This window comes from Mya arenaria, chromosome 8, assembly GCF_026914265.1.
Source record: "Mya arenaria isolate MELC-2E11 chromosome 8, ASM2691426v1".
In the NCBI taxonomy this organism is placed as follows: Eukaryota; Metazoa; Mollusca; class Bivalvia; order Myida; family Myidae; genus Mya; species Mya arenaria.
The window spans coordinates 30328075-30434100 of NC_069129.1; the positions used below are offsets into that span (position 1 = coordinate 30328075).

At 33.8% G+C, this 106026-nt stretch overlaps 1 protein-coding gene across 21 annotated transcripts; it reads left to right on the forward strand.

Moving 5' to 3' along the window:
• Positions 1-1470: 1470 nt before the first annotated feature.
• LOC128242756 (myosin-11-like) lies at positions 1471-87747 on the forward strand. 21 transcript variants are annotated; one of them, XM_052960040.1, is made up of 54 exons: positions 1471-1762; positions 4366-4515; positions 15379-15594; positions 16117-16326; positions 16842-16949; positions 19019-19165; positions 19815-19898; positions 24150-24233; positions 24847-25005; positions 25742-25804; positions 26921-27004; positions 27741-27824; positions 29790-29864; positions 31066-31095; positions 32200-32346; positions 33062-33145; positions 33900-34058; positions 35317-35463; positions 36498-36656; positions 39091-39174; positions 40644-40658; positions 41513-41575; positions 42329-42496; positions 42833-42916; positions 43360-43539; positions 44147-44230; positions 46025-46192; positions 46639-46722; positions 47035-47139; positions 47595-47657; positions 51737-51979; positions 52682-52849; positions 53952-54245; positions 54464-54715; positions 56170-56412; positions 66823-66906; positions 70509-70592; positions 71113-71254; positions 71825-72018; positions 72732-72899; positions 73398-73565; positions 74052-74171; positions 74826-74957; positions 75218-75382; positions 75819-75905; positions 76185-76357; positions 76699-76773; positions 77239-77403; positions 77538-77640; positions 78148-78336; positions 79425-79454; positions 81216-81308; positions 83312-83331; positions 84427-87747. In XM_052960040.1, exons 1-53 carry the CDS (start codon positions 1595-1597, stop codon positions 83315-83317), a joined length of 6834 nt encoding a protein of 2277 aa, XP_052816000.1. In that variant the 5' UTR covers positions 1471-1594; the 3' UTR covers positions 83318-83331; positions 84427-87747. The 21 variants fall into 21 exon arrangements, with proteins under 21 accessions (XP_052816000.1, XP_052815992.1, XP_052816002.1 ...); XM_052960032.1 differs by lacking the exon at positions 83312-83331; XM_052960042.1 differs by lacking the exon at positions 79425-79454.
• Positions 87748-106026: the final 18279 nt, after the last annotated feature.

Here is a 106026-nt window from a genome sequence, read left to right on the forward strand (position 1 = left end):
TGCTAATGGGGGTAAAATTAAAGACAATAGCGAGGAGTGGGGAAAAGGGTAATGCGAAGAGGGGGTCAAACGAGATAAAATATAGAGAATTAAGGAAAAGGGTTAGAAGGGGGAGTCAAACAGAGGTAAAGGAATTGGAGAGAAGTGAGAGAGGGGGTGAGAGGAGGGGTCAAACAGATATAATGGAAATTAGAGAGAAGTGAGAAAGGGGTATAACGGAATAAGAGAGAAGAATCGAGAAAGGGGATAAAGTGGTCAAACAGAAGTAAAGAAATTGAAAGAGAAGTGAGAGATGGGGTGAGAAGAGGGATCAAACAGATGTATTGGAAATGAGAGAGAAGTCAGGAGAAAGGGGTATGTAAAGAGGGGGTTTAACAGAGATAAAGAAATAAGAGAGAAGTGAGAAAAGGGGATGAAAAGAGAGGGTCCCACAGAGGTAATGGAAGTAGAGAGAAGTGAGAGGGGGTTGAGAATAGGGGGTCAAAGAGATATAATGGAAATTAGAGAAAAATGGCGGTATGAGAAGAAGCGGTTAAACAGACATAAAACATAAGAGAGAGGTGAGAGAGGGGTGAGAAGAGGGGGTCAATCTGAGATAAAGAAAATTAGAGAGAAGTGGGAAAGGGGTATGAGAAGAGTGGGGTAAACAGAGATGAAAAAATAAGAGAGATGTGAGAAAGGGGGGTGAGTATAGAGATAAAGGAAATCAGAGAGAAGTGAGACGGGGGAGATTAGATTGGTTCATAGAAGAAACAGGACATTGGAGAGAAGTGAGACGGGGGAGTGGATAAACAGATATAATGAAAATTAGAGATAAGTGAGATTGGGGTGAGAAGAGGGTGTCAAACGAGATCATGAAAGGAACTTACAGGGAAGTGAGAAAAGGGGGGTAATGCTGTCCTAAGTTTTAATTCTAGGCTAGATAAATTTTTGATAGCAAAAAGATTTGATACATATTACATCTATTAACTGGTACCGGAGCAGAGAAACGTACAGGGAGAAGCTAACAAACCATTGTCAATGGCTTTCAAACCTTCGAAGATCAGCACTATAATGCAGTATATTGGTAATACCGTTGGCCTAATCACAAGGGGGCTTACTCAGTTTTCGGGTTTTGAAAGAAATTGCATTGCTCTCCCCTGTAATCGATTAAGGTCACAGACAGGATCAAACATGTCAGTTTTTCTGGCCGCTGTATCAATTTACATTTTAAAACTTGGCACTTTTGAACGCAATCCAATATATATGATTCTATAGTGCATATTATAACCTGCTTAATGTTTGTTTGCCTGAAGTATGAGAGAAAAAGAACAAAATTTCAGCCCAAAATTAGACCCATGTGAAACTAATGAAAACAATGCCAAGTGAAAGTACACGTCTTTTCATTGGCTTCAACGAACCGTTACAGATTCATTCAACCAATGAAATAGCGTCTTTTATCTGATTTTGGTCGCGAAGCTCTTCCGCTTGAAAAAAGGAAAACACTTTTTTTGCTCTGTTCTCTTTCGCCGTTTTCTTGGACTTTCCGATGAAATATTGCTCTGATATTTGAACATCACCATGATCGTTTAGATTTTAATCTAAAGGCATAACAATGACGGAGCGGTTAAGTGTGGAAGATCGTATTTCAAGCAGGAGGGGCCTTGCAAGGAATGGAGAAGGGGGTCAAATGCAAAACCTTCTTGGTGAATTTAAGGGGCTGTATGAAGGGAGATTGAAACGCTTAGAAGATGGGGAAAAGAGTGGAGAAGAAAACTCGAGGGTAAGTGTTATGAATATTCACACTTAAGATGAAAGGTACCATAATAACTAAAGCGACATGAAGTCACTCGCGGCACTGACTGTATGCGGCCCTCACTTTCATGTTTCACATGGATGCATTGCTTTAGCGTCTTGCATGATAGATCTGTGGAGTTAACTTCTATGTTACTGTACATAAGTATCTTATTACTTATGTTGGTAGACAATTGCTCTAGATATTTACACTGTTTTTGCAACATCTCCCAGTTTATTTCTATGGTTATTCATACATGTTAATTAACATTTTAGCTCTGCATGCATTTTGTCAGGGTTACATAATAAACTGTTCAATTGAAGTCTCAAAGTTTCAGTGGTCAAAAACATTATTATGCCCTGAAAACACCTTTTCAGTCTGTTTGCTGGTGTAGGTTTTTTGGCTTCTCAATTGGTGTCTAGTAATAATATTGATATTGAAATATTAGTTTTCACAAGTTGATTGAATTTTATAGAGCAAGTGCAGGGTTCATAGGGATTGGCTCATGTTTTTGGACCAAACAGTTTTCTCACAGTAAATGCATCTGAAAACATTTAATTATTTCACTCTTGATATCAAAATTGCAGAAAAATTACAATTACACATTATTGATACAAGAATAAAAGAACCCTGATTTTAGTGGGGAGCAAACCCATGTACAGTCAAAAAAGAAATATAAAACTGACAACAAAACTGCTCACCCACAAGAACTCTTACATAAGCTTAGGATAACTTAATCGTTATGCCTTTTGTGGAAACGTGTTACTACCGCTATTTTAAATCAAGTCTTTTGTTGAAACGTGTTACTACCGCTATTCTAAATCATGGACTTCAAAGACAATATTTGAGCATATATCAACATTTGTTGAAGGGTTCCAGTATCTAGCAGTCCCCGGTATCTTAGTTTTAACACTCCTAATGATTTGCCACATTTTATTTTGGCATAAAAAGAGTGCATTTTACAAAACATGAGTGAGGTTGGAAAAAGGACAGGGTGGTGCAAAATAGGGACTGAGTGCCTAGGGTACATATTATTGGGCTGTGAAAAACTTAATCAACAAATTAAGGGTGATTTTATTTCTGTTATGTAAAGCCTTACTAAAGTAAACAGATTTAAAAAGGACACATGTTATACATTTTACATTAACATTGACATCTTTACCAATTATTTTTTTATAGCATACAAAATAAGGCTCGCTCTTGATCTAAAAATGTAACTTGCAATTATTGTTAATATAATTTTATGTTTACATTTATGATAACTCGACTGTTTAATGAACTGAATGTACTCAAATTTGCATCTCATTACATATGTAAACGTACATCTATATGCTTAAATCGTTTCTCTATTTAATACCTGAGTGTGCCATGAACATGATGTTCAATACTGAATGAATGATAAGTATTCGGTGTGAATGTAGAACAATGTAACCTTATTAAAAATTAAGTGAAATCAATTACATGGTCAGCGACGTTGTTTTGCAAACACCTCTTAAGGGAAATCAAAGTTTAAAACCTAAATCACAATTAAGCGAATATGTTCTAAAGCACATGTTAAGCAGATAAGGGAATTACAATAACGTTTTGTAGACTAACAAAAGATCGAATACACATTGCATGCAAATACTGTATTGACTATTTACCCCATAAATTTTAATGGTGTAAAATAGGTTTATTGAGTTTACAACAGGGTGAAAACTACCTTGTATTAAATACAAATCATGTTGACATTTGATCGTTAATGGGTAGACGAATAATGGATAAATTCAAACAGATAAAAATCAGAAAATGATAATTAGAAGTGTTAGCAAAAGATGACATATAAGATACACAGTATTATTCTATATGAAAACCCCACATTCTTACCAATTATTAATAATTTACTTCAAATCAAAGGTGCTGTTTAAGGTTATGGTAGTGTTAAAGTAATTTGTAGTTTTGAGATGATTGATTGATTCGAATTGATCATTTACCAGTGTATTGTAAATAAAACATGAATGTAAGAAAATGAAAAGTTGATAAACCGTTGTTTCCTAACACAGAAAGAGATGTCACATTTTTAACTGTCCCTCTGCCTCAATTTACACCATACCTGAAAGTCTATTCTTTTTTTAGTTCATAACTGTTTTATTGTTCAAAGAAATGTAAATGGAAAGTCACATATGAAAATAATACTAATAATAAATGGACCATTTGCAACGAATGTACTAGTTTCAAAGTATAATTATTCACATATACCTGATAGAAACACATTTGACAGTTAGAATGTATACACAGAATGTGCAAAAAATGCGTCTGTTTGGCAAGATTAAACAAGCAGGGATTTTTGCAGTTCGGTTGGCTCCAGGAACGACCCCCCCCTCCTTACCCCAACCCCCTTAAAAGTTGTAACTTAATTTGTATTGACATCCCAGTTTGCTTCATATTTGAATTAGAAGGTGGACCTTAATGGACCTTCTAAAAATAGATAGTTTTAAGCAGGATCCCCCACCCCATTGGAATCCAAAACCACTCCAGCTGCCAGGTCATTCACATCCCTGAATTGGAGTTGAGAGCAAGCTTTATGTTCAATTTCTCTTGATAACTTTCAGGCACGTGTTCGAGTGCTGCAGGCATATGTCAACGATCTCTCTGAGCAGAACGAGGTCCTCGTGCAGACAGTTGAAGAGTTGGAACGTGAGGCCAATGAACGTGTTGAGATGCTGGAGTCCAAGCTGCAGAAAACATCTGGCACACATAAGGTATGAGATTGCTTGAAGAGTAGTTGGAAAGTTGCATGCTTAACTAGAACCTGAATTTTTAGTGTGGTTAGGCAACTGTAAATTAAATCCTAGATTTATCATTGCTCGTCCGCTTTTTTTTTTCCGCCGCTCCTAAAATAATGGGGTCTGTATTTGTGTATGATTGGTCTGGTACTGTCCGGGAACAGTGTTTGTTCATACATACAGTGTCGATGTATAACATTCACATAAAAAAAGGTGACTTTTTATGATCATGTTCATGGTTTGTCTCAAAACACATGTATATGGTCCCTTAAGTCATAATCAACGGTGAAACAGTGATCTAAGAAAAATAAAATGTCACCCCCAATTGATAAAATGTCACCCCCAATTGATAAGATGTCACCCCCAATTGAAAAAAATATATATTGGCCCTAGGGTTACATCTTGTTCAAAAACAGGTAGGGTAGGTACTGCCCCTCATTTGATACACACTTTCTGTGTTTGCATTGACAATATGTCAGCCAATGAGGAATTTTGTATTCTAAGTCAGTTAGTTGAACTGAAGTATTACCTCAATGATTAAGAAGGGCTCGTTAGCTTCTCTCACTTCGCACATTCTTAATCCTTAAGATTTTGCTTCATGTCATCTCACTATTACATTTTGCTGTAGTTTTGATTAAAAGTTAAGATATGATTATTTTAGTAAATTCCTTCAATTCTGAAATTTATTCTCTATTGATATAGTATGACTTCTTTCTTGACTATTATTCCAACAATAAAAGAGCAACAGTGTGTTTTTTGCCCTTATTGCCTTACAAATTCAATTAACTTTTTTATGTTTATTTTACTATTGACCTCTTAATATTTATCGTGCCATTCATGAATAAGTTGATAGGTTTGTTGAATATTAAAAGAGTTTGAAAACAAGTTAAACATTAAATCATGTTATTTTTCCCCCCATTCTGCCAAAACAATGCTATCTTTACCCCATCAAAGAGCCCCGCCACCATTCCCTATAAAATGAAAAAAACACTGTGCAATGTAAGTGTGTTTTTTAAATTAAATGATAAAGGGGGATAACTCTTCTTATCCTAAGTAGGGCTCTGAGTAAACTAAATTCCTCGGCCGGTCTTCAGTCCACAGGTCTGATCTTGCATTAAGTTTTAGTATTAAACTTTTGAGTATTATTTGAAAGGTTTATTTACCATTGGATCGCCTAAGTAAACCACAGGCTTCGATGTATTACATTGTGATTAAGCTCGTATTGATTTTGGTTGTCACAAAGATGTGGGGATGCATATAAATTTGGGACAAAATTTGTCAAATAATCCATCGATAATTAGAAATCAATTAAGATATCATAGCTCAAGTAGATCGGGTCAAATATAAACCCATAGGTCGGGGTTATCATCTGTAAATTAAATTTTTGTTAACTTCTCTCTGCCAAACATTTGATGAGTAACATTTTGTTCTGAGTTTAAGGGAAATATTTGAAATATTGTCTTTTAAATATTGATAAATGCTTGGTCCCATCTTGATTACACAGAAAACAGGAATACACAATCTTACTTTTATAAAAAAAGTGTATTATTCTGTATTCCTTGCATGATGTTGTACATTAATGTTTAAAATTCGAACAGAAAACTGGAATAAATATTTTCAAAATATATATAAGTAATCCAGCATTTTTTTAATTTTTATTTTTTTGCTGGAGTGTTTTGTCATTGATCTCAACTTCTTAAAGTATGATTATTCTGAATAATTCAGTGACGTCAGGATTTTTTTTAAATACTAAACAAATACTCTCTAACTAGTACAAAAGATTATAAATTACATCCTGAATGATCTTTTATAGATACTCAAAGTATCATTTCATGTATTTCTTTTGAAAATGTACCCCATCAAAATTTGATATAACCTCTCTTTTGTAAGTTTGCGGCTTATTATTGAAATGAAGTGGACAGAATAAACTTGTAATGTTAATCGCGTTTTTGTTAATTGTTTGTTTTGTTGTATTTTGTAAGGAAGGTATTATAATGCGTCGAGCTGCGTAAAGCAATGTCGTGTGGCTGCTTGTCTTAAAGGAAACGCACATAATTCCCGCTGTACAGATAAGCTGATAAAGTTTTACCAATGTTAGCCTTGTAATCAGTGTATATTGAATGGGGCTACTCTCCTATACCCGCTAAATGAAAGAACATTTTGCATGTAGAGAAATGAGAAGGGGATTACAGACCATAGCGGGTGGGGAATGAGTCGTGCTGGGCCGAACGATTGATTGTAGTGTTGTTACTTCGTCTTGTGTGAGGTTTTGTGTAATTCTGTGTTATATGTTCATTGGCTAATTAGGTTGATATTTGCGTGTTGAGATTTAAATCAAGCTGGGAGCTTTTCATCCTGAGGTCTTTAGTGTTTAATTCCCTGTATGTATTGACTCTGGTTTATAATGTAAGAAGGTATTGAAATCGTTGAAAAAGTAAACATTGGTGCTACATGCTAGTTTGGTGCTATAAGTGTTCTTGTGTATTGTGTTTGTGCTAATGAAGGTATTACTAATAATGGAATGTTAACAATCTCCTAATAAGTATTAGCAAAATCTCATTTTACAAGGAGTATTAAGATTGAAGTCGAATTCAAATTCTACAGGACTGTCATGGATAGAATAAAAAAGTGAAATTTTATCCAATAAATTGGATATTAGTGTTTATTATAAATTCAAATGCCAAAAGTGTGAGAATATATATTAAAGTGTGTGAAAAGTGGGGTATGCTTAGTTAGTGCTGTACTAGGAATACTTGGTGTGTGTAAGGTGAAGGGGCCATATAAGTGTGTGTAGGGGCCAACAAGGGTCATGGAAGGGGACAGGAGTTATACTGGGAGCCCAGGCCCAAATAAGAAAGTCACTTGGAAGGAACCTATTGAACAAGTATGTATCGAAAATTTGAAAGCTAAATATTTCATGTTCATGTAGCTCAAAGTGCATTTTAATCCCCCCCCCCCCACCCCTGTAGACTGTGAATGCTCCTTACTATGACTAATGGGGGGGGGGGGGGGTCCAGAATTTGATGTGGGGGCGGGGGGAGGGGGTGCAACCTAGGGGGTATGCCCCTAGAGATGGGAAAATAAATGCTCTGAATGTTATACACTGGTCCAAATGGTGCATTCTGTCATACCATATTGATTAAAATTTCACCTGGACTAAGGGCTGGAGGGTGGGAGGTGTAGTGCTCTGGTCATTTTCTACCTAAATACTGCATTTTTTTTATTATTAACCTTTCGGAGAGTTTGCTTACAAAATAAAGACAAATTTTATGTTGATGCATACGTACATACACATACCACCTCCTTGACCCCCCAGTACTCCTTTAAAGTTGGTTGAGGTTTTGAGGAGGGGGAGGGGGGGGGGGCAGAGTTGAGCCACAATAACATTCATTTCTACATATTCATAGGATCTGAAATGTGAATTCAAATCTTTGTATTTTATGATGTATTTCAAAGGATTGATGTTCTTGCAAAATGCTATTTTTTACATCTTAACTCTTTCAAGCTGTTATTTTATGGGGACAGAGCAAAAAAGGTCACGGCCTCAGCGCTAAACTGATTTAAATTATATGTAGAAGTAGAAGGAATTTTGTCCTTCTTTCACTAAGTGCTCAAAGTGCACCGCGATCAAAGTCTTGTACAATTGTAATTAAACATTTTGTATTTCCTATTTCCTTTTGCAATTCATTTTTGTATTGAAAAATGAAAATACATTATTGATAGGGCTCAGTTTGTGTAAATTCACATGCCGTTTATAATCGGGGAAATAGCAGAATTGCTTAGTGTCTTAAATTTACGAAAATATCTGAATGATCGATTGGCAATATCTTGTTGAATTAATTTATTATCATTGACATAAAATATTGACATTTCTGAACACAAATCCTGTCTTCTTCTTTTCAATTTCATTTCTTCAATGCACTTTTCTTTGTTAAGTTGACCTTAAACGTAATTTATTATAAATTTTATGATAGCAAAATGTTTTTTTAAAACATATTGAACTGAGTTTTATTTGTATTTTACTCATTTTAATGGAAAAAAAAACCCTAACTGATTTAAACAGATTTTGTAGATCAAAGCCTAAAATAATTCAATATCAAAAGCGTTTCTAATGCAGTGTTTTTTCGGCCCTTTGAGGAGCATTGACCTCTTCATATTTAGCAAATGTAGCAATAGTATATAGTGCTAATGATGAAAATGTTGATAGGGTTAATGGAATCAAGTTGAACATTATATGAATCATCTTTAAGTATTATTCATGCAACTTTTTGCCAAAACAACGCTTTTTACCCATATCAAAGGGCCCGACACCCTTTCCTTGAAAAGTGGAGAAAAAAACACTGTTACTCTTTTTGGTGAAATAGAGCATTTAATGTTCAGATTTTTCAAACACTCAGATGAACAATAGAGCTCTAATGGAGCTGTGACTTATTTAATCTTTTGGTATTGTTTTATCTAATGTATTTGTTCTAAGTATGATTTAAAATTGTAAAATATTAATGCATGATTCATACGTAAAAATGAAATGTGAATTTTAGAAATGTGTTATATATAATATAGATTGTACTGCTGTAGAAATATATCTGTCTACATTTAAAACACTTAATTAATTGTTTGATATTCCATTGAAACTGGCAAAATTATGTATGATTGTTTTTCACACGCATACCGATTTAAGTCCAGAATTGAAAGCTAATAAGAAACATTGACATTGTTTCCCTTAATCCGAAGTTAGACTAGTTTTCTTTAAGCCCCATAAGGTAGTGGATGATAGTTTAAAAAGATTAATTGGGGTGTCCAGGGATTAAAATGCAAAAATACATGTCCATGCATATAGACTTTATTTTACAATTGTTATCATTTTTAGAAAATTTATGGCATTCATATTTTGTCACTTTTAATTAAGGCCTTATAAATTTTTGAACTGTCTATGCTTGATATGCAAAATATATTTTTTGTTTGTTGAAAAAACCGTACTAAAATATCAACAGATAAATTCGGATATATGCTGTGACTGCAGGGTTTACATTTGTGGATATATTAGTCATGTTTGGGACCAGAAACTTGAATAAGGTAGTTTAACTTTAACAATAATTTTATTAAATTGTGTTGATGATTTTTTTATTGACTTTTTTGTAAATTTTTGTATGATTTCAAAACTCTTTGAGAGTATAAATATTAAGAGAGGTGATTTGTTACATATATTCAATTATTGAAATAAGTCTTTTGGATATATACAAGCCCGAATTCTTATTATACTATTGCTTGGCATCAAATTTTTTTATCAAGCCCTTTTATATGATATCAATCATCGAAATTAGACTTTTGGATCAACTAGCCCGAATTATTATACTATTGCTTGGCATCAAATTTTTTAACAAGCCCTGCTATATAAAATTCAGAATTTGAGCAAGCCCGAAAGACATTTTACCAGTGCAGGGATTACGGGCTTGTGCTAATTTCGACCATTGTGATATTTATTCAGAATTTGAGCAAGCCCGTAAGACATTTTACCAGTGCAACTGGGGCTTGCGGGCTTGTGTTACTTTTGATCACTGTAGGTATAAAATGATGAATGATATGAACAAGTTGTATGAGTTAATATATAATTATCACAGCATTGGTCGTAAAGTTTGTAGTATTTGACAGTGATGGTGAAAATATTTTTGGTATAATTGTGGAAATGAATTTTACATTAGGAAATATTTTTCCTCATCCTTGACCGATACTGCCAACTGGTAATGGCTGTCAAGTTTTGGCCGTGTTGAGCATCATGCAAAAAATTAAACTTTGGCCGAATCATTTCTGTTTAAAGATATTAGCATGAAACTTTGCAAACAATTAGTCATAAAAATTTAAACCTGCATGTACAGAAAGCCCCATAACTTTGGCTAAAATATCAATATTAAATAAATTCAGATGTTCAATATTTCAGCAATATTGAATTTTGATTAAAGTCAGCTAAGATAACTAATGTCTTAACTATATCAATATGACTTAAGAACATTAAGATTGATTGTGGTTTTGTCTTAATAAAATATTTTGGAACCCTATCTTCTGGGTATAAACTGTTTGCATTGTGTTTAAGTTGATATCTTCTTAATGCTGAATTTATCGAGGTTAATATTGATTAGAGATATATTGCTTGAAATTCCGGTTTGAGTTTCAATTGCTAAGACAAATTCTAATTTATTTTAAAATTGTTCTATTATATAAGTTTAGTAAGTGAAAGGACGCAAAAATCACTTACTGTATTTTTTCTATGCTTTGTCAAATTACAAAAAAATATGCTATATAAAAATTTATTTGACAGTGGTGGATAATTGGTATCATTGTCTAACTGGCAATATGATCATGAAACTTGGTGCACAAAATTGTTCACAATGAAACTAATAATGTGAAGCAAGTTTGATAACTCTGGCCTAAATTATTTCTTTTTGAGTTGAGGTGGAGAATTGTGCATAAACCTTTTAGAACGCTATATTTCTTTTACCATTATTTACTACTAAGTTTGTCATGTCAATTATCAAAGAAATTCAGTCATAACAATGCATGTTAAATTGGTCCTTTAGAACTGAATGGAATGTCACTTGTTTAAGGCACACTAGTCTTTTTCAGTTTTAACACATAATGAGTGACGCTATTTTTATGCATTGGTGATCATTTACAACTTGTTTGATCAGGTTAAAGATAAGTCCAATAATATACCATTGTTTGTTTTTCCCATGTCGATGTCGGAGTAATGACTTATCTTGTATTCTTCTTTTCCCATTTTCTCTTGACTTAGGTAAAAAAAAATCTTATTTATCGATGATTTTAATATCATTTGTGGCGATTGTTCAGAACTTTGTTAAATGTTAACAACATGGTTAACGACATCAATGTGACCTTTAAATGTTAAATATTTGATGATGTGCTCAAATATTTAAACAAAAACAACAGTAACACTTGAATTTAGGGCTGTCCCAAATCAGCAGATCACAAGTGTTTCCTTTAAACTTGCAGTATTAACAATTTGAAAGTTAACAATGATTTTATATACAGTCATCGAAAAATTAGTCTTTGGATGAACAAGTGCGAATTCATATTACTACTGCTTAACATAACATTTTTGAACAAGCGCTGCTTTATAAAACCCAGAATTTGAGCAAGCCCGGAAAGTGTTTTACCAGTGCACGGCTTGCAAGGCTTCGACCACTGTTGTTAACAGCGTTAACAAAGTTCTGAACAATCAAGCCCAATGTGTGAAATTTTAAAGATTGTTAATCAGTGCCATAGAATGCAAAAAGGAATTATGATTAAATAAATAAAACCCAGTTTTAATATTTATGATTCATAAATGTTTTCTTTAAAATCGACTCTGTTTGCACTGCCCATATTAAAGAGTGTCCTTAAATTCATACAGTGATAAATTTACAGGGAACTTATACAGCGCTTCAAATAAATTTTATGGCGATCACTATATTGACCAGGGTTAATATCTCGTAAAACAAGAACAAATTTGTGAACCAGGTCTAAACATAATAAAACACTGATTTCTATACCAAGTTCAATACCAGACATTAAATTAAGGGGACCTTTATCTTTATTTCGTGTATGTTTAATGATAGGACATAATTTCTTTTGAAACCTATTGCGGTAATGTATGCAAATGTATGGGCTTGTGACATAGAAATCCATGGAGACATTCGAGTGATCTTTACACTGGATTAACACTTTATGTGATTCAAATGGGAGCAAGCACTTTAATCTACATTTCTGTAAATAAAATGGTGTTATGCAATTTTATTTTAGGTGCAGTGTACAAATTGTCACTATTTGAATGAGGATATCTTTAATTTAAAGTTTTTGTCATGGAAAATATTGCAGCAGCTAGATTTAATAGACACAGTGCTGATGTAAGTTTTCTCCTACAAATAGTAATTAACGTCTTGTACGAACAGCTACCAATTACTCTTAAACAGCATAAAGACATCTACATTAGAATTCAAGAAAATTTAATTCATAATAGATTATAGATATTATTATAATACCCCCGACAAACGAAGTTTTGAGGTGGGTATATTGAAGTCACCCTGTGGTTGGTTGGTCAGTCTGTTTGTCGGTCCGTTGCATTTTTTTCTTGTCCGGAGCATAACTTGAAAACTACTGGATGGAATTTAATATGTATTTTTATGCCCCCGAAGGTGGGCATATTAAAATCGCACCGTCCGTCCGTCAGTCCGTCCGGCTCTGTAACTATCCCTTGTATGGACAGATTTTAAAATAACTTGCCACATGTGTACCACATACCAAGACGACGTGTGGTGTGCAAGACTCGTGTCCCTACCTCAAAGGTCAAGGTCACACTTAGTGTTTATTCACAATGGAGTGCTGCATATAAGGACATAGAGTATAGGTTGTCGTGTCCGGGCTGTAACTTTCCCTTGTATGAACAGATTTTAAAATAACTTGCCAAATGTGTTCCACATACCAAGACGACGTGTCGTGTGCAAAACCCGTGTCCCTACCTCAAAGGTCAAGGTCACACTTAGTGTTTATTCACAATGGAGTGCTGCATATAAGGACATAGAGTATAGGTTGTCGTGTCCGGGCTGTAACTTTCTCTTGTATGGACAGATTTTAAAATAACTTGCCACATGTGTTCAACATGTCAAGATGACGTGTCGCCTGCAAGACCCGTGTCCCTACCTCAAAGGTCAAGGTCACACTTAGTGTTTATTTACAATGGAGTGCTGCATATAAGGACATAGAGTATATGTTGTCGTGTCCGGGCTGTAACTTTCCCTTGTATGGACAGATTTTAAAATAACTTGCCACATGTGTTCCACATACCAAGACGACGTGTCGCGTGCAAGACCTGTGTCCCTACCTTAAAGGTCAAGGTCACACTTAGTGTTTATTCACAATGGAGTGCTGCATATAAGGACATAGAGTATAGGTTGTCATGTCCGGGCTGTAACTTTCTCTTGTATGGACAGATTTTAAAATAACTTGCCCCATGTGTTCCACATACCAAGACGACGTGTCGCGTGCAAGACCCGTGTCCCTGCCTCAAAGGTCAAGGTCACACATAGTGTTTATTCACAATGGAGTGCTGCATACAAGGACATAGAGTATAGGTTGTCGTGTCCGGGCTGTAACTTTCCCTTGTATGGACAGATTTTAAAATAACTGGCCACATGTGTTCCACATACCAAGATGACATGTCGCGTGCAAGACCCGTGTCCCTACCTCAAAGGTCAAGGTCACACTTAGTGTTTATTCACAATGGAGTGCTGCATACAAGGACATAGGGTATAGGTTGTCGTGTCCGGGCTGTAACTTTCTCTTGTATGGACAGATTTTAAAATAACTTGCTACATGTGTTCCACATATGAAGACGACGTGTCGTGTGCAAGACCCATGTCCCTACCTCTAAGGTGAAAGTTACACATAGTGTTTATTCACAAGGGAATTCTGAATATAAGGACATAACAGTGTAGGTTGTCAAGTATGGGTGGTATTTTTTTATGTTCAGAGGCAATTTAAAATAACTTGCCATATGTATTTGACACGTAAAGGCAAGAATAACCTTGTTCGTAGGTCAATGTCACATTCGGGGGCATTCGTCACATACTGTGACAGCTCTTGTTCTTTTTACTTTACTTTTTGATAAATTGACCTTGACCTTTAGGTAGGAGGGTCAAATTTTACCTTTTGAATAAACTGACCTTGACCTTCAGGTAGGAGGGTCAAATGCTGACCTTTTGAATAAACTGGCATTGACCTTTTAAGGCCGGAAGGGTTAAAGTCTGGTCTACATTCGGTGACATTTAGGACATTCATTTTCAAGGTCATTAACTGTGATCTCTCAAGGGTCTGGTTTTAACCTCACCTTAAAACCTCACTAGGATAAAAATAATGATAAAAATAATAATCAAATATTGAATCATTTTGTTCAATATCTGTTTGTTTTCCATTTTCTGACTCTGGATTTCTTATAATGGCATCCTTTCATTCTGTCAGATTATTTACATAATTTACCTCTTTGTATTTGTTACAAAACATTTTGAAACTGTTGTCTGCCTATTTGTACAGTTTGTCCTAAAAGGCTAAACATTATTCAAATTCTGCTACTAAAAATGTAATTCTAGAAGCTGCTGTGCGATGTCTATTGTTGTCTTCGGGAATATGATATTATCTTGAGAATGTACACAGATAGATAAATAATTGATCATAATCATCAAAATTACCATTTAATTATTCTATTATTGTATTTGTGACAGGTTTAGAAGTAAACTGAAGTAAATAGATGTCTCGGTATATACCAGTTAGGTTTAATCTTGCTTTAAATGAAGGTTTTTCTTTTTTTCACCGGAGTACGCCCTGTAATGGTCTGCTATAAAGACTCATTATATATATGTAAATCAGAAACATGTATATTGATTGATATATTTGTAATGTATTACTCTTGGGGATAGCGAATAATGAAATCTTGCTTAAGCTTGCATGCATTTGTGAGAGAATAAACGAAATTCTTAGTTTGGGTTTTTTAATTTATCGTTTTAATTTGGATCTCATAAAAATGTCTCGGAAATCTTTGGCTGGGGTAAGATTTCAATTGTATTGGATGGTATTTTATTAGTTGAATGATCTTTCAATAAAGATTGTATTGTTCAAACTACATGTACCGGTATTCCTACGGCTTTATTGACAGAATTTGGCCAATTACTTGGATGTTCTACCAAGTTTGTATGCCTAAAAAACAAGAGCTTGTTCTAACAAAATCTTAATAAGGCAACATCATTAAAAGTAACTGGTTTTACCAAATCTGTATACATTTAATCATCTTTACAGGAATATATGGCTAAAGCCAGAGATTTGGAGCGAGAGTTGCGGTCCCTCACGATCGAAAAAGCTCGCGCCGAGGCTACTCTGGAAGATGTGCAGGTTCGGGTAACAAGACAGGACGAGAATATTACCCGTCTACGTGGAGAAAATGCAAACTTGAACCATGACCTTGACCAGCTTATCAACGTCATCAGTACTGCACGTACCACAGGAAAATGGGAGGTGAGCTGCTGATATAACATTTAGAATTGTGACGAAGTTTGATAATATCTTTATGGTCAATTTCCTGATCATGAGGTCTGTTGCCTTCACATATGTATCAGAACTTGTTAAAGATCAGAACTACAAGTTTGGATGACAAATATATTTACAATTATCATAAACAAAGCACATATGTAGCAGCTGGCAAGGTTTACTAATCTAGTTGGATATTTGTTGATGACTTCCCCTTATTCAACTGAGAAAAAAGTTTTTGAGATTCACTTGCATTGTTGGGATCAATAGGGATTACTTTGTCTGTTGGCATTTTCGGGGGCATGTGCAGCGTTGGCGTCACATTTTCGTTTCCAAATCAAATCATTTTAAATGGGTTGTCGAGTCTTCATACTTTGTTTGCACATTGACCACAGTCAGTTGATGACCCTTTTGGTGTTAGTAGGTCAAGGTCATCTTGATCTTAATTATTAGAAATATGATGTTTACACTTCACTTGTCTCATGATATTCACATGGTTTTGTTTGACAGGTTGAAAATGTTCGATTTCGGGAACTCACAGTTGAACAAGTTTTTGGCTCCATGCATGAGGCCTTGACACGAATGCGAATGTCTGATGATGGTTCACGAGATTCTCGCGACCTGCGTGAAGCCATACAGAAGAAAGACGAGCTAATCGGTCGACTTCAGGCAGATCTTGACAAAGAACGACAGAGACAGATGCGTCTTTCATCAGAGCAGGTATACTAAAATTTAAGTTTTAATTTATGGCCGATTAACAAATATTTTATTTATTAGATGGATGGACAGACTATATTTAGCTGAAAATGATCATGAAAACATTTGTATTTCAGTGTTGTTATGTTTTTCAATGGTTTCTATCTCATTCGTAATTTTTATAAGATAAAAACAACATTGAAACAAGGGGATTTTCATGGCAACAAGCAATGTTAAAGGAAAACACTGTCTATTTAGTATGATCAAGTTTCTGTGTAAAAGTTGTATGTCTTGATTCATAATGATTTCAGAAAGTACACAGAATTCAACTAATCTTGTATGTATGGATAAAGTAAGCAAAGTTTCAATGCCATTGTGAAAATATGCAGTAAAAAATGCATAAAAAATAATTCAATGGCGTTCAAAGCCTTCTTGTAGGCGTAATAAAAAGAATGTGACTATTAGTTAATTTAATAATTTAATTTAGCATGCCATTATTACAGTATTTTCAAATCATTATTCTATTAAAATAATTTCAGAGACCATCTGATCCACAGACTAGTCAGTCAGAAAAAGATTACGCCATCATGAAGTTGAAAACAGACGTTCGTCGTGCAGAACAGAGAGTTGATGATCTCAACATGGAGGTAATTTGATTGGTCAATTTTCTTACCTGTAATTTTCCTTTTGGTTCATTGTTTTGGGGAAAGGTTATAGCACACTAATTTTGGAAATATGTGACTGGTGAATTATTGTGCTGTTTAAGTAAAAAAATCACTTACCTAAATATTATTCCAAAATACTCGAAATACTCCACAATCTACACATTTTCAATCTTTTTATAGCAACACTAAATGCCTGCAATCTTTCATAATTAACACCTTAAAAACAATAACATTTTATTGTCTGAATATATGATAAATGTTCTGTAATGAATAGTATTTTTAAATTCTTATGAATTTGTATACACTAAGCCATATTTTCCAAAGTTAGAGGTAGTTTAGTTGTTTTTGTTGTTATGACTCACTGGTTACGTTTTTCCCATTAACAATCAGTTACAAATGTACCTATATATTTCTTGAAACAGTTAAAACTTCAAATTTCTGATAACTTTTATTTGTTTTGTGACATTAACCTTGTTTGTAGCATGTGTGGTAGACTTTTATTTGAAATTGATTGCATGCACTAAATCTTATGTTGAAAGTTCTGCAACATGTGTTTCTGACAAGACAAGCATTTTTGGAATAAAATTCTGACATTCCATAAATCTGAAGACTTTTTTATTATTGTATTCTTGCACTATTACATAATGAATAGCTTTATGAGTCATAAATCTGAAAGTATACCATATTTGTCCTAATAGATGCACAATTCCTCAATAAAAGTGCATGGGTTTTATCCTGGGCATGCCAAAATTGTATGGACCTTAGTAATGCATATTCTGATTCAAAATATTGAAAATAATATGAGCTTATTTCAATGCAAATTGTGTATCAGTCACCATTTTGGTTAAAGTGCACCTGCTGACACCATTATTATAAATGAGTATTCCTTCTTTTAGGTTACACATCACCATTTTTTACAAACAAATTTCAGGTAAATTTTTACTGCTTAGAAAACTGATATGTGAAGAGTGCATCTCTTAGGATGTAAACTGTAAGTTTTAAAATTTGTCATAGATTAGAATAGAATCTGGCAGTGTCTGATGTTTTGTCTAGCTGTCATATTGTTTTTCTTGTCAGTAACACAAATATGAAGATGTCTCACAGGGATTTCATTTTGACAAAGGCGAGGTCTTTTTTATAAGCACAGTCCCAAAGAATAATGAAAATAAATGAGCATTGTCGAAATTTAATATTTTGATAACCATAAATTCATGAATATTTTAATTTAAGCAGACTGCTGTTGTTTTTTGTCAAAATTTATTGGAAGCCTTGTTTTGTAATAGGAGTATGTCAGTGTTTTATGTGAATACCTGAATGACTTATCTGTTATAAAACTAAAATAAATTAGGCTGTTAGGCGACTTTAAATTAATTGCTAGATTTTCATCCCTGCCTGCCCTCTCATTTTTCCACAGCCACATACATTTTATTGACTCAAATAAAAATGTTGAACTAGGGTCTGTGTTTGCATATCGGTCCAGCACTGTCTTGGTATGGTGTTTATTCATACCTATATGGTGTGGATGTGTATATTAACATGTAAAAAAAGAGAATAGTTACAATCATATTTGTGGCTCGTCTAGAAACACATGTATATACATGGTCTCTTATGCAACAAGAGTGAGCATGAAGACATATTCAACGAAGAAACAGTCACCTAAGAAAAATGCAAAATAAAATGCCACCCCCTGCCCCTATTTAAAAAAAACATTTGTACGATAATCTAGCAATTAATTTGTATTGGCTTTACGGTATAAGTGTACAGTTTGTCATTCAGGCCACTGTTGTGTGTTTCAACTAGTTACTCAGTCTCTGAAATTTTAACAAGTCCATAATTATTTTCTTCCATTTATAAACTGCAAAGGGTTTATGAAATATTGACAGATATTTGATATGTTTTATCTGGAATTTGGATTGCACCCACCAGGGAGGGGTCGGGGGTAGGAGCAATTATTCGTTCATTACCAATACAAGAAAAAGATGCTAAAATCCTTATTTCCGAGACTGCTCATTTCACCTTGTTTTCTATCACCCTCTTTCACCCTAACATAGGTGACTAACAGGGAACGTAAGATCGCCTCGATGCAATCTCAGATATCAGATCTCCATGCGGAGCTAGCGCGTTCCGAGACTGAATATGGCTCACAGACGCACCTTCTGAAAATGCTACAAGATAAACAACGTGTTCATCAGGGAGAGGTAGTACACTTGGGCATAGGCTTTTGTGGTGTGGGCTTTACCTAACAGATGTTCATTAGGGCGTATAAATGCAGATGTGAAAAATAATCATGTTTGTAATGCTCATTTTACATGTATTTTCTGTCATGAAAATATATTCTTTTTGGGAGTAACTGCACAAAACATAATTTTCTGTATTTATTAACAAGAAATATGCTGGTTTTATAACTAAGTTATGAATTAAAAGGATATGTTAAGAAAGAGCATTGTTTTTTCTGTAGCATGCCTGTTTTTGCATGTTTGTGTATTTGATATGTATTTTTTTTCTGTTTGTTTTGTCTTCTTGTTTAATGATTGTATGTTCTTCTGTGGTTTTTAATATATTTAGAATGAAAATTGTGTGAATTTCTTTTTTTCGAATAACATCGCAAAATCTTAAATTATTATTTAAATGTTGTTGTTTTTTATACATGTTTTATTCATCTTAATAGTCAACCAATATAGCCAAAGTCCTTAATTCTATTTTGAAAACTTTCGGTGTAGTTATTCAAAGCATTTCATTAACAAATGATCACATAAATTCCATCAAAGAGATTTTGATTCCCATTTAATGTAACTTTTAACCATTAAAGAACAGTTAAAATTTTCATTTGTATTCGTAAATTTTCAGATTCAGAAATCCGACGATATTATTCGCCAACTTCGGGATGACCTGGCTCGAGTCAAGGAGGAATGTTCACGCTCAACTCATGATGTAAGTTGTGTTAGGCTTTTTAAATTTATAAAAAAACAACATCTTTTTTGATTGACTGTTAAAATTAAAGATTTAGGGAGTGGTCTTAAGTGATAAATGTGTCCCCACTTGGAATTATTTCTCATGGCCTGTCAATATGGACACCTGAGGGGCCATATTCATAAAACATCTTAAGTCGTTTTCTGACTTAAGTCACATTCCTAATTTAAGTATTTCACTAGTTATATGATATTATATACAACTTAAAATTTCCTGAAATACTTGATTTTCATTTACCGGTACTTAATTATAATTACATAGTTAAATCATGTTATTACCTGCCTTTCAATTTGACTAAGAACATTTTAGGAAAATGACTTAAGTTATGAAATTACTTAAAGATGTTTTATGAATACCGGCCCAGAACTGTTTCTTTACCAAGGAAACAGTATCAGAGTTAGAGTTATTCTACATGCTGTCAGCTTTCATCACAATAGAGCTAAAAGAAATAAGTCTAAAACTAAAGGTTTAGGTTGAGAGTGATCTAGTGGTGAAAGGTGTCCCCTTTTCAACCAAGAGGTTGTGGGCTCAATCCCCACCAGGGGTACTTTCTCATGGGCTCTTAAGATGGCTTCTATACTGCACATTTAAGGTAAAAAAAAATCTTCAAGAGAAAACATAATTATATGTTACACGATAATTCATACAAACAGATTATACCTTGACATAGCTTACAATCAAGACTGAATAAAAGCTACACTATTTTTACGTCATGTCCTAATCCTTAAGCAAATATATCGAAATAAAAAGAGCTATACTTGTCTTTTAACTAAGTGTTGAGAAATGAATTGTCAGACAGAGCGAAACATGTTACAAGAACTCCGTCTTATCTTGTAAAGAAATTACCGCCAGACATTTTCACTGATATATAAAAACTCTCTCCCGAGGTATGTCGGTACATAAAACTCTGACTGAAGAAGGCTTGCAGTTTAAACTCGCAATTTAGTTTAAAATGATTGCAAATATTTAAGGAAAGGGGAAAGTATAAACCGTCAGTTTTTGCTGAGTAAACACAGTTAAATACTTTGTTGACATTTACTTACATTAGTCTTTCTTTTTCAAATTGCTGAATGCCCTGTATGAGCTTATGAGCTTTGTTAATCTCTTTAGCAAACTATGTTTTCTTTAATTGCAATAAGTACTCTTTACAAGTACATATTTTAATAATTATTAATTTAGTGTTGATGCATACATCAAAATAGGGAGCTTTTTAAAGGGACTAGACGCCAGATGATATAATTGCAAGAAAAAAGAAAATTGTCATCAACTTTCATAAAATTGATATTGTTGTGTATGACACATTGAATCTTAATTACTGATGTATCACATCGCTTATGACACATGTATCTTTCGCAGTTTTTGCGTATTAATCCAATTCAAAATTTACTGGGTTGTCTAGCACGTAAATTCCAAGTAATTTAAAAATAGCGTCAGTATATGTATCTATATGTTCTAATCACATGACTTTCACATGCTAAATATTCACACTATAAACTGGAAAACCATTATGCCCTAATTTCAAACGGGGTAACTCAGCTGACACAGCGACAAAATATTCTTTTAATCATGTTAAATGATGTATTTTTGGCGTCATACTAGCTCAGATTGACTTAATTACTAGGCTTTTCTTGTGGATATAATGTATTTTCAGATTTTGGGACCATCTGGTGTCTAGTCCCTTTAAAGCATTCATTATCATAATACTTTAATATTATGACGTGTTCTTGCTCTTTTGTATGTACATAGCGGTTATGAAAGGGAGATAATTTACCCCTGAAGTACCTTTATCAATTGAAAAACTAATAAGTTATGAGGGGAGTGCATATTTTTCTCGGCTCATGTGAAATTTGATAAACTTACTTCTCATTGAGAATCTATATCATTACCAAAAAATTGATTATGAAAACAATGAAAATAAGGTCGCCTTAATTTATCAACTGTTATTGGAATTTCAAGTGGATGACCTTACAAGCTCTTGAACCATTTTAACCAGCGAGCAATTTACGATCGTTATCTAAAATCAATTTGATTTTGATACACAAGTAATTTTTCAATTCACGGTATACAGTTCTGAAGATAAAGCAGTTTTTGCCGTCTTATGTTATAAAAATTATTTTTAGCATGTTTAATTTGTCTGTTTTTTGAAGATAAAAAGTTGAGGTATTGTCTTGGCGTTAAGGCCTAAAAAAAGAACTTCTGGATTGGGTTTCCCACGGTGGGTCTACCTACGAAATGGGCACCAACCCTACCGTTTTTATAGTTCATTGCTTAAAATGATTAGTAAAAAGTTTTAAAATGGAGTTTAATAAGCTTTATACTGAAGATTACATTAAAGCCATTCCCCAATGCTGACAATACAGTTCTTACATAAAACCTAAAAAAATATTCCTTTCTACCCTATCTGTTTTTGGACAAGATGCAACACTAACCACACAAATATTTTTTCTGGCCTTTAAGTCATTAGCAAAATTTTTAACCTTGGCCTAAACACTCATAACCTGCTCGTGATATTTGAATGAAACTTTGTGCTTTAATACGACTGCTAGAGACAGTACATGTATAGCAAGGTTCACAACTCTGTCTTTAATTATTGAAGAGTTGTTCCCCTTGTTTGAAAGAACTACAGATGGGCGTTAGAGTTCGTTACAAGGTAGTCTTGTTAACAGATTTTAAGAGATCTTATATATAACTGAATGTCAGGATCTGACTAACATCTAAAAGGATGGTATTTGTTAGTAAATAATTTCAAGTTGTTGAAAAACATGACACATTTTTGTATCAGAAATATTCATTTAATAACAGAGATAATATAGTCTTATAGATCAACGAAGTCTTAAATCTAAAGATTGACTGATCTCAATATTTGATTTATACTTTGTAATAAGTTTGCAAAGGCTACACCAGTCATTATCATCTTAATCAAACATTTTGACTATTAAGTTACGTTGGTTGTTACGAATTTGCACACAGAGGTGTTAGTGAATAAACTTGGAATGTAAAATTCTAGCTATGGTTTTGAGGAAGATTTAGGGTTTCTGCTCTTAGTTTAAATATTATACTATGGATGTTTGGTGAAATTAACTCTGTAAGGTAACCTTTAACATGATAATTCTGGATTGGAAATAAATAAAAGATGTCTAAAACAAATCAGGTAAACATTTTTCATTTCGTTGTTTAAACTCAAAGCCTTGAATCGTTTTCTATTCTTTAAAATGATGCCTCTGTTATGTGTAATTAAGACATTAACAAGTTAACGACGTGATTAACGACTTCGTTTGATAACTCTTAAACGTGATCTATTTGATAATTATGCTTACATGTTTAAATATAAACAAGTTCGGATCAAATATTGTTAGAATTACAGCAGATCACAAGTGTATGCATTAAACTTTCAGAGCAGTAACAGTTTGAAAGTTGACAATGAAGTTAGCAACAATGTTGTAATCTTTGTTTAACAGAGTTCTGAACAATTGGCACATTCAGAGCTCCTCGGCCATTTTTATCGAAAACAACCTCGGATGTATGCTGGTACATCAGTAGAAGTAGTTCGTAATATTTTGAATTATATCATTAATTTAAAGAAGTAGTTTAGCTTACATTTGTTGATCTAAGTTTAGATTGATTGCAAGTGAAGGAAATTATTGCAAACATAATTAAGATTACCAAGAGTTAAGTCATTAAGTTTAACTTAAAATTAAATTACTACGGGATCAACTTGCAGCGGACTTAAAGTACCGCTTTTTGATTATGTAAAAAGTCCAAATATATCCGAGGTTGTTTTCGATAAAAATGGCTGAGGAGTTCCGAATGCAATTGGCCAAGTGTGTATTTAATTTAACATTGGTAAACCTAATGAACTAAAAGCAATCAAGATTTCAGAGATTGAGAGCAAATTGGTGGTATACATGTATCTGGCTTTCATTGAGAAGTCATTGGTTCAATCCCCACCAATACCAAGTGCTATTCGCTGATTGAAATGGACAGGTTTTTACCTTGGAAACAAACTTCAGAGGGATTCATCACATAATTAAGCTTAAATGAATTAACAAAAACACCTAACAAAAACATACAGACAAGCAAATTAGGTGTAAGAATATGAATGGCTTGGGCATAATCAGATTGTTGAAAATCTCAAACATGTCTACTCTGAGGCTAAAGTTTTCAAATTTATCGCCACTTGACTAGATAGACAATGTTTTATTATATTTCCAGTCATCTCATTATGAGCGTCGTATTCACACGCTGGAATCTGAGCTGAAAGACTCGAAGGAGCAACGCAGGCGAGCCTTGGAGGAGGTGTGTAATACATGAAAATCACTCACTTATACAAAAGCATTGACATGCACAAATAAGCTCTGACCTTGTTATGAAACATCATTGTCATATGCGTACATGAACCTTTTGATTGTTATAAGAAGCATTGACATATGTGTACAAAAGCCTTAATATTGTTCTAAAAATCATTGACATGTATACACACAAGCCTTGACATTTATATGAATTATCTTTGACATGTATACTAAACCCTTGAAATTGTTCTAATAATCATTTACAAATTTTTACAAAGCCTAGAAATTGTTGTTGAAAATAATTTGACATTTCTATGCAAATACATTGCCATTGTAAGAAAAATCATTAACACTTATGTATGAAAGTTTTGATATAATAAATTTTAAATGCATTGTGACTTTGTCAAACTTAAAAGCTTTAAAAAGTGTCATTATAGCCATTCATGTGTTGTACATAGGCAGCATGGACATTTATTTGTTTAAGAAGTCACTTAACATATAAATTGTTTGTTTATGAACATGTAAAACTAAAAATAAAGCTACATGTAAATGTTGATGGTTTTGCTTTTTGCGTAATAGCTGTGGATTTTACTTAATTTTACTTCTTGTTCTTTCGTCAGATTGGTCAGCTGCAGGATAGACTGCGAGACGGCCAGACCTCCGGTAAGGACCACCACACTGTATTGAAGTCAGAGCTCGCACGTCGGGACGAGACGATTCAAAAACTCCGTCGGGACGTTCTCAGTCTTCAAGAAAAACGTGATGCTGCAGTCTCGGAGGTGCGTATTGAGTTGATGGGTCATAATGTTTTTGGAATCATCCTTATGTGTTATTTGCTACTTAGTTTTTGGTTCAACTGTTTTTTATAATTTTAAACCTTGACTCGTCTCTTGATAAGCATTGACATTATGAGAAAAATGTTTTGTTTTACTGCCTGGGATCGTTGATAGAGCGTTCTATTGCATGTTAGCTATCTTAATGTGATCAGTGCATTTCATTTTTTGCATTCAGTTAATTTAAAAGGATCTATTTGCTAACATAGGCTAAGTAGTTGGAATTATACCTGTTCAGTAAGTTCAGCTGAGTTAAGCTGTGTGTCATAGTTCAAGGTCTTAAAAGAAATATACCTATTACTGTATCATTTCGTGGTAGGCGGAAGTCATTTATTGCATAGACAATGATTTAAGGTGCATGTGGTAATAATTCAATGTGTTTTTCCACTAATTTGGGAAGGCCCGGTTTACAGCCTTTCTGATTATCAAAAAAAGGGTTTAGATTAAATTTTGGAAATCTTATTTATCCTAGAATTTACTAAAACTTAACTTTAAATGTTATGAGTAACTTTGAAAACACATCAACTTCTTAATTATACACAAAAATGTTTTTAGGGAGTTCAATATTTTGTTAAAATTTCTGCCCCAAATTGGTCTGAAAAACAAACATTGTCATTAAAATCCATACTGCTGTAATATAATATAATAAATTAATATTTATGCATCTGCATGCTAACTATAGCTGGATCAACAGACAAAAAATTACCATATATCGGAGGATAAGGTTAAACATCAGCTAGAGGAGGTAACTCTTGAGTTTCACACATCTAGTGGTGGTTGCTTCCCTTTATTCTTATTTCCTATTTACACACTCCTCCCCTCTTTAGAATTTTTTTTTCAGATTTTTAATAAAACTATGAAACTACTTTTACTAATATTTTCATCTAGATTAAGATGTATTTTTTGTAACTTGCCAAACTTTCTTATGGCGAAAAAAGGGTGATGGAATACATATAAATTTTCAGCAATATTTTCTCAGACTTGTAGTTCAGTTTTTTAATAGTTTCTTGTTTAAAGAATCAAAGTTGAGATTTTGTTATAGCATTGGCGTTGTTGTCTTTGTCATCGGCATGCAAAATTTTTAACCTTTAAAGTTGTATGTAAACAAAAATGTACAAGGTATTCCAATAAAACTTGGTACACAGATTTTGTTGTCAGAAACATCACACACATGTACACAAATGTTAAATATAATGGTCTTTACTCTGACTTGAACAATTCTTGAGGTTTGCCTTTTTTTCGAATAAAAAGACAGGCGAGTGTAAGCGTGTGCTACACAGCTTTCTTGTTTCACGTCTATCTAGGTGTTGGGAGTTACCTTTAAGTTATTAAACAATTTAGAAACATTTTTTTTTAAATAAAAAAACAACAAAAAAAACACCTAACATTTCCTAGTTCTATTTAACCCCACCTACCTCTCCCCATTTCTTGGCACTATTTATTAGGCACGCTTTGATTTTAGTTTGGACGTACACGTTTTCATATTGATTTTCAAAATTGTGCTAAATGTATTATATTATGGTATAGTATTTTCCAATTGATGTATATGAATATTAATTTGTGCATACAATCATTAGCTTTTAATAAATTGGCTACTAAAATAATGTAATCACGCTTGAAAATAGTTTTTGATATTAAAGTTGAAATGTAATTTGTAGTCACTATTTAAATTTAACTTATCTAATGCTTTTTGTTATCATGGCATGTGTTCATTTAATAATATTTGTACTCATTTATGTTATTTTCATTGCCACACATATAGTCACCTATTTATAATTAACAAAACTGCCAGTCAAATTTGACGGTGGGGTATGTAGTGTTGATGATGTAATCGCTATTTATAACTCACTGCTATTTTTAGCTCCATAGAGTAGAAGGCAGAGTTAAGTCCCTTGAAGATGAACTGCACAGCTCAAAGAAACAACTTGATGATGCAAAGACAGAAGTATGTAGCTTACACTATTTAGTTGCAAGCATTAAATTTTATTAATGCCCTGAACCCCATTTAATATTTCATCCATGACCTAACTTACAATTTAACAATATTATCCCATGATTTTTATTTAAATCCATACATTTCATTTTCGAATTTTTCATTTTCACCTGCTTTGTTTTAATGTTGAAGTATGTTTGTAAGGCCACACCAAATTAATTTTTTGTTCCATGGATTTACTGTTCCTCCGAAAATGCCAAAAATATATTTATTTATTTTAAGTCTCCCTGGAGACTTCAAAAGTTTCATTCAACGAATGATCTGTAGGATTTATGCCTTAATTAACATTCCAGATTATTATTTTAATATTATATAGGAAAAAATGTTTTTACTATTATCGGCTCCTTGTCGGCTCCTTTTTTGAATGAAATGGAAAAATTGTATTTCTATTTTAATTGCTCTGGCTCAATCATATATTTTTTTACCAAAATCTGTAGAACAAAACAATAAAATGGTGTGGCCTTTATCCATTTTAGTTTTCATATAACTTGTTTTTTCTGCATACTTAACCAATGAACCATAATATTAACTTTTTTTAACTTTTACAGCTTACCCAACATGCAAATTGAAATTTTGTTTTTAGTGCAATAATAATTATGTCCCTTTGTTATGTTTCATTCCATACGATTAAGGAAGTACTTTTCAGTTTAACATTTTAACCCGTTTTTGTTTTTATTTCACCAATAAGGCGAGTGAAAGTGTAACTAAAATTGCACGCAAAGAAGGCGAACTAACGTCACTGCGTGCTAAGCACGCTGAAGCGTGTGAACAGGTATTTTCTGCACGTACATGTGACCCAGTACATGTGTATTCACGATGTGTATTCTTTGCATGGTCTCTGTTTGTGTGTTTTGTCGGGAAAGTTTTTTTTCTTTTTTGCAAAGAGTACGGTATCTGCTTTCCAATTTTGAATTTTTTTCATAAGCTTTATCAATGTGATCACTTTAATTTTTTCTAAAATTTTTTAAGCTTGTTTATTTAGTGAATTTTTTTGTTTAGGTATTGTGATTGCCTTTCGTGTCAGTGTCATTGCTGTCTATTGCAAAAATTACAACATTGCCGTAACTAAATAACATTCAAATTATTCAAATAAAAGTCAGTAGACATGTTACCAGATATTCAATGTTAAGCATTTCCAACTCTTGCTTTAATAATTACCAAATTGTGCCACATGTTTGACTGTAAAGAACAGATGAGCATTTGCATTCACTCTGTGGAACTCTTGTTATGGCTAAAGGTTTCAGGATTAAAAAATCAAAAAAATCAATTTTGACAGATTTTGTGCTTTTAGATTTTTTTTATTGATTTCAGTTTAAAAAAGAAAGGATATTTTAATAAAACCTGAAATATTAAATTCAGCATTTTTAGGAATGTGACCTAGGTAACAATACTAGTAACTGCCAAAAAATTGTACAAGAAATTACTTTAGCCTTGCAGGAACACCTTAATTAGTAATATAAATTAAATATACACTTTTCATAGAATTTTCATTAGAAATTTGGTCAGACACTCTGGAGGCAATAGCTTTTCTGGAAATCATTTTGGTTGCTTATTTTTGTGTACTTATTGTGGGAATAGGTTTTAAAGTTTTGAGAGTGTTATGATGTAGACAGAAAAAGACATGGGTTGATTAGAAAATTGCTTTTTATGTGAGGTAAATGGTATTGAAAATTGGGAGGTTTTTTTTAAATAGATGTTTAAGGTGTGTACGTTTTGGTAGAGGTTATTGCTTTTATTGACCAAGAAACCTGATGAAATATTATAAGTAATGGTTGAAGGTTATTAAAGTGTACTTACAAAAATAAATGGTTTGATGCGACACAGAAACATCACCATTTTGTTTTGTAAAAGTACCAACTAACAATCTTCATCCTTTTTAGTGGTCCACATTTTCTTGTGTAAACTACCCACTTTAACACTGGTTATAATCAATAAGGACTTTAGAAATATTTTCTTTCTCATTGGACAAAAACAAATGTTCACCACTTCTTTAAATATAAGAATCTTAAAACTGACTTTATATTATAGTAAGAAGCATGATTATTGTTAAGAGTAAATGAGCACTTTTATATGCATGTCACACAAATCCCATCTATTAACTGTTGTAAGTATTAACACTATGCATGGTCGTGTATATACAGATGAACATTGTATTTACAGGGTATTATTAAAGATGATATATTCCTGTTAACATAAAATAATGATGGCTTGTCTGAATGGAAGAGCTTAATACAAAATATATGTATATGCTTTATACACCTGCCTGGTGCTTTTTGCAAAGACAGTTTCCTGATAGTGGTTCGTGATATATGACAAATTTATGCTATCAACTTGAATGTTGTTAAGTCATATCTTTTTGTGTAAACTAAATTGTTGTGAAAATGCTTGGTGAAAGTATCCTTAGCTGTTTTATGTGAATTATTCTACACAGTGTGACATTGACCTGAGTTGTACATGGAGTTTCACCAACCCCTTTTCCTCTCAAAGCACAATTTTGTTTCATATTTTTAACATTGAAAAACAGTCATAGGATTTAGATAATATGAATGAATAACAGTTATTTTTTATATACTGATTTTTTGGGCATTTTCAGCAAAATGCATAACAATTAAACTAACAGAAAAATAAACCCAATACTGCTCAAATAAGGGTATGATTTCAATAAGGGTATGAAAATTAATGATACCCTATAGTGAAAAGAAAAATTATTAATAGTAATATAATTAATTGTTTTCAGATTTCGATGCTTACAAACAGTCTTCAGAAAATGCAGGTCTCGTCCACAGACACTCGCGATGCCCTTACGTCAGAGGTAAATATCGCCTTTTTCCAAAAATAGTGTCATGATATTACTTAACGCTTTAATGATCCAAGCATTTATGTACCCCTGAATATTTGATATTTTTGGTTTGTTTTATACATCCCTGATCGTATATACAATCCTGTAACTTTTGGATCGGTCCTTTCTTTTGTGATTTTTCTTCCATATGTTTTATATAAGAAAAATCCATATTTCTTTTGGGATAATGATACCAATATTTCTTGATTTTATATTAAAATGCATGTTCTATGAATTGGTGCTGTAGATGGATTTATTTTGGCAGGGATTTTATTTTAATTGAAAACTAAAATGCATGTGGTACACAATCATTTTCTGAAATATGGTGAACAAAATCATTACAAAATATTTTTTTGTGTTAGCATGGTTTTTAGGCAAGAATGTGTTTATTTATTGTTTATTTATTCTATGCACATTCCTACTAGTGTTTGTTTCCTCAGGTTTATAGCAGAGAACCATACCAAACTGTTAGTATTTTATTTGGGTTTGTTAGGGGGCTGGGGGGCTGAAATGTTGCTAGTCATTGATATAATCTTACTTTTGTGGACAAATAATTTGGGAATACAATTCAAAGGGTAACTGTTGTGTTTTTTTTTTTGGGGGGGGGGGGAGAATACATACTTAGTCTCGTAAAGAGGGGATCTTGATAAAGATTGTACAATGAGATATTGTCATAGCTTTAAAGGGACCAGACTTTCATAGCTTGAAAAAGGAATAGTGGTAATAGGTGTCCGCCTCCCACCAAAGAGATTGTGGTTTTAGTCACCACAAGGGTAACTGTCAAAATGGACACAAGTACTGATTTCTTCCCAGGAAACAGTCTCGAGCGTGATTATCTGTTAGATATAGTCACAATTTAGCTAAAGGGAATTGGCATAAACTAAAACTTATGCATTTATGAAAGAAGTAAAAGCTAATCGGTAGGCCGTAAGTAAGACTATAAGCCTTTAGCCGTAAGGTGGAATAAATAAACGCTCAAATACCGCGAAATGTTAAATCTCGCAAACATTGAATTATTAGCAAGTAACCTTCACTTTGTATGAAATATATTTGATGTCCACATAAGTAAGGTGAATTATGACGTTTTTGCATGGAAGTTGTATATTTTAGATCATATAAACATTGTTTGATCAGTATATTATAGCATTTCTTGTTTTGATTCTGGTTTTAACAGGTTGAGAAATTAAAACGTGAAAGGGCTGAAGTAGGTTTCGCTGTGAATTTTCTTTCTGTCTTACGTATAATCTTGTCAATTATGTGTTGCTTTTACGGAAAGTTTACAAGTTTGTCAGACTTTTTTTTCACCTTTTATGAGCTTTTCAATGAGTGGAAATTCATCTGTTTTCATGATTTCTTGCTTAGTTTTCAAAATTATTCTTCTGCTTCAATTTAGATTTTTTATATGAATATTAAATTTCAAATTTTAATATATTTTTTTTATTGTTTTTTGATAAAATTGTCAAATTTTATTTCTATTGTAAAAACAAAATTGCTTTGGAAATTACTTGTTTGTAAACTTTCTGATTTGTTTTATAATCTACAAAACTATGCATGTGCGTATAGAACACAATAGTAATTTTTCAAAAAATGATAAATGTTAAAAAAAATATCTTTATCTGTATTAAAAAATAATGTTATTGTGTTATCTATAATATAAAGTTTTTTAACATAAATGTCTTCATTTAATGAGTAATTTATTTTTATTTTTGTTAAAAATGTGCTAATTTCTTTATGTTTGAAATGCTGTTTTGCTTTTAGATTTAATATGCTTTTGTTAACATTCATAAAAAAAAATAATTTTAGTTAGAAATTCATTTTTAAAATCCCTTGTAGATGTTGAAAGTCACTTAATTTCCAGTCTATATCGTTCACACAATTTTGTCCCTGTACAATTTCCCATATATATATATTACCATACCATACACACAAATTTTTATATTCTCCCAAACGATACACGGATTTATAATTTCCATATTTATCCTACAGGATTGTTTAATTTGTATTTTAAGTATAGAAATCAGTAAGCATCTATTTTTTTAAGCCATAAACCTTCTTTGCTTTAAGTATCATTCTTGGAAACTAGAAAAAAGCTTTTTCAAACAACAATTGTCTTTAGTGTGGTTTTATTTTCAAAATACTTTTTGTTTATTGTAAACTCAGACATCCATTTACTGGTAAGCAAAACAAAAACCTTCTGACCCAACGACCCAAACTTAAAAAGACACAATCGTATTAGCATTAATTTAATCTTCTTGGATATATTATAGAGAAATCAATATCATTAAAAGCTTGTTTCAATTTCATCCAGGTCGCTGAGAGGCATGACGTTATCGTCAAACTTCGTAACGAGAATCGGGAAATTGAGGAGAAACTGCGCGATGCTTTAGGAACTGCTCAACATCGCGGAGACGTAATTAAACAACTGCGGGATGAGGTCAAGGTCGCTAATACAAAGGTATGTGAAGTATGAACAATTGAGAAAATAATGACAGAGATCGATCATGAGGGTAGGAGATCATAGTTTGGACATCATTTTTTCTTCTAAGATTCTGCAGCAAAACAAAGTTCACTGTAACAAAAACTTTTATAAAATTGCTGGTCAATTTGTTGGTTACTGTTTCTTTTAATGTTTTTTTTTGTTTGTCATATGTTTTGAAGAAAAAATAAAAGCCTACTTTAGAAGTTCAACAAAAAATATGTTTTAGGCTAGTTTAACACATCGTTGGATAATCCCCTGATACGCTTTTGCGATAGGCTTTGTTGTGTACCGCGGGTGATTTGGCTAAGAAAATCTTGTAATGATGAATTATTTATGAGGTAGTTTCATTGGTTCCACAATGTTCCAGAAGCTTTCCTGTAATTAAGTATTGTGGCAAAAGCCGGGACTGAATCGGGTCCGCCTTTTCAGTACAATAATTTTGGCAGCAGTGAAGACCACACAGCCATGGAGACTACTGACATTAGAGGGTCATTGAAGAATACTTAATTGTAACATGGGAATTCGTTGGAAGAAGAGTTGTCTGTTCTGCCTCATGCATATTCATTAAAACCAGAGTTTGTCAGTCAATTGTCCCTCTGTATATATGAAGTACCGTGGTTACTGATGATGAGTTTTGTACAGATCCTTTTAAACTTGCAATTTTTGTATTTGTGTGTATTTACCATTCCAGGTAGCAGAGGGTGACCGCAGGTTGGAACACCTGGAAAAGGAGCTGCAACAACTCCATGGTCGCTTCTCCTCATCAACGAGAGAGGTGTGTACTGTTTTAGAATGTCTATATGATGATTTATGGCAGGTTCTTATTCTTGAAAGTCATTGATATCTGCAGTTTCTTATTTCTTGCAAGTTATTGAAATATGCTGTTTCTTATTTATTGCAAGTCATTGAAATATGCTGTTTCTTATTTATTGCAAGTCATTGAAATATGCTGTTTCATATTTATTGCAAGTTATTGAAATATGCAGTTTCTTATTTCTTGCAAGTTATTGAAATATGCAGTTTCTTATTTCTTGCAAGTTATTGAAATATGCAGTTTCTTATTTCTTGCAAGTTATTGAAATATGCAGTTTCTTATTTCTTGCAAGTTATTGAAATATGCAGTTTCTTATTTCGTGCAAGTTACTGAAATTGGCAGCTGTTTTATTACTTAGAAGTTAATGAAATTTGTACTTCTAAATTTCTTGCAAGTTACTGAAATTGGCCGTTTTTTATCTCTTGCAAGTCAATGAAATCTGCACTTCTTAATTTATTGCAAATTGTTGAAATATGCAAATTCTTATTTTTTCGAAGTTAATGAAATCTGCACTTTTTAATTTCTTGCATGTTATTGAAATATGCAGTTTCTTATTTCTTGCCAGTTATAGAAATATTCAGTTTTTTATTTACATTGTTTTGCATTAAAAAATATGGACAAACAGGAAACGTAAAGATGAAAGTTAAAATGAACTTCATGAATGCTATCTGAGAAAATATCATTCAATTATACATTGTACATATTGTATTTTTAGATTGATCGTCTACAAGTGAGCCTCCAAGAACGCGAGATTGTGACCGGCCAGGCAGACACGCTCTATAGATCCAAACTGACGGACAAGGAGGAAGAAACTGCCAGACTTAAGGCCGAAATAAACATACTACATGAGAAACTATCTCAGACACAAGCTCAGGTTAGGCCACTATAAATTAATTACCACTTTTTCATCCCCACTCACTCCCTTTTTTTCTGCTGCCCCTTTCATTTTATTGACTCAAATAAAAATGTTGAACTAGGGTCTCTTATTGTGTACCAGTCCAGTTCTGTCTGGGAATGATATTTACTCATACCTACGGTGTTGATGTTTTACATTCACATGTAAAAAAGGAGAATAGTTAAAATCGTGTTCATGGTTTGACTTGAAACACATGAATAAAGTCCCTTTTACGATAATAAAGAGCATGGACACATATTCAACGGTGAGACAGTCATCTAAGAAAAATAGAATGTCACTCCCCGCCCCCATTGAAAAAAAATAAAGTGGATGAAAATCTAGGAATTAATTTATATTGGCCTTAGATCCAGGATTTTAGGCACTCTAAATTAATGTGTTGAAATCTCAAGGGATGCTTGGTTTTGCAAAATATAAGTGCCAGGCTTAAGTCATAGATAAACATTTTACGTGAGGAATAGTAAAAGACACAATTGCAGGTTTGTTTTAGTTAATAAGATTTTGGGTCATTAAAGAGACGCTCAATAAATATAAACTGATGGATAGGAGGAAGAAAGTGTCAGAATTAAGGAAGGGATTAACATATATTACATGAGAAACTGTCACAGACACAAAGGCAGGTTTCTTTTAGTTATTGAAGTCCACTGCCTTTTAAGAAACACTCAAAATATATAAACTGACAGATAAGAGGAGGAAAGTGTCATGACTTAAGGTAGATATTTACATATATTTAACATGAGATACTGTCTTGATGCAAGGAAAGGTTGGTTGCAGGGTTTTAAGGTGTAAGATCTCATGCTGGTTTATAAAATTTTGAGGCCTACTTGTTTAACATGCAGTTTTATGGCATGTTTAGTTACTGCATAGTTACAAAAAGGAAATAAGTGCATTGACATTCTATTTCAGAAACAAACTCAAGATATTGCAAGTCCTCCTTATCATTCAAAATACTACATTGTCAAGATTAAGGATTATTTTTCTTCAATCCAAATATGAAGCAGGCCTTGAAAACTTAACCTTGGCCATTACTCAAAAGCCATATTCAAATGAAACATGGTACTCATGTTGCCAGAGACAATATTGCTGGTTTTAATAAATTTGGAGTTATTCCCCTTTTTTACTGAAAAACAACTGACTAATGTTGGCGTTCACTCCTTGGCACCAGCGCAAACACAGCCTTTCATACAATCTTACTAAGTATTCTCATGTTTTCTTACAGCTGGTCTCCCGTGATGAACAAATCTCACGTCTGCAGGCGAGTCTCCGAGAAGCAGCAGACGAGGGAAGTAAGAAAGACATGGCCCTTCAGAAACTTGACAGGGAACTCATGAATGCCGAGGATGTCAGAAATAAGGCTGATGACAGTGTAAGTTGGAGGATGGAAAAAATATTATTATTTTACATTGAATGTTACTTTTAGGTTAACATGATTCTTGCCTTGACGATCTTTGAGGCAATTTTAAGTTTTGGAAATCTTATTAGTGTTTAGGTTCAATATTAATGTTTTTTTATATCTAGGAATTGCATACAATATACCGAAACTTTTGGCAATTAATTGTGTGACGAGATTGCTGATTTATAAAGCATCTTTATTGAATCAAGTTTCTTCACAGTAGAAATTACCTTTTTCTAAGATAGTTATAATGACGATTATTGTACAACTAGAGTATGGGAAATATGCATGATAGTTTTCTAAATTATGAATTCATATAGGGTATTTAAGATAAACGATAAAAAAAAATTAGTACATTTTCAAGTTGAAATATTTCACTAAGGTGCTTGGTCAATATGACCCCAGATTACTTAGAATCAGTCCTTGAAAGATTTTCATGAGTGTACCGATAAGTTTGTTAAATCAAGATGTGATTCAGTCAATATTCTTATTTGACACTACGTCTTTGTATAGAGAGAGTTTTTGAATATGGTAAGTAGGGGTGATTTAAATGCTAATCATTAGTTTGGTTTGCTAGTAGGAATTGAAGTTATTCTGATGTCCAGTATATATGCGCTAAATTTTCATACTTTTGAACTTTCTAACATTTTAAGCTCCGTCTGTTTTAAAGGGTAAACAGTTAAGTTATTGTGTTAGCCTTTCTGGTATTGTTGTCATTAAAAAAATATTCACAATATTGAAATGAAACTTGGTACACATGTTTTCGGAAGAACTATGAACATGTGTAGCAATACCCATGAAAATCATTGACCTACCCCATTTTTGACCCAGACAAGTATTGGTGTTCGCTCCATGGTGCTTTTGGTAAGCATAAAAGTTTGATGTTTAGTTACTGGTCAAATGTTAACTAATGTTTCTTTAGAATAAAATTCATATAAATTCTATATCTTTCAATTGATGTTTTAGAAAAAATCAATTAGTTTTATTGAAATAACATTAACTTTCAGTTGTCACGCCGTGAAATCACCATTCAGCAGTTGGAACACGAGCTGTCACAGGTCAAGGCCCAGTATCGAGAGGCCGTTGAAGAAAATGGCCGCTTAGAGGCTCGTATTCAGGCCTTCGCGATTAATGCTCAGAGCGAGCAGGATGTCTTGAACTCTGAGGTAAGCATTTCAGGAGAGATAACTGAAAAATTAGAAATTCCAAGTTTAAGTTTAGTTTAACTGGTGGTGTCGTAGACTGAGGAATTGTGTAGAAAGCAAGACCGACATTCTAACTTCAGCAAGGATGTGATTTTGGCTTCAAAATGATTGAAAAAAGCTAACTGGTTGTTTTGGGTAGTTACTTTGTTTGTTCTTAGTATTGACACCCCAGTTTGCTTCAAATTTAAAGTTAGTAGACCCCTCAAAGGTGCTTCTTAAATGCCAGTTTTGCTTCTGCTGCAGGGTGCTTCACCCCATTTGAACACCATAAGCCCCAAAAGCAATCGCCGAAATAGTTTTAGCTATTTAGCTCCCAGGTAAATCACATCCCGGCTTCAATGATAAATTATGCCCTATGGCAAAGTGTAAAAAGGGATGAGAGTAGTAAAATGGTTTTAGTCTCCGCCTCTACCTCAGAGGTATTGAGTTTGAGTCCCACAAGGGAATCGTTCACTAGACCTCTGAAAAAATAACACACTAATGGTTTCTGCTCAGGGAAGTGTGCTCAAGAGTTGTTCTACCTAATCAAGCTTGAATAAATGAGTATAAACCAAACTAAGATAAATGGACAAGTGTTTGAATCCATTCTAAATGCCCTCATTTCACAGCGAACAAGGCCCTTGGAAAAAGTATAGAAATCTACTTTAATCGCAGGCTTAGTGCAAGATGATTGTAGCTCAATATAGAAAAAAAAGGCATTACAACAGCCTTCTGTGAAGCCCTACAATAATGAAAAACTGTTAAGTTATTTTGCTATCAAATTTTACTAATTGCTTTATGTTTTTATCAGCAAATTGACAGCGTTGTTCAGGTACATGTATTTTCTATTGTTTAAGTTTACATGCAAGTTGTATACATGTATGTTCATGACAGAAAAAGTTCAACGCTTTAAGCAGTTTCCTTTAATTTATTTGTTTCATATTTAATGCAGGACTTTGACATTTTAACATACAACCCACCCAAAGAAGACTCTTTCAAATTTGACTGTCCAGCTTGAGAAGTTTCTTTTTAAACTTGTTGCAAAGCACTAACTGGATGTCCTAGGAGGGTTTTAATTTTTGTCTTTTTACCTTTCTAGTGAGGTTGTATGTTAAAATAGAAAAGCTGTTTGTATGTTCATTATGGTTCATGTACATTGTTGTTGTTGTTTTCAACTGGAAATTCGACCCCTATTAAGAGTCCTAAAAAGTAGACTTTTCACAAAAATTGGACTCAAAATTCATAAACCTAGGTACAAAACTGGAGAGAAAAAAAAAAAAAACATTGCTGTTATACCAAAACACACTTCTAGTATACGTTTAGAAATACTACATTTATATACAAATGTTCAGTAAGAAATGAATTAAATTGATGTCAAGTTTTAAGATTCAAAGTTTATAAAAGTGCATTCAGGCTGACTACAATGCCTATTTTATAAACAGTTAGAACAAAACATCTTATGTTTATCTGCGATCGTGCTCACACAATGAGTTACTTTATGGCTCTGTGGCACTCAATACCTCTATCACTGCTCATCTCTAAAACCAGTCATGATTTTTTGTTGATTTGATTTTCGTAGGGCTTGATTATTACTCTAGATTGTGTGGTTTATACATGACACGGTATCTAGTGTGTTTTTACGATATCATACGGTTAATATTAAGGAATGTTACATATCGTTGTCATTTCCTTAATTTCGTATTAATAGTGTTGGCATTTGCAGAATATGAAATATTGAGTGTTATTTGCTAAAGTTATGGATATGTCTACAATATTTGTAAGAAAGTGAAAATTTGAGAATTTTGGACAAATGCTTTAATAATAAATGCAGAAAAAAACATGATATGGGTAGTGAAAAATATTATATGGATATAAATTACTCACTTTAAATTTGGTTGTAAGAACTGGATATTTTGTGTTGTGATAAACAATGGGATGTGTGTATTGAATTCAAAGGAATAAGTTAGGGAATTGCAAGGAATATTCTATAAAATGGCTTCCCCAGGCAGGAAGAAGTTGGACCTAACGGAGTTTGAGGTCATTAGGAGTTCTTGATAATTATTTTCTTTGCTTTTTTTCTTGTTCTTCATTAATATTGGATAACTTGATCATGATAATTCTGTTTTAAAAATTTGAGGCCTGAAAAGATTAGATAAATATCATTTACTGTTTACCAATTATTAATTAACAGGCGGCACTGTTTTGGAGATGTTTTCATACCAAGGAGGGTGCTGATTTCAGTGTTGGAAAAGTTACTTAGGTGCAAAAACTACTCCTAGAGTTTTAAGTTGACACAATTGCCCCAAATTGTGCGAAAACTACTCCTAGAGTTTTAAGTTGACACAATTGCCCCAAATTGAAATGCTTTATAAAGAGTTCTATTTTTTATGAGATGACATTTTTTTTGTGATTTCAGGTGAAGCGCCGTGAGGATGCGATGAAGAGACTCAAGATGGACTACGTCAACCTACAGGAGATCAATAACAAGCGGGAAGAAAAGGTAAACATCACTACATTTAAGAAAAAAGTTCTTTTGATTTACACTTTTGCACACTTAATCATAATTCTATTATTTGATTACAAAAAAGGCTTCAAGGGGAGGATTACATACATTGGCTCAATTTTTCAGAACTTTGTTAAAGTTAACAACGTGATTAACAAAAAAAATTAATGATGTGCTCACATTTTTAAATATAAACAATAACTGATACAACAGTTGTCTAAAATCTTTTTAGAAATACACCAGTTCATGTATCCATTTAACTTCCAGGGCAGTTACTATTTCAAAGTTAACAACAACGCCGTGAACAAAGTTGTAAACTTTAAAGAGGTTTTGAACTATCAGCCCATTGTGTGTTTCTTTGGACTCTGTTTGTTATTTGTATTTAGATTAATTGTTTTAATATGAGTAAAGAAAAAGTTTTGTACGAAATTATCTATTTTGGCATTTTTAATGAAACCTCTTTCATTTGCAACTTCTTGTTTGATTTGATAATGTCCTGTATTCTAATAAAATCAATCCATAGACATTAAGTCCTTTGTTATTCAAACAGTTGAAGTTTAGCTTATATAGGCTGGAAAAGATGGGAGAAACTGTAAGTTGTGTGACTGTCTAAATGCGTGGTACACCACCCTTGTCTAAACTAGCTGTTAAAATCATTAGATTTGCACAAGTCTATCTAATGGCCGTATTCCAACCAGACCTGGATGAATTTCCTCTTTAACAAAACACTGCTTTTGAATGTTTGAAAGTATATGTAAATCACCTGTCAAAGAAATATTTTAAATTTACTAAAATTTACTTTTCTTTTCTATTTGTAAACTGTACAGTTTCCTTCCATCTTTTCCTGAAACAATTATGGCTAGAGATAAAAGTAAAGTCAGAAAAATTAGTAAGAACTGTTTTATTAGTGTATAAAGCGAAGTAATAAACTATTTTCGAGGGAAAAAGTTTAGTTATTGTCATATTCCTTTGTGTCATTCTGGGCGTCATAGCAAAAAATCTTGAACCATTGCTATAGCTCATTTATTAAGTATAATGTTGCAAGGGAGACAATTCATACATACAAAGCAAGCCCATAACTCTGGCTAATATTATTGTTGAGTTATGCCCCTTTTTCAACTGAAATTCAAGAGATGAGCATATTTTCATTGATTTTCAATGGGCACAAAAGAGGTTGATGCATTATCTTGTTAAGCTCATTTGACCTTAATGATTAAATAAAAAAGCATATGATTTAGGTACAGATAAAGAAATATTAACCTTTATTAGTGTTTGTTTTTTTATAAATAGCTGTGCGGCCACAAATTCCTCAGTTAAAAAAACATTTTTTTGCGTTTATCATTGTCAATTGAGTTTAACACTATAATGCACTAAAATGTATTCTACACCTTTGAGTGTCATGAGGTACTTTGAAAAAACAATTAAAAACTGCATTTTAAATTGTGATATTCTATTCAATCAAACAGTTTTTGGAAAGTGGAGTAAGTTCCAATATTGGCAAAACCGTATCAAGCTTTTACTGTAATTTCTAGTCATGTACTGAATATTTCATTCATACAATAAATTAATGCCAAATGATGTATATTCGTTGTATGCTTATACTAACACTGATTCCAACAATTATGCCATTTAGAATATGTGTTGCATCATAATGAACTTTGGCACAAAGTCAATCTTTTTGTAAATATGAGTTTTTGACAGAGGATATAACAAGAGTAGCCATTCAATACATTTCTTTAAGAATAACTTGACCATGAATATGGTATTCTATCAGAATGCGATGTCAGTTATGACAACTATTATTATTCCAAATCGAAGTTCTATGACTTTGTGTTAAAACCAGTCTGTGATGTGATATAATTTATTTCTTTAGTTAAGCTTACAGAACAGAGCAGTATAATGCTTATCTTCTCGTCTATAAAAAGACTATCTTCTTGTCCACAAAATTTGAGGATGTATGCCAGAATTACGAATCAAACAACAATTCCACTTATATTTATTGGTTCCAAATGGCAATAGCCGAACGAAATTGATTTTGCGACAGTTAATTCCTGAATTTCCTCCTATATTTTAATGTTGCTTGATACCTTCTGGCATAAAGCCCTTACATTGATTCACTATAAAATCATGAATTTCATGGCTATTTACACATTTCTGTTACCAAAATTCATTTCAAATTCAATGTTTCATTCCATTTATGGTTTTGATATGATGCAATCTTTGTATTTTGTTAACAGCAAAAAAAGTCTGAGAAATGTTTTGTGCTTGGTAGTTAACATATATATGTGATTAAGAAAATGATCGATTTGCTAATTTTGACATATATTTTTTTCAGATCAACCAACTTGAGCGAGAAATGGAGCAGCACAAAAATCAGCTCCGTACTGCCAACACTGATGTTAGTACTAAAATTTTGTAACTCCTTAAATATTATTTGAAAAAGTGTCCTGAAAATAATTTTCACCACTCTTAATAATAATCAATATATACACATGTATAACAAACATCAATTTTGACTGATAGACCTTAAATACTTACTAAATAATGCATTTATGGAAAATATTAATTACTTAAAACAAGATTGCAACCATGTATTTAATAGCGGAAAGTGCAAAAATATTAAAGGATTGGTGAATGCTAAAAGATTTCCTGTGGTCGAATATGGTCTCATAAGATAGAAAGACCGTGTTTTGTTTTTATTTCTTTATAATTTAACTTGGTATCCTTCATAAGAATCATTGTTTTCGACATTTATTCATCCTTTTTGGAATATTAAAACAATATTATTAATTGTTGTAAATATTATTTGGGAACCATCTTTAAGGTCTATATATTTTTGCTTATTCTGACTGTTGGTGCATTTTATACTGCAAAGTTTTGTCTGGATAGTTCAACTAGAAACAAAAGAATTAGAAACTGTTACAAAACAGATCTTTTTAGCACAGCAAAGTCTGGCTTAAATCGATATCGGCAAAGAAGACTATCACCTGTGGTCCTGTGCAAGTTAAAAAATATTTCAACTTACCTTTTCTTCGAAAAAATAAGTTGGGCTATTGTAATAGCCTCGTGCACAAATGTTAACCAAAGTCATAACTCAAAAATGCTGCATTGAATGTTGTGTTATAATCATTTTCCAAATATTCTTCGTCAGATTGAGAGTAAGAAAAGCAGCATTACGAGCCTGGAGTCCCAGGTGGACGATTTGAAGAAACGCAGCTCCAACCAGATGGATGAGATAAACAGGCTGGAGGATCAGCTCCGTAACATGAATATCGAAAACACCTCTGCGCAGTCAAAGATTGACCAATTGCAGTCTAATGTAAGTCCATTACCAGAAAAGAAGGTGAAACGATTTTATCTTCATCTCTGTTTAATATTGCCTGGAACCTGTTGCTTCACTTTTCGATTTGTGTTTCTTTCATTATTAAAATACAATGACATTAAAGCATGATATCATAAGTGCCTTAACTTATAAGTACAATTATCACTTAAAGAAGCAAACTTAATTAAAATTATAATCTTAATTCTGTCCAATCCATTGTTTACTTGATATGATGTACATATTCAAGTAATGCTGATTTACCGTAATTTCTACAAACTGAATTTAATGTTTAAAAGACCCAAATCAAATGCTTAATGGCTTCTTGTATTTCAGTTGAATAACAAGGATGACTTCATCCAGCAACTAAAGGCCGACTTGGCCTCCATACACAGGCAGCAGAAGGACACAACAGAAAAGGTGGGTAGCAGTCAACAGTTGGTTTTTATGTGTAGCAGTCAGCAGTTGATTTTATGTGTAGCAGTCAACAGTTGGTTTTAATTTGTATAGCAGTCAACAGTTTGGATTATATATTTGTTAGCAGTCAACAGTTTCAGAAGGAACAAACTGTATGGTGGCATTGTGCAATGATTTTTCAGTTGTTTTAAGCCTTATCCAGACTTTCTTGTCTGACAATATGATCTTAGATTAAAAATTCCTTTAAATGATAAAAACACATCATCCGGATGGAATTACCCTGTTATGAGCTCTAACCTTTGGATTTGTTTGAACTTTTAAATTAATACAACATATTTTTATGAATAACACCTTTATTTTATGTGACTTAAAAGTAAGAATACTTCATACACTGATAATTGTTCCAACTGAAAAGAAATCTTAAATTTCCATTGCATTCTATACAGGTGGTTGTCAGAGATGACACCATTCAAAAACTCAGCGCAGACATCGGCCGTCTGAAGGCCAAGCATGAAGAGAAGGCCCATGAGTGTGCCAAGCAGACGGAGATCATTAAGAAACTTCAAGACGCCCTCACACAGTGTCACTACGACCTGGACGAGTCCAGGAAAAAGGGCGAGGAAGAGGTAAGTTTGTCTATGCATTTAATAAGTTTTTTATACATCATTAAGTTTGGTAAATATTTGTTTCGTTATTATGACCTGGACGAAAGTAGGAAAAAGGTTGAGGATGACCTTAGTTTATTTATGCTTTTAAATACACTCATATCTATGCTATAAAATAATTTCCTTTAAATCCTATAGATTTGTAAATCTTTGCTTTGTGGGCATAATGATAGATGTGATTACTATAAAGTTGTCATGTTTTTGGGTGATCTGGTTTTGCACACATGTAGGTTTAACTTGAGTAAATGTGAAATATGGTTCAGCAGTATGTTTGATAAATAAAAGAACAAATGATTTATAAACAACATTCAATTACTTTCTCTGTAGGATGATCAAGATTTACTTTATTCGCACATCATGCATTGAATTTGGCAAATATGATTAATTATCTGTAAAGCCAGCAATGAAATCGATCCATGTTTTTGGCCGTAGGACCATGTGAAAATTTCACTAATAAATGGAAATCTGTTTGCTTGTTAATCAGTGTCTTTTATGTTTGTTAACCCACATTATGTTAGGAAATTTGAATATTGGATTCATATGAATGATATATGTGTTATGATTACAGAAATGCCGTAAAGATGATGAAATACGTCACTTGCAAGAGGACCTTCAAGAGTCACAAGCACAATACAGCAAGTGCTATAATGACGTAAGTGACACCATACATTGGTGCAGATAATGGATTTAGATCAGTAAAGTTATTGCACCCTCTACCTGATTTATTGAAATTATACACATTAGCACATAGCCTGAGTTATGTATAATTTCAATCTCCACGGTAGTAGGTGCATTAATTTTTAGCTCCACTGGCCGAAGGCCATGGAGCTTATGTCGTCACAGATTGTCCGTCGTGAGTGCGTGCGTGCGTGCGTGCGTGCGTGCGTGCGTAAACTTTTACTTTAAACGACATCTCCTCTGAAACTGATAAGCGGATTTTGACAAAACTTCACAGGAATGTTCCTTTGGTGGTCCTTTACCAAAATTGCTCAAATGGTTCCGGTCCATTGCACAATATGGCCGCCAGAGCTAAAAATAGCAAAATCTTTAAACGACATCTCCTCTGAAACGGTTCGGCAGATTTTGATGAAACTTGACAGTAAAGTTCCTTGGGTGGTCCTTTATTAAAATTGCTCAAATGGTTCTGGTCCATTGCACAATATGGCCGCCACAGCTAAAAATAGCAAAATCTTTAAACGACATCTCCTCTGAAACGGATAGGCAGATTTTGATGAAACTTGACAGAATTGTTCCTTGGGTGGTCCTTAACCAAAATTGCTCAAATGGTTTCGGTCCGCTGCACAACATGGCTGCCAGGGCAAAAAAATAGAAAAACCTTTAAAGAACATCTTCTCAGAAACCGATGATCAGATTTTGATGAAACTTAACAGAAATGTTCCTTGGATGGTCCTTTACCAAAATTGGTCAAATGGTTCCGGTCCATTGCACAATATGGCCGCCAGAGCTAAAAATAGCAAAATCTTTAAACGACATCTCCTCTGAAACGGTTCGGCAGATTTTGATGAAACTTGACAGTAATGTTCCTTGGGTGGTCCTTTATTAAAATTGCTCAAATGGTTCTGGTCCATTGCACAATATGGCCGCCACAGCTAAAAATAGCAAAATCTTTAAACGACATCTCCTCTGAAACGGATAGGCAGATTTTGATGAAACTTGACAGAATTGTTCCTTGGGTGGTCCTTAACCAAAATTGCTCAAATGGTTCCGGTCCGCTGCACAACATGGCTGCCAGGGCAAAAAAATAGAAAAACCTTTAAAGAACATCTTCTCAGAAACCGATGATCAGATTTTGATGAAACTTAACAGAAATGTTCCTTGGATGGTCATTAACCAAAATTTGTTAAATGGTTCCAGTCCACTGCACACCATGGCTGCCAGAGCTAAAAAATAAAAAAACTTTATACGACTTGTCGTCGAAACCGATGACCTTTTTTCGATAAAACTTGACAGAAATGTTTGTTTGGTGCTCCTTTACTCAAATTGCCCAAATCATTTCGGTCCACTGCACAACATGGCAGCCAGAGCTATTAAAGTAAAAAAATTTTTTAAATAACTTCTCCTCAAAAATTGATGATTGTATTTCTATGAAACTTGACGAAAATGTTCGTTAGGTGGTCTTTGCTTGAACCTTTTGGCCTGTGGAGCACAGGCACTGATGTGCCTCTTGTTTTGTACCGTTTTGAGAAGCTTACCATGCAATAAGTAGCATGCATATATTGGAACAGCCTTGTAATTTATCCACATGCTACCTATCCCATTGTGCTACTGGTTACTATTCTGATATGAAAGTAATACATAAAATACACTCCAATATTGTATAAGGATGCAATAATTTTAGTCTCATTGTATCCGTGGATAATCAAAGGTTCTTAAACAGCTCGGTTATTGTTTCATTGTAGTAAGTAAATCTTGGTTTGACTTACAGATGTTGAAGGCTGAAGACGATATTGAGAAGTTGAAGGGAGAAAACTCAAATCTGAACAAAGTTGGCCAATCTACATCGGATGAGTTGTCTAACCTACAGGAACAAGTCCATCAGTTTGAGCTGGACTTGACCATTTCTCAGGAAAAACATAGGACATGCCAGAAAGAGGTAAGTCAGGTTGTAGGTTGGAATGGTAGTTTTATTCTGATGGATCAGTAATCTTCCCTGGTTGAACAAAAGCTTCAATTGGACATTAACATTTCATAGAGCAAACATAGGACATGCCAGAAAGAGGTAAGTCAGTTGTAATGATGCTTATAATCTTTTGGAAAAGATTTACCTGCTAGGACTAGTCCATCAGCTGGATTGAGAAATGACCATCGAGAAAATGCCCAGGTTGCATATTGGAAAAAATGTTTTTTTTGTTACCAAACTAAATTCTTTAAAGAATGAAAATTGTAATTTGTACAAAGAATTGGTAAGCTTATGATTAGTTTTAAACATGATATACATTTTATCAAAATTACAAAATGATTGCTTATAATCTGTATATCAGCAATGGTTGTAAATGGTTTCATAAATGTTCTTAAAGTTTCCCATATTATATTTTTCAGGTTGCCAGTCGAGACCAGGCCATCTTGAAACTGCAGACCGATCTGGATACTACGGCAGAAAAATATGCAGGCGCTGTAGAAGAGGTCTTTGTTTTTATGAAATCATTTGGAAGACTAAATAACATAACTTGACTATTAAAATCCTTTTGACATGTTGATTTTGGTATTTAAAGGTATTAATGGTGTTACAACCAGTTTACTGTCCCTTTTGTAATCGATGTGAGATTTACAGATAAATTCGCAAAGGATGTTCCTCATGAAAGACTTTTATTTGTAGACTTGCACATATTCCAATAATCTTAAAGTACATGAAATAACACAATTTTAAATGTAAAAAAGGGTTTGGTTAATCTTTTTACTATTCAAACTTTATTCAGTTCGGTTTCTCCTTTGCAGTGTAATCTACGAGAGGAGGAAGTTGGCCGACTGAACGGCAAGGTTAAACAACTCCAGCAGGAAATACGCAACCTCAATGCTGAGATGGAGGAGAGGGATGTTAGGGTATGGGGTTTGTTAGTTGTATGGTTATGTAGTGGTTTATGGAATTCAAGATATGACTTACTTCAGCAATGTCAATATTAAGGAGTGGGATGCTATTATTGTTGCAGATATTGTTATAGCCTTGGTGTTGCCAACGTTGTTATGGTGGGGGGGGGGGGGGTAGTATGTAAGCTTATTTATACTCGCACTTGGGCAAGGCCAATTTTCGGCAAGTGCTCCAATAAAATTGTTAGTATTTTTGGAGCATAGTGAACAGACAGAATGTAACCATGGTTATAGCTACCCTGGTTCCTTAACCTGCATCAATTTATAGCACTGTCTCAGGGGACTCCTATTCAATGTCCCTTCCGACGATTAGTATTTTTTAGTGATGCGACTGGGAATCAAACCTGCGATCCCAGGATTGACATACGATCATGTTTATTTTTATATTTATATGATTACATTTTTTTCAGGGGGTTCGGGACCAGAAAACCATCCAGCAATTACAACATGATCAGGAAATTACTTTGCAAGAGGTAAGAACTACCCCACCCACCTAGTTTTACATTAAATAGACTGGGTTGCTGTTTTTTCGCAAAATTTTCAGGGTTTAGACTGGTTGCACTTAATGATAATCATGTGACCCTCAAGTCCTGTAAATCAGTTTTTTTGGGCTGGCATTATTGAAAAAAATATATATATATATTATTTTATGTAATAGTTAGAACATAATTATGTTAATGATTGAGAATGGCAGAGTTAACAATTGTGAAAAAATGGATGAAAATCTATAATTTAGTTGCAGCCAAAATTATTTTAAAGTAATTCAGTACTTGAAGGGTCACTTTTAGATATGTGAATAGGTACTTTGGAAATATAATTATGTGAAATAAAACCCTTTTTCAACAAGTGTCTAAATATAGACAGTTTAAATGCTTATTGCATAATATGGTAGGCTTTTATGTCAGCGTTATTTATAGTTATAGATGTGCAGATTTTCAGAATGGTTAAAAGTATCAGTAAAAATACTATTTCAAGTCTTCAAATAAGATTTTTTTTCTGTTTAAGATATCTTTCAAGGCTGTGTTTTCCACAACACAACAAAAATAAGATACTGGCTGTTTATATTAGTAATTGTAAAACTTTGTGTATGTTTTTTAAGCTCATCTTTTTTTCAAAGAAAAAGGTTGACGTATAAATGTCAATAGCCTTGGTGTCATTGTCGTCGTCATCGTTAATCAAACTCTTAGCCATGACTCAGAAACCATTTAAGGTATTTTAATGAAACTTCAAACTTATATTGCTAGAAACAATATACACAGCAAGGGCCATAATTCTGGCTTTGATATTTATTGAGTTAGCCCCCTTTTTGACTGTAGAATATCAGATGAGTGTCCCCATTCGCACGCCGGGCTCTTGTTTTAGATGTATTTTTATTTCAAAGTAATAATTATTTAAACATGTTTTTTTTATTAATATGGTGGGCCGATTGTCTAGAACTTTGTTATAGTTAACAATGTTGTTAACATCATAATTGTTAACTTTCAAATCAGTATTGCTCTGGAAATGTCATGGAGACAGTTGTGATCTGTTGTATTTCTCACAAGATTTGAGACAACTGTTTCAGCTGTACTTTATGTGTAAATATGTGAGAACATCAACGAAAAGTTCACATTTAAGAGTTAACAAAAATATCATTAATCATGTTGTTAACTTTAACAAATTCTGAACAATCGGCCCAATCATCATTTAAATCAATCAGAGTAAATTAAACATTGCTACATTATTGTTGGTGCTTTAAAAAACCTTTCATGGTTAGGTTTTAACAGCCAGTCTCTTGTAATGAATTTCTCAAAAGTGGAATTAGTCAATTGAAGGTAATTGAATGTTAAGCTTAAAACAAAGCATGAGGTATGTGATCATGCATGGCAATAAATTTGATGAAAATAGCTAAATCCAGTCCGAAATCACTCTGCATTTGCATATTGTATGAATGCCAATCGTTTCGTAAATTGTTTGTCTAGAATTTCTTTTAAAGTTAACACAGTTATGAAATGTAAAGAAGCAACATTGTTGATTTTTTTTTTTGAGCAAACTTGAAAGCATGTTTCGAATAAATTCTTAATTTTGGTTACATTGTATTTTTCCTTTTACTGCACATTATAGTGGTACGAATTGACTAGATTTGCTATTTGTTTTGTTTATTTCAATACACATCATACAAAAACAGGTAATCGCGTACATTATTAAAGAGTTTTTTGGCCTGGTAATGTTTTTAATAGTATCAATATATGCTTGAGCCAAGTATTGATACATTGAAAAATGTCCAAATCATTTTTTTTTTATTAAATAACAGCTTGGTCGTCAAAAGTACCAAATCTAGTCAATTCAAAGCATGGTTTTTCTTGGGTATACTGATCGTCTTTCTTCATTGTTTTGATAGACGCAACATCAGGTATGGAAATTAACAAAAGATTTTCTTCAAGGAGACGCTTTATATGTGTTCATGTCCTTGGAGATTGTTTGTGTTCTAATTCTGTAGGCGAAATCTCACTCCTGTCTTTATTAATGTATAACAATCTTTTGAAAAAGATCCGTGATGACTTCTTATTTTGTAGTTCACTAATTCAGGATAAACAATTTCATAATTATTTTCTCATTTGAAACGTGTATATACAGTCAAACCCAGTTGGCTCGATTTCCTTGTTGGCTCGATTTCTTTATACTAATGGTAAACTTGGCTCAAAATTCTCGTTAGCCGGTTTTCTTTATACTAAAGGTAAACTTGGCTCGAAATTCTCGTTAGCCGGTTTTCTTTATACTGAATGTAAACTTGGCTCGAAATTCTCGTTGGCCAGTTTTCTTTATACTGAAGGTATGCTTGGCTTGAATATTCCGAGGCTTGAGGTATTTTCACCTGTACGTAGGAGTTCTAGCCAACAGAGTTTGACTGTATAACCAAAAAAAAAAAGAATTAAAGCCATGAAATTTGAAATAAATTAATGGATATAAAAATTGCAATGTATAAAACTATCTCTCTGCTATAATTAGATGACACTTACATCTAACTTCTACTAGATTAAAGGATTAATGTGGAATGGTTAATAAGTTAATCCCCGGATGAAATGTATGTAGATTCTTGTCAACTGTTTAGAATTTTAGATTTCTCTTAATCTCTTGGGTTACGGTGTCAAACACTAAGTGCTGAAATTTGGTTGAGGACATTATTTGTTCTTATAAGAGAAACTGTTTTAGATGTGGACTCCTACCGATAAACTTGTAGATGTCTTTGTAGATGTGATGTCGTTCTATCGGCATCGGGAGAGTCTTAAAATGAAACAAACTATTTGGTAACTGGATATTTCCGGAGAAATTAGATATAGCCTTAGCAGTATGATTTTTTAGGTTCAAGAAAAGAAATCCAACTTGACAAAGAAACGTGTGTCTCCAGGGTCTATATTAACTTGTATCATGAAATTTAAAATTAAATAAGAATTTACTTTTCTGAGCCTGAGTCTCAAACTTGGACCAAGAGAAGTGAAATCTTAATTTATTTAAAATTCTCACGTGAAATTGATCAAAATGTTGAATGCACTTACAATACCTCTTCATTTCATTTCAAGTAACTGAAATATGATACATAATAACAGGGATGTGATTTTTCAGCGGATTTCCGTGGATATCTGCGGATCCAATGGCTCCAGGAACAGCCCTTCACCCCCCAAAAAGAATAAATAAAAAACAAAAAATCAATAAATAAATTTTGATTGCTCCTTTTAAATAATCTTAGGAATGGCATTCCAGTTTGCTTCAAATTTCAAGCCATGAGAGCACTCAAAGGCCTTTTAAAAAGTTTTGCTGGAGCCGTCCCCTTGCCGATATGGTTTCAGCCCTTCAGCTGCTTGGTCAATCACATCCCTAAATAAATTACCTACATTTATGTTTGACGCATTCTTCTAATAAGCCTAATGGCTGAAGACTAAATGCTTTTTCATTATATAATTCTTGTGACCTTGTCACTTCATGTACCATACTTTTACATGTATATAAATATCCCATATTTCATCACTTTTTGATAAATGCTGCTATTATGTTTTGCACTAATAAAGGAATGAAAATGCTATGTTATGACTGCGCATGAAGTAAATTGAATATTAAAAACTCTGATTTGATCAATTTAATATCAGAAACAAAGAAGAATTCGAGATTTTCTTGTATAGACAATTATCTTCGATTTTTATCAATTAAATCAAATTAAAGATTAAATATTAATCTCTATTGTTGAAAAATCCTCAAATGAAAACATAGTTTTAATTGCAATTTTCAGTTATTTATATATTTCTTAAGAACCATTATATCCAGTATTTAAACAGATTCGAAAGGGCCAATTGTATAGAACTGGATAACTTATCCACTGGTTATATTTTGGTTAGTCTGCACATCCAAGCAATTTGATTGGTCAACAGTAATTATTGCATAATTATTGACCAATCAATGATTAATATTTTGACTTACTTGATCTGAACCATGGAATTAACCAGTTTTATACAATTGGGTGCAGAATTCCATATTATTTCAAATAAAATTTGTTGATTTTTTTATAAATCCATTTTAGATTAAGAACCATCTAAGAACCATAGAGCAGATGAAAACAGACATGCAAGTCATGAAACAGACACATAACAGCGAGGTGAAAAGATTCCAGGGCGACGTAGAAATTCTCAGGTCCGAGCTCACGGCCACAAGAACCGATCTAGAGGATAGCCAGCAGCAGGGGATGGACATGTCAGCCAATATAAAGGCGTTGAATGATGAACAGGATCGACTGAGAAATATGCAGGAGGAGACAACTATTGAGGTTTGTTATTTCATTCCATTTTCAGCGTCAAATCATAAACCTATTGACTAATAACATAAGTGCCCTATTAAACGTAATAGGCTCATGTTTTGTTTTTTTTGAGAACTATGCACGCTAAATAGGAACCATTTTTTCCCATTCAGCAAACTTTTAAATCTACTTAATTCGATGATGTGTCATGTATAGTCTAAAAAAAAAATAAAGCACCAACTACACTTGTGACATTGACTAATTGTCTAAATGGTAGGCATTGTCAAAAGCAAATTGCATTTTTTTTCAATTTGAGTTAAGGTATTAGCCTTGTTCATGTCACAGAATCGGAAATAGACCCTCAAAAGACCAGTGGCACCTCTATTAGAGCTTATGCTTTTAATAGGACATTTACAGTAATTTTGTTATGATTTAGCTCTTTTTGTTAGCATATGAAATGAAAAGGTTGATGTTTGAATGATTAAAAAGTGCCTATGTAGGTTTTGAATAAATCAGGATCCGTTAGTTAAGATTCACATGTTATATGGTAATATATATATATATATATACATATATATATATCACTGTTTTTATATTGTGGAGCAAGATTGAGCTTCCGAAAGGACCACACTTGCTTCAAATCAAATGAGAAACATGTGATCTAAAAATCATTTTGTGAAACTAAACTTGAAATAAACCTTCATCATGACTTGTGTATTTTCTCCATCTTAGATGCAACGCCACCTTGACACCATCAAACACCAGGACAAGACAAATTCAGACCACAAACAACAAGTGCTCGTGCTAGAGGACCAGTTGAACAAAGCGAGGGAAGAGTTACAGGTCCTCGACACAACGCTTACACAGTACAAACAGAAATACAGCCAGAGCAGTCAACAGGTAGGGGGCTTATCAGCTGGTGTGTGGCTTATCAAAATGCACAAAATGTTTTTTTTATTGGATTTTTTATATTTTATTGTTTCACATAATGCAGAAAACGACAACATAATAATTCCTGTTAATTCCTTGGGTTATTGTGGTAAGCGCTAAATGCTGAACTTCTGTTTAAAGCTTTTAGGTTTGAGGGGTATTCATGCCAGTCTATAATTGCAAAAAAAAAATTTTAAGTTGCTCCTACAGAAGAACAGTTATATATCTAGATGGTGTCATTTTTTTCCAAATGAGGATTTTTTCATGATAGTTAAGTTTTGTTTCTAAACATTTCTAGTTTTGTTTCTAAAAAAATTATTCATAATTGAAGAGACTGGAATTTTTGGTAAGACAAAATGTTACTTTTGAAAAATTGTTTTGATGTTGTATGATAATTTTTTGGTTTGTTAATGTTTATATGTTTTCAATTGTTTTTGGTAACTTTGCCATGTGTATAATAAATCTACTCTGGGTTGAAAATGGTTAAAATTTGTGGTAAATCATAGTTAATCATTGAGCAAATGTTTTACATGAATGACTGTTCATCGTAATACATTGGAAACTACCGGTACAAGCCCAATAGCCAAACATTTAGCAAAGACCCTGATTAAAGGCACAAGATTAGATTATCAGGTTGGCCTCGCACTCGCTCCTCACCAAGTCATGTCTTGCTATTGATTCACGGCTTGGCGTATGTGATTTTGGTTAGTGGTCAAGTCAGACAAGTGGGTTTTTCTCAGGGTATTCTGGTTTTCCCCACAACACAAGACCACCCTTCTCGTGCAACATCGTGCCAGCGAGAGTGACTTAGTATAATTTATCATAACTTTCTTCACAATCGTTGTTAAATATATTGTGTTTAACCAAAGGGCACAAGGTTAAGGCTGACCAGACACTGAGTGAGAGACAAACGATGTTAAAAACAACACAGACATACCACACAATCATGCATCAAAATATCTTAGTATAGACTTAGTCTGAAATATCTTATTCAAAATAATTGAATATTTAATCGTGCTAAAAATTTGTTAAAAAAATCGATTCTAAGGAAATTAATGTTTAACTGTTTTAGGTAACTCATCTTGATGGCACCGTCAAAAACCTCCAAGAAAAACTAGCTGAGTCTCGTAACAGAGAACTTGAAAAAGACAGCATTAACGATGCCCTCCGCAACGACATCGATAACCTCAATAAGATGTACGCAGAAAGCAAACATGAGGTGGAGAAATGCGAGGACGTTATCGAGCAGCTTACCACCGAGCTCAATCAGGGTCAGGAGGAGCTTTCATTAGCGCAGACGCGTATTCTGGAGGCAGAAGACAGTATTAAAAATTTGAAGGATAAGAACGGGGCTTTGCAAGAAGAGGTTGGTACTGTTAAAATTAATGTTTTTTGGCTAAAAGCATTACTATCGCTTTAAGAAAATTGCATAAAAAATCTGTCAAAATAGTCAATCTGTGAGAGTGCAGCTTTAAGGTAATGCTTTTTTGACATTTTTGAAGTTTTGGGGGAGGGTTAAATAAAACCAGTGTTCTGAATATGATTTCTCAACAAACAAACATAATATTATTCTCTGATTTTCAGTCATACAAGTTTGAAGAGAGATCAAAACGTCTCGAGAATGAGCTGCTAACATACCGCGGAGATCACAACCACTGCGACCAAGAATTCATCGAAAAGGAAGAGCGAATAACTCAGCTGGAATACACGCTCGATGAAACTCAGAACGAGCTACACAATAAGTTACGAGTACTTTCAGATCATCAGGACCAACTGAATGAGCTCAAGATTGACTTTGCTGGTGTCCGAGAACAGAAAAATGCTGCACTCAAAGAGGTCAGTGTTAGGAATGAAGATTTAAATAATTTTAGCATGTAGAAAAAAGATAAAGTGTCTGTTTTAAGTTATTGTTTTACTTGGAATGTATGTCAGAAAATAGCTCAATGGTTTAGTGTTTCTTTTATCATACACCCAACTTTAAATAAATATATATCCTTATATCTTGTACTTCAATTTTTTTGGATGTTCATTCTGGGTATAAACATTTTTTCTCCATATATTTTATACAAGTGGCACTGACTACATTCTCATTAGTGTTATAACTAATGCGTTATAGGAGGGTGTTGCACCCTGCCCATTTTTAGTAGCACCCCTCTGCTCTATTTGAGACCATCATGTGTACCCTTCTTAGAATTGAATTATAAATTGGTTTGGTTTTTTTAAAAGCTTATAATAGTATTATAAATATAATTATACTACTGGTTGGAGAGCAGTTGCCGGCAGTTTTTGCATGCTTTTGAAGATTTTCTCGGTAGATCGAAATGTAACGGAAATAATACTTACATTTTATTAAACTAGGGGTCAAGGACTACTAACTTTACAATATTAAAATTTGTGTCATCACGAAGCGCGTGCCTAATTGGGGCCACAAAGGGGGTAATCAATTAGTGTCATTTTACGGATTATGAGAAGCAGTACACGGCAGTTTTATTTCAGTACCGCTCCTTGACTATAAAACCGATATTTATCGGCTTATTAAGTTTTTTTTAATTTCCCCATAGGGCGCCTCTATCGAACAGGGAAGTAATACTGGTAACCAAGCGCTGGAGTAGTCTCGCTTTAACAACGCATCTAAAACCACACCATGGATACATAACATTTTGAATATGTCTCAATATTGTTTGAAAGCGATTGACGGGCAATATGAAAATATCATTTCAACAGGCTTTATTAAAAATACATTTTGCTGTGATTCATCGACGAATAATCGTTCATAACCAATACTTGACTGTCGGTAAATGCTAGTGCTATAATTAGATATGCAAATTTATTCAATTGCACTTTGTGTTGGATTCGATGCAAATGGTGTTGCTTGGATACGGTTCTTTTTTACCATTCTCACCTTTTTTAAGAAGATTTAAAAAACAAAACAAATAAAAAGCGATTGCCGGCTATTGCTTTCTGCCGGCTACTGCTCTCCAACCAGTACCTAAATGTACAACTACTTAAATTAATCAAATTCCTTTAGATTTTTGTCAAATTTTTAAATTCTTAGCCCGATGTGTCCTTTAAACTCTGTCCCTTTTTTGCATCACCCTGTCCTTAAAACCTGGGTAATGCCATCATATGTATTTAATGTCCTTTGTTTCAAAATTTAAAGGAAAGAAAGAGCAGCTAGTTCAATGCTGAACAAAAATCATACAAGTTTTTTTGTAATGCATTCTTGATTATTGCAACCCTTACCCTGATCAGCTCTGTATTTTAACTATTTTCAAATCTTTCTCTTTCAGATTGATAGACTGGAACAGAACTGCGGCCAACTCCAAATGAACCTAGCCTCGGCGCAGGCAAGACACAAAGACGATGTCCGACAATTAGAAGATCATATCTCCAAACTGGACGGGAATCTGCGTCAATCCCTGGCACGTGTTACGGCTCTCGAGCAGGAGATTGCGCGTAAGGAGGATCAAATTAAGCGTAACGAGCAAGAAATTAAGGCGCTGAAGGAAAATATGCATAACAAGAACGAAGAGGTGAGTAGAATAGACCTGTCCGGAATTTCTGAAAAGCTGCACTCTCAGAAATAAACAGTTTTGACCTTTTTGGGGGGGTCTCAGAATCAGCTCATTTTGGCATCAGTGCCTTCAATTCAGTCATAAAATATAACTCACAATAGTACAGATCTAAATTGTTTGGTAAACTGCCAAAAATTTCAATTTTCTTAAAGGGATAGAAATGCTTTTACCCACAAAACATCAATTTTCAAACACAAATATGAAAACTGTGATCTGCTCTTTTGTCAGCATTCTTATATCTCTTGTTTCCAGACATTTACTTAAAAACTGGCTCATTCCAAGACATAAATTTATTATTATTATTCAGAAACTTGCGAAGATTATATTTAAAGTAAAAAAATCATCTCCTCTGAAACTAACCAGTCCAAAGTCAATGAAACTTTACAGGAAGCTTCCTTGGGTGACCCTGTACAAAAATACCACAAGGGGTCACAATTTCCCGCTTAATACTAAGAACGTTCGCATTTATTATTGGTCAATAAACAATAAGTGGCCACCTGGCTGCGTTGCCACCTTAATCGTTAAGAAGACCAAAAATAAACACTAGTTATTAAGTTTAAGTTTTTTGCTAAAGTTAAAAATTGATTGATCTATCTTGCAAAATAAGTTTGTTGAGTTTTCAAAAGTTTGTTGAGTTTTCAAAAAAGTGTCAAAATCATGATTTAATTGGAATGACAAATTTTACATTGAAAAGCCAGATTTCAATTGACTCTTCAGCATTTTATTCAGAAAATTTGAGAATATTTTAGGATAAGAGACTTATCAATGCCTTTCTTGCAAATGTTTTAAAGTAAATCCTGGAGGATTATGAAAAGGACATCAGTTAAATCTTATGATAGATAACATGCAGATAAAAGTCAGTTTACAAAATTTATGGACTTCTTGAATGCGGAAGATTTAAATGATTGTCTGATCATGTCTTGTCAGAGTTACTGATTTGTTAAAAAAGTGTAAAATAAAAATCAATATAAATGATTTTATAAATCTAAATATTTTTCCCATTTGTAAGATTTTAATATATATATATATATATATATATATATATATATCTTGTATAGAGTTTAAAGCTGCACTCTCACAGATTTACAGTTTTGACCAAAAAAAAAATATGTCAGAATCAGCGAATTCAGTATAAAATAAGATAATTCATTATAGAACAGATCTCAAGCTTCGGAAAAAATGTAATGCCTTTAGCCATAAAACATCAATTTTGGAACGTCATTATGTAAATTTGTGATCTGATCTTTTGTCAGCAGTCTTATATCACCCAGGTTTCCAGACATTTCAATTTTGCTCATTCAAAGATAAAAAATAAGAAAGATGTCAAAACTGTGTCATTATGTGAGAATGCATCTTTAAATATTTTATTTAGCTCTTGACATTTCTGTTTTATATTGTATATCATGTTTTCAGGTACGAAAACTGTCAGATTTGCTACAGCAATGTGCAATTTATCAATTTAATGTACCACATGCGTTGATATATATTTTTTTTCATTCTTTGAAAAGCAATAGGAAAATGAAAGTTACTGTAAGCATGTACATGGCATTTTAAGGATAAATGTCTGTTAAGCCGTACTTAAAGATGATGAATGTTTACAAACAAGCTGAATCATGCGACATCTTGAGCAAACCTATAAATGTTCAGAAACCTGAATAACAACACACAGAAGACAAAATTGTACCACGCTAGAATTAAAAAAAAATGGTGTGCGAATCAACGACCTCTCACTCTGCAGGTGGACTTCACAGAGTCATTATTAAGATTAAATGCCGCTATATATCCAATAGCCAGTTACAAACAGAAGAGTCCACGGAAGAGGTAAAGGACATTTCCAAAGAGCAGACACTTTCATAAAAAAATGCAATAAAAGAAGAATTGAAGAAAATGGTCCAAAAAAACAATTCCTAAAGGGAGCAGCTAGACTATTCACATGCCAAGCTTTTTACCTAGTCATGTTTAACAAATGCTTGTGAATTAAACATTAAACATATGAGTCTAAAGGATAAAAAGCACATTTTAAACACAAAGCACAATGCAGTGAAAGATTTTTAAATGCAGGCGAAAGGATTTGAAACCAGATGTAGTGCATTATCTATCATACCAATTAAACCCCAGTAGCGGGGCGATTTTGACATTTTCAAGTGTTATACAATCAATGGCTGGTCTTTTACATCATTGTTTTTAGCAACATGAAGTACGTATGGGAGTTTTAAGAGCCACTTGTGGAAAATAGTGCCCTATAAATACTGACATATTCAAGGGGGGTAATTCTTGGGGGTTAAATAGGATTAGTTTCAAAGAACGACAAGTACCGCTTCTAAAATTTGTGAGCAAAGTTTGTAGCATGTTTTAACATGAAAAGCCACTGAAGTTTTTCACATTGAAGGTTCAGAATTAGAATGTTGTATCTCCTTATATGAAGTCAGATAGTTACATCAGACATTTTATTTCGTTAGACTACATTATAGCTTTAATGTAGGACGTCGGTGGACTGTTTATGTGTCTGTATTTGTATGCTGACTGCGGATGAACAGATTTTTATTGGGGCTTTTGTCAATACATTCAAAAGTTATTGCCGTGCAAGCTGATTTTGAAGAAAAAAAGTACACAAAATAAAAGTTGATCATTAGCATGAATTGAAATTTGGAATTCATGACTTCTTGTATTTGAGTGTCAAGAAATGAAATGTTCTATATGTGGTATTATTTGTTTTCTTATAGAAGGGCATAAAGCGATTGAAAGGAACAGTTTCACAATTTCTTGTTAATTGACTTAGGCCTAACAAAATAACAAATACAAATGTTTGTTTCCTTGGTACCTGACTTACTCTAATTTTTTCTGCCTGACCCTGATTTTTTAATTGTGATTGGACAAAAATAATTCTGTCTGTTTTCCTCAAGGGTACATATTTTCAGTAGCTCCTTGCTTCGGAAACATGCGTAAATATTTTTTTTTATAAGAGCGCTTAAGTTCAGTTGATTGAAACCAAAAGTCCCCGGCTTTAAGTGTGACAATAATATTTACACACAACTTAAAAACAAAATAATAATAATAAAATAATAAATATAAAAAAAATGTGTGACCTCCCTGCCAAATGTTTGTGCGCGTAATTCGAAAACATTTTTTTTGGCCTTATGAAGAGCCTGTTATAAGGAACCAGTAATGAAATATTCATAGAGCACTGTTATATTGTTTACTTTTCACCTCCAAATTAAATTTGACAGTCTATTAAAGTTACGTAGTTGTTTGTTTGGATTTGTGCATTCTTTCTGAACATACAATTGTGGAAATAATCCGTTAAGACATGTGTATTTCAAGCCTATATTTATCTATTCATGAGGAGATTACATTATACTAATATTTGTGTAATTTTGGACTTGACCATTCAGTGCTCTGAATGACATGTTAATTCTTTAATTTTGTCCATTCAACTTTAATTTGCCATCAAAGTTTTATATTGAGTGAAATTTGCACAATGATCTGAAAGTCTAGTTTAAGACAGTTGCTGTGCATACATATAGCTCCACACAGACACTTTTATGTCTCAAGCCTGCGCCTAACTGTCTAAAATGCTCTAGAGATTGAACATTTCTATAAATGCCCCAAGCAGGACTGAGGTCAAGCAGGTTTTTTTTTATTTGAAATCCTTGATCTTCAAAAATAAGTCCCTTCATCTTAAGTTACCTACAGCCTTTTCAAAATTATTATTTTTTAGCAATAAATGCTGCATAAATTCTTTAAGAGCATGAAAACCAGAAACAAGCATTTATTTTTGTAGGCCTAAATTAATTCTAACTCGTTTTAGAGATTGCTCTCAATTACATTGAATTAGTGCTATCTTTTTTCACGGACCAGGTATCACATTGTTTCACATTGATTTGCATTGATCTGTAGGTTTTTGAATTACGTGTAACATTTAATTGTGGTTGAAACAGACCTTCAGTTAAGTTAACTTTCGCCATGCATGTTGGAAGTGAAACGTAAATGTGTTTTTCCGTTGTTATACCACGCAAAAGTGTGAAGGGGAAGGCGAGTGTGTGTGCGCCTATGCAATCTTGTCAAGCGGATTACTTGAAAAGTATTTAGGTATTAACTTCCAACTTCATATACAGATCTGACATTTTAGAGAAGTGCAGTACACATCAAAACCATACATTTTGTTGCAGTATTTTTTTTAGTTCTTGTTTAGCTTTAATTGTAATCCTTTTCCATAAGGCTAAGTTGATACTGTTCTTAATTCGGCAGGGGATATATTGATCTGAGACTGCTCTTGTTGTTTTTAGAAAAGAAGTTGAGAAATTGTGGCAGCCTTTGTGTCAACAGCAGTTTTGGCATGCAAAGACTCTTTGGATATATCTCAAAAACTGTTTACAATATTCACATGAAACTTAGTCCACATGTTGACAGCGACATATATACTCACATGTTTTAAGCAAGGCCAATTACTCTACTTTTTAAAAAAAACAAAACAACAGACATGCGCTTTCGTTTACTTCATGGGGCTGATCCGACTTGTTTGATATATATAAGTAGGACAATTAACTTCAGATTTTAGGATGGAATTTAAGGTTACTTGATTGCATGGCTTGTGAGATTAAGTGAAAACAAATTCTTTATTTTATTTTGTTCAAAAATTACCTTAAAATCTGGAAAAAAAAATGAATGAACATCAGCTATCTAAATTATTTTGCACAATATGGATTTTCCCAGGTTTTGAAATATTTATCATTATATCATCTGCACATTATGTAAAAGGTTCAACATAAGAATCTATTTTTCCAAAAGAAGTTACAAAACATGAAACAGCTTACAAACATATCTTCAGTGTTAAGTATCAATGATATTTTGCAAAGTTTTTTGTATTGTTTATTGTATACAAAATAAACAAAGAGATAAAAATCCTGACCAACAATTATTATCTGATAGTCTTTTTAAGAATCACCCTATGTTGATTAGTTCACAAAAGTTTGAGTTACAAGGTGTATAACATTCGATACATGTAGAAAACAAGGTTTAAAGAACTGGTCAACCAATGTATTCGTTACAATCTCTTTGAATTTCTGCTTCATTTAGTAATTAAAATTTAATGTTGAAAAACCTTTGGTATTTCATTCCTTAACAAGCTCAGATTATAAATAAATGTCACGGAGTCAAGTCTTAATAGCTGTTAGTTCAAATTCTTTGATCAATTTATTTTTTCTCTGGATCGATATTTAGAATAAATATGATTTAGATTTAGACTTTATTTGCGAAAATTATATTGCCTTCAACTTATTTTCCTTGTTATATAATCAAGCGCCAATAATATATTAAACATGTTTCAGTTTTATTTATCGCACTATTCAGGAATATGCAATATTGACTTATAATAAATAATGCAAGTTCGATTTGCCTAGGTTGAAAATTTTATCACTTTTGATAAAACAAAATAGCAATAAAATATGATGGAATACCAATAATATGTGAGAATCAATTTCATAAATATCCACAGATAGATATCGCCTGATGGAAACCAGTAGCTGTTCTCTTATTGAACTTCTCGTGTTGATTTAGGTCTTTTTGAAATTTTCCCTCTCATATAAATACAAGTAAAAACATGTTCCAATAATAGGTATAGGCTTCCTTTAAAGTCAAATTAGACCCAGAAAAATAATTGTGTTAATTTGCGCTCATTCAATAACTTTCTAGTTTTTTTTTTTGTTTTTTTTGTTTTTTTTAATTGGTGAAATCAAGACGTTTCAAATTTTTAAGAGTTTTGTTACATTAGATATTTATTTACAAAAGTTCTATGTAGCTTTTAACGTTGAAACAGGAGATAAAATTACTGGCAGTATATATATTTAGTATCGATAGGTCATTGAAAACAAATAAACTTATCAAATTCAGCAAAGTTCATACTCAGAATACAATCGGGGTTAGGGCAGAATGAAACGTTGACAAACTAGATTTGAGTACTTAAAACGATATTGGATATTTTGTGAATACGCTATAGATAGTGGTTTGGAATGTAGTCTTGTGCATACTATCGGAAGATTAGCTTGATAGATGGAAGTGCTTACGTCGGGAATATCTGAATAACTAAATAACGGAGTAGGGAATATTTTCGACGTTTATATGTGTGTGTATTTCCAAAGAAGGTGTTGTTTTTGTTATCAATATTATCATAAGTGAGAATGTATGATAAAGTGAATATTGGATTTAATTAGTGACTGACAGCGGCTTATTGTAATTAAGAGTTCCTGCCAACATAGTATCAGTATTTATTGATCTGGATATTATAAAAAAGAAGGAATAACTAGGATAGGGCTTAATTTTAGTATAAGGATATAGAAGTTTTAGTCAGTATTTTTTGTATAAGAATTAAGTAGCAGTTGGTTATCATAATTTCACACTTTTTGTAAAATTTTGGTATTTCATACTTTTGTGAAATTTTGGGTTTTCACACTTTTTGTGAAATTTTGCTACAGTTTTATGTGTTTTGGCAAAAAGGTGTCTAATGTTTCAGTGTTGACAAGAAGTTGTTCACAATTGTATTTCTAGTGGCAGGCAGTTTATACTGTGCCCTTAGAGTCCTTCATTTAATATTGTTACCAAGTGTTTGTCAGACTTAATTGTTACTCTAGCTTGGATATTTAATAATGTCACAAAATATTTTAGTCATTCAACTAATATTGTTACAAAGTGTTTGTTGGACCTGTGACTCTAACCTGGATTTTCATTAATGTCACAAATTGTTTGTTGGTTTTAATGATAATAGATTGGAATTACACTTAGGATAGTAACAAATTCTGAAGTTGTAACAATTGCTGCAGGTTGCAGTTAAAGATCGTAATTGCGTGTTTATTTGCAAGTCTTTAATGTATATGGATTTTTTCTGTAATGGAAACTGTTTATCGGAGACCTGTTGGTTTTGAGATGATGGAACAATAGAGGCTGGGTTCTGTTTATGGTAATTTGTTTGTATAAGTGGTGTCAGGAAATTCAAGAATTTTTATTTTATTGATTTTGGAATCTTTGAAGTTGTATTAGTCTGAAGCATTGTTAGTTGTACTTTCTAGTCATTTCAGTGTGCTATTGTGAAGTATTTTATTGAGGGATAAAAACACTACTAGGTCAGAGCAAACAAAATTTCATTAATTTTATGTTACTCAGGGTTTTCCTTAGGATTTTTTTAGCTTGGGGTCTTGTGACCACCCTGCTTGAAAAAATGAGGGTCTCGGGTAATTTTTATGGGGTATAACAAAGTTAGACCACCTAAATGGCCGTCAACGATTTTGACGATTTTTTTAGTATGGCAGACTTGAGACAGGGATACATAATAAATGTCAAAATAATAAAGAAGTATCCCTGATGGCTCATTATTGTTGCTACTGGGTAAAATATATGGTTTGCAATTAATGAACGGTTATTGGGATGCACAGTCAGTTAAAAATGGGAGATCCTGGATTGGAAATTGAGTGACTTTTATAAAGGTTTTCTGCATCAGGCAGAATACTGGCTGCTGAATTTTATTTTCAATATTTATTTTATTTAGTAGATAATTTTGTTACTTCTGATGATAACTGTTGGTATCCAAAATGCATTCCATCCAAGTTAATTGTTGAATACAAAGGCAACTTTGTAATGACAGACTGCACAAAATCATTCAATGATCATTTGCTCTTGGTTCAAAATGGTTCACTCCTCGATTTTGATGTATTTTAGTAAAAGATTTTAAATTATATCATCATTGTAAGAAATGACATTTTTTAATAATGTTTGGATTGAAGAAGTAACCTGATAGTGAATCAAATTTAATACCAGAACAAGCACATAATGACGTGCATTTACATCAAACTGTATGTAAAAGGTCTTTGAATATACATAATTTATTATACGATGTAATGAAATATCTTGTCGCCAAATATTTGAATAAATTATTACATATTGCTGAACTTGTCAAAGAAACGTTGTCTACTTATGTAAGAATTCAACTCAGAGCATTTGGGGTTGTTTTTTTGCTCCGTTTTTTCTTAATTAGAAGTTAAGGGGTTTTTTTTATCATACGAGATTATAAAATATATTTTCCTCAAATATTGGAATAAATTATTACATATTATATCAAAGGAACGTTTGTTTACTTATGTATGATTTCAACCATTTTTTCTTAATTAGAAGTTAAGTTTTTTTTTAAGTCTAGACAGATGTTGATGACACTCACTGTTTCTCAATCATAGTTCATACTCTACTTAAAGCTACACTTTCACAGATATACCGTTTTTACAACTTTTTTTTTTTTTGTCTTGGAAAGAGCAATTTTTTGCGTAAATATCTGCAAACCAATGATAAAAGATTGCTGACTAAAAATCAGATCACAAATTTTCATATTCCTGTTTGAAAAATTAATGTTTTATGGCTTAAACCGTTACTCAGTTTCCAAAAAAAGCATAAAACATCAATTTTTGAACTTAAATATAAAAATCTGAGATCTAATTTTTGTCAGCAATCTTATATAACTGGTTTCCATGCATTTTCGCAAAAAAATGGCTCGTTCCAAGACAAGAAATAAATAAGTTGTCAAAACTTTCAATCTGTGTCAGAGTGCAGCTTAAAGGGTGGTTTCAATGTTACCAAGTGCTTATTGAAATATCATCATACCTTGATGAAAAAACCTATGTTTGACTTTTAAGCTGTCATTGGTCTTTGATTCTTTTATTGCCTTTTTCTCAATAGGAATAAGCTTTCAAAGGCATTAAAATGACATTTACATCTTACATAGCATTTAAAATGAAATTTCGTTTGATTCAATATTGGCGATTTTTAATGGCTGGATTTAGTAATGTAGACTCTTAAAAGGATCGGTACAAGGGTATGCATTGTTTAATTGGAAGATATGCAAGAGCTTGAAGGCATTTTGGAATTTGATATCAATTAATTTCTCCATTTTCACGCAAAAAAATCGGGATTTGTCATGCACGTCTTGAGGGTTTTATGAAATATTGAGATATAACTTGATTACTTTGGGATATTTGATAAATCGGCAAGGTCATAATGCACTTGTCAGTATTCTGTTTGTAGTTGGTAATTTAAATTATTCCATGTTCAAATTTATCTTTAGTTGTTTTAATAGCTGTGTCAAGTTTCGGGCATATCAGTAATTAATTGCGTTTCTTCTGTTTCTGATTATATCCAATTTGCTGTTGAGTGTTTCAAATTAGGTGAATGATAAAAAGGGTCAATTCTGAATTCTTATAATGTAACGCTTTAGGAGATTTAGAGGTATTGGTATGTCAGATATTTTGGTGTTTTTAAATCCTCTTTTACTTGTTTAAGATTATCTTACTAGGGAAATTCTAACCATGTTTTGTGCTTTAGGGGAAAGTCAGGAAGCAAGGAAAATGAAACATAGACATAAATAGATAGCGCACATATTATATTGCTGAAAGGTCTTAGATCGCCAAAAAAATGGCAAGTGAAATGGAAAAGGATTACTTGTGCTCCCCGTCGAAGTCTTGGCTTGAACGCTATGAGGAACTAGCTGATATGTCATATCCACGCGTCGTTGTGGAGGACATGGTGGAACCATTCCGTCCTAGTCAACTGGTGACCTCTACACCTTATAAGGACTCTGCCAGGTCAAGACTGGAACAAGATGGCCGAAGTAGGTCACCGGACGGGACCAGAGGGGAAAGACATAGTCGGAGTAGATCTCCAGGTGGCGAGGAGCGAGGGGTCAGATTCGATATCAGTCCAAGAGAAAGCAGGGTTGACTTTGAAGATAGAAGGTCAAGGTCACCACTGAGGTCAAGTGCTAATTACGGTGATAACATTATAGAGAATTCCAGACCTAAATCACCGTACAGGGAAACTGTTGACGATATTGTGAATAAATATTCAAATTCCCGGGAATTACCAAGAGTTGATGATCGACCCCTAAGTTCTGACCCAGAATCGAAAGGTCAAGGTCTAATAGGGGATGAAAATATACCGCCTCCATCTATTGGTGCTCAGATGACTTATAGCCCCTATAGGGGCCCAATTCAGGATGAAATACACACTCAGCCGTATTATGGACCCACCATTAACACAATACGGACTGATCGTAACGAACAAATAACCCCTCCGACAAAAGGTCGTATACCACCAAATGCAGCTAGTTTGATTATTAATAAAGTTCATAATGCAGTAAGCGATGAACGTGTGGATGAGTTAAGTAGCAAATATCGTGAAAGAATAGCACGGCAGAATAATAAGGAACAACATCAGAGAGGTCATTATCGTAGCAAATCTGACAATTTTCGTACCGACCTTGACTTGGAAACCAGGTCAAAACCAAGATTGGATGGTGATTGGTTGACAAGAAAATACGAAAGTGCTATTTTGCAGATTGATAAGCTGGAGTCGAATATAAAATGCCTGCGGATGGAAGTGAACAGTCTCTCGGCGACCAAGAAACAAGCTGAAATGAGGGTAAGTTTTTAGCAATTCTTTTATATGAGTAGATATACTGTTTTTGTAAATCACAGCTTTTTTGACGGGCCTAATGCTGATGATATTGCTTTTATATTCCCTTAGGTTTTTTTTAAAGGGGAAACAATGAGGCATTATGTATACCAAGTTTCATTTGAATATTTGAAACAAGATTTGAGTTATCGTCTTATATGTTGGCATTGGTATGCTAACACTAACCTTGGCCATAATATACCTCAACTTGTTCAAGATATCGAAATGAAACTTGGTACACATGTCAGAGACAGGCCCATAACTAACAGGCTTAAAAAAAAAATGAGTTATGCCCCTTGTTCAATCCTTGGTGCTCTTTATAGATTTGTTGAATGACATATACACGTTGGTACTCAATATGAAAAAAGAAATTCTAATAAGCCTATGATTGATTTTCTTACCTGTCCGGACATACATTTGCCTTTTTTGTAGCTTAAGGTATTTCATTTCAAAGACATTTTAGGGGGTACCGAGTAATACTGGAAATTGCATTATGTCACTTAAATTTGCGTTAGATACATGTTTACAAGGAACACTATACATTGTGCATTTTGAATACTAAACTCGAGGTCAATTTAACATAATCGCATATATGGCGTCATTATGAAAGTAAAGAATGGATATTAAAATGCATTGAAGAATACCTTATTTTTTATATTTTATATGAATAATTATTTCATTTGTAATAATTATGCCCCTGATTTAGAGGCAAAACTGTGCGATTCGGCTCATGTCTTAGTTTTAGTGAAGAATTAATCATTCCATTTAGTACCTGAAGCGTTTCTTGCCTCAAAATTAAATACCCACATTCAAACACTAGTAAAATATATGAATAGTAGTTGAATATTTGATCAAGTTAGCGCACTGATCAGTCAATATTTAGCCTTTCACTTACCTTTGTGTATTCATGTTGGGAGATATTCGTAAATCGACCCTGCTTTGACAAAGTGGTCTTTAGACGAGCGTTACCTTTCTGAGTCCGCAATGGAAGGTTAAGGGAATAGAAAAATGTTCAATCATTTATCTTGTATATCTATTAAGACTGGACAGTTTGGATTATCGAAAAAGTTAAACGAAGAAACATTTTAGAATTGCTAGGTTGCTTTAATGATCAATTCAATGGTTTTATTGAATAAATATCCCTATAAGAAGCATTGCCTATTTTGTCTCTCAAATGTTCAAACCTAGCCATTTTAAAAGTGAAAGAATTTGGAACTTTCAATTTTCAAACGACTCAAACGACTCAAATTTTTCTGTTCATCATTTCAATAGGATTGACTCATCTGGTCTTTTCAATCACTCACATGTCTTACTTACAAATATTGGCTTTTCAATTCTGTGCGAACTTATGGAAATTATTCTCGTCTTTTAATTACTTCACTTTCTATAAGATATTTGCACTGACCTACCATGCACCTTAAGTGGAAGTCTAAATGTTGTACAAATTATAATTTCTTTTCAAAACGATCTTTTCGGTATTAATTATTGTGTTCACATTGCAAGAATTAGTACTGGATCTTGCTCGTTATTAATTATTGAGTTAACATCTTAAGAATTAGGATTGCAATTTTTGTGCAAGTGTATTATGTAGCTATTATGTCTCGAAATTTTAAATGAGTAATTTTATTTTATTTATAGCATTTTCTTTATGTTCTTAAACGAATCTCTTTTCAAAAGTATTGACTTTTTATTAAATGAGGATTTACTGATATGCGATCTATCATGAAATTCAGTGTATGCTTTGTGAAAAAATACAAAGCAAAAGAAAATCTCAAATAACATATTGAAATTGAATTACAAAGAACAAAAATGGCTTAAATTAAACTTTTTATTTAAGGAGGGTAACAAAATTGAAACTTGTATATAACTGGCAAAGTCAATTTAGTGCTTAATTTATTTTAACACCAGCCTGTAAAGATTGCCTGTATTTTAATGTTGCTCGTAAGAATAAAAAAAAAACTACCAGGCTTCGAAAAGTCACAAAATACAATTTTGCAACATAAGATAAAAACGCCTCCGTTTTAATCTTTTGCAATGCAATATTGCTTTTGTTTTAATTTATAAAGCAAAAATACAAACAATCTGTTATCAAAGAGTCAATCTGATGGGGAATGCAGATAATTTTGTTTATGAAGTATTAATTATGAGACAAAGTTTGAAATTTGTTTGTTTATTCATACCGTTTGTAAAAAAGCATTAAACATTAATAACAATTATGTACCAGTGTCGGGAGCATTTTTACCTTAATTGTGAAGAAAACAGGTCGAGATATTGTCATAGCCTTGATGTCGTTCAAAGAAGATATTTCAATGAAATTTGGTTCACATGTTGCCAGGGCATAAAATATGTGCATGTATTTGTAAAGTATTATTCCAATATAATTCTGGCTTCAGTAATGGTGAATTTATGTCCCTTGTTGGACTGAAAAACAACAATAGAGGACCGTTAATTTGGCCTTGACTCTCTAAGCGCTCTTGTTTGGAGAATATGGTGAAACCACGTTTTTCTAGAACTTAAAAAAAACAAACTAAAAAAGGCAAACAGTCAATAAGAAAACCACAGGCTATAGTATTGGTCAGGGATTTTATAATACTGCCACCTATGGGCTATTGTCAATTATGCATTGAACAACCATTCTTTTAATGTGTTTCATTAACTTTGCTAAATTTGCATTAAAAATGAGAAGGTTTCACCATTTCAACAATGAAACTGACAACAAAAGCTTTCATTTATTAATAAAGATGGGTTGAATCATAATTGTCCTTTTCTCATAAAGTATGTGTTGGCGTATTGAAATTAACTTGACAAAAGCATAAATTGTTAATGGAACAAAATCAGTGAGGTGAATCTTGAAAGCAATCAATATATTATCAGTGAAAAAACTGTGGTTCCATGCATTTAGTTGTTCTATTTCTGAATAGCTTTCATCGATCATGCTAGAAATTTAAATGCATTATGCCATTTTCAAACCTTTTTTCTGTCACATTTAAAATCTCAATTAATAAATAGATTGATAATATGCTTTTGGTGGTTTATAGAGATGAATCAGTTAAATAAAAATAATATTTCACTGTTTTAAACAGTGAAAATATTAATTTAATATTTTTCACTGTTTTGAAATTTTAGCCCATTCTACGTCCAGATCAAACATCAGTGCGCACTGAGACAAAATTTTAACGACACCATTTCCGAAATGACGTTCCTTTCGCATACAATTTGGCACGCTTTTCTGAAAAACTACAATAAAATGTCATTTTATATCCTTTCTAGCTTATAATAAAAATGAAAATTGTTTGTTTCAGTGTATGATTGCAAAATACGTCATGAACACCAAAAGTAAATATTTCATATGTGGCTACCCCACTCCTGAAATATAGCTTCGGGTGCTCACACTGTGAAAGATACATGTATTGCTATCTTACACGGAAACAAAAAATTAACCTCTATGTCATTATATTTATTATGAAAGATACCAAATTAAAACATAAGGAGGTTATTAAAAACTTTAAAGCATTTATCACTGGAAAAAACACCCACACTCAAAAAATCATGCATGTTTTTTGTTGCAGGTCGCAGAATTACAGAATGATGGAGATCAGCTCAAATCTGACTTGGGAGAGGCCCGAGCCCAGTACAAGGATTGTGCACAGGAGGTGGGTCTAATTATATTGTTATACGAGGGTGATTTTTATGATATGGGACATATGAACATACAGTTCTGATTTGGGAGAGGCTCACTCCCAGTACAATTACTATGCAAGGGAGGTGTATATCTCTCTATAATACTTGCAAAGGTTGGCATGTTATATCATGAACCAGCTGCAAACTTAAGCTTAGATAAAATGGGGTCTGATTTTCCGGTCTTAGAAATTCATTACAATGGATAGGTAGGCCTGTAATTTAAGTATTTTTAACACTTAGGCATAAGTTTTTTTAAATTCCATAGATAAATTTAAATTTCTTCAAGAAAATTTTAAGTGTAAATCCACATTTAACTATTGATTACAGCACCTTTAGAACTGACACTGTGGAAAAGGGCTTTTACATGTTGTCTATCTTCTACCAGCCCAATCCCATATTCTGATATTGGGGGTATGACTTTGCATACTTGAAGTTCTTTCGTAAATCAAATATTTTTTAACCAAATCTGACGTTTCTTTCTTGTATTTCCAGCTTGCTCACCATGAAGAGAAGCTGATGTTGATGGAACAGAGCCTTCTGACGACACAGGAACAGCTGAGCCAGCGAGTCACCGAGGTCGTGAGACACGAACAGATTAACAGGAAACTGGAGATGGAGCTGAAGACACTCCGAGGTGAGCTTAAGTTTAAGATAACATTAGTTCAAGCTGCTCTTTCGCAGATCGACAGTTTTGACCTTTTCTAAATGAAATTGTCTCTAAATGAACTGATGTTGGCATCAATGCCTTCAGTTCAGTGGTATAAGATAACTCACAAAAGAACATCACAATTGTTTATCTGCACTTTTGTCAGCAGTCTTTAATCACTAGCTTCCAGACATTTACGCAAAAAACAGCTCCTTCAAAGACAAAAAAAAAGAAGTTGTCAAAACGATCCAACTGTGAGATTTCAGCTTTAAATATGGGATTTAAATATTCAGAAAACACGGAACATAGACCGTTTGGACTTAATGGTCAATATCATAAAATGATGGCATGGCAATTACGTGTTTATTTATAAGGACGTAGATGGTTACATGTCTGAAATGTTTCCCAGACCAGTAAAGGAAGTTTGCGAGGTAAACCCACTCGATAACAACATTTCACATTCCCATTATTAAATGCTTGTGAACAATCAAAATTCATACTTGAATTATTTTGTACATCTTATTAATAATATATATAAACTTGCATTGATTTTTGCAGATCGTAACGCCAACTCTGAAGAAGAGATCGATGAACAGAAATCTGTGATAGACAAACTACGTAAGGACTTGATGTACGTGAAGGAGGAGCAACATGCTGCTGTACAGGAGGGTCTGGCATATAAACAACAGTCCCACAAGTGTCAGGTGGAGCTGGAAGGGGCGAGGGAACAGGAGAAGATGCTTACTGAACAGGTGGGTGGGGTAGTTTGATATTGTTTGCACTGTGGGTGGGGTTAATTAATATTTAGATGTAGTTGTGGGAAAGGTAGACTAATAATGATAGATAAGGGGACCTGGAATATAAACAAGAGCCTTACAAAATGTGAAGTGTAGTTGGAGGGGTCGAGAGAGCAAGAAAATATGCTGACACATGGGTGGAGGGTATATTATTTTGTGGACAAGAGTCTTACCAATGTTAATTGGTGCTGGTGGCGAGCGAGAGCAATAAAATATTAAGAATGAACAGGTGGGTGGATGGTAATGATTATGATGTATTATGGGAAAGAAGAAAATGGGATTTTGATATATAGAGGATAATAGGGGTAGGGAACAAAGCTATACATGAGTGTCAAGCATGTAAACAACGGTCCCACAACTGTCTCTGGGAGTTGGAAGGAGCTAGGGAACAGATAAAGATACTTACTGAACAGGTGGGTGGGGTAATTTAACATTGTGGGAGTGAGGTAACAAAGGAAGCTTAACAAGAAGTAGAAATATTTTCATGCTGGCTTAATAAGTGGAGGGGTAACTTGAAGTAGGGGGATGTGATAAGGAGATTTCAGTTATAATTTATTAAAAAAAACAACAACAAAAACACTTCATATATTTATTAGCCTTCCATGATATTGTGTTTCATAAACATCTATAAACAAATGAAATTCCACAACAACTTATTTTACACACAGGTTGAGCAACAAGATACAATCCTCACACAGCTACAGAACGAGCTACGGGGGGTGAGAGACCGACACGAGGAGACCGCCCACTTGCTTCAAAACGCCCGCAGAACCAACGCTGACCTTGAAGACTCACTTGATTCCAACCAGAAAGACATTAAGGAATTGTCTAACAAGGTAATGATGAGTAATTTAATTGTTTTTGCAAGTGATTTAATGGTGAAATCAATTGAATGATCATTTTCTGACATGAGCATAGTGTTTCTGATTGTTGGTATAGAATCAAGGGGAACGATGAATGAAAATGACTATTGACACAATGAAAACTGCATAAAATGTTTGTTTGAATGCCTTTTTATGATAATAAAATAATATGTATGCATTCTTAGCTTGTTAACAATGTGAGACATTTTCATGTAAGTCAGCTACATGTACTTAATTGATGTTAAAGATACTGCATATTCTGAGCAGCCTTAAGATGGACAATATAAAATTACATGTACAATGTAAACTTTAAATGACATGAAAAATGTTGTCTTAAAATGACATGTAGAATGTTGAGTTGCATTGACTCGAAGGTTGTTCATCTAAAATCAAATGTACACTTTTGACTTGCAATGACTGATAAAAAATTGACTTAAATTGACATGTACAATGTTGACTTTCCCCACACAGCTGTTAGAGAAGGAAGATCTGGTGAAGAAATTGCGGGATGACTTGGAAGGTCAGAGCAAGCGTATCCAGGTTCTGAAGGAGGACATGGCAGAGAGGGACGGACAGCTGCATGTGGCCAAGATGAACCTGCAGCAGGAGCAGAAACAACGGCAGCTACATCAACAAGAGGTAGGCAATCTTAAATTTTCTCAGTAATGAAGAGATTTCCGTGAAAATATTTGTGTGAAATAAGTACCAATGCAAAAATAAACCACTATAAAATTGTCTGTGATTTATCTTCTTTCAATTTAGATCTAAAGATTTCCATGATATTCTGAAGCCGTATTTATTAAGCATTTTAAGTCATTTCCTAACTGTAGTTGATTTCTTAAAATTTCCAAATCAATATAAAAGAAATATATAAGTGCTTTTAAAATAAAATTACGTATTTTCAGTAATGCCAATGAAAATAAAGTATTTCAGAAATTATTAAGTTTTTATATCAATTGACCAATGAGACACTTAAATTAGGAAAGGGAGTTAAGCTAGGTAATGACTTAAGATGCTTGATGAATTATAAGGCCCCATCTGTATAAAAGTTGTATGAGTTTATTTTATAGGAATACGTATTATCAATAATACACTTTTTAAATGTTTGACCACTTATTATTACAGATTTCACGTTACGAGGAGACTTTACACCAAATGCAGGCGGACCTTGAACGTAGCCAAGACAACTACAGGAAGGCACACGCCCAGTTACTGCAGCATGAGGAAAGACTGCATGATCTTAAGGTAATGTTTTACATTTCTTCTTGTCCAGACAGAAGGTGCTTTTGAAATGATAATTATAAGAAGGAAATTTCTGTGTCATGTATATATATATATGATTAAACAGAGTTGAATGAAATAGGGTTATTAGTAGTGCGTTTTGATGGTTATATTCGAATCAAGTCGATAAACACAGATTTGGGTTTCACAAAGCGCAAGCTGCAAAAATCCACAAAAGTCGAATACGAGATTTCGGATAAAAACGGAGTACGAATAACCCTTTAATTTCATACATTTCTGGTTAAATCATTTCAAAGCAAATGTTATCATATTAAATATCATTTTAATGAAGCACTATTATAATGTTTTATGACATCATAATTTAACTAACATACAAAACATGTATTACTTAACCAAACATTTTCGAAAGAAAGTTTGACATAACTAGAACATCGAGATAACAGAAGTTGTCAAAGCGACTGTATATGTATGGCTTCATATAACATTAACAGGTCTGATTGACTACAGAAGTCGTCAAAGTGACTGTATATGTATGGCTTCATATAACATTAACAGGTCCGGTTGACTACTGTCCAAGTGAATCACCAGGTGTTGAAGAAAGATGTGCTGACAATGATAGTGACACATATCTTGATCGTTACTTCTTTATTAACACAGGTCCAACTGACAACTGTCCAAGGTAACCACAAGGAGTCCATGGAACAGCTCGGGGATAAGAGTCAGCAGGTGGCCATGTTGAAGAATGAGATCGCGCGCATGCAGCAGCAGAATGACGCTATGGCTGATGATGTAATTCCTTTTAGACTATTTCTTTTAGAATTAGTTTATTCCTCTCAATTAAAGCTATTTTAATCCAAATTCATGTTAGTGGTGGTTGTTTTTTGTTTTATGCATGATGTACCAAAAAATAAGTAAATAAAAAATGCATTAATGCTATGTGATGAATCGTAGGAAAATTACATCTTAACTCATTTTGGTCATTTGAAATTGGACATTTATATTTTGCATATGGTATATTAAAAACTATTTAACTATTCTTGTACCTTTAGTTGGCAGACTTTGAGCAGAAGACCCAGCGCCAAAAGGTTGAACTGAAGAAGCTGCAGGAGCATGGAAGGGCCTCTGAGCAGGAATTATCGGGAATTGAGGCCCGGTATAATGAACTCCAACAGGACGCCATACAATCACAGGATAGGAATAGACAGTCTCTACAGGTAAGTCTTGTATGGATTTAGTGAGGAATGTTATATTTAGAGTAGGAGATTTATAAAATGTATTGCCTAGCCTCAGACTATAAACTGTTGGGAATAGCGATCAAGAGTGATGAACTCCAGTAGGACACCATACAGCCACCGGAGAGAAACAGGAAGTCTTTACAGTGTACTCTTGTACTGATTAATTGATGTACATATAAGGTGTTTATTGGTGAATTATGGGGGTGCTTAACTACATGTATCATATATCTCAGTTCTGCTTTGAGTCATCAACATGTAGACAGAGGAAAAATATATATGAGCCAATTAATGCCTTTTAAAGTAAATGCCACCTGATGACAATGCTTTTGATCATTTATCTCTTTCCTGGTAAATGATTCATAGTAATTGCATGCTTTGGTTCTCTGTATCAAGAATGATAATAAATAACCTTCAGGAGCTCTCCGCCAAGGAGGAAGAATTGGTCTGTGTGAAGGTGGAGCTGTCTGCTCTTCAGGAGAAGTACAAGCTGAAATGCTGTGAGGTAAGCTTATCTGAAGGCCTTAAAATATCAAAATAATGACAAAATTAAATGTTTTTATATCGAGACATAATTATATTAAATATTGTGTTTACTTTTTGACAAAATAAAAAGAGAAAATAATTTTGGATATTATATTAAGTTTATATAAAGACAAAAAACTTGACAAGCGTTTCCAGTATGAATGATTGATTCCTCAAAATAAGTTGTTTTTGTCATTTGTTGGAAAATAAGTTGCAAAGAAGTTGTATCTGTATAACTTTATATTATTTTATCTTTCAGTCTGAAAAAATCTACACAGAGGTTGATCTGATGCGTCAAAACTACCAGAGCGCGAATGAGGAGATCAAGGGCCTACGTATGGCGCTGGAAGAGTCACGCACCAATGGAGATCGACTACATAAGGAGAGCGAGCTTGTTGTACAGAATGTCAACACCTGGGTACAGGAACAAAAGTATGTATTCAGACTGTTGCTTTATTGTAAATTCTCAATTTAAATGTCCAGAGGAATATGCAGATTGTTGATTCTTCGTAAATGTCATAACCAGCTTTAATTTTCTATCACTGGTTGAATTGCCTGGCATAAGGGTTCTAAATGAAATACATTTTTAGACTGAAAAATTTGGATATGAAATATTGGTTAAAAATTCTGCTGTCTTGCAGGATCAACTGTTAAAGTGACTATGCTTTGTTTGAATGTACTTAAAAATATTCATGATTTCTCAAATGTATCAAGCTAAAGTCTTTGATTGGACATGAATGTTTCATTTATATGTGACTATTTCATTTTTACAGACATGCTAATGAGAAGCTCGGTAACAAGATCCGGGAACAGAGCAAGGCCATTATGCAGTTGACAGCTGAGAAAGAGTAAGTTCAAATAACAACATGTATCATAATCCATGCACTAGTCTCAATGATCAATTCACATCTAAATTGAAAACAAAGCAATTCACTGGCATTGCACCATGTCGGCACTGTAGGCAAGGGCATGCATGTAATTTAAAAACAAATGTGTTTATGTTAGTTTTGAATATAATGCCAGAAAATGCTTCTACCGACATTACCGAGCATGGTGGATCACTTTTAATAGCAGGACAGACATGCATATCTAATTTGGTCTATTAATGCCCCTGACAGATACTTAAAGCATTGTTATTTATCAGCAAAGGAACTCACTGAACTTTCTCTTTTACTGCTTTATCATAAGATTAAAGTAATGAGAGCGATTTATGTTGACACAATTTGTTCGATGATTTGCATTGCATTTTATATCTGGAGTATCCATACTATCTTATGTTATTAAGTTAGTTTATTTCCCTTCTCTCTCTCAAGGCAAATGTTGGAACAAATCAACAAGTACCAGAAGCAGAACAATAAGTTGAAGATTGAACTGGATGAGAGACGAAACGAGTCTGAGAGATTCAAGGCGCTACAGAACCATTCGTCACATCAACAGGTGCTTCTGAACCAGCTACGATCCAGGCTTGAGGAACATGAGTAAGTATTTGATTAAGGTTGAGGTATGAGTTAAGAAACTACTTAAGTATGGTTAATATATTATAGTATTTTATTGACCAGTCTTGAATTTTCACCCTTTTTTTTAAATGGAAGCTGTTTATTTGTTTTTCCAGAATGGAACAAGACCAGGAAATGTCCAGTAAGATGGCCACCATAGAAGACCTTCACAACAGACTTAAGATTAACATAGACAATATTCAACAGCTCAATTCACAGGTAGGCTGTGTAGTGGCATAGTTATCTTAGCTCTAAAAATCCTTTTTAATTGACGAGTAGCCTGTTGTCAATCAAACAATCAGTTGACCAATAACAGGATTTTATCAATAAATGAAGAAGGTAATTGCTTGTTTCAGTGCAAGATCCAAATATATTTCACCAAGTGAGCACCATAAGCTATATTCACGGGATGAAATATATATTGCGATCTTAAACTGAATCCAAATTTTTTCTTTTTCTTATATGCTTGAAAGAATACCAAATGACAATTTATTAAAAGCACATGGTTAAATTGCTCAAATAGATGAACTGAAAAACCTTGTCAAATGATCTCCACAAGTTGCATTAATTCCTTGGGCAGCTGGTCAGTTATATGAAGACAAAAGTCCTTGTATTGTTCGAACAAAAATTCTAGTATTGACTGTATCCTATCATAAATGCTTAAATGTGTTAGAATTTTTTTTTAAATATGAGAGTTAAATTCTTATTTTTAATGCCGCATTTCAGCTTAACTCGCTACAAAAGGACAATGTGCGCCTACGTAGCGACCTAGAACGAGAAATTGGCACTCGGCAGACCTTAGAACTGCAGATAGAAAGTAAAGAACAGACAATAAACAGTCTGAAGACGCAGCTTGACGCGAAGAAACACCTCCTTATAGAGCACTCATCACCGATCAAGGATCCTGAACGCGCTGTAAGTTGACGGTTCAATAATTACTTTTGAGCGAATGGTTCTACCAAAAATAATTTATAATTTATTAAGTCCTCAGATGTTTTTTATATGACGAAAACGACACAGTTTGTTTTGCTATTTACAACACAGATTTTTCTTTTGACAGTTTTGCTTTGCTTGGCTATTAAACACTTATAGTGAGCTTCTAAATCATCAAAATCTTACAAGCTTAACTTTAAATAAGCGTCAATTTTGCTTGAATTTTTTAAAGCTCCTTAATGCTAAAGCTTTGTTTGTGTTTTAAATAGGGAGAGTCTGGGGTAGGTAGCCGTATATAAAGGGCATGTTAATAAGTCTGTACTATTTTTAGCACTGGGGGCATATCAGCACCTATATATAGATAATTGGCATCTAATTAAACTAAATAGCTTGTGGTTTAATTCTAAGACACAAACCTTATGTTTGGAATACACATGTGTAATATTCCTTTGTTATACAATTCTGAATAAATTTAGAGCTAGGCTTCAAGTTATTAACTCAATTTTATAATTTATTTTGAAGGTATAATTCTTAATATATTTATTTTTTTTGTCATAAAAGAATCATTAAATTAGATGAGTTTGATATGCTGGATAAACACAGCCATTCGTTTAATGAGATGCCAAAACCTATGATTCTATTGGTTTTGCGACTAATTCACTAGAATTTCTGCACAAACATTATTATTTACAACCTACATTCATTTATACTCTTTTGTGTGTTTCATATTATTTTGATTGCATGTTTTTCACACTTTTATGTGTAAGGTAGCATCATATGATGACAATTTCAGAAATGCGGGCAATTCAAGTTGATATTGTGAAAGATTCTGTCTTTACAGACAAAATGTTACAGAAATTTTACCAATGCTATTCCAGAAAAAATGACTCAAAAATGATAAAAATTTAGCCAAATTCCTGTCAGTGTTAAATTGACTAGAATATCGAAAAATAATTAAAAGAAAATTTATTTACTTATAATAATTGACAAAACGAATCTAAACTTGAATTGCCTGGCATGAAAAAGTAGTTAAATTGCATTCATTTCATTAGCGGTGTGGACATTTTCAGAGACACTCCAAACCTATTGAAAATGAAAAGGTAAAACGGGCCTCTCTGTTCTAACTTTGTTCTGATCAGTAGAATTTTCATCAGCTTGTCTGTTTTTCTGTTCGTTTGTGTGTTTAATCAGAATCTAAGAATGGGATTATGTACTTGAATGTGTCTGGCGCCAATGTGTTACTTAAATTCAGATCTATACATGAACCACTAAGTCCCAAAAATGGTGCAAGCCATGAAATATGTAATTATTAAAATTTAGCTGTGTCCACAATCAAATTCAAATAATAACTGCTCGCTGTTGGAGGAGTTACCCAAGTTTTTCATTGGAACATCCTATAAGAATGTTGATGTAGATGTGAATTCTCACTCATATTTACTTCTATCAAATGCCAATTCCTTGGGAAAGATATTACATGTTCACAGACAGACAAACATCCAAAGATTTCTGCTAGAATTGTAGTTGTTTTTTTGTCTTACAAATTTATAGTTTGCGCCTTTTGTTCATTCTAAGTGTATACATGTTAGTGTGCAAAAATGCTAATCTGAAAAGTAGCCATAATATATATTTTTCTCAAGTAGCTCAGCAAATAGTTCTTTAACTTGCTTGTGTGTATAGAATTATGTAGACTTCTTATTTGTTTAATTCCTGTTCAAGATTCTAGTTTCTAAAGATCATTGTACATGTATACAGTTCAGATTACACAAAAGTATTCTAAGTTATCCTACTAAATGCAAATGCTGTGTCGTGGAATAGGCAAAAAACTTATATTGTGACATAAATTAAAATTTTCTGATAAAAATGGTCTTTCAGTGATTAAAAAATAAGTTCTTCTATGACAGACTGACCTAAAAATCAGGGCCATATTTAGTTGTAGCTTCAATGATATTAAATCTTTATAATGGTCAAGAATGCCAGTCAGTCGATTTTTTTATTTCCAAAACTTATAAAAAAAATTATACTGGCTAAAGTTCAAGCTTCATACATATGGAGCAATATAATGAAAATACTACACTTAGACCATTTTAATTTACAAGTACATACGAACTTTATTGAAATGGGTCCTTGAGTCCTCGTTTTAAACAATACATCATCATGATTTGGATATGTGGTTTTAAGGTTGATAAAAGGGTGAAGGTATATGAGTTCATGTTCGTTTATGTTTGTGTGTATTTCTTATTATATATCATCGTTACTTTTATCTTTTATATAAAGATTCATTCCAAATTTTCTCATTTTTACATATATTTTTTTATTTGTTAAGTTGTTGTTATTTGAGATGATTATTATCATTTATTTCTTATTCTAACTCTTACAAACTTTTTCAATCACATTCTTACTAACTCATTGTTTACAACCTTGTATTCATTATATTTTTATTTTAAATGTCATGGTGTAAACACTAATGAAAAAAAAAAAATCATTATAAATTATTATAATATTATTCCATAGATAATATATTTACAATTTTCTGAAAGATATTTTTGAAAAGTCAATGCAAAATACCAGATTCCCTTGTAAAAATAATCCCTGGGCTGGTATTCAATATTGGTCTCAATTGGATCTACGAACGATGTAGCTAATCGGATTACTTGTTATTAATAACTGACCAATAGAGTGAATGAAGTCAATGATGTATGACCATAAATTAACTTAAGTTGAATTTTAAATACCACCCTTACTGATTCAGACACTGAAAAATATAATTTTAAATATAAATTACTGCCTGAAGTTGACTAATCCAAATACGGATCTCATTAGAGTGTAATATTGTTTAATATTCCAATTTCATTTGTTTTCAGACTCGTGCAGCATACAAGAAGGTGATGGAGGAAAATGGAGTGTCCGACCCGAACGCCATGGATAAAAACTACTGGATACAGCGGGTTGGGGAGGTAGGTATATAAGATGTTAGTGGAGAGAATTATGAATAATGGGCCTTTTGTTGTACTTGGGAACTTGGAGAGTATAAGAATTTTCAAGCCTTATTAGTTTTAGAGATGGATATGGGGCCATATTCAATATAATTGTATCCTTATCATTGGACATGCCTCATTGATTCCATTCAGTCCAATGGCTTGTTAATTTTACAGTCCAATCAAAACATTGGGATTTTAATCTTGAAACGAAGGACATGCCTCACTGATTCCATTCAATCCATTGGCCTGTTATTTTTACCGTCCAATCAAAACGCTTGGATTCTAAATGAAAAATTAAGTTAAATTTAAGGGGGTTATTGAATACAGCCCCATGTCTTTTTTATTTTAAGGTGAATTTTTCCAAAGGTCAACAACATTGTAGTGTTAATTTACATTAAACAAATAATGTAAAATTATCAACGACTATGACTGTCAAATTATTTAGATACATAAGTCTTTTGTATGATGCTTAAAATTATAACGAATACACAAATATACAAACAGGAGGTTCAACTTTAGAAATATATCCATGTAATCTCTCAAATGATCTCACTGGTGGTTATAATTTCTCACATACAGTAAACATGTATCTCGGGTCCTCAGAAATAAATCTGATGATGTCGGCAAAACATGAGTTCTGTGTAGGCATTAATATTATCAAGAAAAATAAAAGATTTGTTCAAGTGATTGCATTTAGATTTAAACTGAACACAATTTTCAGATTAGAATTAGTCATTATTTTCAATTATTTTAAAAAAGCTATGATCATCTTTTTATGCCCCCACAAAGTGGCGGCATATAGGGTTGCCCTTGTCCGTACGTACGTCTGTCTGTCTGTACGTACGTACGTCCCGAAGATTGTTTCCGATCTAATTCTTGAAAACAGTTTGTCCAATCCTCACCAAACTTTAAACACATGTTTGTGACCATAATATCTTGATCAAGTTCGATAGTCATGGAAATCGCTTTAGTCATTTAGGAGTTACGGCCCTTTTTTGCCAAAAATACTTCAAAAATATATGTTTCCAATCTAATTCTTGAAAACTGTTTGTCCAATCCTCACCAAACTTTAAACACATGTTTGTGACCATAATATCTTGATCAAGTTCGATAGGCATGGAAATCGCTTTAGTCATTTAGGAGTTACGGCCCTTTTTTGCCAAAAATACTTCAAAAATATATGTTTCCAATCTAATTCTTGAAAAGTATGTGTCCAATGTGGATCCAACAAGTTTTTTCCTGCCTGAATGGTGCCATATAACCTATACAGTCTTGCGATGCCGTAAAACCCAACTCAACTCAACTTATCCTATATGTGCAGATTATCCTGAATAATCATTATGGCTTATTTTCTGTGACAAAAAATCAAAGTGGGGGCATCCGTGTCCTATGGACACATTTCTAGTTCCAGACACTATGAGGCTTCATGCTTCTTAAACAAATATTTATAAATGTAGATCTAGCATTTTTTTCTAAATCGTAATAATTGTTTAGAAGCTTTGAACAGCAAATTTGAGTGCAAAAAAAACAGCAATAATTAAAATATAATATGTTTGTTTCCGGTTTCATGAGCAAAAAAAAATAGGATAGGTAGGTCGGGGGGTTTTTGGGCAAAGTGTTTCTTAAGATTTTTCTGTTCCCAAAAATTATAAATGATATGCTTAAGAAGATATATAATCAGTATTAGCATCACTGGTATTGTTTATAGCCAAAAACATTTCATATTTAACTCTTAAAAGAAAAAAAAAAGAAAAAAATGTCCAGGCAATAAAATAAGAAAGCTTTAGGATTGGGCAAAAAAATCTGGTAGGTCGGGAAATCGGAAACTAACATTATTCTTTAACGCCTTATCATTTTAAATTTTTGCTTATAGTTTAAAGATTTTACAATTTTACTCAATGTGATATTGTATTTTGCTTTGAAGCGTTGAGGCTTTTAATGGCATTTTCACTTAAATTTGTTTTTCTTTTCATCCACAGCTTTAAGTCCTATCTCTTAAGTATGTTCTCACAAATTCTTTTTTGCTCTTTGCTTATTATAATAATGGTCACTGGCTTAAGTTTAGTTTCCCTTAAAAGTGCTTTTAACAACAAAAAGGCAAACTTGAATGAAATGTTAAACTAATAGATTAGTTGACAATCACCGTATAATCATTTCTTTCTTGTTTTACCCCTGACAAATGAAGTTTGAAAGGGGTATATTGAAGTCACCCTGTGGTCAGTTAGTCAGTTGGTTGCAATTTTCCTTGTCTGGAGGATACTTCAAAATACTTGGATGGAATTTTATTGCATTTTTACGATGATAGAACATAATTGGAAGAAGTGCAGTGTTCAAGAACCATAACTCTTTTTCAGCAAAGCAGAGTTATTGCCCTTTGTTACTTTTATTGTCAGCAGCATAATGTCTAAATTACTCAATGGATTTTAATTAAACAAGAAACATTGGTTAAGCATGATAAGTGAAAATGCAGTGTTCAATTATTAACCTTGGAGTTATGACCTCTTTTCAAAGAAATAGTTTGCTATTCCTGTGTCCAGGCGGTATCGGGGGTATTTGTCACTCTTGTGACAGCTCTAGTTTATAGTTGGCTTATTCATATACTGATATGTTCATTTAACTTAATATTTAAACTCCTAAATGCATGCTTGTTCATCATAATTATTCATAGTTTTCACATGCTTACTTTATCATAACTTACAACAAAGCTTAACAAATCTATTAAAACAATTTAAGTGAGTTTCTTCGTATAAAATTGCTTAACAGTCTTAATATACTGGTTAATATTTTAATATTTTGAAAATCAATGGAATTTTCTAAGGAGTATGTCAAAAACAAAGATTACATTAAATCAATTTGGTCAGATTAGTGATTTTGTTTTCTGCAATCTTTCTTGTTATCCTGCTTAATGTTATAAGCTTTGAAAAAAACAACAGCTTTTCTATAGTGGTGTATTTTCTTTAGTGTGTAATTATTGTTTCAACAATGTTTTTTGTCATGTTTCAAACATTAGCTTTCATAAAAAAAGCTAGTTATATAGTGGAAGCATATTTCATGTATAACAGCCATCTTTAACACTGTTTCATTATTTTTTCAGTTGTCCATTCAGCTACAACAGAGCAGCGAATACTGGTCAGACAAAGTTCGAGAACTTACCCAACAACTAGGCCAAGCAAAATCCCTTGTAGCCAGCCCAAGACGATAACACAGTCCTCCCTGCTTTTAGCAAGAAAATCATCTGTCTGGCACCGTGGCACAATTTTTACACATTGACTTTGGTGAAAATGTCTGAAATATGTTGCATACAAACCCATTGTTGGATGTCAGGTCTTTTTTACCACACTGAATAAGTTCGTCAGTTGAAATTTTGAATAAGAAATTGGTCTGTGTACATTTTCGAATGTTTTGATCTAGTTGAAGAAAGTAGGGTTTGACTGGTTGTTAATGCTGACTGGTAGACTTGTTTAACGATAGTTCATTACATGAATGTAGACATTTTACTGTCATTAAAGGGCACTTTGTTGATTATTCTAATTCTGTTTTGGATAAGTTGAGCTTTATTTTGTCTCGATTCACTGTCCAGTTGGACTGCTTTGAGCTCTGTGGTTTTTATCCAGTCCTCAACACATGTTTTGTTTGTTTTTAAATTCTGATTGTACGATTCTTGTATCAATGATATTTATCATTATTGATATTATGATCTGCATCATTATTTTATGATCTGTATTATTAATTTTTGACATATATTTCACAGAATAATTGACTGCACAGTGCACAAATATTGTCTCAAAAAATGTTTGAACGTTTGTTCCAAGTTTGCACAAATGTTGCAACGACTCTCCTTGTTTCGTGAAATGTTGCTTCATGGGTGTGCGAAATTGTCTGTAATGTTTGAATGTGAAATTGTTTAAAATTGTGCCTTGGTGACATATGCAGTACCATTTTTAGGGGTGAAAGTGAAATTGGTCTTAGTAACATTAAACGAAGAAGGAAATAGTTTCATTTTCACCCCTCAATTTCCATTGTCAGCTAACATGATACTTTTTGCCTTTATACTTCATACATGCTGTGGGAAAATTGACTTGACTGATGAAATATTGTTTATATGAATATGCATAAGGCCGGGGAAACCACTCTATTTCCACCTTGTATTGACAGTTGTCTCTACTGGCGAGTGGCTGAAGTGGCTGTTTTCAATTTGAAGTAATCTGGTGGACCCCGTTCAATTCCAGCTTTCTATGGGAAAACATTAGGATGAGTGTCTATGCATATTTCCTGCCTCATTAATCATTCATGATTTCAAATAGCCCACAGTACACAAAGAAGCGTAGAGCAGTAGTGAATCAGTGGTATCTGACAATGTCAATTTCAAGCAGGTTGTAGTTTTTAATCTCAACAAAACCAAGAACCTCAGCTGAATGTTTGAACGTGTACCATTATAATACCTGTTTAATGATAATATTAAAACATAGGATGTGTCTTATTTTTTTATTGGTGAGTAATTATGTTCCAGTTGTGTGAATGTTTGTTCATTAAAAATCACTAGAACATAAATCAGTATTTACCAATACCTGATAATTGAAGGACCATACTTCAAAACCAAAATTTATATAGTTAACATTCGCTACTATGGTGGAAACCTGTTGTCTTGATTTCCCAGAGACCCGCCAAAATATCTTGAGCCTCGCAAATATCCATATATCAAGGGAATGGTTACAAAGAGTAAAACCAAATCGGCCCTTTACATCCAGTTCGAGCGAACTTGGAAATCGAGTCAAGCGATATTGCGTCAACAGGTTTCATCCATCACTGATTTATATTTGACATGCTATGCATTTGAGTAACCAAATTTATTGAAAGGTATTAATATTGTTGAATTGCTCACAAGAATTCTGCTGTATTTGAAAATTGTGATATGTTTTTTTTGTTTGATGTGTGTCTCAAAATGTCTGTGATCTATTATTTTTATATTATTTCTTAGTTTTAATTGTCAGCTCTATTTATTGTTTTATTTAAAATTGTTTTATTTATACTTAATAATATATACCAAACCATTTTATTTGATGACAAATAATCTCATGTTTATGTCAAAAAAATTTGAGTTTTATTTTGACATTTAGTGACCAAAATGTAATATCAGTCTGTAAAAGATATATATATATATCTCAGATAGATCTGAAGAAAACTATTCCCTTTCGATGGTTCTTATTAAAGGGACTAGACACCAGATGGTCCCAAAATCGACAAATACAGTATTTCCTCAAAACAAGCCTAGAATTGTCAATAGAAGTATTCAAAGGTCGTATTAGGCCGATAATACATCATTTTACTTGACTTTTCGATGTCTCAACTAATTTAACCCGTTGAAAAAACAGGACATAACAGTTTCTCAGTTTATAGTGTGTATATTTAACATGCGATAGTTACATGATTAGTACAGATACATCTACCGACACTATTTTTAAGACAAATACAGTAAACATGAAACTGCGAAAGATACATGTGTCTTCAGCAATATGATACATCAGTAAGTAAGATTCAATGCGTTGTACACAATGATATCAGTTTTATATAAGTTTTTGACAATATCATTTTTTCTTGCAATGGAATCAACTGGTGTCTAGTCCCTTTAAAGTGTTTAAGGGTTGTTAGATTATACTATCAAATCCATCTTAGCTTACTTGTTCACTACCCATGTACAATATTCTATTTACTAGGTGAAAAGTTAATTCCGTCCGTTTTAATATCGTGGTATATTTATCATATTTACCTTGTGTCATTTTCATTTGTACTGTTTACATTGTATATTTATTATTACTAGTTAGTTAAACTAAATGGTTGACTGCCAGTTAATTTTGTATTGTGCATGTTTATACTGAACTTGAAAATACTGTTTCAAGACTTAAATATATATGAATGCAGTTGCTTAAAAGGCTAACTAGTACGAAGCATGTATTATGCACTGCTTACATGTTTGAAATTTGCACCATATGTGAATTAAACTTGAATTATTATGCAAATGCTTACATATCACCAAGTTTATTTAAGTGAGGGATTATAAATGTACTATTTCTACAATTATTATCATAATATTATTAATAATATTATTTTTCTGTTTGCAAACAAACAAAATTTATCTGTGATGTTAGATAATTCTAGTAATCCGGAAAAAAGGCTTATTAGACAAAGTTATATTTTTCAAATTTTCTAGAAATTAATAGTTTTAGGTCACAGTATTTAGTATGTTTTTTCTTACAGTATGTGTTATGTTCAAATTGTGTGGCAAATAGGCTGGTAGTTTAGGACTCTGCACAGTTTAGTATGTGTATTGCTACAAATCATGTATAGTTTTACAGGAGAATATTACAAAATAAATAAGCCCTGGCCTCTTAGCTTAGGACAGGGGGCAATAAATGAGTGTTTTTGTTTTTTATTTTATAGTTTATTTTATATTTCTTGTGTATGATATGAAGTGATGATAATGACCATAATGAAAGCCTGTGTCATATGCTTTAATCGTAGCATTGCCTGAATTTGGGCTGGGATTAGTCTGTCATACGCCTTAATTATATGATTGCCAGAAACAAGGCTTGGATGAAAGCAATTGCCATCTTTCTAAATGGTAGCATTGCCTGAAAACAGGCTTGGATAGGAGCCTATGTCATGTTTCTGGATAGAGGCATTGCTTGAAACCAGGCTGTGATGGTAGTTTGTCATATTTCTGAATAGTAGCATTGCTTGAAACCAGGATGTGGTGGAAGGCTGTGTTATGTTTCTAAATAGTAGCATTGCCTGAAACCAGGCTGAGATGGAAGCTTGTGTCATGTTTCTAAATAGTAGCATTGCCTAAAACCAGGCTGTGATGGAAGCCTGTGTCATTTTTTTCTAAATAGTAGCATTGCCTGAAACCAGGATATGGTGGAAGCCTGTGCCATATTTCTAAATAGAAGCATTGCCTGAAACCAGGATGTGGTGGAAGCCTGTGTCATATTTCTAAATGGTAGCATTGCCTAAAACCAGGCTGTGGTGGAAGCCTGTGTCATATTTCTAAATGGTAGCATTGCCTGAAACCAGGCTGTGGTGGAGGCCTGTGTCATATTTCTAAATGGTAGCATTGCCTGAAACCATGATGTGGTGGAAGCCTGTGTCATATTTGTAAATGGTAGCATTGCCTAAAACCAGGCTGAGATGGAAGCTTGTGTCATGTTTCTAAATAGTAGCATTGCCTGAAACCAGGCTGTGATGGAAGCCTGTGTCATTTTTTTCTAAATAGTAGCATTGCTTGAAACCAGGATGTGGTGGAGGCCTGTGTCATATTTCTAAATGGTAGCATTGCCTAAAACCAGGCTGAGAAGGAAGCCTGTGTCATGTTTCTGAATAGTAGCATTGCCTGAAACCAGGATGTGGTGGAAGCCCGTGTCATATTTCTAAATGGTAGCATTGCTTGAAACCAGGATGTTGTGGAAGTCTGTGTCATATTTCTAAATGGTAGCATTGCCTGAAACCAGGCTTTGATGGAAGCCTGTGTCATTTTTTTCTAATATTGTAGCATTGCCTGAAACCAGGCTGTGGTGGAGGCCTGTGTCATGTTTCTAAATAGAAGAATTGCCTGAAACCAGGCTGAGATGGAAGCTTGTGTCATGTTTCTAAATAGTAGCATTGCCTGAAACCAGGCTGTGATGGACGCCTGTATCATTTTTTTCTAAATAGTAGCATTTCTTGAAACCAGGATGTGGTGGAGGCCTGTGTCATATTTCTAAATGGTAGCATTGCCTAAAACCAGGCTGAGAAGGAAGCCTGTGTCATGTTTCTGAATAGTAGCATTGCCTGAAACCAGGATGTGGTGGAAGCCTGTGTCATATTTCTAAATGGTAGCATTGCCTGAAACCAGGATGTGGTGGAGGCCTGTGTCATATTTCTAAATGGTAGCATTGCCTAAAACCAGGCTGTGGTGGAAGCCTGTGTCATATTTCTAAATGGTAGCATTGCCTGAAACCAGGCTGTGGTGGAGGCCTGTGTCATATTTCTAAATGGTAGCATTGCCTGAAACCATGATGTGGTGGAAGCCTGTGTCATATTTGTAAATGGTAGCATTGCCTAAAACCAGGCTGAGATGGAAGCTTGTGTCATGTTTCTAAATAGTAGCATTGCCTGAAACCAGGCTGTGATGGAAGCCTGTGTCATTTTTTTCTAAATAGTAGCATTGCTTGAAACCAGGATGTGGTGGAGGCCTGTGTCATATTTCTAAATGGTAGCATTGCCTAAAACCAGGCTGAGAAGGAAGCCTGTGTCATGTTTCTGAATAGTAGCATTGCCTGAAACCAGGATGTGGTGGAAGCCCGTGTCATATTTCTAAATGGTAGCATTGCTTGAAACCAGGATGTTGTGGAAGTCTATGTCATATTTCTAAATGGTAGCATTGCCTGAAACCAGGCTATGATGGAAGCCTGTGTCATTTTTTTCTAATATTGTAGCATTGCCTGAAACCAGGCTGTGGTGGAGGCCTGTGTCATGTTTCTAAATAGAAGAATTGCCTGAAACCAGGCTGAGATGGAAGCTTGTGTCATGTTTCTAAATAGTAGCATTGCCTGAAACCAGGCTGTGATGGACGCCTGTATCATTTTTTTCTAAATAGTAGCATTTCTTGAAACCAGAATGTGGTGGAGGCCTGTGTCATATTTCTAAATGGTAGCATTGCCTAAAACCAGGCTGAGAAGGAAGCCTGTGTCATGTTTCTGAATAGTAGCATTGCCTGAAACCAGGATGTGGTGGAAGCCCGTGTCATATTTCTAAATGGTAGCATTGCTTGAAACCAGGATGTTGTGGAAATCTGTGTCATATTTCTAAATGGTAGCATTGCCTGAAACCAGGCTATGATAGAAGCCTGTGTCATTTTTTTCTAATATTGTAGCATTGCCTGAAACCTGGCTGTGGTGGAGGCCTGTGTCATGTTTCTAAATAGAAGAATTGCCTGAAACCAGGCTGGGATGGAAACCTGTGTCATGTTTTTAAATAGTAGCATTGCCTGAAATCAGACTGGGAAGGTAGCGCATATTAAAATTCATTTCTAACTGACGGCAATGCCTTTAAAAAGCTCAAATGCCTGTCTCCATCACCATTTAAATAGTAGCATTTTATGAAAACAAAATTGGATGAAAGCCTGTGTCATTTCTTAATCGCAGCATTGCCAAAACATCGGATTGGAATGTTTTCTTATATATGTTTATTTTTCACTATAAAACATTCTCTTTTAATAACCAACTCGCACACTTAAACATTTTTAAAGTATAAAATAACATAATTTATTCAATTGTTTTTTGTTTGCCGAAACAACAGCAAAAGAGACCAGAGAACCATTTCCCAGCCTTGGATCCTTTCTTTTTCTTCTTTGCATCTTTGACATGGACCTCCATCTCGTCATTGCCCTTCAACTTGGTCGTTGCGTCATTGGCTTTGTCGTAACCATCAGGATAACTGTTTTCAGTGAGACAGTACCGAGTCCTGAACTCTGTGAATTGGATGATTTCACTGTCCTCTGCAAAACAAAACAAAAACACATTGCTGCTCTTTTTCATTATAAACACAAATATGATGCTGTTGCAAAGTTAGATACTATCTCTGATAAGGGTACTAGTTAAACAAATTTTGAATAAAAAATACATCAAAATGGTTTGCGCATACGTTAGACCAATACTTAAAACACTCACGTGATTCCTGGTCCACTTGTTGGCCCTTGCCATTGGCCTCTTCCCTTTGGCGGGCCCGCTCAAGGTCCTTGGCGACACACTGTATCATGTTTTCAATCATGACTCTTATGGCAGCGCGACCGCTGAAGTCGATGTTAGCGATGACCGTCCCGTCCTTTAGCTCGCCGTTTTGTCTTGGTGAGAGGTCTTGGTTTGTCAGAGAGACTAGCGGTGTGTCGTCTGACAAAGAAAGATATGAACTATGAATTTCAATTAAACTGTACTTTGTTAAACATTTATATTTTAAACTTAGACGTTGAAGTGCAGTATTGAATACATAGTTTTCAATGTTGTTTACAATAGCGGATTCAGGCGGCGCAACCGGCGCCGCATCCCAACCCCTCCTAAAATCGTGCAAAATTAATTACGCCCAAAGTCGTCGAAAATACACCATTTAGGACAAGAAATTGTTATCTTTTTCTGGACACCCCGCCCCATCCCCACCAAAATAACACTTCAATCCAAATAAATTTCGGATCTGAGAGAACGGCGCGAGGCAACGGTGAAATCCTAGATCCGCCCTTAATTTATGTCAAAGTTAACATGTATATCGAATGACCATTATTTGTTAACATTATGTTTAAAAAAAACACCAACGCAAACTTTGCAATATCTTTTATAATGGTTGACAATTTCTGTCAGTGCTGTTAGTAATCATGTTAACACATTCACCTTTTATTTGTTCTTGCATTGTGTCTGATCCAGTTAGCCTAATTTCATCATCCAGTCCCTGTTCGTCAAGTTTCTGGGCAACACTGTCAACCATGTTCTCAGCCATCAGCCCGATAATGGACCGGCCACTGGCATCTAGATCGGGGATAACGGTCCCGTATTTGAATACATAGGGCTGAGATCTGTCTACGGAGACATGTTCAGGCAAATCTGAAAGAATGAAATTAATAAAAGAAACTTAGTATAACCCATTGCTTCGTTGATAGTTTCAAGTTCACGTGCATTAAAATGTTGTTATTCGAACTCACCATCGTAAGACTGAACTTCACTTCTGACTTCGTTGTCTTCTAGTAAGACAGCAACATGTGGTTTATTTTCTTCCTCAAGTTTTTCCTTTACTGACGTAACGAGGTTTGTGATCATGCCTCGGAGGACATCTCGGCCTTGACCTTCAATGTCCAATATTTTCGCTCCATCCTTGAACGTTTCACTTTTTGTTTCCATTTTGTATTGTGCTTTGTACACACGCGGTTATGGCTGGTCGACCTTTTTTGTTTCTATGAACAACAACGTCAAGATGATAACGTCATGACGTCACTCTGTTGTTTGCATTATGTGACGTCAGGTTAGTGTTCGTAATTATTATTGTTTTTTTTTCAGTCTAAGATCGCTATATATTTTAAAGCTGCATTTTCACAGATTGAACGTTTTTTATTTTTTGTCTTGGAAAGAGATTTTCTTTTGCAAAAATCCATGGAAACCAATTATATATGACTGCTGACGAAAAATAAAATTGCAGATTTTTATATTTAAGTTCAAAAATTGATGTTTTGTGCATTTTTCTTAAAACGTTAGGACGTTTTAAGCTATAAAACATTTATTTTCGAACGGAAATATGAAAATCTACGATCTGATTTTTGTCAGCAATCTTTTATCATTGATTTGCAGATATTTACGCAAAAAAATAAATTTAAAAAAAAGTGTTAAAAAGGTCAATCTGTGAGAGTGCAGCTTTAAAGAGTAAGCATCAAAAGCTATATTTAAAATGTGGCGTTCTTACACTGAAACTAATCATTTTTTTCCATTTTATTTATTATATGCCTACAATAATATAAAACAACAACAGTGCATTGTAGTTGTTTAGAAAAAACGCGCAAAAATGCATGCGAACGAAAATGTTAATAAGCCTTTTGCCTCCTGACGCTGAAGTGAAAGCTGGGTAAAACTTCAAAACAGTGAACTATATAACATGGTTTTATTTAATATTGATAAATCTATATAAATCAATGGAAAGCATAAAGTAAATAAATAAATAATTGATAATTTCTGAAAGACATTATTTTCATTGACCTTATTAAAAATTATAACTGTTATGTTGAAAAGAGATTTCGTTACAATATAAGAGGAAGTCGATTGGATAGATTTTGTAGCGAGCGCGACAACATACACAGGTACGATAGTGGCTTTGAAGGTCAATGGCAAAGGCAAAAGAGAATACAACTCTCTTACCATGCACGACCACACGTACGCGAGGTCAAAAGGGCCAACAGATCCCTTCAGAGAAAAGCATGCTCAACCCTGAAGGTTTCGACTGGTCTTTATATACATATATTCTCCATCAACACGGAGACCTGGATATGCCAATTTGCATGTAATCAAGTACATCAACGTATTACGAACGGACTCCCGCCTATAGCGGAACGTTACAATAGTACGTTGATGTACTTGGTTGGTAATATTTGGCATTACCAGTTCTCCGTATATTCAGGACCTATGTATATAAGACTAGTCGACCCCTTCAGGGCTGAGCATGCTTTTCTCTGAATGGATCTGTTGCGTCTTTGGTCTCGCACGATACAAAAGTTTTGAATGTTGTTTATGTAAATGTTTACATGTATATCCAATGACCATTATTTGTTAACACCATGTTTAAGGAAAAGCACCAACGCAAACTTTGCGATATATAGTATAATGTATCACTGTCTGTGTCAGTGCTGTGAGTAATCATGTTTACACATTCACCTTTTATTTTTTCTTGCATTATGTCTGATCCAGTTAGTCTAATTTCACCATCCAGTCCTTGTTCGTCAAGTTTCTGGGCAACACTGTCAACCATGTTCTCAATCATCAGCCTGGTAATGGACCGGCCACTGGCATCTAGATCGGGGATAACGGCACCGTCTTTAAAGATGTACGGCTGAGATGTGTCTTCGGAGACATTCCTAGGCAGTTCTAAAAGAATGCAAGCAATAAAATAAAACTTAGTATAAACCATTCGTTGGGAGTTTCAAGTTCACGTGCATTAAACTGTTTACAAAAAGTTAGTATTCGTCTTCACTTTCACAGATCAATTTGACAACTATTTTTTTTTGGTCTTAGAATTATCTAATTTTTGCGTAAATTTCTGCGAACCAGTGATATAAGACTGCTGACAAAGGATCAGATCGCAGTTTTTCATATTGACGCTCAAAATATTATGTTTTATGCCGAACAACCCCTCATTTTTATGAAAGCGTTCGTAACGCTTTTAGCCAAAAAACTTCAATACTTGAACGCAAATATGAACATTTGCGATCTGATATGTTGTCACTAGTTTTATATCACAGGTATTCAGACATTTACGCAAAGATTGGTTCAAGACATTGTTTAAAGTTGCCAAAACGGTCAATCTGAAGGAGTGTAGCTTTACGTGGTTTGCAATTTGTTCAATATTTTATATAACAAAGCCGCTAAAGAACTCACCATCGTAAGACTGAACTTCAGTTCTGACTTTGTTGTCTTCTCGTATAACAGCAACGTGTGGTTTATTTTCTTTCTCAAGTTTATCCTTTACTGACGTCACGAGGTTTGTAATCATGCCTCGGAGGACATCTCGGCCTTGACCTTCAATGTCCAATATTTTCGCTCCATCCATGAACGTTTCTCCTTTTGTTTCCATTTTTGTTTTGTGATTTGTACACACGCGTTTATAGGTGGTCGACCTTTTTTGTTTCTATGAACAACAACGTCAAGATGATAACGTCAAGACGTCACTACGTTGTTTGTATTATGTGACGTCAGGTTGGTATTCGTAATTATTGTTGTTGTTTTTCAGTCTAATATCGCTATATAATATTTATTTTAAAAGCTATATTTTACGATTGGCATTTCAATATGTCGCGTTCTTACACTGAAACAAATTATTTTTCTTTTAATTCATATCTAAAGTCATATAAAAAAAGACAGTGCAGTGTAGTTGTTCAGAAAAACGCGCAAAATTGCAATCGAAACTAAATGTTTCTAAGCCTCTGGCACGCTGACGCTGATAAGAAGTGCATATTGGTTAAAATTTAAAACCAGTGAACAATATAAAAAAATAATGCAATATTTTATTGATAAATCTATATAAATCATTGGAAAGCGTAAAATAAATAAATCATTGATAATTTCTGAACAATCGGGCCATTATTTTCATTGACCTTATTTAAAAGTAATCACTGTTATGTTGGAAACGAGTTTTCGTTAAAAAAAGGAAGTCGATTGGATAGATTTCGAATCGATTGCGACAATATACACAGTTACGATAGTGGCTTTGGATGCCAATTGCAAAGGCAAAAGAGAAGACAAATCTCGTACCATGCACGACAACACGTACACGTAAGAGTGGTGGCACTAAGAGACGGTCTCAATTACGGCACCGCTATTTCCAGATCAAAATCTTCCAAGATTTCAAATCATGCGGGGATTTTTGAAAAAAAAGTGAATTGTAGTTGTTGTTTTTTTTAAATCGTGCCGAATCGCATACTATCTAAAAAGGATGTGTAATATTTCAAAACGGCAACATTGCCTGAAACAATGCTTAGATGAAAGCCTATGACATATTTCAAAATGATAGCATTACATGAAAACAGGCTAAACTTTTTCAACCTATGCGACATTTCTAAATGGTGTCATTCCCTACAACCAGGCTAGGATGAAAGCTTGCATCATACTTCTAATAATCGGGTAACATAGCCTGAAAACAAGCTCGGATAAAAGCACACGTCGCATTTCAAATTGAAAGCAATGTTCTAAATGGATGAATTTCATGTTAACAAATGATGTCATTCCCTGAAACCAGGCTGGGATAAAACCCCAGTGTCAGACAGGTTCGGATGAAAGCGCATGTCATATTTCAAAATGGCAGCAATGCCTATAACAGATTCAAATGCCAGTCGGCGAACAAAATTGGATGAAAGCCAAAATCGCAGGATTACCAAAACTGGCCTGGATCAAAACCTAAATTTTATACCACATTTCTAAATGACAGCATCGCCTGAAAACAGCCTGTATTGAATGTATACACCAACATGTAAGTCACATTCGTAAATGGCAGCATCGTCTGTTGACAGGCTTGGTGAAAGCGTATGTTACAATTCTTAATGCCAGTATTACATGAAAAAGGCTGAGATAAAAACCTATCACACTATAACTGGATGTGCGTTTTGGAATCCAGATTGTTACTATAACCAACCTTTGTGTGTCAATTTGACTTTGAAGATTATTGAACACCAATATAAGTTTATTTGAGTGTTGTTCTTAAATACGTTCTTATTTAGTTTTCACCATGAAACATACCTTTTATAAATAACTCACACAATTTAACAGGTTTTTTAAGTTTATTTTAAAAAGATGTAACATTTATTCAATTGTTTTCTGTTTGCCGAAGCAACATCGAAAGAGTCCAGAAAACCATTTCCCAGCCTTGAATCCTTTTTTCGTCTTCTTTGCATCTTTGACATGGACCTTTACTTCGTCATTACCCTTCAATTTGGTCGTTATGTCACTGCTTTTGTCGTAACCATCGGGATGGTTGTTTTCAGTGAGAAGGTACTGATTCTTGTCGACTGTGAACTCGATGATTTCATTGTCCTCTGCAAAATAAAATACATATTCAACATTGATTCCCGATTTCACAACAAACACAAGTATGAAGTTGTTACGAAGTAATATGATAAGTATTATCTCTGATCAGGACCTAGTAAAGAAATGAATACAGTTTCATCCAAATAGTTTAGCGCATACGTGAGATTAATACTTACGTGATTCCTCGTCCACTTGTTGGCCCTTGACATCGTCCTCTTCCCTCTGGCGGGCCCGCTCAAGGTCCTTGGCGACACACTGTATCATGTTTTCAATCATGACTCGTATTGCAACGCGTCCGCTTGATTCGATGTCAGCGATGACAGTCCCGTCCTTAACCTCGCCGTTTTGTCCTGGTGAGAGGTCTTGTTGACCAGAGTATTGCGGTGTGTCGTCTGACGAAGAAGGATATGAAATATGAATTCAATTATACTGTATTCTGTTAAACATTTACATTTTAACTTAAAGGTTGAAATGCAATATTGAATATATAGTGTAACGTTCCGCTATAGGCGGAAGTGCGTTCGTAGTGTAAAGAGCGAGGCCAAAAGGGCCAACAGATCCCTTCAGAGAAAAGCATGCTCAACCCTGAAGGTTTCGACTGGTCTTTATATACATATATTCTCCATCAACACGGAGACCTGGATATGCCAATTTGCATGTAATCAAGTACATCAACGTATTACGAACGGATTCCCGCCTATAGCGGAACGTTACAATAGTACGTTGATGTACTTGGTTGGTAATATGCAATTTGGCATTACCAGTTCTCCGTATATTCAGGACCTATGTATATAAGACTAGTCGACCCCTTCAGGGCTGAGCATGCTTTTCTCTAAATGGATCTGTTGCGTCTTTGGTCTCGCACGAGACAAAAGTTTTGAATGTTGTTTATGTCAATGTTTACATGTATATCCAATGACCATTATTTGTTAACACCATGTTTAAGGAAAAGCACCAACGCAAACTTTGCGATATCTATTATAATGGTTCACTTTTTTTGTCAGTGCTGTGAGTAAACATGTTTTAACATTCACCTTTTATTTGTGCTTGCACTGTGTCTGATCCAGTTAGCCTAATTTCATCATCCAGTCCCTTTTTGTCAAGTTTTTGGGCAACACTGTCAACCATGTTCTCGACCATCAACCTGATAATGGACCGGCCACTGGCATCTAGATCTAGGATAACAGCCCCGTCTTTGAATCTGTCTAGGTTGACATTATCAGGCAGTTCTGAAAGAAAGAAAGCAATAACAGAAAACTTCCGTCGAAACTCGCTATGTCGAACTCTGTTATCTCGATGTTACGGTTACTTTTCTCGAATAGTTTGGGTTCAGTTTGACATGTTTTGTACTTCGGTTATATCGACTTTAATACATACAGTATTAAACCATTTCTTCGTTTAGAGGTCTTCACGTGCATTAAACTGTTTACTAAATGTTATTATTCGAATGTTCTTAAGTGATTAACATTTTGTTCAATATTTTATCAAAAAAGCCGCAAAGGCACTCACCATCGTAACATTGAACTTCAGTCTGTGATCTGAGTTTGTTGTCTTCTAGTAAGACAGCACCATCTGGTTTATTTTCTTCCTCAAGTTTATCCTTTACTGACGTCACGAGGTTTGTTATCATGCCTCGGAGGACATCTCGGCCTTGACCTTCAATGTCCAATATTTTCGCTCCATCCATGAACGTTTCACCTTTTGTTTCCATTTTGTCTTGTGCTTTGTACACACGCGGTTATGGCTGGTCGACCTTTTTTGTTTCTATGAACAACAACGTCAATATGATAACGTCATGACGTCACTATGTTGATTGCATTATGTGACGTCAGGTTAGTGTTCGTAATTATTGTTGTTTTTCAGTCTAAGGTCGCTATATATTTTAAAGAGTAAGCATCAAAAGCTATATTTTACGATTGGCATTTTAATATGTGACATTCTTACACTTAAACAAATCATTTTTCCATTTTATTTATTTTATGCCTACAATAATATAAAAAACAACAACAGTGCATTGTAGTTGTTCAGAAAAACGCTCAAAATTACATGCGAACGAAAATGTGTCTATGCCTTTTGCACGCTGACGCTGATAAGAAGTGAAAGCTGGGTAAAAATTCAAAATAGTGAACTATATAACATGGTTTTATTTAATATTGATAAATCTATATAAATCAATGGAAAGCATAAAGTAAATAATTAATTGATAATTCCTGAAAAACATTATTTTCATTGACCTTATTAAAAATTATAACTGTTATGTTGAAAAAAAAGATTTCGTTATAAAAGAGGAATTTGACTGGATAGATTTTGTAACGAGCTCGACAATATACACAGGTACGATAGTGGCTTTGAAGGTCAATGGCAAAGGCAAAAGAGAAGACAACTCTCTTACCATGCACGACCACACGTACGAGTGGTGGCACTAAGAGACGGTCTCGTTTACGGCACCGCCATTTCAAGATCAAACTCCTGCAGGATTTTAAACCCTGTAAGGAACTAAAAAAAGGTAATTGTTTTTTGTTTTGTTTTTAAATATCGCGCGGCATTGCATACTAATGAAAAAGCCTGTGTCATATTTCAAAATGACAATATTGACTGAAACAGGGCTTAGACGAAAGCCGATGACATATTTTTAAATGGTAGCATTGCCTGAAAACAGGCTAAATTGATGAAGCATAATTATGCAACCTTTCTAAATGATGCCATTTCCTGAAATGAGGCTATGATAAAAGCCTGCATTATATTTCTTATGGTAGCAAAGCCTGAAAACAAGCTCGGATAAAAGTTCACGTCGCATTTCAAATTGAAAGATATGTTCTAAATGGTTGAATTTCATGAAAACAAATGATGTCATTCCCTGAAACCAGGCTGGGATAAAATCCCAGTGGCATATTTCTAAATATTATCATTGCCTGAAGACATGTTAGGATGAAAGCGCATGTCACATTTCAAAATGGCAGCAATGCCTATAACAGACTCAAATGCCAGCCGGCGAACAAAATTGGATGAAAGCCAAAATCGCAGGATTACCAAAACTGGCCTGGATCAAAACCTAAATTTTATACCACATTTCTAAATGACAGCATCGCCTGAAACCAGCCTGTATTGAAAGTATACACGAACATGAAAGTCGCATTCGTAAATGGCAGCATCGTCTGTTAACAGGCATGGTGAAAGCGTATGTCGCAATTCTTAATGCCAGTATTACATGAAAAAGGCTGAGATAAAAACCTATCACACTATAACTGGATGTGCTTTTTTGGAATCCAGATTGTTACTATAACCAACCTTTGCGTGTCATTTTGACTTTGAAGTTTATTGAACACCAACATAAGTTTATTTGAGTGTTGTTCTTAAATACGTTCTTATATAGTTTTCACCATAAAGCATACCTTTTATAAATAACTCACACAATTAAACAGGTTTTTTAAGTTTATTTTAAAAAGATGTAACATTTATTCAATTGTTTTCTGTTTGCCGAAGCAACATCGAAAGAGTCCAGAAAACCATTTCCCAGCCTTGAATCTTTTTTTCGTCTTCTTTGCATCTTTGACATGGACCTTCACTTCGTCATTACCCTTCAATTTGGTCGTTACGTCACTGCTTTTGTCGTAACCATCGGGGTGGTTGTTTTCAGTGAGAAAGTACTGATTCTTATCGACTGTGAACTCGATGATTTCATTGTCCTCTGCAAAATAAAATACATATTCAACATTGATTCCCGATTTCATAACAAACACAAGTATGAAGTTGTTACGAAGTAATATGATAAGTATTATCTCTGACCAGGACCTAGTAAAAAAATGAATACAATTTCATCCAAATAGTTTAGCGCATACGTGAGATTAATACTTACGTGATTCCTCGTCCACTTGTTGACCCTTGACATCGTCCTCTTCCCTCTGGCGGGCCCGCTCAAGGTCCTTGGCGACACACTGTATCATGTTTTCAATCATGACTCGTATTGCAACGCGTCCGCTTGATTCGATGTCAGCGATGACAGTCCCGTCCTTAACCTCGCCGTTTTGTCCTGGTGAGAGGTCTTGTTGACCAGAGTCTTGCGGTGTGTCGTCTGACGAAGAAGGATATGAAATATGAATACAATTATACTGTATTCTGTTAAACATTTACATTTTAACTTAAAGGTTGAAATGCAATCTTGAATATATAGTGTAACGTTCCGCTATAGGCGGAAGTGCGTTCGTAGTGTAACGAGCGAGGCCAAAAGGGCCAACAGATCCCTTCAGAGAAAAGCATGCTCAACCCTGAAGGTTTCGACTGGTCTTTATATACATATATTCTCCATCAACACGAAGACCTGGATATGCCAATTTGCATGTAATCAAGTACATCAACGTATTACGAACGGACTCCCGCCTATAGCGGAACTTTACAATAGTACGTTGATGTACTTGGTTGGTAATATGCAATTTGGCATTACCAGTTCTCCGTATATTCAGGACCCATGTATATAAGACTAGTCGACCCCTTCAGGGCTGAGCATGCTTTTCTCTGAATGGATCTGTTGCGTCTTTGGTCTCGCACGATACAAAAGTTTTGAATGTTGTTTATGTCAATGTTTACATGTATATCCAATGACCATTATTTGTTAACACCATGTTTAAGGAAAAGCACCAACGCAAACTTTGCGATATATAATGTATCCCAGTGTGTATAATGTATCACTGTCTTTGTCAGTGCTGTGAGTAATCATGTTTACACATTTACCTTTTATTTGTGCTTGCACTGTGTCTGATCCAATTAGCCTAATTTCACCATCCAGTCCGTGTTCGTCAAGTTTCTGGGCAACACTGTCAACCATGTTCTCAATCATCAGCCTGATAATGGACCGGCCACTGGCATCTAGATCGGGGATAACGGCACCGTCTTTGAAGATGTACGGCTGAGATGTGTCTTCGGAGACTTTTCTAGGCAGTTCTAATAGAATGCAAGCAATAAAATAAAACTTAGTATAAACCATTCGTTGGGAGTTTCAAGTTCACGTGCATTAAACTGTTTACAAAAAGTTAGTATTCGTCTTCACTCTCACAGATCAATTTGACAATTATTTTTTTTGGTCTTAGAATTATCTAATTTTTGCGTAAATGTCTGCGAACCAGTGATATAAGACTGCTGACAAAGGATCAGATCGCAGTTTTTCATATTGACGCTCAAAAAATTATGTTTTATGCCGAAAAACCCCTCATTTTTATGAAAGCGTTCGTAACGCTTTTAGCCAAAAAACTTCAATACTTGAACACAAATATTAACATTTGCGATCTGATATGTTGTCACTAGTTTTATATCACAGGTATTCAGACATTTACGCAAAGATTGGTTCAAGACATTGTTTAAAGTTGCCAAAATGGTCAATCTGAAGGAGTGTAGCTTTACGTGGTTTGCAATTTGTTCAATATTTTATATAACAAAGCCGCAAAAGAACTCACCATCGTAAGACTGAACTTCAGTTCTGACTTTTTTGTCTTCTCGTATAACAGCAACGTGTGGTTTATTTTCTTTCTCAAGTTTATCCTTTACTGACGTCACGAGGTTTGTAATCATGCCTCGGAGGACATCTCGGCCTTGACTTTCAATGTTTAATATTTTCGCTCCATCCATGAACGTTTCACCTTTTGTTTCCATTTTTGTTTTGTGATTTGTACACACGCGTTTATAGGTGGTCGACCTTTTTTGTTTCTATGAACAACAACGTCAAGATGATAACGTCAAGACGTCACTACGTTGTTTGTATTATGTGACGTCAGGTTGGTATTCGTAATTATTGTTGTTGTTTTTCAGTCTAATATCGCTATATAATATTTATTTTAAAAGCTATATTTTACGATTGGCATTTCAATATGTCGCGTTCTTACACTGAAACAAATTATTTTTCTTTTAATTCATATCTAAAGTCATATAAAAAAAAGACAGTGCAGTGTAGTTGTTCAGAAAAAAGCGCAAAATTGCAATCGAAACTAAATGTTTCTAAGCCTCTGGCACGCTGACGCTGATAAGAAGTGCATATTGGTTAAAATTTAAAACCAGTGAACAATATAAAAAAATAATGCAATATTTTATTGATAAATCTATATAAATCATTGGAAAGCGTAAAATAAATAAATCATTGATAATTTCTGAACAATCGGGCCATTATTTTCATTGACCTTATTTAAAAGTAATCACTGTTATGTTGGAAACGAGTTTTCGTTAAAAAAAAGGAAGTCGATTGGATAGATTTCGAATCGATTGCGACAATATACACAGTTACGATAGTGGCTTTGGATGCCAATTGCAAAGGCAAAAGAGAAGACAAATCTCGTACCATGCACGACAACACGTACACGTAAGAGTGGTGGCACTAAGAGACGGTCTCAATTACGGCACCGCTATTTCCAGATCAAAATCTTCCAAGATTTCAAACCATGCGGGGATTTTTAAAAAAAAAAGTGAATTGTAGTTGTTGTTTTTTAAATCGTGCCGAATCGCATACTATCTAAAAAGGATGTGTCATATTTCAAAACGGCAATATTGCCTGAAGCAATGCTTAGATGAAAGCCTATGACATATTTCAAAATGATAGCATTGCATGAAAACAGGCTAAACTTTTTCGACCTATGCGACATTTCTAAAAGGTGTCATTCCCTATAACCAGGCTAGGATGAAAGCTTGCATCATATTTATAATAATCGGGTAGCATAGCCTGAAAACAAGCTCGGATAAAAGCTCACGTCGCATTTCAAATTGAAAGCAATGTTCTAAATGGATGAATTTCATGTGAACAAATGATGTCATTCCCTGAAACCAGGCTGGGATAAAATCCCAGTGTCATATTTCTAAATAATATCATTGCCTGAAGACAGGTTCGAATGAAAGCGCATGTCAAAATGGCAGCAATGCCTATAACAAGCCCAAATGCCAGCCGGTGAACAAAATTGGATGAAAGCCAAAATCGCAGGATTACCAAAACTGGCCTGGATCAAAGTCCTACATTTTATAACACATTTCTAAATGACAGCATCGCCTGAAACCAGCCTGTATTGAAAGTATAAACGAACATGTTAGTCACATTCTTAATGTCAGCATTGCCTATTGCTGAAATAAAAACCACTATAACTGGATGTGTATTTTGGAATCCAAAATTGGTACTATAAACAACCTTTGTGTGTCAATTTGACTTTGAAGTTGATGATTTATGTTGTGTGTTTTTTTGCATTTGTGACATCAGACTTGCGTTCAATAAATGCGTAAGCAGTGAACGTTTCTTGTTTGGTTTTTCCGCTTGCAGTGTATGCGCTGCGTTGCAAAGGGGATACAAAAGAAAACGGTTTGCTTACGTTTTGTTAAAGCCCGCTCTTCTGAACGCATTGGTGGTAAGTAATAGTTTGTTCTGCTTGTAAAAGCGAAAGTCGATTGGATAAATTTGAGAGCCAATGGCAAAGGCGGACAGGAGTAGAGTCAGGTCTCGTACCGTGCACGACCACGTGTATGAGCAGGGTCTCAATATCAGCATCGCGTGTTCCTGTGTACCAAAAGGTCATTCGGAACTCCTCGGCCATTTTAATCGAAAACACTCCTCGGCCATTTTTATCGAAAACAACGTCGGATGTATTTGGACGGTTTACATACTCAAAAAGCGGTACGTTTAAGTCCGCTGCAAGTAGATCGCGTAGTAATTTTATTTAGCAGTTAAACTTTAGGACTTAACTTTTTGGAATCTTAATTATGTTTGCAATAATGCACTTCACTGGCAATCAATTTAACTACTTCAGCTGATGTACCGGCATACATCCGAGGTTGTTTTCGATGAAAATGGCCGAGGAGTTTTTCGATAAAAATGGCCGAGGAGTTTTTCAATAAAAATGGCCGAGGAGTTCCGAATGCCATAAGGTACAAATTCGTCAGGAGGTTTCAAATCTTGGGACATTTTTTTTTTTTTTTTTTTTTTTTGGGGGGGGGGGGGGTGGACAGTACGGTTAATGCAGATTTCAATGGCAGACTTTAATATCACTCTCCTGCGGAATATATTTTGGTATAAAGGCACATACTGGTCAACAAAAATACATATTTTGATATCTGAATTATTATTAGAATTTTGTTCTTGAATAATAATTGATTAAAATTGCCATATTTTAGGGTTTTATTAAAATAATATGCCTTCCATTTCTTTTGTCATCATTCTACTTATAGTATAAATAAACATTTTATAAATAAACGTATAATTACCATAACATTGCCTTCATAAAGAGCGTTTGGCAATTTTAATGAAAGTTGGGAGGTCTGTTTGAAACTTTTGTTGCATCCCATATCGGCAATAGGCGTGAAAAAATGTTTGTTTCCAGTAACCCGAACGACCCTATTTTGTATTCCAGTCCAAACACCTTTTTTTGCCGTTGTTTAGATTTGATTCGTTATATCCTAAAAATATTCATTTTTGAAAGAACATGTTAAAATTTGACCATTTTATATTTAAAATGTTCTACAAAAGTGACATACCCTAATATATGTCGGAATGGTACAGAACCTCGGTTTTTAAAAGAAAAAAGTTATTCCTATCTACCAGCACTATTTTTTTGGAGATGTAAATGGAAACAAAGAACTTTTTTGGGCCTTACATGCTCATTTAATCGCGCTTTTTAAATTTTCAAGTACGAAGAGTGCTTGATACTTTTTAGAAACAATTTATTACACAAAATGCGCGGTTAACTCAATCAATATGCCGCGTTTTTATCACCAACGACCGTATTTCTTCTCTCGACTCCGAAACATAATTATAGTTTAGGATTTTGATATATCACATTAAAGGTCAACAATATTAACATTTAGTTTCTCAGTCACCTCTACATTCGTTGTGTTTTTTTCAGTAAGTAAATCAAGCTTCATTTTAAATATAAAAATAATGTCCGTGCTGTTGTTTTTAAATAGTCAAATACTTTTATAAAAAGAATATTTGAAAATAAATGTTATGGGGATGAATGGTATTTAAATAAATGTAGCCCGCTTTTGGCTTCTAACAAATTGTCATATTTTCGGCGCGAAATGGGCGGAAACACGTCAGAATGTTACTTCAGTTTCAGCATTTTCGGTATTAAATCGGCAAATCATACAGCTATCTTCTCAAACCTTTGTATGTAATGCACAATATTAACGACGAAACGAACTGCACATAAGTGAAGTGTTCAGTACTTACAAAGGCTGCTAATTTAAACGGCTATATTCGTGGGAAGATTTAAACTAATTTATGCCTCTTGTCGCCATCAACATGCGAAAACAATTTTAAGTCATGAAAGGAAACCAGTACTGATGGCCATTATTATATAAGAAGCCATGAGAAAGTACTCCTGGTGAGGATCAACCCACACCGTGAACCCACAACCTCTTCGGTAAGAGGTGGACAC

Coding starts and splice junctions, on each gene's coding strand:
- LOC128242756 (XM_052960032.1), top strand. CDS start 1,595: ATGACGGAGCGGTTAAGTGTGGAAGATCGTATTTCAAGCAGGAGGGGC. Junction 15,595..16,116: donor GTACCACAGGAAAATGGGAG/GTGAGCTGCTGA, acceptor TTTGTTTGACAG/GTTGAAAATGTTCGATTTCG. Junction 36,657..39,090: donor AGGATGTCTTGAACTCTGAG/GTAAGCATTTCA, acceptor TTGTGATTTCAG/GTGAAGCGCCGTGAGGATGC.